The sequence below is a fragment of the Pyrus communis genome, chromosome 7, assembly GCF_963583255.1.
Source record: "Pyrus communis chromosome 7, drPyrComm1.1, whole genome shotgun sequence".
Taxonomy (NCBI): domain Eukaryota; kingdom Viridiplantae; phylum Streptophyta; class Magnoliopsida; order Rosales; family Rosaceae; genus Pyrus; species Pyrus communis.
In genome coordinates, this window is record NC_084809.1 from 3,755,244 (window position 1) to 3,857,317 (window position 102,074).

Genomic DNA, 102,074 nt, shown 5'->3' on the forward strand with positions numbered 1-102,074 from the left:
GCTAGAGTCTTAATTGATTGTGGAGCTACACATTCCGTTATTTCTCATACATTTGCTCAAGTAACGCAACCTTGCCCCACACCTCTAGGGTACGATTTAGAGTTCGCTATGCCTAGAGGAGAGAGATGTGTTGTAGATTGTATGTACCCAGGATGTCCAGTGATAGTAGAGGGTGTTGTTATGCCCGCGGATCTTATTCCGTTAGATATTGTCGATTTTGATGTGATTTTGGGCAACGATTGGTTGCACTTCTATCGTGCCAACATTGATTGTTACGGGAAAGTAGTTACGTTTCACCGTCCTGGATTACCTGAGGTTACTTTTGTGGGTGAGCAGAGTGGAGTAAGACATGGTGTTATTTCAGCTTTGCGAGCGAAGAAGTTGTTGTCTAAAGGTTGTCAGGGGTATCTAGCTCATGTGGTGCTAGAGGAGGCCGTTCCTAGCAGAATTGAGGATGTGAGAGTGGTTAGACACTTCCCTGATGTTTTTCCTGAGGATTTACCTGGTTTACCCCCAGATCGAGATGTGGATTTCACTATTGAGTTACTTCCAGGTACTAATCCTATTTCATTAACCCCTTATCGTATGGCTCCCGCTGAGTTAAGGGAATTGAAAGTGCAGTTACAGGAATTAGTGGATAAAGGATTTATTCAGCCTAGTACTTCACCTTGGGGCGCTCCAGTGTTGTTTGTGAAAAAGAAAGATGGGACTTTGAGGTTGTGTATCGACTACAGACAATTGAATCGGGTGACGATTAAAAACCGTTATCCATTGCCTCGTATCGACGATTTGTTTGATCAGCTGAGAGGTGCTTGTGTATTTTCCAAGATAGACTTGAGGTCTGGGTACTATCAGCTGAAAATTAGTAGGGATGATGTTCCTAAGACGGCGTTCAGAACTCGTTACGGTCATTACGAGTTTTTGGTTATGCCGTTTGGGTTGACGAATGCACCAGCAGCTTTTATGGATTTAATGAACCGGGTATTCCAGCCTTACCTGGATAGATTTGTTATTGTCTTCATTGACGATATTCTGGTGTATTCTAAGTCCAAAGCAGAGCATGTTCGACATCTTACTTTGGTGTTGAAGAGGTTGAGGGAACACCAATTGTATGCTAAGTTTAGCAAGTGTCAATTCTGGTTAGATCAAGTTGCGTTTTTAGGGCACATCATTTCTGCTCAAGGTATTCTTGTTGATCCTCAAAAGGTTGCAGCTGTGGAAAGTTGGGAGCAACCACGAACCGTCACTGAGGTGAGAAGTTTCATTGGTTTGGCGGGATATTATCGGAGATTCGTTAAGGATTTTTCGGTGATTGCCTTGCCACTGACGAGGTTAACAAGGAAAGATGTTAAGTTCGAGTGGAATGATAAGTGTGAGCAGAGTTTCCAGCAATTGAAGCATTGTCTTACTAATGCACCTGTTTTGACACTCCCGGACGATAGTGGTGATTTCGAGGTTTACAGCGATGCTTCCTTAAATGGTCTGGGATGTGTATTGATGCAGCATGGTAGGGTGATTGCTTATGCTTCGCGGCAGTTGAAAACCCATGAGATGAATTACCCTACACATGATTTGGAGTTGGCTGCTATCATCTTTGCATTGAAGTTGTGGAGACACTATCTTTACGGAGAGAAGTGTAGGATCTTCACAGATCACAAGAGTCTTCAGTATCTTTTCACCCAGAAGGAACTTAATCTTCGTCAACGGAGGTGGTTGGAGTTGCTCAGCGATTACGATTGGACGATTGATTATCACCCAGGTCGTGCGAACGTAGTAGCCGATGCACTTAGCAGGAAGTCACATGGCCGTATCAATGCGTTGTACGCTAGTCGTATTCCTCTTTTGGTGGACTTGCGTGCTACGGGAGTAAGGTTAGAAGCAGAAGATCGAGAAGTGGCATTGCTTGCTAATTTTCAAGTTAGGCCAATCTTAATTGATCGGGTGCTTGAAGCTCAGGTAACTGATGAACAGATTCAAGAACTTGTTCGAGCTCGAGATCAAGGAAGGAGACGAGATCTCAGAGTTCGTGATTCTGATGGCATGTTGATGTTAGAGGGTAGAATGTTCGTGCCTAGTAATGTGGAGTTGAAGAAGGAAATTCTTGATGAAGCACATATCTCGGCCTATGCCATGCACCCAGGAGCAACTAAAATGTATCATACTATTCGACCATTTTACTATTGGCCGGGTATGAAAAGGGAGATAGCTGAGTATGTGAGCAGTTGTGCTGTTTGTCAGCAGGTTAAAGCAGAAAGAAAGAAGCCATTTGGATTGTTGCAGCCGCTTCCCGTTCCAGAGTGGAAATGGGAAAATATTACTATGGATTTTGTGTACAAGTTGCCGCGTACACATAATGGCTTTGATGGCATTTGGGTGATCGTTGATCGGCTCACTAAATCAGCGCATTTCATTCCCGTAAGAGAGAAGTATTCTTTGAGCCGGTTAGCGGAATTGTTTATCTCAAAGGTTGTGAAATACCATGGTGTCCCTGTAAGTATCGTCTCAGATCGTGATCCACGATTCACATCGAAGTTTTGGGTAGCTTTTCAAGAAGCTTTGGGTACGAGACTACTCTACAGTACGGCATATCATCCACAGACGGACGGACAGTCCGAGAGAACTATTCAGACCTTGGAAGATATGCTGCGAGCATCAGTGTTACAGTTCAGTGATGCTTGGCACCAGCGGTTAGATTTGATGGAATTTGCTTACAACAACAGTTTCCATTCGAGCATTGGCATGGCGCCATTTGAAGCTTTGTATGGTAGATCTTGTCGCACTCCGTTATGTTGGTCAGAAGTTGGCGAAAGAGTCTTGGTAGGTCCGGAGATTGTCGAGGAGACTACTCAAAATGTTCAGGTAATTAGGTCTAACCTGAAAGCAGCTCAGGACAGGCAGAAAAGTTTAGCAGATCGACATGCTACGGACAGAACGTATGAGGTCGGAAATTGGGTGTTTCTAAAGCTTTCACCGTGGAGAGGTGTTGTGCGGTTTGGAAAGAAGGGGAAGTTGAGTCCCAGGTACATCGGACCGTACATAGTCACAGAAAGAGTTGGTGAGGTAGCTTACAGGTTAGAGTTGCCTCTGGAGTTGGCTAAAGTGCATAACGTTTTTCACGTGTCTATGCTCCGACATTATGTTGCTGATCCATTGCATGTGATACCTCCTCAACCGTTAGAGATAAATCCAGATTTGACGTACGACGAGGAACCGTTAACGATCTTGGATTGGAAAGAAAAGGTTCTGAGGAACAAAACGGTGAATTTGGTGAAAGTCTTGTGGAGGAATCACTCAGTTGAAGAAGCGACATGGGAGACAGAAAATAGGATGAGGGATTTGTATCCTAGATTGTTCTTCGATTATTAGGGGTTATATGTGGTTGTTTTGAATTTCGGGACGAAATTCTATTAAGGAGGGACGAATTTCGGGACGAATTTCGGGACGAATTTCGGGACGTACATTGAAATTACAAATTTACCCCCCTAGTTCGTTAAACGTACGTGTAGTTTTGTGTAGTGTGGTGTTGTAGGACCACACACACACTCACACACTTATATCTTCACTTTTCTCCCGGGATTCCCTCCCTCATTCCCTCACTCTGTCTTTCTCTTTCTCTTTCTCTCTCTTCCTCCCCGAGTCCTCTCTTCTTCTTCTCTTCTCAACATACGGACCACACACAAACCTAATCAAATCTTCACCAAACAAGGAACCAATTACACCATTGAACTCGTGAGGTTGTGAGGAGCACAACCATACCAATTCCAGGTAAGAATTCGAACGTTTTCACGTCGTTTCAACAATGGCCGAATTATTGCACTGTTCATGCAAACCTAAACTAGTGTGTTTTTGGAATTTCTAAGCTTGTAGATGTGTTTGTGAGGTCCCAAGGAGCCTCGGAGTGGTTCGTTGGGTGAATTTGGACGTTGGGAAGGCTAGGTTCGAAGTTGGCCGAACTTTGAAGTTGTGGACAGGTATGATCTAGCAATTTTTAGGCCTTAAAACTAGTCTAACGTGATTCTACTAGTCCTAAGCTTCATTTTGGTATAAAGAACGTGAAAAATGGTTGAAAAACGAAGGAGAAAACTTAGTTTGAAAATTACCCAGTTTTCCGGCGCCGTCGCCGGCGCCGGAGGTTCGCCGGAGAAGAAAGGGGAATATTCCGTTAAGTCTAACGGAATATTCCTAACGGCAGTGACGGAATCCGGTTAGATTTGACGGAATATTCCGTCAGTTAACGGAATATTCCTGACGGCGTCTGTTGACACCGTCAGTGTGCCTGGCACGTGGCCGCGCGTGGGGGGCGCGTAGGTCCGTGCCTTGGCCGGCGCGTGCGTGGTCCAAAAATTTTTCTAAAAATATGGGCGTGATCCTGAGGTTGTGTAGGTCACGTTGGTATATTCATTTGTCCAATTTGAGCAATGTATGAGAAGTTATTACGAGAAGTTGCTTAGGTGCTTTTAAATTAATGTTTTCGTAACTTTGTCGCGTTTAGGTGATTCGTTTTCCGAAGACGAGCGTACACACTCGAGGCAGGGGGGCTACGACCCTTCTAATTATCAGTGAGTGGGCTTTTGTTTTCCGTATATACCTATATACATATTAATTCCCAGAAATTAAATAGAAAAGGTTAATTGTTTTATGCCATGCATCATATGAATGTTGTTTACTCATCATCGCCTGTATTAGTAGTGGCATACATATATATATATATGTGTATTTGGTGCTGTGGACGCACAGGTAAGTGTCAGGTAAGCGGTATTCATGTGGTTATGCATTCCTGTTTATTATGCAATCGTAGTTTGAAATGCTTAGAGAGCTCATAATCTGCACCCCCGGTGTTAGTGCTCCCGCCCAGGGCCAGGGCATAGTCCTTCACGTGATGTTCACCAGCACCACACGCTCGCCTTGGATCCAAGTTAGGTGCAAGCCTTGTCGTGTAGACCACATTAGGTGGTTCCGACTCGTAGGTGACCCGCGATTATTCGCATAGTCTTCACGTGATCGTAGCACTAGAGCGTATATATATATTACACCCAGTCTTGTCGTACAGACCACGTTAGGTGGCTCCGACTTGTGTGCAGATTCAGATGTTGAGTTGAGATTGGAGCTCTATAGGCAGCGGTACATGTCACGTTAGGTGACTCCCGGCTGCCAGATTATATGTTATTGATGTGAATTTACGCTTGAGCATTCATATTTGATTATGAGATTCTGTTGTGGCATATTCTCAAGCATGAATGGCATATTGTGAGCATGAATGGCATATCTATACATACGTATATATGTTCATTTTCTGGGAAGTATACAGGTTTTACGGCGAGGGGTTAGAATGTATTTTGCTAAAGAGTTTTCAAAGAACTTTGTTTTTGCCCACTCACGCTTTTGTTTTTGCGCCCCTCCAGGTTCTAGTGGTCTAGCGAGTTCGGTGGTTTATCCCAGAGGGCGTCCCGGCATTTCTGACAGACATTCACCATTGTAGGGTCACCTTCGGGTGTACATATGTCGTATCTTTTCTTTTGGACTGTTGTAGACTTGCTCTGAATTGTGTCTCACATACACTAGTACTTTGTATGTTATTAGGATTTTAATTATTAGTACTTTTATATTACCTTCTCATTAGCTTCCGCACGCGCACATGGCTACGTCACCTTCGAGTGACGGCCAGCACGCCCTGATCTCGGTCGGGGTGTGTCAGCTTAAAATTGTCACATCCCGACCCTTCAACTCCGAAGATATTGTCCGCTTTGGCATTCCCCGCCCGAAAGGGGCTACCTCACGGCTTTGCTTCTGTGGGCCGGTACTTGGGCCGTAGCCCAGCGCCTGCCACACCCCTACTGGGCGCCCACAAAAGGCCTCTTCAAAGTTAAGGAGCCAGACATGGACATATAAGGCCAGGACTCGACCCTCGTGTGGCCGATGTGGGATGTAACATCCTCCCCCCGTAGGGGTGCCCGACGTCCTCGTCGGCACATCGAACCAGCACGAGTCCGGCTCTGATACCAAATTGTCACATCCCGACCCTTCAACTCCGAAGATATTGTCCGCTTTGGCATTCCCCGCCCGAAAGGGGCTACCGCACGGCTTTGCTTCTGTGGGCCGGTACTTGGGCCGTAGCCCAGCGCCTGCCACACCCCTACTGGGCGCCCACAAAAGGCCTCTTCAAAGTTAAGGAGCCAGACATGGACATATAAGGCCAGGACTCGACCCTCGTGTGGCCGATGTGGGATGTAACACATTACCCATTATATTAATATATAATCTTGAGTTAATTACAAACTTCTCCCTAATTCTAGTGGTTTTTCCATTTTTGTTCTCAAACATTTTTTTTTGTCCTAGGTAAGTTAAAGATGTGTTAAATAAATGCAGATGATGTTTTACCGTAGTGGCAGAAAACTATAATATTTATGCACCATGATGCAAGTTTAATCTTCACTTATTCTCATTTCCCATAACATTGAACAATTTAATTTACTAATGTTATTATTTGTAAAAAAAAAAATTAAAATAAAACTTTGTTAAATAAGAACAACAATGACTTCATTTACAAAATTAACAGACCACAATATCAACTATGTTAGCTCGAAAACTTTTTGCATCGATACCAAGTCAAGTTGATATAAGATTTTTTGTTAGCAAATGTAACACTGAACGACTACTTGCAATAAAAGACAATAACTAAAACGTATTATTCGGTTATTCTACTAAAATATTTTTTAGGGTAAAAAATTTCTTCATTCAGTTTTAATGGCGATTTTGAAAATCCAAATTAAATTGACAATTTGGGCTGGTACTTTCATTCATTTTTTTTTATCACAAATGCTGCATACTCCTAAATTGTTAATAAACACACCTTAAATAATAAAGGACAACTTGGAGACAAAAATAAATAAAGTTGAAGGACGAAAGTGAAAAAGCTCCGAGAGTTAGGGCAGTGCTGATAAACAATATACCACCTTATATTTTCCATCAAAAGATATAAATTTGATGTTATGCCTAGAATTATGGCTAGAGGATTCTAGAGATTTTTCAATCACATTGATTTATCGTACATTGTGTGATAAAAAATTATTATAAATTTTTTATTTAAAATTGAATATACACAGTATCTAGCAAAAATTAACCGCACAATATACAATAAACGGATATAATTAAAAGATTTCTAAAATTCTCACAAAGAGGATCCGACCAAGATCAGATCCTCTCTCGAATTATGGGATTAGCTACAATATTTAAAAATAATTTATATACTTAATTTGTTTTTGTTTTTTGGAAAAATTAAGCGCCGTCAGCAACGGCAAATGCTTACCGCGCTGCGATGACGCCTCTGTTTGGCCCCGCAGAGCTTAATCTGACATGACATTTGTACGGACAGTCTGCAAATGTGACTAAGCTGATAGACCAAACAGCTGATTGGTCTTTTGGACCACTCCCATCTCGACAACGCATTCCCCAAAACCACCATATTTATCTCTCTCTCTCTTTTTTTTCCATATTTATATTCGAACAGAGTAAATGCTAGCAAATCATGAATGAACACGTGTTAATAATTAATTTTTTTAATAATAAATTGAACATGTATCTATTCGTGATTTGCTGTTAGCAGTAGAAGCTGCAGCTGATTTTTTCAGCAGCCGAGCTCTGTCCTTTATACTCAGCGCCTTTGCTTCCACAAAACAATTAAAACCAAGGCACTCCCAATACAAAAATAGAAAGATACTACAAAAAAAAAAAAAACCATCTGTCTTCCTCATCCTGCTTTTTGCTTTTCCTCATCATCCAGCTCGCTTTCCTTTCTTGTATCAACAAAATTAGGGTTTTCTCTCAAATTTGGTATATTTTCCATCTCTTGGGGTTTCTAAGCACTAAAAAAGAAAGTGCTGTTTCTGCCGCTTCTCCCCTTTCTAGTTTTAGCAACACATAAGAAAAGAAGAAGAAATGGGAAGAGGTAAGGTGCAGATGAAGCGGATCGAGAACAAGATAAGCAGGCAAGTAACGTTTTCAAAGAGAAGGAGTGGATTGCTCAAAAAAGCTCATGAGATCTCTGTTCTGTGTGATGCTGAGGTGGCAGTTATTGTCTTCTCCACCGTAGGGAAGCTCTTTGAGTATTCTACTGATTTCAGGTCTGAACGTTACTCAAGCTTATTGAGCATATATTTTATCTGGGTATATACATCTCTTTTCTTATTCTTGTTTGTTGTTAGTATTTTTTGCTTGTGTTTCGCCAGTCATCTTAAACATAAAATAAACTTAAACTTAATTAAACAACTTATACACTTAAGCTCCATCTCTCCCTCTACTTTTTTCTGGATCTGCCCTTTTTATCGATTTTTTTGAACCATATTTAAGAGGTCGACGTATTTACATGACAAAGATATACACAAAATATAAGTACTTCAGTTTTTTTATTGTCAGAAGAAGTACATGGCCCTTGTTCATTTCACCATTCGCAGACGTGACAAGGGAGTACTTACTGGTCAAATCATGAGAGTGAATTAGTTAATTAAATTTTAAATGCTAATTTTATATAAATATCTATATTGGTGATGTTCTTTCATAATTCTTTTAATTTTTTATCGTTAGATTAAATGAATTAAAAAGATTAATAAATGAAAATTAATAAAATTGTGTGAGAGATAAAAATAAGTGCAAATATCATTATCCTATCCATATACTTAAAAAAGGAATAATTAATTTCTGTAATCCACTTGCGTAATGTCTGAGATAAGGGTTATTGTCTCATATAAAACCAAACTAAGACGCAGTACCATGGGGGTTGCTCTTACTTGTACTTTTAAAATTAGCAATTAATTTTTAAAATAATTTGTTCACAGGTGTTGGAACCGGGTGAGGGTTATTGAGCAATGAGTCATGATGGGCTTGGTGTTTTCCTAGGTTTTGTTACCTAGGATATATCATATATGTTTGAGCATCTTGTAAATGTAGCATATCCAATATGATTCTGGTTGCGCACCTAGGACTTAGGAGAAAGCACTCCTCCAATCATCCAGTAAGTTCTGGAACAGTTGCATAAGAAAAAGAGGGAAACGTATGTTGGTTCGTTACCAAATATAATATTTTAAAGATTGGTGAATTGTCCTAATGATTAGAGTTTTCATATCCATTTTATTATGTTTCAAAGTAAAACTCTCTTTTTTTTTTAGTACATATAGTGTAGAAATATTGATCATTTATTAAAAAATTACGATTCTCAAAAGGATTTTTCATTTTGGTGTGATTAACCATTTAGACAAGACAACAAGAATTAGGGACATCTGTAGCTAACAGGAATCCAAGTATTACTTTATATTGATGGTTAGCTAGGTCAATTTCCTAAACTTGTGTCTGTTTTAAATCATACACTTGCCCAATGGTGGATGAGAACTTACAAAATTTTGGAAAACATTTTAAACTAGTATGAAATTACTTAAGATAAATGAATATTTGCTCACATCTATCACTAAGTTCTCTTTCTTTCACTACTTAATACTATGAGCTAGTGGTATTTCTTTTTACTTGTAAGTGAGAGGCCTCAAGTTCGAATCTTGTAAATGGTAAGTTTGATACCAATTTATTTCTCCACCCCTTATTATAAATATTTCGTTCAACAGTTCTCTCTTTGCAATTTAGATTGAGATAGAAAGTTTTATAAAATGCATGATACCATTGGACATAACAGAGTGTAAGTGTGGATATTAGGAAACTTATATCTATGAGATTATGTGAATCTAAGGGCTTGTTCTGTAACATATTCCTTCTATTGGTTTTAGATTTCTCTTATTGTTTAAGACGGAGAAGAGGTATACAAAAGAAAAGAGCAACAAAGAATGGTCGGAGGAAGGGGGTAGAAATGTTTGAAGAATACTATATAAAATGAAAACTAATTCAAAACTAAAAACTCACTAATTTTAAGTTTTTGTTTCGTTAATTATCCTTCATTAGTAGCACTCCATTCTCCTCAATCCTTCTTCACCCTTTAGCAAAAAAAGTTACTAAATATAGGTTGTAAGGAAATAAGTTATTCGATTTCACGAGTAATGTATATTGTCATCAAGTATAACTTTTGCAATTTTCCCAAAGAGTAAAATCATGTATGTTGTGTTTGGACGAGTGATGACCAAGTACTAAGGGATTTAAGCTATATTAGCCAGAAAGTACTACAAAATATAAGATATGTGGATTCTGAAGTCTAAAACCAGTGCATTTGCTGAAATTTGTTAGTACCAAGGGATTTGAAATTACTACTTAAAACGAGTTATTTGAAACTATTGTTTAAGATGAAGGCGTAGACTAGGCATTTCATGGATAATCCTACCTAAACAAAACCTTGAGGCATGAGGCGAAGCCTCAGAACCTAAATGTTTTAATATATATATATATATATATATATATATATAATTATACAAAATATAATACTTTGTAAAAAAAAACCTTTGTCATGAAGTGCACAAGTCATTAGTAAATTTAACTCAAACATACAAACAAAGAAAAGAAATCATTCATCCAAATATGGTCCACATAGATTGAAATATAAACAAAAAACAAAAAAATATGGTAACAAACAGTCTTTTTTCCTCATTAATATCTCACTCATTTACAACAGTAATATGGCCCATATACATCCCACAATCGCTCTATTTCTCTCAGTACACTCTCTCTCACTCTCACTTTCCCTCCTCTCATTTGTTAATATCCACTCATTTTACAACATTAATATAGTCCACACGCACCCCCCACCCCCTCTTTCCCTCGGTACTCTCCCTTACTCTCACTTTCCCTCTTGTTTCTCTGTGTCTCTCTCTCGTTAATGTCCACTCATTTACAACATTTAAATGGTCTGTATACACCCCCACCACTCTTTCCCTCGGTACTCTCCCTTACTCTCACTTTCCCTCTTCGCTGGGTGGTAGCGGTGTTGCTCAGTTGGTAGTATCACGCGAAGAAGAGAAAGGAGAGTTTTAGTGTTTCACAAAGAAGAAAAAGAATGCGAGGTTGCCGAGGACTCGAGTGTCGAATGAAGAAGACTAAGAAGAAGTTTTATTAAAAAAAAAAGGCTTATTTTTAGCTATGTCCTCTGGAACTTCATTTTGATCTCACCATACCCCCTATAACTCAAAAGTCACAACTTTTCTCCCTAAAACTAAAAATTCGTTTCACTTTTACTTGAAGAATCTCTCATCTCTGAAACTTATAGGTCGCCTCCTGAAACACATGTGGGACCCAAGACTCTATATGACTATGCCACATACAATAAATTTGATTATAAATCTCTATTATGCGTTAACATTCGACAATCAGAGAATATTAAGGTTAAAGAGATTGAAGAGATGAAAAAAATAAAAAAAAATTGATTAGCCTAGCGCACCCCAATTAAACCCACATAAGAAATTAACATATCTAGGGCTACGTGGAGTGAATTTTGAGTTTTATAGAGACGACTTTCAAGTTTTAAGGGCCAAAATGGTGTTAAAATCGAGTTCCAGGGGGGCAAAGTGGAGCAACCTATGAGTTTCAGGAAGTAAAGTTGTGACTTATAAGTTACAAGGAGTAAAGTGAGATCAAAATGAAGTTTTAAGGGGCATAGCTAAATATAAGCCTAAAATTTTTTTTCCCAAGACGCCCTATGGCGCACCTCGGCCACGTCTAGGCAAGTTTTTGCCTACTCCCACTCGGGTGTGTCTGTAACTAATTAGACTAAACTCATTGGTACATGGAAATCACTCATCGAAACACAACATAAATGATTTCACTTGCATGGAACAATGTAATAAGCTAAACGTGTTTACAAGAAAGCATTACTCATAAAATTGAGGTTAATGGCCCGTTCATAAATGCTTCTCTCAAAATCACTTTTACTCATAAACGTGTTTTTGTTGGAAATACTTTTCATTAGAAGGACTCTAAAAAAGAACTTGGAAGTAAAGCACCAGCAAAGCATTTAGTGTTTTTAAACACTTAACTTTTTTTAGCAAATTATTGTCCTTTTGGATCCCAACAAGTTGATATATTTTCTATACTTGTATTTACTCGGCCCCCAACCTTACAATTCTAGCTCCTGAGTCCATGGTTTTGCAAACTAGAGAGACATAGCCACTCTTTCGCTTTACTGTCACCAAGATAAAAGGACTCATCAGTTTAACCGTCAAACTAAGTGTGTTAGAATCTATGCCTAATTTCAGTTCAAGCTATCAAGATGTGAGCTGAGTCAACAATTACATTATGCTCTAATATTTTTCTAACCTATATACCTACCTCTCTCCTTCTCATTGGGGACGGTCAAATATATAAGGAGAAATTAAGCAGGGAGGTGTCTATATGACAGATTTTATTTGGTCTACTACACATTATTCTTTAAAGCTTAAAAGTTTGTGCCGAATATATGCCAACAATTATCTTAAATTTTACATTTTAAATGTTTAGTCTCGAAAAATAGTTCATTCTATTGTCCAAAATACCGCTTGTAAATTGTCTTAATTGGAATAGTTCATTCTATTGTCGTTTCCTGTCAAAATATATTATTAGAAGACTCTCAACCTAATGTATACATGCCTTGTGTTTCCTATGCTTATCAAGTTGTAGGGTATGAAACCAAATTGTAAACAACAATTGTATACGTTCATGACTGGCATGGTGAACTCTTCTATTTCCAGTATTAGAAATAACACATACTATTAACGTGCACAGTACTGTAATGTAACGAATGTAATCCCCCTAATGAAGCCTTAGCGATTGCACTAGATTACAACTGAAAACGTTGAACTGGATATGTGGGTTTTCGTAGTGAGTGGTGCTGGCAGAGAAAGAAATACGTAGGCTGCTGCATAGTTGGAGAACTCTGCGAGTCTATCTCGTTTCCAACATATGAAAGGTTGTTCTCCAGAGCAAGTTTATATTGGCCGATTGTTCAAGCTAGGGGCTTCTTTCTTAAATCCCGACGATATGTATCAAAAGCTATATATAACAAAAGTTTGGGCTTTCGTGATCATTCTTGATTTCGCTTTTCCACAATTCATCTACTTTTATGATTCTGATGTATTCTTGGACAACTATGTATGATGTGCGCTTATTTTATATTTATAAGCTTCATTGGCTTGTCATTCTGAAAGATTTCATTTTTGTGAAGCATGATGAGGATTCTGGATCGATACGACCAATATTCCTATGCAGAACGGCAACGCACCGGAGCTGATTCTGAATCACAGGTATTTAATATTCTAGACCTAGTACTAAGAATATGTAGTAAAAAATGAAAAGTTGCATCAATTAGGTTTCTTTCTTGTATATATGTTTTTAGACTCGGGAATTGGTTACAAATTGAGGTCATTTTTCTCCTCTCAAGAATTGGTTACAAATTGAGGTCCTTCAATACAATACTGATCCGCAAGAGATTGATTTAGGGTTGTTAACTGATTGCAAAACCTGCCTTTCTATTAAGGTTGGATTAGGTTAAGCCATTAAAGATCCTGCAGAATCCCTAGTTTTCTGGTAATTAAAATTTTCATTTTATATGCACCTCATTATTTTTTAGATAGTACCGTACAAAAGTAACTGTGCATAATGTAGCCTTGTTAAAATCTTGTCGGGGATTTGAACCCTGTCAAAGAAATAATGTCAGGAGCCTCCTAAGTCCTAACCAATATTTGTAATACTTACCCATGGAGATGTTCTTGCATTTGAAAATCCTTGTAATAAATTCTGAATCTTAGATTGCGTTGATAAAGCTTGTATGCTTCTTACAGGAAAACTGGCTGGTGGAATACCCCAAGCTTGCGGCAAGGATTGAAGTCTTACAAAGGAAACTAAGGCAAATTATTTAAGCTATTGTTATTTAATTCAAGAATTTTATTGAGACAGGAAAACACTCTTGAGAAAATCTAATCAAATAAATATTGTTCGAGTGAGAGTGATATATAGTAATTCCTAGATGCATGTAGTCTAATATCCTAGTGGATAGGGTGTTGGGTTCCTACACATGCATCCGAAGTTCGAAACTTCCCTCCCCCCTAAACTATTGTAATAGTATCCCTAGCCTTCATAATAGTAATTTAAAAAAAATATATATATATATATAGCATTGATATATTTATGAAGAAATTGTTATGAGAAAATGTTCGTAAGTTGTATTTAACGTCTATTTCTCTAGGAATTTGGTGGGAGAAGATTTAGATCCCTTGAGCTTGAAAGAGCTTCAAGATTTGGAGCAACAGCTTGATACAGCCCTTAAGCGCATACGAACAAGAAAGGTTTTGCAGTTACTTAACTCAATTAATATAAATCTCGAATTAATCATATCTGTCATGGATTATATATAGGTAAGCTACCTTGGCATCTAATTAATATAAATTAATTTATACTTATTCCATGTATAATTCTGACATTTGCAGAACCAACTCGTGCATGAATCCATTTCAGAGATGGACAAAAAGGTAGAATGTTGTTCCAATATGCATGTGTTTGTACGTGTGCGAGGACATTAACTAATCGTTGTATGTTTCTGGGTTAATTAGCTTAATTGTTACCTTAACTATATATATACCTTCACTCAGGTGGGCTTAGCATCACACTTTAGGTATGTTTAATGGGATTAACATCATATTCAAAGATGAAATGAAACTGGTGTTTATGCATGCGCATATATGCGTGTCTGTATATCTCACATTGTGACTTGTTCCAGCAAAAGGCTCTAGGGGAACTAAACAAGTCGCTAGCAAAGAAGGTAATTAAAAATTTAAAACCGTTCTTATATATATATATATATATATATATATGTTTTATTTATGAGAAATATTTTTTTAGAATATTAATAAAATTAAATCTTGGATATAACAACAAATATAATTGATCCAAGGTGAAGGAGAATAAAACGATGCTTGAGGAAGAACATGACCAGGTGCAGGTAGTAGGGCAGCAGCAAACTAACCAAGGCCGCCACAACTCAACCACCCTCATGCTCATGCCACCGCCGCCGCCGCCGCCGCCGCCCCAACCCCCATCAACACCAACACTACCTACTTTTCGAACGACCAGGTACGATCTCTCTCTCTCTCTCTCTCTCTCTCTCTCAGCAATGTTTCCAATGATTATATTATTTTAGGACTATATAAAGTACAAGAACCGGAAACACATTAGGGTTGCGTGGAAAAGCTAATTATATGTATGTAGAAAATCATGCAGTGGGGGAGTCCAGGCAAGGGGAGCAGTGGATGACAATGATTCTGATAAAGGCGGAAGACCTCCACCTCGACCGGCTGCTGCTACAAACACACGCATGCCACTGTGGATGCTTTCGTCATTTGAATGAAATATATGCTTCGCCGGAAGACCTCCACCTCGACCGGCGGTAATTCTAATGCATTCGCCATTTGAATGAAATATGAGCTTTCGCCATTTGAATAAAATATAAGCTTTGCTATTGTAATTAAAGAATAATATTAAAAACAATGTTTCTTCAAACTTGTAATTAATATTCTAATCGTCTTGAAAGAAATTTTGGGGATCACTTAAGTGATCAATGGCGGATCCAGGAAAAATATTTCAGGGGATCACGTGTAAAAGTTTACAAACATCTTTCAGACGTATAATAATCTTAAGAAATAAATCATAGTTCCAGCATTCATAACTTGTAGAACAAATAATAATACAAGTTACAATAGTCTCCAATGCGTTTTCATATTCTGAAAATGTTGCATTATAGCTTCGTTGTCAATGAAATGAAACATTGCTCTCAATATAAACCATCATGCTATCACTCAACCATTGATCTTCCATTCAGTTACGCAATAGAATCTTCATAATATTCATAGCGGAAAAAACTCTCTCGACTGAAGCAGTAACAACTGATGGAACCAAAGCCAATGTAATTAGTAAATACACATGATTATATATTCTATTCCTCCTCTTCTCCACCATTTTTTTTTTTTTTTTTTTTTGCAAGGCTACCAATTTCTTTCAATTGAGAAAATTCACTATTTGAATGCATATCAAATATATAATGCCCAAGTTGATCTTCAAGTTCCAAGAGTTGACAAGTAGTAAATTCATTCGGATAAAATGAGCAAAACAAATTAGCTTTTGTTCATCAAAAGCCAAGAATGAATCATCCGGGCTCAAACTTGCTAAACAAAGAAGCAACTCTATATTTACCTCATCAAGCAACTATTTAATTCCACAAGTTGCTTATCAACAATAGCAACAAAGAGCTCCATATGATAATGATGGAAGTTTGCGATTCTTTGAGCTCTACGCCGTGATCTCCCTCGAGTAACATATCCATCATCCATGTGTTTTTTTTTTTGGCCCTTGGTGTGTTTTTTTTTAATTAAACTAAGGGTCTGAAACTATGCGTTTTGACAAAGTAATATTTATTTAAAAAAATAATAAGAAGAAGAGCCACTCTTACATTTGGAGGACATGTATGAAGCCAACTTCAATCTTTAAAGGGGCACCACCCAAGTTATATATGGACATTCATCGAAGTTCGGAGGGTCAGCACTCAAGTTATCCCTGGACATTCACTGAAGTTCGGGAGGTCAACTGACCCCTTGCCTCTCAATGCATCCACCTCTGTAAGTGATGAATTATGTAAAGTCCCACGTCGAAAACCTAACAATTATTTCTGACCTGAGCATAACTACTGTTTGTCTTTTTGAATTATTACTCCAGTTGTAAGTAAACTCGAACTATTTTTTTGGTAAATTAATCTCTAGGACTTTTTGAAATCAAGCAATTAACCCCACTGTTAAATTCGATGAAATTTCGTCTACTTTGTTGTCAAATACTAGCACAACTTGACCCTCAAGAGTGAATCACATGCTAGTATTTGACAGCAAAGTATATGAAATTTCATCAAAATTGATTGGGTTAATTGACTAATTTCAAATAGATCAGGGGGTTAATTTACCAAAATAATAGTTTAGGAAATCAATTTCAACTGGAGTAAATAGTTTCAGGGCTCGAACGACAGTATAGCTTATATTGAGAAGTCATCAGATATGGTCGAGAATCAAGTCTTTCATTTTTATACTCATATTGAATAATTACATAAACAAGTCCGACATCTCAATGTGATTGTTTTCAATACAACTGTGTACTTGACTTGATTGTGGTTACAAATGATATTAGTTTGACATATATACATGGGTTTAACCCCTTCATAATCTGATTACAACTTCCATAAAGTGAATAAATTGAAATAATGGATGTCAATTTTAAATCAAATCCAATTGTTTCTTCACATCAAATAACTGCTGGTCTAATCGTCTTCGTATTCACAGTCGCCACCCTCATACACATGCTGCCTGCACGAAATAGAAACTCACATTGGTATCCTCATCAAAGATACACATAACGAATAAGTGAAAAGAAGCACATCGCAACCAACGGTGCAAAGCTCCGAGAGCATTACCAGTTCATGGAATATTATGTGATCAACAAATAGAACACTCCAAGGAGGAAATGCGCGCCTCTATGAACTAGTGAACTCTTTCAAGGTAGTTCAGTTATCAGAAGGAACTTTGTATATAAAAGAAGCTAAAGCTACATTTCTTTTGTTTGTGATTCATATTTATTTTCTATGAGATTTACTTTCTCTCAAAAAAAAGTTCTATGAGATTTATCCTAATTTTACCAAGGCGGATAAATGATCATCATGTAATTGTGGAATAAGAACATGGACGAAGCGCAAATTTGTTCACCTTTTGACCTAGTGAAAAGAAATCCATACCTCAATCTTTCACAAAGCCGTGCTAAAGCATCTGAACCCGTTCTAGACGCAATGTCCCCAATCGTAGAAGCATTCTTTAGATTAACACTATCTGCAAGCCTAAATTCACACAATTCCTTCAAGGTACATGCATCAGTCAACACGGCTGAATGGCCACCACCAGCTGCAAGTTTTCGCACTTCCCCAACGCACCTGTGCGATGCAAACTTCAATCAATGTGCCAATCAAGATAGCCACAAAAAAACCGATCGTGAACAATTTATTTGTACCGTACCAATCAACTGGAGATGGATACCAAGCGTAAGTCAGTTTCTCATTAGATGCTTGACCATAGCTATTGTAGCCCCATCCATGAATTCTTCCATCCCTTGTAGAGATAAGTGTGTGGGAGTGTCCACACGCAATGAGTTGCACACTAGTTGGAATAACCAACGCAGGAATATTCCGGAAAAATGACTGAGATTCATTAGGGTTGCATGAAAATAATCCCGTTTCAGGGCCAAGGCCTAACTGCCCTGCACGACCACCACCCCAAGCATAAAGAGCTCCCTTCTGAGTCACAGCACATGTATGTACGCCACCGCATGCAACATCCTTTACGACTATTCCATCAAGTGCGACCACTCTCCTAGGCAATAACTCTTTCTCCCCAGATTGAAGGGAACAATGCCCAAGTTGACCCATGTTTCCTAGCCCCCAAGTATACCTTTGAGGGCCAAATAAAATTATTGTGAGGAAGAATTCCGAGAAGAAACCACAGTTAAACAAACAAATGAATAAACATTGCAGTCAAATTACAATAATAACCAACTCGTTGGGAAGACTACATAACAGATCAAGAGTATATGAGTATAACTGGCATGTCACTTCCTAACACATCAATATCAGATAACCTCTTTATCAATAACCTTGGTTAGTAAAATAACTGTGACCAAAGCATTTCTCATAAAAAATGGCTGGCCCGTCATAATCCCAGTTCCTTCGCGAACAAAGTTCAGAATGAACAAGGGTTCGATATGAATAAAAAATCACAGATTAAAAACAAATATAAATTCCGAGACTGCATAGTCGCATAATGTGTCCAGTATTCTAGCCATCCTGTCTCCTTTTAAATGTGAGATTCCCATACGAAGATTTTCGCAAACCTTCTGAACTAAATGTGCCATGGGGATAACCACAATACTTAAGCTTAGATGTATAACCTAATCTCCATCTAAGAATTCCTCAAATCACTTACACCTCGCCTTTTTCAGATATAGCTGCTGTGTGGTACTCCCCGCATGACACTTGGGTAATCTTCAAAAGCTCAGGGGCTTCATCTAGGAACTTCGCATATGCATTTATTATACGAGCCCCCTGTAATCCTTCACATGTAAATCCTCTGCCAAGCTGACCGTATTCATTATATCCTGGTGTATCATCACAGATTTAAAATTTGATTAACTAGAGGTGGGAGAAGATGAATTTCAGGTTTCTTTCATTTTCTCTACGGGATATGTCTCGCTAGCAAAATTTCGCAAAAATAACGACATCATCAGAAACTAAGAAATGGCATATGCATTTACCCCAAGCTTGTAGCAAGCCATCCTCTGATAAAGCCATCGCATGAACTGCCCCACAAGACACTTGACGGATAATCTGTGAGAAACCTTCTAGTAAGTAGGAGGTATTAAGTTTGATAACCATTCACTCTACCCAAATAAAAGCATTTCACTATATAGTGTTCCTTTTCTGAAGCATTCAATACGACAGGTGTTCCTCTCTATCTTCTTGTAGGTTTTGGAGTTGTGACCTAAGACTAGTTTTCGAACTTTTTTATGCATCGCCTGCAGTGACAGCAAACCCTAGCAATCGTTCATCAACCAACCCGGGTGATGACAATAATCAAGGTTATTAAAATTACCACCCCAACTTTTTCTTAACAGAACCAATTTACCTGATAAAAGAAAATGATTTTATCCAAAAAAATCGTAATTCTGAGACCGAACAATTCCAACCTATAAGGAAAAGCATAATGAATAGGAAGGGTAGCATACCGTGTTTGGAGTAAAGGCTCCCCAAAACAAACGTGGAAGATTCGATCCCTGTCATGAGAAGTAGGGGTAAAGGTAAACAAATCATTATCTGCCAAAAAGGAATGAAAGCAGGAATGACGCTAAAGAAAATCATAGTAGGACCTGATTCTGCCCCCACACCCAAAGCCTTCTTGTTGAGACGGTTCCATCATTTTCACGAGGTTCTGCAATAGCAGCGGTACAACGTGCTCCACAAGACACAGATTTCACAAACTCTGCCTGTAATTGCTTCACTTTCTTCGGATTTTTTCTTCGCTCCTCCGTTCCATCTCCCAATTGACCAAAGTCATTAGCTCCTGATCAATTGCAAACACAATATACATTTACTCCATTAACTACCACAAACATATGACTTGTCTCCATCATTGTAATCAACCATTTTCAAACCGAGAAATGGCGATTTAAGACCGGAAATCGTTCGTTCCCACAATGCAATTGATTGAAAGTAATCAAATTTATTTTCATTTTTTTTAGAAAGATCGATTTTACTTCATCAACTACCACAAATGAACCATTTATCATTACTCATAATTTGCAATTTGATTAAATTAAAAAATGGAAGAATTGAAATTTATAAAAATTAACACAATAAAATTTAAAAAAAAAAAAGAAAAAAAGAAAAGAAGATGAAAGCTTAATTACCCCAAGTGAAAAGCGACCCGTCTGAGGTAACAGCGGCGGTGTGCTCGCGGCCGCAAGTAATGTCCAGCCACCGCGAATTAGCCCCCGCCGTACACCCAAAAAGCTCCGGCGAGAGCTGCTTCGGGATCCTCAGCTGCTGCTCCTTCCCGTTCCGACCCGTCTGCCCGGACTGGTTATATCCCCACACGTATATCGCACTCTTGGTCGGAATGTTCACCGGCTGGTTGCGACCCAGAAGCTCATCAATGTCCATTTTCATAAATGTCCTTCACAAATTGAACGACAAAGTTGCAAACTTGCAAGTCAACGAATTTGAAAAAAGTTAACAAATTTGAATCCAATTAAAGGAGAAAGTTGGGAGCTTTACAAAATGGGTGCTCTGTTTGGTTGGATTTTCTCGGCAGCCAAGCAGAGGAGAGAGAGAGAGAGAGAGAGAGAGAGAGAGAGAGAGAGCGAGTGGTGGAGATACCTGAGGTGAGGAGTCAAAGTGGAAGAGGAAGAAAGAAGGGAGAAACTGAAAAATGGTTGCCGTTAGTCATCTGTGAAATATAAAGAGTTACATGTTGTGTTCCGAGAATCTGGGAGGTGAACGCGGAGTCGGGTCGGGTTCAGTGGTTGAGGCCCGCATGCAGCTGCGTACAACCAATGAAATTTTCTCACCACAAAAATATATTTCAATAAATTTACACATATGTCTGGATAACATTTCTAAGAAATTTTAGAAGGGTTAATTACATTAACATCCAATGAGGTTTATCGAGTTTTCATAAAACCCTTTCATGTATGAGACATTACACTATCACCTCTTTAATTCACTTTCACATAACCCCTTCAGTCAATATTTTGCTAATAAATTGACAACTTTACCATTATAACTAATTAATTAAATAATAAAAAACATATTAGAAAAAAAAATATTAAAAATAAAAAATTCAACATTAAAAAAATTAAAAACTTAAAAAATTGAAAGAAAAAGGAGGGAGAACTCTAAATCCTCCCCAGCTCCACGACCCACAGTTTTTCCTCCCGCCGTCCCACCATCGCCTTCATCCCTAAACCCTCCCCGGCTCCTTCAGTGCCTTTTCCTCATCTTTTTCCTTCTAAAGATTGGCCAAATCGGACTCGTCGTACTCCTTCTCGGCCTCGGGTGCCTCCAAGGGCTTTGCTATTCCACCTTGCTCGGAAGACATGGCTGCGATCTAAGGCAAAAGGCTTGCTCGATTGGTAGACACAGCAGCCCTAATTTAGAAGTTTTAACTTTATTTTTTATGTTTAATTTATTTATTTTTAATATTTTCTTTTTCTAATATATTTCGTTATTATTTAATTAATTAGTTATAAGGGTAAAGTTGTCAATTTATTAGCAGAATATTGATTGAATGGGTTACGTGAAAGTGAATTAAAACTTGAGGAGGTGTTAGTGTAATGTCTCATACGTGAGGGGGTTTTGTGAAAATTCGATAAACTTCAGGGGGTGTTAGTGTAATTAATCTAATTTTATAATGATAAAGATATCAATGATGAAATTTTATTTTCTAGGATTTATGAATTTTCTTGTTTGGTTAACCTAAGAATAATGAAATTTGAATACTTAATTCTTATTTTTAAACTCTTACTCGTAGAAACTTAGAAATAACACCTATTTACATGAAATTTAAACTTGAGAATTGGAGGTTCCAAATTCTAAATTTTTTCCCATGCAAAAATTCTGTATTTCTATATTTATAAATGCAAACAAGGAAATTGGTGCATGTCAATTTATAAATTTTGACTTTTGGCAAAATTTCAAGTTTATTTTCCTAATCCAAGCATAGTGTTAGTGAAGGTTATGTATTTTTTATTGCAACTCTAAAAATTTAATTACACTCAAGATTTTTTAAGTTGAGAAATAATACGGACCAATGCACAATGATTTTTTTATTGCTAAAAACAACACACATTTTTTCTTTGTTAATACTATGTTTTACTGGTATTCTTCTTTGTTTATGAGTAAGAGATCCTAAATTCAAATTTCAAAATTCACAACTAATTTATTCTCTCCCACTTTAGTCTAAATAAATATGTCTTTGTTTCAATTTTTTTTAATTTTTTTATATAATTTAAGAACTATTCATCAATTTGCCTCTGACCTTATGAGACACTGCTAATTACTCTCATGAATTTTTATAACTAGCCAATTTTTTTTTACTATTAGATTTTCAAATTTTAGTCTAACATGTCGTCCCTTCTTATCATGTGTAGTCCATCTGAGATGAACAATTTACATGACATGAATACATCGTTACATAATGTCTCATGCCAATAAGAAAAATGATATTTTTTTTTAATAAACGATTACCTACACTAACGGGAAGGGGGTGAGTTTAGCCTCACAATGGGCAATCAATAATATGTTCAAATTCGCCTTTAGTGAGAATCGAACCTAAGACCTCTCGCTTACAAGTGAAGAGGAATACCAATAGACCGTAGTACTAAGAGGCAAGAAAAAACGACACTTAAACAAACAAATTACAGATGTTTTTATTTGGAATAGGATCCTCTCTAGATCCTCTTTGTGGGGATCTAGATGATCAATCAATCAAGTCCGTTTATCGTACATCGTGCGGTTAGAAATCATTTTGAATTTTGAATTCAAAGGGGATCCGGAATCAATCAATCGTGTCCGTTCATCGTGCATCGTATGACCAAAAATCATTTTAAATACTTTTATTTAAAATTAAATATAAGTAATACATGACGAAAACTGACCGTATGATATACGATGAACGATCATGATTTGAGGATCTCCAAGATCCTCATAAAAAGAATCCGAAGATAATCCTCCTGGTTTCATTAGGACGGCATACCACTGTGTCATATAGTCCATCCACCTGGGAAACTTTTGACTTTTGAGGGTAAAATGTCATTACGTTTTATGCATCGCTGATGCATTGGATCGCGTCAAAATGTCATGCAAGTCCTCCCACGAGAGACTTTTTTTTGAGTTGTGATATCCGCACATTCCTTTTTATTTCTTCTACACCTTCCTAGTTTTTGATCGTTGGATTAAATGCATTGAAGAAAATCAATGGATATAAATTAATAAGGGATGTGTAAGAAGTTTTTTTTATCAAATATGCCACTCAAGATTATCTCTCGTTGACCTTTTAGTTGCGTGGGTTATCAATAGCCTGAAAATAAAAAGATGGAAAAGTCCGCAGAGCATCTATAAAGCCAGTACGTGGGAGTGCGATTGCCTTCTCTTTCTCCAAAGACGCAAGCTTTTGATAAAATTACAGTCTTTACAGACAGACAGGTAACATAAGTGCTTAGCAACTTTTAATGAAGGCATCAAAGCTTTCTACCTGACTAGATTCATTTGTTTCATCAATCGTTGTGGTCGAATTTGTATGGATATGTTGGTCGATGTTGGTTGGCTTTTGATGTCAAAATTGCCCAAGGGAATTGTTCTAATTGCCGTTAATTTTGTGGCAGAAGTAGATACATGGCTGGTGTGAAAAAGCTCATCCAAATCGACATCGTTTCGGATACGGTGTGCCCGTGGTGCTTTGTGGGCAAGAGAAATCTTGAAAAAGCTTTCGAGGCATCTCGTGATCGATTCAACTTTGAGGTTCTCTCTTTTTCCCTTTTGTTGGTTGTTGTTGTTGTTGTTGTTGTTGTTGTTGTTGTTGTTGTTGATGTTGATGTTGATGTTGATGTTGTTGTTGACGGTGTTGTCTAAAAGCGGTTTTTGACAACAAAAAACGCTTCTGAATAGGTTTGGTAGGAAAAATTAAAACTATTTCGACTGTGTTTTTAATAAAACCACTTATAGTAAAAGCGGTTATGAGCATCAGTGCTTACTACAAAAGCAGTACCAAACCGACCCTTAAGTGTATATAAGTTGTTGGTTTTGTGTTGTGCCGTGATTCCATCCTAAATTGTTGTCACTATATATGAACTTTTCAGGTTAGATGGCATCCATTCCAACTTAATCCCAATGCGCCTAAAGAAGGCGTTGATAAGAGAAGTTATTACGAGGAAAAATTCGGGTCTAGTAGGTCGAAACAAATGGAGGCTCGGATGCAAGAGGTATCGCTGCAATTCTATGACTCACCTGTACACATCGAACACATAAAATACATGTTTCCTCTCATCTCTCCGGTCACTCACTGTGTCCCCTTTGACAAGTGCAGATTTTCAGAAGCCACGGCCTCGAATATAACCTGTCCGGACTCACGTAAGTGTAAAGGATACTTATTTCTTCCTTTTCCATTGTTACGCTGATTGTGTAAACTGTAAACAACAAATTCGTGATGGAGGGAAAGCCCGGAAAAGGTTTTGTTAGAACTTGGATTGCAGTTTATATATTAAGTTATTAGCATTGTGTCCAAATTGTACAGGGGAAGTACTCTAGATAGCCACAGGCTTATCTATTTTGCTGGGACTCAAGGGCATGATAAGCAACACGATCTTGTGGGTGAACTGTTTCTCGGATACTTCACACAGGCAAAATACATCGGGGACAGGTAATTACGCACAGTTTCAGGCCAGTTTTCGATGACCTTACATCTGTATGCCTTAAGGTTGTATGTAGTAGTGATTTCTTTGTTTGTATAGTTATGTGTCAAACATTGTGAACCGCTTCCATGGGAGAACAAATGAAGTAGGAGTAAATGCTTTTACATCCTTAAATCTGAATTAAGAGGCACAACACAAATATTTGCAATTTGGATGCAGGGAATATCTTCTGCAAAGTGCTCGAAAGGTCGGAGTAGAAGGGGCGGCAGAGTTTCTTGAAGACCCCAACAATGGGCTCAATGAGGTTTGTTTGCTGATTCCTTCGCGTTGCTATTATTTGCCAAGTTAACAAACGAGAACAGAACGTAGATTTGAAGATCGACTGATTCAACTTATAAGATTCAACCTTCTATATTTTCAATAGATCTGACGTTGCTTGTTATGATAAAATGAAGGTCAATGAAGAACTCAAGAAGTACTCAAGAAACATCAATGGAGTTCCACATTTTCTGGTGAGTGATGAGAATGTGAATATTGAACTTTTGTTAGATTAGCTTAACATATCCTCTACTTATGAATTCCTTGGTTCTTTCGGCAGATTAACAACGGAAAGCACGCGTTAAGTGGCGGTCAGCCACCTGAGGTGTTCTTGAGAGCTTTTGAAGCAGCTACAAAGTGATGCAACTGCAACCTCATGTATACGAGCTTTCGCTCTCCATCTCCAATAAGAATCCAACCCTGGAAATATATTTTCAATACATACGAGTAATTTTCATGTTGTTTGAGTGTGAATCATGAAACTTTTTTTTATTCGCGTGATGTAAGAATGCTAATGGTTCTGAGTGTAATGTGCATCAATGGTTTGTTTATATATGCCTATCCATGTGACACCGGGTTTTCTCTTGTTCCTTTATTTTGTTCGTGGTTTCAAATCGCTGTGTTTTCACGAATCACGTTGCTAGTAAGATTAAAATGCTTGAACTTCGACATGTTTCTGCAACGCCCACAACTACATCGATTGGCAAACTCTGAAAGTCGTTTGAAAATATTATTCTGTTCCTTTTTTTCTTCATACAAATGATATCAAGGAAGAGGAATCGAACACAGATGCTCGGGCAGAAGACTAAAAGCTTTTAACCACTGAAAGCAAATAGTTATATTGGTTCATTTAGATGAGAAATATTCATCATGCCAAAATATACTAGCCAGGTCAAAATTTTGTTTGCATGAAAACTCAGACTTAAAGCACAAGAGCTACGTGGTAGGCTGTCAAACTTTCAAACGTTTACAGTCCACAAGGTTGTCCGAAACCCACTACGCCAATTCATGAACAACTTTAAATCAAAAACATCATCAGATCCTCGTACGTTTAGGCTCCATTTGTTTGATCCATCACATTTCAATCGATATGGCTAGAAGGAAAAAACCTGTTGGAAGTTGATATAGTTGCAGACACTGTGTCCGTGGTGCTTTGTGGCGAAAAGAAATCTCGACTAAGCTCTGGTGGTAGGTAACGATTGATACGAGTTCGAGCTCCGATGGCGTCCGTATCAACTCGACCCCCGGTGCCCCTGAAATAGGCATCCACAGGAAAGAGTATAACGACGAAAAAGTTCGGCGAAGATGTGTCTGAAGTGTTCGAGGAACGTATGTCAGATGTAAGACGTCATGCACCAAGAATCTCAACGTATAAATCCATATAAAGAGGGAGGAGGGATCCTTAGTTTATTCGAGGGACACCTTCGAAAGGCATGCTTCAAATTGTATTTCAATGATCTAAATTGTTTATTTTCTTCTGTAATGTGCTGAAAAGGTTGACGTAGAAGGGGCCCTAACAATCGGCTCAATGAGGAATGTTCTTCGATAGATTCTAGCATACAACTGGAGATATATTTCTCATCTTTATGTAGCTCTCATCACGTAACCATTGTGTAATAAGACATACGATGAAGGTGATACATCCCGGAACAACCAAGACTTAAACACGAGCAAAAACAAAAACAGCGCATTGTGGTTTTCTTATTTATGATTCCTTTTTAAGGAACCGAGAAGGTCATGGAAGAGCTCAAGAAGTACTCGGGAGTAAAAAGGAGTCCCATATTTTGTAGTGGATGATGAAAACTTCACATCCCGTAAAAATTGTGACCCGTTTGATAACTATTTCGTTTTACTTATGTTTGATTGGCTAATACATTGATCCGGATCCACATATTATTTTGGTTAATTTTTTCGGGCAGATTACTGGAAAGGAAGAGTTTAGTGATGCTCAGCCAACTGAGGTCCTTCTGCCTTCGAATCAGCCACAAAATGATACAACTTCCCATCTCAAAGCATTCTCTCTACGTAGCTCTAACAAGAATATGCAACCTTGGAAACATGTTTTAAATGCTGAGCAATTTCCTTTTGTTCAAAAATTTTGTATGTTGTATTAGTATTGTTAATGACAATCGTTAATCGAGTAAAATCATATTTGAATGTGCAATCTTGATCTACAGTCTAATAAAATATCAAATATCCGACAAATGAACGCTCGACATTCATCTGCATATATGTATTCTTATTTATCCTGCTTTTAGTTTTACCTGATAAAAAAACATTCCTCTGCATTCAGTATTTTAGCGCGCTGATAACAATTTCCAATAAACAATACGGCCAACTTTGTTCAGTCTTTCTAATCTGATGTGAGATTTAAGAGACACAAAGAAGGGGGTAAGAAGTGAAAAATTAATCATAATTTAACCTTCTACTCCGCAGAAGACAATTACTACTCAATGACCACAGCAATTCAAGAACACAACAACTACCGAGCCTTATCCCACTAAGTGGAGCCTATATGATCCTAAAACGCCACAACGCTCGGTTTTGCGCCAATGCAAGAAGTACCAGATAAATTTCTTTTCGCTGAAAACTTATATAGAATGAAAATTTAATTACAAGTTATCAGAAATCAAGTTTATATGTACTATCAAATGACACTTTTTGACATGTGGTATTAACAATGAAATCACTTCTTTAGTGTTCTCTCTTCCGAAGTTGTTGGATTCATCAACGACGCAAACCTTTTCGATCGCGATCAAGTCGTTTCATCGAATACCATCACCTAGAAGGCCAAACATACAAATCCAGAGTAAAAAAAATACAGGTTGCAGGAGAAAAGCAATTTGCTGTATTACAATTTGTCATATCAGATAAAAATAACTTTTGGATGGACTGTCTTATTTTTTATAATCGACAGTACAAAACCAAATTGCTTGATCAAGCAGCTCGAGTCTGTGCATGTTTGTGAGGGAAAAAGATATTCGAGTACTTCAGGAACAAAAATAAATCGTTAAAACGTCTAAAGCTAACCTTCATGTGACTGCAGTAGACTAGAACAGTTATCTTTCCACTAGTCATAAAATACGAAAGATGCATAGCAATATATCGGCAATGGTGGAATTTGCCTATAACGTAACAAAGTAACACAAATATTTGACTGTAGTTGAAAACTAAAAGCCATTACCACCTACAGATTATCATCATAATGAAAGAAAATGTTACCTTGCCACAAACAGGGCAGCTTTCACTTCTCTCCATCCATTCATATATACAACCAAGGTGAAAATGATGAGAGCATTTTGTCATTATTTTGGGGTTTTCTGGCGTGTATTCTGCATACGACAGCGGAAAAAAAAATGAGAATTTATATATCAGAAGTTATATGTACCATAAGGGTACACTTTCCAGAACCATAAACCAATCAAAATTGCAACAAATATTGCAAATCCGCTTAAGTGCGTTTAACACTATATCCTAGCAAAGCTAGAATTTGACGTGAATGGTGGTGAATATCACTACCCAGACCCTTCCCTCCTAGCTTCGGGCCCAACTTAATGGAGCGGAATTTCTAGGGAAGCAAAGCAAAGGCACCATGAAAATGCACCCTTTGCATATGTATTTGAGTTTATTCAATTCGGTAAACAAACATTCGCAATTACCAGAGACTAAACAGGGCGGGGTCATCATTCATGTCGAGTATTTTAAAGTGGAAACGACCATCAGACTCACAAAAATGTAAATATGAAGAAACTTTGGTACTAGAGATTGAGGAAGAAGGAGAAACACCAGTCAAAGAAACCCAAATAAAAATTACCTTCAAGACATGTTGGGCAAACATCCTCATCCTCTGATGATGTATAGAAGTTCCCAACTCCAGTTGTGGCTTTGGCTGATGATAACTTCATTGAGGACTTGGAACGATGTTCTATTGACCCATCTCCACAAGCAGAGCCATTCCATTTTTCTCCTGTACTCAAACTTTCAGAATCTGCATCAGTATCACTTCTTAGAGGTTCAGCCTCCTCATGAGAGTGGCTTGAGCCCTTCTCCCGCCTAGAAATCAACCCATCCCGCTGTAACTGGATGTATCTAGGGTCAACATCATAAGGCAAGGGCCTTGGAGGCGAACGATACATGTCAGATAAGGAGTTGTCAAGTGATGCCGAGGAATTCATTGATGCAGCCCCCTGAATGGATGAGGGGATTGAATGCACTTCCCCTCTTCTGAATAATGATGTATACTGCAAAATAAGAGAAGATAGCATGTTATACTTCCATCTTGAAGATTTTAAGTTTTTATCATCATTATTAATATCTTAAGAAGCATCAGTTTCAGTTTTTATACTCTTCAAAACTTCTAAACAGTGAGCACCTGCCTAATTGAGCAATCAAAAATAAACTAGAAAAAAGGGCTTTTAATTTGTTCCAACAAAATATCCACAGGGTTGTCAATGCAATAGAAGATAAGTGAGGGCACAAAAGCAGCACTGAGCATAACTACAAATAAACAAAAGACCTATGTCGAAACTTTTATGCATTCTAAATATGTGGAACTCAGAAAACAAAAAGGACAAGAAAAAAGAAGAATTAGTTCAGCAATGAGGATGACGAAGGCGGAAGGCATACCACATTTAGAAAGTTCTGAAGAAAGCAACGAAGACAGACACATTCCCTATATGCAGAACTGTTCGGATTCACATAATCTTCAAACTCCTCAGCATTCAAACAACAACAAACAGAACCCATTGTGCCAGCCTCAAAATAAATCTCCGCAACAATTCCACACTTTCATCGACCGAAACCAACCAAGCTCCACTTGTGCAATAACCAAAAGAGCGCTAGGAGCAACAACCGTACTTTGACAAGTACGAGAGAGGACACAAAGCTCGCAGAAGTCCCACAGCCTCTGCGGACTAGTACCCTCCCTCTTTTATTTAACAATGTTGAATGCCTCAGTGGTTTTGGTATAACTTAAGGTTATATTCTTCACCTGCAAAATAGAAGACAGTCATGTTCAAGTTTCAAACAAAACAACAACATCGACAAGGAAAGATCTAAGACTCAAGAGTGCTATCCTCTAACAAATTCACCAGTTGCTAAAGACCCAAAAAAAAAACAATTCATGTTGATCAGTTTACTGATACAGAGAGTTCATACATTTGAAATAAATCAATCATGTCATTGTCATGTTTCCTGCGAAAGATCGAAAGCACCTAACCAATTGCAGCTACATAATACCATGACTTCAATAATAAGTAAACATAGAAAGTTGAGAAGGTCATTATGATTATAATGTTCCACCAAAGAGATATTTTTAGACACAAATTCCCCACATCTATTCAGAAAGCAACCATCTTTTGGTTCCTCACCCTTCCTCTAGTCTGGTGAGAAAGAAAGGCATATACCAACCAACACAAAAATTCAAAGAAATGTGAAGGTCAAGTCAATCTATCCAAAAACTTTAAAAAGTAAATTGTGAAAGGAAAACAAGCAGTTATTCCAATTTTTCAAAGATGATTGAATTAAAGGAATCCAGAAAAACACATAAACCAATGTAATTAGACAGACCCTTTTGCAAAAATCAAATCTTGGAACATCCAAAAGGTTCAAAAAACAAAACCCAATTGCAAAAATCAAATTTGCAGCAATCAGAATGTTCATGGAATAAAACCCACTACCAGAAAAAGAAAACAAATAAAAAAATCAATCCCTTCTGCAGATATCAATTCATTCCTGATGCATTCAGAATATTCAAAACACTGCAGAAAGCAAATAAATTTCAGAAAAAAATACAGATACACATATTTTTAAATTGAATAGTACCTGAAAGAGGTGGGAAGGAAGTGGAAGGAGAGAGATGGAGATTGATATTGGTGGATGGACAGAGACAAGTGCACCAAGGAATCGGAAATTCAGCAGATTTTGGAACTGGGTGTTTTGATAAATAGATGATTAAAAAATCGGGTGCTAAATTTGGGTGGGTGGGTTGAGTAATTTGGGTCTTCGAATTTGTAAAATTTGTGTTGGACTTTAGTTGTATTTTGGGAGAGATTTTTCAGTGTGATTGATACACCGTGTGGTACACTACGTGCCACTAAACAAATGATGAGGTATATGTTCTAAAAAATTAATAACTTAAAAAATAAAATTTCCCTCCATTCTTATTAAAACATGTGATCTACCATTTGTGTTCCCGTTAGAACTAAAAATTTCTCGTATTTTGGATTTTGGGAGATAGAAGCTATGAATGCGCTCCTTTAATCTTTGTCTCCTGACAGTGGGTGGGTGGAAGGAAGAATCTATATTTCCTTCATATTTTATTTTGCATTAACAATGGAAATTAACTTTACTTTAATGATCCCAATCGCAATCCAAATATAAAATAAATAATTCTCCCCAAAAAAAAAAAAAAATTTGTGTTTTTTATTTTTTTATGCCTTAAATGTCAAAATGATCTTTGTGTTTTTAATTTTGTCAAATTGGTCTATGTATTTACATCCGTTAGCCAATTCAAGACAATTCGTTAGAGAAACGTTAAAATTGACATATGTCAGACACGTGAAATGACAAAGAACGTAATCACCCACTAAATAAATACGAAGTCTATCTTTAGAAATTGACATTTCGTTTAATTCACTTGAGTGCTATGCGATTTAGGACATGTTAATTTTAATTGTCTTTTAACATATTGTTTTTAATTGGCTAAAGGATGTAAACATAAGGACCAGTTTAGCCAAATTAAAAACACAATGACTAAATTAGACGATAAAGTAAAACACAGGGACCATTTTGATATTTAAGCCTATTTATTTGGTAGAACCTTAAAAAATTGGTGTCTATTTATTTATCTTTTCTATTGGTGAAGTATAAATTGTCATGACATGTTCACTTGAATTGGCTACGAGTTGCAATTATTCTGTTCTTTAATTTTTCTTTGTATTTACCCATGGTTTTTTTTTTTTATTGTTAATGATCTGTTTACTTATCAACAACAACCACTAATTTTATCTCATTAAGTGAATCGGCGGTATAAATTCTAAATACCAGTGCGTTTGATTTCAGAAATTAAGGTAAGACCTACCTTTTTTTTTTTCATTTCTTATATGAGAAGTCAAAAAGTTAGAATCATTCTTTGTCCTCTCACACTCATTATTTCTAATTTTTCATGTGTAATGAGACATATGAAATCATAAGACTTTTTAGACCACATTCGCAGATCAGGTGACGTGTCACTAATAAAAAATAAGCATGTAAATCAACACTTAAATAATAATCTAATCATCAACGATTACGTCATATTATTTACAAAGTATAATTTAAACAAATGGTCTCACTTGCATTACCCTTTTCCCACTTCTGGTAGGATGCATGAATTAGTGGTTGATGATCATATTGATGGTCTATAAAGAGATTAGCAATTTGTTTTGGCTTTTTGGCCAAAATGATCATTGAGATTGACATAACTTCTTAATTTGGTCCTTGATTTTTAAAATCAATAGAAGTGATCATTGAGTTTGTCTACCATCAATCATTTTGGTTATTTCGTGAAAAATCTTCATTGAGTAAGAATAAAATGACAAAACAATCCTCAAATTTTTGTTGAATCATTTTGTCCCATTATTTGTTAAGTTGAGAGTATTTTGTCAGTTTGGTCATTATTTAACAAAAACTCTTACAAAAGAACAAAAATGATTGGTGTGGACAAACTCAACGACTACTTCTATCGATTTCAAGTCTTAAAAACCAAAGCAATGAATTTTACCAATCTCATAGACCATTTTAACTAAAAAAACTCATTTGTTTTTCATCAAAGCGTCGGCCTTGCCGGCCTTGCTATTACATGCAACAAACACCGGGCACCAAATAAATATTACAGTTTGAGAAAGAAACAATAGAAATGGCGCATTATCTTGACAAACACCGCACGCCAAACTCTAATTTTTATTCAAAAAAATCGGTTTAGTAGTAAGGAGAAATTCCTCACTTTTCCACTTCAAGTTTTATGTTCAATTTCTCAATTGTATGAAAAGAAAAATAGATGATTTAAGAGAGGTGATTTTTACACGTTTTTTTTTTATCTTCGTGCATACTCATATTTATTTTTAGCCACTAAATTACTGTGATTTTCAATTTTTTTTTTGTTTTCATTTTAGTGGTACGAAACTTTTAGTTAAGAACAATTACTTATGCCGTTAAGGTTTCAAATTTAGTTTCCCTCACATATAAAAATAAAGAAACTGATTATTACAAAAAAAAAAAAAAAAAAAAAAATCAAAACAAATGTCAAGTCAAGCATTAAATTTGATTAGTTAAATTTAAAAGGTTGACAAATTGGATTGATACCGTACGTCTTGTCGTAAATTTTAATTTGAATCAAACAAAATTACACGACTCGTTTCAGATGTTTAAAAACATCAAATTACCGTTGAACACATTATCCCCAACATTTTCCCCCAAATTCCAAACCCTAATTCTCACAAACTAGCGCAGACACCTCCATTGCCCCCAATCCGCACCCTTTCGCACTCTCCCGGCGCTGTTAGCAGTGTCAGTGTGAGGCGTTTGAAGTAATTTAGCTCCAATTTCAGTTTGCCAGTGCATGAATTAGGGGCTTGAATGTTCGCCGCGGATGGCGATTTAGTTCCTGAAGCTTTTGTTCTCTGAGGAGTTGTGAGAGTCTAGGTTGTATACGGAAGAATGCAGGGCTCGTCGCAGTGCTCTGCGGCGGCTCAGCCGGAGGCGATATTGCAATGGCTTCAGAAGGAAATGGGGTACCGGCCTTTGGGTCCGTACAGTGCTGCTTCTAGCAAATCGCAATTGCCCTCAATCGACTCGATGAGGAAGATTTGCCGTGGGAACATGATACCCATTTGGAATTTCTTGATTACCCGCGTGAAGTCGGAGAGCACTGTGAAGAATATTCGGAGGAATATAACGGTTCACGGTGGTGGCGGTGGCGGGGATGGTGGCGCATTGGTAAAATCGGGGAAGGAGGAGGGTACCAGGAGTAAAGGAGGTAGGAGAAAGGAGAAGCTTGGGGAGGGTACGAGTGCGGTGGAGACTAGAGAGGCCGCGCTGCAAGAGAGGGACTTGGCGGCAAAGGAGGTGGAGAAGTTGAGGAACATTGTGAAGAGGCAGAGGAAGGATTTGAAGGCCAGAATGTTGGAGGTTTCAAGGGCCGAGGCCGAACGGAAGAGGATGCTTGATGAACGCTCTAAAAAAAGGTTTGCACTTTTCTGAAAGATTGGCAGTATCCTGTGTACATGATTTGGTTCAGACTTCAGTTGAAAACTTGTCTTGTAAAATCTGTTGTGATATGTGATTATCATCATATACAAGATTGATATGAGCTACGTAGATTATTTAGGGAGGAAATGCTATGCTATTCCTCTTTGCAAGGTTTATTTGAGAATGATCTTATTATTTGAAAAATTGTGTTAGTTCAATGATCCACGCAACAAAAAGATAACACCTTTTTTTGGAAGGCCGTGTAAATGCAAATGATATTCACAGTATAGTATTTCAATTTTCTAGTTATTCAATGTGGATTGTGGGCTATGTTGTTATATCCTTGATCTTAATGCAGGCATAAGCAAGTAATGTTGGAGGCTTATTATCAACAGTGTGATGAAGCGGAAAAGATATTTGCAGAGTATCATAAACGTCTTCGTTATTATGTTAATCAAGCAAGAGATGCTCAAAGGTCTGGTGTTGATTCATCTCTTGAATTGGTTAACAGTTTTGGTTCAAATAGTGAAAAGGAAGCTGTTTATTCAACTCTTAAGGGCAGTAAAGTGGCAGAAGATGTACTTCTTATTGAAACCACTAAGGAAAGAAATATCCGAAATGCCTGTGAATCTCTTGCAGCACATATGATAGAAAAAATTCAATGTTCTTTTCCCGCATATGAAGGAAGTGGTATTCATTTGAATCCTCAGTTAGAAGCAGCCAGGTTAGGCTTTAATTTTGATGGGGAATTACCCGATGAGGTTAGAGCTGCAATTGTGAATGGGCTGAAGAATCCTCCTCAATTGCTTCAGGCAATTACTTCATACACATCACGGTTGAAATCTCTAATTTCCCGAGAGATAGAGAAAATTGATGTTAGAGCTGATGCAGAAACTTTGAGGTAAATACTTCCTTGTTAGTTCTGTTGGAGATTTGGAGTTTATTCAATTTTCTCTTTGCCTTAGCTTCTACAGACAAGGCTGTTCAACTACAATATACCTTCTTTGTTTTTTCCTTGAAGAGTAACTGAGCCAAAGATTGTTGATAATATGGTCTCCCCCTCCCTGCCCAATCCCCTCGTACTGTTAATACTTGCAGCTGCTTGATTTAAATAATAATAGCATACCTTTTTCAAATTCGATCATTTCGGTGTCCGAATTCTCATTCATTCTTCATATGCTTGAGTATTGTTTCATAACTTCCTTAATCAGGTACAAGTATGAGAACAACCGAGTTATGGATGTTTCTTCTCCTGATGTGAGTTCACCATTACACTATCAACTATATGGTAATGGAAAGATAGGAGCGGATGCACCTTCTAGAGGAACTCAACTTCTTGAAAGACAGGTTATATTCGTTACTAGATGGTGGCTTTTCATTAATATTTAATTATGTTTTCATCTATTCACTTCTATCATCCATCATATCATTCTCATTTCCACTACAAGGATACATTGTTCCTACTCTTTCTTTAAATGATTTATCCCCAAAGTATAATAGTTGTTCTAAACCCTAATTCCATAAACGACCATACTGTTTAAATGAAATAATTGCTCGGTTCCATTTTACCCGTACATTTTCTGCTTTTGTTTTGTTGCAAGAGTTTAACTTGTTATTTGGAATATATTGTTCACAGAAAGCACATGTTCAGCAATTTTTGGCTACTGAAGATGCACTGAACAAAGCTGCAGAAGCTAGGGATCTATGTCAAAAACTTATAAAACGCTTGCATAGCAATAGTGATGTAATTTCTTCAGGAACATCACAAAATGTGGGCAGTCTTAGGCAACTTGAGGTAAATCTTCCTTGCATATTAAAAGTATTAACTACCAATAGTTTGGGTGGAAATAGCACCATGGGCGACAGGTTTGATTAGTTTCAGTCTTTTGATCCTTTTCATAGTTTTGTACTGTATACTAGGTTACTTTTAGCCTGCACTGTGTTATCATCTGGTTTTTTACAGTCTTCCATTTTCTTCGTGTAGCTGGAGGTTTGGGCCAAGGAAAGAGAAGTTGCTGGCTTGAGGGCTAGCTTGAATACACTGATGTCTGAAATACAGCGCTTAAATAAATTATGTGCGGAAAGGAAAGAAGCTGAAGATTCTCTGAAAAAGAAGTGGAAGAAGATTGAAGAATTTGATTACCGCAGATCAGAACTTGAAATCATATATACCTCATTACTAAAAGTTAACATGGTAAGGATCTCAGCTTCAATAGTGCTTATAAATTTTCTAGTCACTTCATATACTGGCATTGTATAAGCCATGTCTGGTCATTCCATGGAGTATCGGCTCTTTTTCTTTAAGTTCCGGGCAAAAGTTCATATATATAATATAAAATTCAAGACAAATTTTTCTAGCAGCCCAACGAGTAGATGGACTCTTTTTTTTATTAAATGAAATCCACTGTCTCCTCTTTAGATGCCCAAAGACCCTATTTATGGTTATATCTGGGGTTAACTCACCAGGAGACTTCAATTTCCCTGGAACTTATGCAAATGATATCACCAATTGCATGGTTTTCATTTGTTATGCGTATCATATGGTAGAATATTTCAATAGAGGCAGCCAGGATAATGCTTATCTATCTCTTTGTCTTCTGTTGGGAATATTTTCTAATGTTATTTTTGTCTTGGTACTTGGTAGGATGCTGCTGCCTTCTGGAATCAGCAGCCATTAGCCGCACGGGAGTATGCATCAAGCACTATTATTCCTGCATGCACAATAGTCATGGATCTTTCAAATAGTGCAAAAGATCTTATTGAAAGAGAAGTTTCTGCTTTTGACCAAAGTCCTGATAATAGCCTCTACATGCTTCCAGCAACTCTACAGGTTTGTTGAGTAAATTTGTGGCTTTATCATTATTAAAGAATTGTTATTCCTGTAAGTAACACTCTTTACTTTTAAGTTGGCGATTGATTGGTATAATGCTAGAAAGTAAAAATTGATGAATCTGTTTCTTATATCCCTTATGAGGTTGTCATAATTAGCGACTAATCATAATCTGTATATAATCCCTGTACGATTTTAAAATTCAGGACTTATATATTGTGTGTAAGATGTTGATTATCATGAAGTTTTTCTGACTGTTCTTTTGCTAGAAAATACTATCTGTCTTTTCTTGTTCACCTTCTATAATCTGTGTATGTCACGATGTAAACCATTAATTACTTTGTATCAGGCACTGTTGGAGTCCATGGGTACAAATGGCTCTACTGGACCTGAAGCTGTTGCTGCTGCAGAAAAAAATGCTGCTATATTAACTGCAAAAGCAGGAGCTAGGGATCCATCAGCAATACCATCCATATGTCGCATATCTGCTGCCCTTCAGTATCCTGATGGTGAGTCTTCATTCATCTGCTATGACACTATAGGAATGCCTAAGATTGGAAGGCATTGCCTCCATTATAGGCTTGATTTTGGAAGAAATACATCCTCCCCACTTGTCCCAGGCTTGGCAACAGAAGATCCATTTTGCCTTCTTTTTTGAGTTGTGTGTGTAATGGTTTGTCAATTGCACTTAAGAAGAAAAACAAAATGCATCAGTTTTTTCAATAAATTGGTAAAGCTCACTGCAAAGTTAGATTTCATGCTGGTGAGTATGGAGGTGCTGTTACATGACAGCCTGCAAGGATCTTGTTTTGAATAATTGTAAGCCCCAGTACGCAGTGGGACATTGTGCATAAGTGACCTCGTGCTCCCTAAGCTTGTTACTTGTACCAATAGTAATATAAAGATAATCAGTTTGGATTTTAAATTTGCTCCTTAAGCTTAAAGATGCTTAGCCTGAGTTTAATGAATGCTACCATATGCATGTTCTGATGTGTTATTTTGTTCTATTTCATTATTTGTGTGCCTGCTTAATGGGTGCTTTCAGTTCGAACTAACATTTACTGGATAACACGTTTGGAGGGTTCAGACGCTGCCCTAGCATCAATCCTAGAGTCCCTGGAATTCTGTTTGAAACTTCGTGGTTCTGAAGCTAGTGTGTTGGAGGACTTGGCAAAGGCAATCAATTTGGTCCATACACGACAGGATCTTGTTGAAAGTGGTCATGTGTTGTTGAACCATGCCTATAGAGCTCAACAAGAATATGAAAGGTAAAACTTCACATGGCCATATTTTACAGGAAACTAGACTGTTATCCTCCAAAACCCGAAGGTTTCAGTAAGTGGACCTCGGTGAAATAATATAAACTTGAATTCCATTGTGAGCATTGTGAGATGAGGGAAAGTGCCAGAAACTGCTTTCTTATTTCATTTGAGATTCACATGGTTTGTTGCGCTAGATGTTCTGAATTTTTTTCATCCAGATTCTAAATACATTACAGTTTGCTCTTTGTTCTAATCTGTTGTCAAAACTCAGAATGTATAGCTCTGGTGTTACGTTAAATTCATTCTAAATGTTAAACCATTCAAATATGTGATGGTTATTAATTAGCATTTTAGGATCTTTGACTATGTTTTAGATTAACATGCACTTAATTTGTATCTACTACTCTGCAGGACAACGAGCAATTGTTTAAATGTGGCTGCTGAGCAAGAGAAAATTGTCATGGAGAAATGGTTGCCTGAACTTAAGGCTGCAATTTTGAGTGCTCAGAAGTGCTTGGAAGATTGCAACTATGTTAGGGGATTGGTGAGTGACCACCATACGCGGAGTTAGCCTGCATTTTTTAATTCTATAGTAGTTGTATAGACAGTCCATTTTTCTACGTTAGCAGTACAAATTCTTTTGTTGTCTTGTTTTTCCCCTCTTTAATTGTCTGAACTGCAATACGTTCCTGCAGCTTGATGAATGGTGGGAGCAACCAGCAGCAACTGTTGTTGACTGGGTCCTAGTCGATGGATTAGACGTTGCTGCCTGGCATAATCATGTGAAGCAGCTCCTTGCATTTTATGATCAGGAGCACTTGTGAATATTAATCGAGTACTCAGCGAACAAGATTTTCTCGGGATCTCCCTGGTCTTCCTGGATCAAGTTTGCCACTTATACAAAGCCCTGGTCTCATTCATTCTAGCATTACTAAAAACAGCTACAAAGGCCTGGTTGAAACGGCTCAAGCTTGACTTCCTGCTTGGAAGGTGATTCGTCATCTCTTGCTGGTCGGGCCAGTCTTGTTCAGTCTTCCACCTCCATTATCCCAGTATATGGTATGCAGACAGGGTTTAGGGTTTAGAGTTTAGGTATGCAGACAGGGTCGGGCCAAGTTTGCCTTCCGAAGTCTCTTGGTGGGCTTGGCTTGAAAAACATGAGAGTTATGAACATCTCTTCTTGCTAAGAACTCTTGGAGATTGATGGAGGGGATAATGGTCTCTGGGCAAAAGTTTTCAGTGGCAAGTACATTGACCATTGGGTCAGTTACTCAATGATAAGACCACTTTAGGCTCTTCTTGCACTTGGAAAGGTGTTCTTGAATGGACTAAACTTTTGTATGAAGGGCTACTCTGGCGAATTTGGAAATGGTAATACGGTAAAATTTTGGACTGACAGATGGGCTAAATCATGGTAGCTGCCTGCTCTCCGACGATATGCTTAAGGCTACCGTAGTTGATTTTTGTTACAATAATGGTTGGGATATTGGTAAACACTACTTGTTTTACCAAAGGAGGTTGTTGAACATATTCTTAGCATTCTAGTTGGTTTTGGTACTTTGGAGGATAAGTGTAGCTGGAGTGGAACACAAATGATGTTAATATGTTGGCCATTAATTCTAGTGGTTTTCCTAGTATGTGAAAAATCTCATTTGGAATCTTCATATTCCTTCGAAAGTTTAGAGTTTCTTATGGTTGCTCACTCTTGATAAGCTCCTAACTAATGATCAACGGCTGAAGGGGTTACGATTGATAACCCTAAGTGTTAAAGATGTACATGTGGCTTTAAATTAGCGCCTCATGCTGTTAAAGATTGTCATAAGGCAAGAGAGGTTTGGCTGAGGTTGAGGATGTATAATCAACTAAATTGATTTTCATGATTGTCTTCATTTTAGTCTCACCACCAATTCACTCATATTGGGAGGTTTAGAGTGGAGGTTAGGTTTTTTGTTGCTTGTTGGTTTATTTGGTATTGGTGAAATAAATTTTTTTTTTAGCAGGATTTTGCAATGTTTGATGAGCCTCCAATTGATATTTGTGCATATCTTCGTGGATGGTTGAAGCCCAATACTCACAAGATTGATAAATGTTGTATGATTGAATCTTTGCTCCACTGAGAAGCTCTTTATCCAAATTGATTTAAGTTCAACATTGATGGTTGTAAGAAGGAAAATAATAATTCTTTGCATAACCAACCGACAACAGACAAGGGATATGTTGATGTTGATGGTTGTAACCTCTCTTCTCTTTTTTTCTTCTCCCCTTCTGTTTAAACGCTCATGATTTTATCTTTGTAAAGAGAGGAAAATGATTTTATCTTTGTAAAGAGAGAAGAAAAAAGTAAAGAGAGAGAACAAAAAAAATCAAGGAAGGGAGGGGAGAGAAAGAGGGAGGAGAGAGAATATCGTCCTTATAACTTGGGGACCAAGATTGTCTCCCTTCTTACTTTCCATCACCTTCCCTCCCCTCCTACCCTCTTACTTTTCAGCCATTGATTTCATGTGAAGTTAATTTAATGCTCCAGATTTTGCCACCTCACCAACAGCTTCAAAGCATCTTTAAAACCCAATTTCCTGACTTCTTTTTGCTACCTTTCCAGTGATAAATTTTTCATTATGACCGGAACACAGGTGGTATGCCATGTGTTTTTATATACATGATGAGAAATTTTATTTTTTAAGTTATTTACTTTTTAATACACATTTCCCACCATTTATATAGCGCATCTTCCACTTTTCCTAAACTTAAATCCCGCCAATTCGATTTTTGGGTCAAAATCGCAATAAGTTTGATCTTCTTACCTTTTGCAACTCTATCCTTATGCCATTTTACACCGCTGCATCTTCATTGGGTCTTCCCAGGTCCAATTATGTAATTTTCTTTGCTTGTTTTTGCACCTTTTCGCTATTGGATTTGCATTTTCATTTTTATGACATGTTGGGGTCCTCTTTTTCCGATTGAATGTGTCCCATTATTTGTTCTTCTAGAGTAATTGAGAACAATTTTGAAGTATGCTAGTTGATTAAAGCCCGCAACCTCCGTAAAAAAACAAACTTGGAAATATTGATTCTTTTCTCTACCATACCTTTTTCTATATTGCATATACGATTGAGAATGATTGATTATGAAGAAGCAAATAATATCAACAATGATGACTCGAACGAATTCGATTGTACACCGAGGTGTGGTATGGAGTTTGATTCACAAGAAGCAGCCTATAATTTATATAATGCCTACGGACGAGAAGTGGGATTTAGTATTAGAAAAGAGCGTCACTACAAGAATAAGAAACTAATGAAGTCACTTCAAGAATTTTTGCTTGTAGTAAGGAGGGTTTTCGGCTCCAAGATAAGCGGGATTACAAGACAAAGCAGCCAAGGGCAGAGACACGGACAGGTTGTCATGCTCAAGGGTTAATAAGTTGAATAGATCTAATGGAAGGTTTTTTGTGCATGAATTTGAGGAACAACACAATCATGCTCTTCAGAAACCAGAGTGAGCACATATGCTACCATCTCAGCGAAAAATATAAAACTCTCAGGCTGCTGAGTTAGACTTGGCAGAGGAATCTGGTATCCCACTTCGTTCGTCTTATGAGTTGATGGCTAAGCATATTGGAGGAAGGGAATCTCTTGGTTATACAAAGGTTGATCAGAAGAACTATCTTCTGTCTAAATGGCAAAGAAAAATGGTGTATGGTGAAGCAGGAAGCTTGTTGAGATATTTTCAAAGTAAGACAGTTGAAAATCCTTCATTTTTTATGCCGTACGGATACTGAAGAGCAAATAACCAATATATTCTGGGCGGATGCTAAAATGGAAAGTGACTGGTCATTTTGGAGATGTTGTTTCATTTGACACTACCTATAAAACTAATCGAGCAGGTCGTCCGTTTGCCGTGTTTGCTGGCTTGAATCATCATCGAGGACGTGCACATATGCTTGTGAAACATAATGTGCAAGGGAAAGCATTAGAGTGGTTGAAAGGAATAAAGAAGTTGAGAAAAAAATGGGCTAAGGCATATGTAAAGATGGCATGGTCTGCAGGAATGACAACTACGGGAATTAGTGAGAGCTTCAATGCTAGGTTAAAAGAGTATTTACAATCTGACTATAATGTGGTACAATTTTTCATGCATTTTGAGAAAGTACTTGATGATTAGAGGTGTAAGGAGTACCAAGCTGAATATAACTTGTGTTATAAGAATGCACAAGTGAAACTTGCAGCTCTGATGGTCAAACAAGCAGGTGATACTTACACGATATAATGTGGTACAATTTTCATGCATTTTGAGAGAGTACTTGAAGTTGAATATAACTTGTGTTATAAGAATGCACAAGTGAAAGTTGCAGCTATGATGGTCAAACAAGCAGGTGATACTTACACGATATAATGTCATACAAAATTTCATGCATTTTGAGAGAGTACTTGATGATCAGAGGTGTAAGGAGTACCAAGCTGAATATAACTTGTGTTATAAGAATGCACAAGTGAAAGTTGGAGCTATGATGGTCAAACAAACAGGTGATACTTACACGAAAGCAATATTTGAGGATTTTCAAGAACAATACGGGGAAGTTCCAGCTATAATGGATTAATGATGTTCCCAACTTGAACAATGCCACTGTTGTCCAAGCAAAAGGATTAAAGAAGAGAGAGACTTGTCGGGGAAGAAGACGACTTAAGAGTTGTTTGGGAAAAGCTATAGCCAAAAGGAAGCCTTCATCTAACTCCCATTCATCAAAGGTAAAGTTTTTAATTTTCTAAAAATTATAATAGCAGTAAACTAAGTCATATGGTTTACTTATCTATATTGTGACATCCTAAAGGAAACTTGTATTCCAAAGGAGACCGTTGCAGTGGGAAGTTATATTGCTTCTCCTCCACCTTTTTTTTGTGCTTCCGTGATGGCTGAACCAAGGGGACCTTTTCCAGTGGTGCATACTTTGAATTCGGTGAGTGGCAATTTTCATAGTCACAGGGACATGACATGCTTAATTCCATGCCATGGATGACATATGAAGAGCCTCAGTATAGTACATTTCAAGAGCTACTCCAAACAAATCCCACTGGTTATTCCTTTGCACACCAAGATTTTCAAGCATTTAATGGTCAAGTAAAGCTTTCAGATATATTTCATATATTTGTATTGTTTTTGTTATGTTCATGGTATAATTTTATTTGTATCCTTAAAAAACTATTGTAGGCTTTGAATTTGAATGTAAGCGGTGACCACTGGAGATGAAGAGACGAAGCCAACTTATTGTTATTGCAGAAGCAGCTATGCCATACATAGAGATTGCAAAAAGCCAACTTATAGTTATTTTGGACATTCTTGAGTCTGCATTACCAAAGGCTTAATTGAAAATTTTGCTTCTATTGTAAAGTACAAGAGGTTGTAGGCAAAGTTATTGAGTTATATAGTTTTGGATCCTGTTGGTTTCTGCAAAACAAATTTTGCGTGTGTAATTTTGAATCTACAGATTGTGTGCTTATTAATTTTGAATATGCAGAAAAGTTCTGCTTGTAATGGAAGCATGTATTGGCATGAAATCTCATTTTCCAACCAAGGCACTCTTACTTTTGTTTTAGCATCAAAACATGATATAAAACAAAGCAATGTAAAATGCTTATTAGAAACAAAAGCATCTTAAAAGAAGATAGGAGGGGGGCATGAAAGGTAGCAGAAAAAGCCTGGAAAATTGGGCTTTAAAGATGCTTTGGAGCTGTTGGTGAGGTGACAGAATCTTGAGCTCTAAATTAACTTGTCATGAAATCAATGGCTGAAAAAGTAGGAGGGAATGGAAGGAGATGGAAAGTATGAGGTGGGACAGTCTTGGTCCCCAAGTTATAAGGACGGTATTCTCTCTCTTCCTTCTTTCTCTCCCCTCCCTTCCCTCCTCTCCCAGATTTTTTTTCTTCTCTCTCTACCTTCTTCTTCTCTTTCTTTACAAAGATAAAATCTTGAGCATTTAAACAGGAGAGAAGAGAAAAAAAAAAGAGGATAGCTTACAACCATCAACATCAACATAAAGAGAGAGAAGAAAAAAAATTTGGGAGGAGGGAACATTGTCCTTATAACTTGGTCCCTTGTACCGTTTGGTACGTGGGATGAGACGAAACGCAATGGGATGGGATGCACTCGTCCCACGTTTGGTGGGCCAATTTGCCTGGGATGCGCTATCCCGTGGAACGGCTTTTAGTCAATTTTTTGTGCCACCCTCCCCCCTGGAACGACTTGTTCCAGCTGATGGAACACAAAATTATAACTTTTTGGACAAAAATTCCCCTCATCTTTTTCATCAATTTCACTTTGAAAATTAAATAAAATTAATCAAAATTCCAGAGATCTCTCCATTTCTGCACAATTAGCATAAAATATTCATTAAAAATCGAAATTTACCTTAACAGATCAACTCAAAAATTGAGTTCTCTTGTTTTTTCCGGAAATCAAGCTTCTTTGATCTCACTTCAAATTTTTTGGGAAACTAAGTGGTAAAAACCCAACAAAAAGTAATTTTCTCTGTGTTTGATTTCCATATTCAAAGAAGAAAAACAGCAAAACGAAGAAAACCCAGATTGGATAAAGGGTTCCTGAGAAAGCCAAAGAGAGGAAATTTTTTGGGGAAATAAATAGGAAGAATAGAAGGGTACCAGGGAAAGCCGGTGAAAGGACGTGGCCGACACAGTCGCTTGAGGGATGGGACAGCGAGGATTAGGCGGAAGATGTGAGGGATGACGTTGAACTCGTAGGAGGTGGCTTAGGTAAGGTCGAACTTGTCGGAGTGGATGGGTACAATTGTCATTTAATTTTTCGTTCCATTCCGGCCTGAGCGTACACCAAACGTAGTATGGAGCATCCGTTCCGTTCCATTTCATTTTGTCCCATTTTATCCCGTTTCATCCTGTCTGCGTACCAAATGGTACCTTATTGAATGAAAGGAAAGGATTCTGCTTGGCTTAATACCACTTCAGTCCAATTGTCTACTTGTTCTGGAAATTGATAACTCCATGTGATGAAAAAACATCTCATGTTTATTGTAAGGATGAAAAGTGATGCTTTACACTATTACATTTAAAGTGATTAGAAATTCCGTGAAAATTTACAATATCTCATTGCATTGATGAACAGATATGGAGAAACAAAATTTTATACTTTCATCTACTACATTGATGCTTAGGCGCACCGAAAGTCACCCAAAACCCTAAAATTCTCCTCATGAATTATGTGTCTAATATTTTTCAGAGTTGTTATCAACACTTGCAAACAGTGTTTTATGCATGTCGGTCTGGAAGTTATCTATGAAATTATTTTAAAATGTTAATAACAATTATTTTTTCTTATTCTCGGTAGGCGGCTACCTCCCTACAATCTCAAAATATTTTAAATTCACTCATGTACAATGAGAAAGTGCCATATGACAGGTTTGACACAATTTCCTCACTCCCCAACACGGCAGCCCTAAACTCGCCCGTGATGAGAAGACATGACATGTCTTTTGCGAATGACAGGGAATTGGACAAAACCATCCCTTCTTTGTTTCAATAATTGTTATGAATTATTGTATACCGATGAACATGTAAATAGATAAGATAGCTACTCATTTTCACCATAAAAGGAAAACATTTCATCACAAGATTGCGGTGGGGACAGAGAGGGTTGTGGTTGTGGTTGTCGTAGATAAACCTAGGTTTCGTCACAAAGCAGGAAATTGAATTAAGAACAAAACAAACAGATTGCGGGTAGCAAAAGATAAATTTTTTAATGTGTCGGGAATACTGTTTGGTACATCGAGTGTAAAATACAATTGGTTAGAAATTTGTTAAAAAAAAAAAAAAAAGAAATTTCCAACTATTTATATCATATGGTGTATCAAACCGTGTTCCCGATATCAATGAGATTTGGATGTTCATGCATACAAATAAAGCCCCTTATTAATGTCACATTATTATGTCTTGCTAAGATCTTTATTTATTCCCTACAAGTACCATATGAGAAATGCTAAAGAGACTCTCTATGAACTATCTATTTGTCACTTCATGTTTTTAACACAATGTTTTATAATGTTAGCACTAAAATTGACTGCAAATTGTAAGGTGACAGAGAGTCTATAAAGAGTGCCACTTTAAGAGAGTCTCCTTAACATTTCTCATACCATATTCTGACACCATGAAAAGTAGCCATTTTTTATTTTAAGTTTTAGTTTTCACACGTATTTATGTTTTGCGAGACAACCACAAATAAATCTTTCTGTATGTACAACTTTTATCAAGTTTAAGAGTTATAATTAAAATATTCCCAGTTGTGTATATTTATATGTTTTTAGTCAGTATAGTTGGAGCTAATCATTTGTGTGTACGTGATAGATATCCTCGGTTACACAGCATAATCTCACAAGAATGTCATGGCCAATAAAGTAGGCTCCTATGCATCATTTGTTTCTGTGTGAAGAGACAACACGAATAAATACATGCAGCAACCTATTGTTGCAGATGGTTTACAGCTTCAGACTCATGAAATTTGTAGCCACTCTACATATCTCGTACATCAAGTATGTCGAACTTAGTACATCAAGTGTCATAATGCAAATAATTAAAATACAAGATTTCAAATCTTTTTTATTTCAAGTTTCTCACCTAACCGGGACCCAATTATTCTCTTTGGGACTTTTACAGCAACAAAGAAACAACCTCAATCTACTTGCCCACCATCCCATACCTTTTTTTTCTTGTCTGTTTTGGTGGTAGGGAATGAAACTTATCTACGTTCACTTCTTCTGGTTTGCATTTGACTGGTTTTTCCATTAGTGTAAAAACGAAGCTTGATGGACTGATGCAGTGCATGGGAAACAAATATATTTAAGGTTTAGTGACTTCTCATCTCTTAAAATCTTTGTGACCTTTTCTTTTAATTGAATTGCCTAGTAACTATCCTACTCTTAAATATTTAGTATACCAATGTTTGTAATTTCCCTATTAATTTAAAAGGCTCCATATGTATCCTTAAAGATTTAGTATACCAATGTTCGTAATTTCCCTATTAATTTAAAAGGCTCTATATGTATCCTTAAAGTAGTGAAATTAGTGAATTAAAGTTAATCTAAGAAGAGAGTGAGTTTTCTCCTTAAAATCAAGTGTGAGAATTGGTCGTGTCAAGTGAATCCACAATTAGCGACGTGAGTGAATATGTTGCTCCTGGTCGAGTGATTCCCAGGTTCTATTCTTGTAGAGACGTGAGTGATTCCGTCCCCCTTGGTTGAGCGATTCCCAGGTTACTATTCCTTGTCTTTTCGAGACCCTTGGTCTTTTCTGCATCAAGTGGCATAAGATAGAGATGACAATTCAAACCATTAAACCCGATAACCGTGGATAACTGTCCGAATGTAGTTGATTTGGGTATGAAAATTTGGGTATATTATGGATATGGGGAAAAAACGTGAACATTAATCGGTTATGGTTTTGGATATGGTTATAAGGGTCCCCAATCTGTATTCGTTCCCAAATCCGAACCGATTGAATAATATATAATATATAGTATAATAGTTTATGTAATATATATATATATATATATATATATATTGTATTTGAGTGAAGCTATACCATCATTACCATATTCATTATTCGCCGCATAATATATTTAGTATAGGGAAGTGTTATTGACACTCAAAAAATCTTATTCTACACTCCTCACAAGTGTATTTTTCTTTCTAAATATAGAAAGTTTGGAGTGTAGAATGAGAAATTTAGAGTGCCAATAACAATTCCCTTAGTATATAATATAATAGTATTTCGCTAAAAAAATATAATAGCATTCAACGAACCTTATACTATATTCCTTATGCATCAAATGCTATACTATAATCATTATGCATCAAACATAATGTTTATGGGAGATATCAACAGACCACATCATTAATGTTTTATTCAATGCTCTTATTTTTGTACTCTACAAAATTCATTTATTGTTATGTTTTATTTATTTATTATCAGAGGTGGCTATTGAATAACAAAATTAGTATTCACTAAATTATTGTGCGCCAATTGGATGAATATAATTTTTTGTTTTTGACGAAGATGGATATAACCGTTAACTGATAAGAAATTCGTTACCCAGTGGGTATGATTATGGATAATCCCTGATGGTTATTTTGTGGTTATGGATATGGTTAATTATCGTGGTTATGGGGATGGATATAGGATTTCCGTCCCCAAACCGAACCGTTGCCATCCTTAGCATCAGAGCAGGTTTTCCGTTGTGGAGTTAAATGGAAAAAAAAAATCGTGTTGTTGATTCTATACTTCTTCAAATTTCAGTTCTCTTTGTCCGAGTCACCCAAAAGGTTACCTATAATTGGAAAGGTTTGCGAATCCACTTTCCAATAGAACAGACAGTGCCTCAATCAAAATTTTTCGCAGCAATTTGCTAGCAAATAGTGAAAGGTGTACGTTTTGTGCAAAATCTGCAAGGCGCGGTTTCTTTTTCAACGAAGAGATATACCAACCTTTTGTTTCAATGAATAATAATCAAGTATATGAAAACCACTCTAGTATGATATTTATGGGGGAATATCTGTTTTATTCACAAAGAATTGATTGGAATTTGCCTCCACTATATGAAGAGTATTCGGAGGATGGTGTTTTGATGATTCATATCCAAACAGGTGCTAACATTGAAGTGAATGGTGAAGAACATGCTTTGATAGATATTTCCAGCTTGGAAAGTTCAGAATACGAAGGATTTGGACTTTTTCAAGATGAGAAGATTGATAGTCCAATGTTAAGTTCATCAATAAGCTACGGGCATGTAAAATTGTGGTCACGGCCAAGTGATGAAGGAGCTGTTCAAATTTGCTTTTTAATTCTCTAGCACATTGTGAAAGATCAAGTTTTGGGGACAGTACAACCGATGGCATATCGTTGGGAAGGTCGAAAACCTAAGTTCAAATCAAGATTAAAAAGATACAAACTCGAGGATGAGTTTTTTCGAGAAGAGTAGAATGATGCAGTGCATGGGGAACAAATATATTTAAGGCTTTAGTGATTTCTCATCTCTCAAAAACTTTGTGATCTTCTCTTTTGATTTAATTGCCTAGTAACTATCCTACTCTTAAATATTTAGTATACCAAAGCTTTGTAATTTTCCTATTTAAAGGGCTCCAAATGTATCTTTAAGGTAGTCAATTAGTGAATTAAAATTAATCCAAGAAGAGAGAGAGTTTTCTCATTCCTTAAAATCAAGTGTGAGACTTGGTCGTGTCGAGAAGAAGAAAATGATGCAGTGCATGGAGAACAAACACATTTAAGGCTTTCGTGGCTTCTCATCTCCCAAAACTTTTGTCACCTTCTTTTTTATGAGTTGCCTAGTAACTATCCTAATATTAAATATTTACTGTACCAATGCTTTGTAATCTCCCTATTTAAATGGCTCCAAATGTATCTTTAAGGTAGTCAATTTTAGTGAATTAAAACTAATCCAAGAAGAGAGTGAGTTTTCTCCTTTCTTAAAATTAAGTGTGAGACTTGGTCGTGTCGAGTGAATCCACGATTAGCGACGTGAGTGATTCTATTGCCCCTAGTCGAGTGATTCTGAGGTTCTATACCCGTAGAGACGTCGAGCGAATCCATTGCCGCTGGTTGAGTGATTCCTAGGTTACTACCCTTGTCTTGTCGAGACCCTTGGTCTTTTCTATGTCAAGTGGCATTAGAGCAGGTTTTTCGCTGCAGTTAAAGATCATGGCTATGATTATCAATCCGTTTCAAGATCACATCGTTAAAGAGATTAGTTTTGTCGATTGGAATTCTCCATCAATTTATGACAAATATGATGACCACGACGAGTGTACCGTTGATGTGGCTCATCAAGGAGTTTATCTGTTGCTAGGAGATGAAGGCTTTGTGGATTGGGGTTATCCACATAATATGAGTACAATGGCTGAAACATTTTACATGTAGCTTCATAAAGAGGAACTAAGGTGTACTTGCTTTGGACTAACATGGAAGTGGAGTTCAAAGGAATATTTTGTGTGACAGAACAACTTGACAGCTCTGGATTTGCTTTTGCTATTGTGGCTGTTTGTGGAAAAAAATTGAAAGGTATCCAAAAGATCGAGTAAAAAAAATTAAAGGAAACTCGAGACGAGTTTTTGTTGGAGAAGAGGAAAATGATGCAGTGCATGAAGAACAAATATATTTAAGGTTTTCGTGGCTTCTCATCTTCCAAAACCTTTGTGACCTTCTCTTTTAATTGAATTGCCTAGTAACTATCTTACTCTTAAATATTTAGTATATCAATGCTTTGTAATTTCCCTATTTAATGGGCTCCATATGTATCCTTAAAGTAGTGAAATTGGGGTTGTTTGTTTGACCTCCTTAGCTAGGATTGGACTAGTTAAGACTAATAACTCACATTTGGCATGACTATGGACTAAGTTAAATGGGACTAGCCCTGACTCGCATGGACTACCGGTCTTGTTAAGTCGTCCTAATTAAAAGCATGGGATTGCTAAGAACCTCAATACGCTGCTTCCCTCGCCGTCTCCTTCGAGTGAATTGGTGGGAGCGAACCGTTGTTCGTCAAAGCTATTGATCCGCCAATGAGCTTCCAGAACAAGTCTCCTCTCTCTCTCTCTCTCTCTCTCTCTCTCGGATCGATATGGGAATTGGGGGATGAACTTGGTAATTAGAGCTGCTCATGAACTTGGTTAATTTGCCTTAAAAATTGATAATTATTTCTCTTGAATTGAAGAAGAACCATCTGGCTGTTCCGTTTTTCCATGTTGATGTTGTGCCCATTGGATGCAGTCAAGAAATTCTGATATTTCGAAGCTCATGCTGAAGCTCTGCCATGGTAGCTTGACAACTATGTCCTATTTCTGATGGGTGAGTGGGTCGGCGCACGGAAGGGTTGAAAAAGCACTGCCCAGATGAAGATTGAAGACAATGGAACAAATTGTCAAATTTCGGTTTTGTCAAGAGGATAAAACGGTGGTGTTCTACTGGATTTGATCTTTTATTATTTATTTTTTTAATTAGTTTTTAGTTTTTCTTTTGTAAAGCAAGTTTGGATTAAAAATGAAAAAAAAAAAAAAAACGATTTGAGTCATAAAATAGTTTAGTCCGACACTGTACCAAACACTTCATTATTCTTATCCTACTTAGTTCAAGCCAAGCCAATCCAGCTTAGTCCTTAAGGCTAGTCCAATCCGAAATAGTTCATGGCAACAAATGCATCTTTAGTGAATTAAAGTTAATCTAAGAAGAGAGTGAGTTTTCTTCTCCTTAAAATCAAGTGTGAAACTTGGTCATGTCGAGTGAATCTACGATTAGCCACATGAGTGAATCAGTTGCCCCTGGTCGAGTGATTCACATGTTCTATCTTCGTAGAAACGTGAGTGATTTCATCCCCTTTGATTGAATGATTCACATGTTACTATCCCTTATCTTTCCGAGACCCTCGATCTTTTATGCATAATGGACCCCAGGTTGTAATTCCAAAATCGGCAAATTGGTCCAAAATCGTCATTCCAATTTGCCTGTCAATCACAATTAATTTGTTGTGCAAATTTTGTCGTGTACGTGTAAAATAGCCAACAAGTGTCCTTTTTATATCTAAAAAAATTGTATAATCCTACAGAGAATATTTATATTAGGCCTCGGCAATTGATATAAAAGGCACAACCTGTATGAACACATTCTTAGAGTCAATAATATCAGAGATTCTTAGGGGAAATAGATAGGTTGTAAAACAATGTCTTGGTTTCTTACAGTTATCTTTCTGGTAACTACTCTCACATTTCATACTCCTTCAGAGGCTAGCTATGAGGAGATCCAGCCTTCTGCAGTAATTGTTGGCACTGTCTACTGTGACACATGTTTTCAAGAGGATTTCTCAAATACCAGCCATTTCATTTCAGGTAAATTCATCTCAAATTTTCAACAAGTTCTTCATCAATTTTATTTTTCTATTGTAACCCGTTCAATACTTTCCATACATCCTTCTCTTCCTCTATACACTCATGTTTATATTTTAATCGTTAAATTTGAATAAATCTAAATGACTGAAAACCTAAATGGAGAAAATGTACAAATGGAGAAAATGTAAAATCTAAACGACTGAAAACCTTTATACAGGTTTTTCCTACGAGTCAACCATACAACTACGAAAAAATAATTATCACAAATCAACTGCAAAAAAAATCTCGCCTAAACTAACTCCTTGACGGTAGGATTCTGCTTTCAATCACGATTTCTTTCCAAAAGACAACAAAACGTTGGAAGATATGTCATCATAACTTGTCATTTTATTGTCAGTCAACAAAACTTCCTGACATGATATGGATGCATTATCCATCAATAATCTTGTGCGGGTTTTTGTGCAGGGGCTTCTATTGGTGTGGAATGCAAAGATGGGACTTCAACAAAACCAAGTTTCAACGCACAAGTGAAAACAAACAGCCATGGACAATTCAAAGTCCATCTGCCCTTCTCAGTGAGCAAAGATGTCAAGAAAATTGAAGGATGCTCCGTGAAACTAATCCGCAGCAGTGAACCCTACTGTGCTGTGGCTTCATCGGCCACCTCATCTTCCCTACACCTCAAGGCAAGAAAGCAAGGGACCCACATATTCTCTGCTGGTTTCTTCACCTTCAAGCCTCTCAAGCAACCCAGCTTGTGCAACCAGAAACCCAACATTCAGAATTCCAAGAAATTAAATTCCCAGAAGTTCTCAGAGATGGCATTCCCATCCTCCTCTCAGGTGGACCCCAAAATGCCTGATCCCTCTCTCAACCAATCTGATCTCCTAGGTCTCCCAGGTCTCCCTGGACTCCCTGGACTCCCAGGTCTCCCAGGTCTCCCAGGTCTCCCAGGACTCCCAGGTCTCCCAGGCCTCCCAGGCCTCCCAGGACTTCCAGGGCTACCCCTTGCTGCTGAAAAAACTTCATCCAAGTCCTCCAACTCCAAATCTTCAAAGAATGGGCAACTAGGTGATAATAAAGAAGTAGCCCATCCAGATTCTCCACCAGCGGGTTCAGCACCATGATTCCCAACCTGCCACCTATCCAGGTTTCTGCAGGGTTCCTATCCTATTGGGCGTAACCCGTTTAAGTATAATAAGCCCATTTAGGTCTTCTGATTTGTGGTTTCCTGAACTTCTATGTATTTAGGTCTCTTCCTTCTCTTTTGAGAATTATGTGAAATATTGAATGTTTAAGTTTTATCTTCTTTTCCCATTTCTCTCTACTTCTCCCTCTTTCTTCTCTAACGAGAATGTGTCGTTCATAAACAACTTCGAGTACGGTAATATAATACGATTCAATTACTAGTTAAATACCATGATTATATTGTTGAAACTCAAAATTTCAGGATAAGAGAGCCGCATGGATTCATAGATAAAAATATACATATACATACATATATATAATATTATATATATCAATTATTATTGAATCTTACCCAAGGATGAAAAAGGGTACGGGTATTCTTTGGGGGGAGAGGAAAAACTGAAGTGGGTCGGCCATGCTTTTATTATGTGGGCCACTTAGAGAAAACCTGCAAAAAATGAACCGTTTCATCAGAAGGAGGCAAATAGTTATATGGAACGACGACGTCCCTGAATTAGGTCATTTTCTTCGAGTGCGACGACCCGTATCACATACCTTTTCTATTTCGATCGAGTTTGATCGACTTCAACTTCTGTTTCGACAGAGTAGCAGGGTAATGATTTCAGGAAAAAAAATTTAGGGTTAGGGTTTTGGAGAATAATTTTGTGACTAGGGTTTAGGGTTTTGGATTGTTTTCACAAAAGCATTCTCCACTGGTGAAATAAATCACCATAATAATAGTAGTAGGCTATGATTTTAACTTAATCACTACCCAATTGTAAAATTTTATGCTTATTTCCGCAAATACTATTAACAATTTAACATGGAGTTTTAATTTTTTATGAAATTTTTGTAGTTGGTTGGGTTTGTATGATGAATATTAGTGTTCTGAGACACTTGTTAGTCCAACTTCAAGCAAATTTGCAATCGGCAAGTCCATTCTCTCTAGCTGCGACCTCTTCCTTGCAAAGGAAGGAATCTTAACGGAGTCTTCAACATTTCCCCAAAAGCTATGAATAAACACTTTAATGAGGACGGTCCAATTAAGCCCACTAACTTTGACCTTATTGTTTTCGGAACGAGCCTTCCTGGATCAGTGACAGCCGCCGCAGCTTCTACTGCCGGAAAAATTGTTCTTCACGTACCTTGACACTAACCACTTTTATGGTGACCACTGCGCCTTTCTTCCCATTGATGATTTGATTGTCTTCCTAAATTCTCATGCTTCCTAACCCTCTGCCATTACTACCACCAATTTCACCTCTACAAGTACAAGCCATGATGATTGCATTGCCTTACCCCTCACCTGCCAGTTGTTGTACGCCGATACAAAGACCATTACATATGCCCCTCAAGTCCTTGCACATCATAATATAAGCAAAACTCGGTCAAATAATATAAACTTGAACTCCATTTTGAGCATTGTGAGATAAGGGAATGTGCCAGAAACTATTATGTTAAATTCATTCTACATGTTAAACCATTCAAATATGTGATGTTTATTAATTAATAAGCATTTTAGGAATATCTCTGGCTATGTTTTTAGATTAACATGCACTTAGCAAGAGAAAATTGTCATGGAGAAACGGTTGCCCAAACTTAAGGCTGCAATTTGGAGTGCTTGGAAGATTGTAACTATGTTAGGGGATTGGTGAGTGACCATCATACACGAAGTTGGTCTGCATTTTTTAGTTGTATATAGTAGTTGTATAGACAGTCCATTTTCTACATTAGTAGTACAAATTCTTTTTGTTTTCATCTTGTTTTTCCTCTCTTTAATTATCTGAACTGCAATACGTTTCTGCAGGTTGATGAATGGTGGGACTCCCACCCGTCATAACTGTTGCCCATCCCTAGGTAGGAGCAACCAGCAGCAACTGCTGTTGACTGGTTCTGAGTCAAATGTTGCTGCCTGGCATAATCATGTGAAGCAGTTCCTTGAATTTTATGATCAGGAGCACTTGTGAATATTATTCGAGTACTCAGCAAACAAGATTTTCTGGGGATCTAATTGGTTTTCCTGTTGGCAGTCCCACATTGTTAGGGAAAGTGAACAAGGGTGGCTTTAAATATGATTGCCCTACTCTAACTAATACCGAAGGCATTTTGTGGTAAAACTCCACACCTGACGGATTGAGCATGTGCTAAAGTTGGGAATAATATCGATGTCATTAGAGTGGGGCCCTCGGGCTCGTCGATCTAAAAAATTCTAACATGGTTCAGAGCCCATGGTTACGAGCCCGTGCAAGCCAAAACCTTGTCACCAGGAATGTGAACTTGGAAACAAGCTTAGACTCTTAACATAGAGCCTGCCTCTGAGTTCTTAAGAGGCACTTCCTGAAAAGATTGAAAACAACATTGGGGTCATTAGAGTGGGGTTCTCTGGGTTCGTCGATCTAAAAAATTCCAACATTTCCTAGATCAAATTTGCCACTTCTACAAAGCCCTTGTTTCATTCATTCTCGCATCGCTAAAAACACCTTCAAAGGCTTGGTAGAAACTCAAGCTCGACTTTATGCTTCGAAGGTGAATTCATATCTCTTGCTGGTCGGGCCACTTTTGTTCAGTCTGTCACCTCTGCTGTCCAGTATATGCTTTGCAGACAATATTACCAATTACCATTACATATAACCCTAAGTGTCAAAGATTTTACTAAGGCAAGAGAAGTTTGACAAAAGTTGGAAAGTATAACCAACAGTCAGACCACATGATTTTCATGATTGGCTTCATTTTAATCTCACCACTAAATCACTCATGTTGGGGGGCTTAGAGTAGAGGTTAGTATTTTCCGTTGCTTGTTGGTTTATTTGGTATTGGCGAAATAAATTTATTTTCGAGCAGGATTTTGCAATGTTTGATGAGCTTACTGTCGCTATTTGTGCATATTTTCATGAATGGTTGGCCTTCTAATACTCACAAGATTGATAAACGCCGTAAGATTGAATTTTTGCTCCACTGGGAAGCTCTGCATTCAAAATTAATTTAAACTTAATGTTGATGGTTGTAAGAAGGAAATTAATAATCCTTACATAACTAATCGGCAGCCGTGCGTGAGGCAATACGTGTATGGAATCATATACTGAGGATGTCGTCACTTCTATGTTACGATTTGAGGAGAAAAAGGCGGAGTAGGGAAGCCGGGCGGGAGGAACAGCTCCTGATCTTGGCCAGGAGGCAGGCGGTAGCCTGGCAGACCAGATATTAGTGTTAATTATCTAGAGAGCACTCTCTAACATTTGCATCCTCCATCGTTTTCTTCTTCTTCAGATCAAAGTTTCAATCATTTTTTTATTTTTTAAATACCTTTTACTTTAACAATATTTGGTTGTCTTTTAATTAGCTCGTGTGCTTCTGTTGAAGGGCGTGTTTGAGGAAAAAGGGAGCGTACTTGAACCAGCAGGAGCTGTAGCAAAAGCAACATTTATGAAAAAACTTTATGAACTCTTTGTAGCGAAACGACGCAGTTTGACTCGTTTCATTTAAAATTTTTGTTTCCTCAAGTGCAACGCGACGTCGTTTGGCCAAGGTTTAAAAATAAAAATAAATAAAATAAAATAACAAAAAATAAATAAAATGGAGCAACGTGCTGTTAGTAGTCCCACATCAATAGGGGTAAAGAAAAACAATGACTTTAAATAGGATTAACCCACTCTAACTAATACCGTGACAATTTGTCGTAAAACCCCACACCTGACGGATTGGATAGGTGGTAAAGTTGGGGACAGTATTGGTGTTGTTAGAGTGGAACACCCTCTAGGCCCGTCGATTTAAAAAATTTCAACATGGTATCAGAGCCCACGGTTACGGGCTCGTGCAAGCCAAGGGCTTGTCACCAGGAAGTGTGGGCTTGGAAACAAGCTTGGACTCTTAACATAGAGCCATTTTTTGAGTTCTTAAGAGTCACTTCCTGATAAAACAAGTTTGGACTCCATTGGAGTTGATCTTTCAATTTCAATTGCCAATGTGTGGATCTCCACGTGTGAACCACTAAATGGGGTTACACATGAGGGGGTGTGTTAGCAGTCCCACATCGGTGGGGGTAAAGAAAAGCAATGACTTTAAATAGGATTACCCCACTCTAACTAATACCGAGGCCTTTTGTGGTAAAACCCACACCTGATGGATTAGGCAGGTGGTAAAGCTGGGAACAGTATCAGTGTCGAGTGAGGCCCTGGGCTTGTCGATCTAAAAAATTTTCAACACGCCCCACTGGACCATTGCAAAAAACCAAAACGCAGCACTGTTGCACCAGAGCAAAGGGGTGAAAACCTAGATTTTGGGAACGAACTCTTGTGACCAGAGGTGCGAGCACACGCACCAGAGCAATAGCACCAGAGCAAAAGGGTGAAAACCTGGATTTTGGGAACGAACTCCTGCGACCAGAGGTGCAAGCACACCTCTTTGCGCCTCTGTAGCTTCGCTGATGCACATCTCGATATTATTTATGAGGAGTTCATGATAATTACTTTAAAGTGTAATAACAGTCATCTTTTTTGTTCTGTTAGGTCCGGTACATCCTACAATCTTAAAATATGCATAAATTCACTCATAGAATGAGAAAATGCTTATGTCATTGTCAAGTTTGACACCATTTGAAAATTGGTGAGACATGAAAAAGTCCTTGATCCTCACTCCCCCGCCCGTGATGAGAAGACATGTCTTTTGTGAATGGCAGGGAATTGGACAAAACCATCCCTTCTTCTTTATAAAAGCATCCCTTTTTTTTTTTTGGTTAAGTAAAAGCATCCCATTTTTTAACTTCAACATGCATTCCCACTTCATTCCGCTGACTATTTCGAACACAAAACATCAATACAAGTAAACAGTCAACACTCTTATTATATTAGTAAAATGAAAACTTCTTTCTTTTATTCAATAATTATTATGAGTTTTGTATATTGATCAACCTGTAAGTAGATACAAACACTAATAATGCAATCAGTTAGAAAAAAAAAGTTCAGTTTTTTTTTTCAAGTTTCTCAACTAACGGGGACCCAAGTATTCCCTTTGGCATTCTTACACCAACAAAGAAACAACAACGAAACACACAGGAACACAAAAATTAGGGACCTCTCTTTTTATCTACTTGCCCACCATCACAAATATTACCTGTTTTTTTCTTGTATGGTTTGGTGGTAGGGAACAAAACCTAGCTACATTCACTTCTGATTTGCAGTTGACTGGTTTTTCCATGAGTGTAATACTGAAGCTCGATGGACCCCAGGCTATATAAGATTCGAAAATAGTCATTCCTTATTTGTCTGTCAATCACAAACAATTTGAGGAGTTAATTTTGCGTACATGTAAAGTGTGTATAATCCTACAGAGAATATTTACATTAGTTATAAGGCCTCAGCATTTGATATAACTAAAAGACAACCTGTATCAACTCATTCTTCGACTCAAGAATATCAGAGCTTCTTAGAGGGGAATAGATGGGCTCTAAAACCATGTCTTGGTTTTTTACAGTTATCTTTCTTGTTACTGCTCTTACATTTCATACTCCTTCAGAGGCTAGCCATGAGAAGAACGATCCTTCTGCAGTTGTTGTAGGCACTGTCTACTGTGACACATGTTTCCAAGAGGATTTCTCACATACCAGCCATTTCATTTCAGGTAAATTCATCTCAAATTTTCAACAAGTTCTTCATCAATTTTATTTTTATATTGTAGTCCGGCTATAAAACAGACGTTCGTTTAATGATTTCTGTAGACCTCCTCCATAAACAAAGATCCGTTCAATGATTTCCATACACCTTCTCCTCCACACACTTATGTTTATTTTGTAATCTCTAAATTCAAATGAATCAAAGAAAATCAAAATAACGAAAAAAACAAGCGTACAAAATGAAAAAAAATAAGAAAGTAAAATTCAAGAAAATGACTGAAAACCTTTATACAAGTATTTCCTATATATGAGTCAAATTGACACGCCCCGATTCTGATATTCGGCAAACACAAGGATAGGCACGTGCTGACCGACATCCGAGGGTGACGAAAACCATTTATTGAATGCAAATGCTGAGAATAAGGAATAAATAAGACTTATAAATTTAAATATAATGAATATGCATTTAAGGAACGTGTTCAAAGCATACAACTAACTAGAATACCAAAAAGAAATAATATAAAATTGAATGAATAAGAGGATGGGTCCTACACCGAGAGGACTCGAAGATGCTGATGTGGAACTGTCTTGACGCTGGGATTGTATGCCTCGATTCTAAGTCCTGAAGGGGGTGCAAAACAAACATGAGTGGACAAAGTTGATATAGATATAATAAAATAGTTATCAACATACTAAACCCCAAGTTTTATGGAAACACATATAGCATGATAAATAAAATAGATTTTCCGAAACCTAGCATGCAGTGCAATGTCTCAAAACATATCTCGTATATATCGTAATCACTAGTGAATGTCCAATATCCTTCCAGGTCCCATGCCAGCTCCCCATCTCTTTGCCAATTGCCAGAGGAAAATCACCCCTAGGCCCCGTGCCAGTTCCCCATCCCTGTGCTAATTGCCATAGGAAAAGCCCTTGAGACCCTATGCCAACACCGTAACCATCACCTGAGACGGAATCTATCCCTCGCCCCATAGCGGAATAGGGACCACTAGGTAAGTACAAAACCATTGAACATACATTTATTTGAAAGGCAACTTCATAGTATAAAGTTATCCATCATCTATACTATAAAGAGGTGTTCTAAACCTGTTCTAAATAATATATCGTCATCCATTAGATATATGTTATCTCAAAGTGTTTCATAGAACATTATTGTTAAATCATGCTTTTCCATGTATGCATTTCTACTATTAAAAAAAACATTTTAGAAGGGATCCACTCACCGTACACCATTGGTGCAAAGCCGTACCAAAAAGGAATAACGGAATCGCCGCTATTAATTGCACCTAAGCACATAAAGGGTACATTTAGTCAAACTTTACTCAAACGAATTAATTTGGGAAAACGTACGTCAAAAACAAGTTCAGGACGTCGAATTACCCTGTTAGATCCCACATCGCCCAGGGGAGAGGATTCTATATGCCTAATATGTACATACCCACCTCCATATAGCATGAGGCCTTTTTAGATCTCACTGGCTTCGGAGTTCATTGGAACTCCGAAGTTAAGTGAGTTCGCGCGAGAGCAATCCTAGGATCGGTGACCTACTGGGGAAGTTCTCGTGTGAGTTCCTAGAAACAAAACCGTGAGGGCGTGGACGGGGTCCAAAGCAGACAATATCATGCTACGGCGGAATCAAGCTTGGGATATGGTGGAGTCCAAGTCGGGATGTGACACAAATGTACAACTAGGAAAAGTAAATAACAAATCAATTACAAAAAAATCTCGCCCAACTCCTTGGCGGTAAGACTCTGCATTCAATCACGATTTCTTTCCAACAGAAAACGAGTGGTAGGGATATTATTTCTCTTGAAGAAAAGTTGGAGGACATGTCATTTGTATGTGTTGATATCATTGTCGCCAAGTATGTATGTCATCAGTAATTTTAAATGATTTATCCCCATACAAAGTATAATAGTAGGTCTAAACCCTAATTCCATAAACGACCATACTGTTTAAATGAAATAATTGCTCGGTTCCATTTCACCCCTACATTTTCTGCTTTTGTTTTGTTGCAAGAGTTTAACTTGTTATTTGGAATACATTGTTCACAGAAAGCACACGTTCAGCAATTTTTGGCTACTGAAGATGCACTGAACAAAGCTGCAGAAGCTAGGGATCTATGTCAAAAACTTATAAAACGCTTGCATGGCAATACTGATGTAATTTCTTCAGGAACATCACAAAATGTGGGCAGTCTTAGGCAACTTGAGGTAAATCTTCCTTGCATATTAAAAGTATTAACTACCAATAGCTTGGGTGGAAATAGCACCATGGATGACATGTTTGATTAGTTTCAGTCTTTTGATCCTTTTCATAGTTGTATACTGCATACTAGGTTACTTTTAGCCTGCACTGTGTTATCATCTGGTTTTTCATAGTCTTCCATTTTCTTTGTGTAGCTGGAGGTTTGGGCCAAGGAAAGAGAATTTGCTGGCTTGAGGGCTAGCTTGAATACACTGATGTCTGAAATACAACGCTTTAATAAATTATGTGCGGAAAGGAAAGAAGCTGAAGTTTCTTTTAAAAAGAAGTGGAAGAAGACTGAAGAATTTGATTACCGCAGATCAGAACTTGAAATCATATGTACCTCATTACTAAAAGTTAACATGGTAAGGACCTCAGCTTCAATAGTGCTCATAAATTTACTAGTCGCTTCATATACTAGCATTGTATAAACCATGTCCGGTCATTCCATGAAGTGTTGGCTCTTTTTCTTTAAGTTCCAGGCAAAAGTTCATATATATAATATAAAATTCAAGACAAATTTTTCTAGCAGCCCAACGAGTAGATGGACTCTTTTTTTATTAAATGAAATCGACGGTCTCCTCTTTAGATGCCCAAGGACCCTATTTATGATTATAGGTCTGGGGTTAATTCACCAGGAGACTTCAATTTCCCTGGAACGTATGCAAATGATATCATCAATTGCGTAGTTTTCATTTGTTGCGCTAGATGTTATGAATTTTTTTCATCCAGATTCTAAATACATGTTTGCTCTTTGTTCTAATCTGCTGTCAAAACTCACGATGTGTAGCTCTGGTGTTATTTTAAATTCATTCTACATATTAAACCATTCAAATATGTGATGTTTATTAATAAGCATCGTAGGATCTCTGACTATGTTTTTAGATTAACATGCACTTAAATTTTTATCTACTACTGTGCAGGACAACGAGCTATTGTTTAAATGTGGCTGCTGACCAAGAGAAAATTGTCATGGAGAAATGGTTGCCTGAACTTAAGGCTGCAATTTTGAGTGCTCAGAAGTGCTTGGAAGATTGCAACTATGTTAGGTGATTGGTGAGTGACCACCATACGCGGAGTTGGTCTGCATTTTTTAATTGTATAGTAGTTGTATAGAAAGTCCATTTTTCTACCTTAGCAGTATAAGTTCTTTCTGTTTTTGTTTTGTCTTTCCCCTCTTTTAATTGTCTGAACTGTAATACGTTCTGCAGCTTGATGAATGGTGGGAGCAACCAGCAGCAACTGTTGTTGACTGGGTCCTAGTCGATGGATTAAACGTTGCTGCCTGGCATAATCATGTGGAGCAGCTCCTTGCATTTTATGATCAGGAGCACTATATTAATCGAGTACTCAGCAAACAAGATTTTCTCGGGATCTCCCCGGTCTTCCTTGATCAAATTTGCCACTTCTACAAAGCCCTGGTCTCATTCATTCTGGCATTACTAAAAATACCTACAAAGGCCTGGTAGAAACGGCTCAAGCTAGACTTCCTGCTTGGAAGGTGATTCGTCATCTCTTACTGGTCGGACCAGTCTTGTTCAGTCTTCTACCTCCACTATCCCAGTATATGGTATGCAGACAGTGTTTAGCGTTTAGAGTTTAGGTAGGCAGACAGGTTCGGGCCAAGTTTGCCTTCCGAAGTCTCTTGGTGGGCTTGGCTTGAAAAACTTGAGAGTTATGAACAGCTCTTCTTGCTAAGAACTCTTGGAGATTGATGGAGGGGATAATGGTCTCTGGGCAAAAGTTTTCAGTGGCAAGTACATTGACCATTGGGCCAGTTACTCAATGATAAAATTGCTTTAGGTTCTTCTTGCACTTGGAAAGGTGTTCTTGAAGGGACTAAACTTTTGTATGAAGGGCTACTTTGGTGAATTTGGAAATGGGAATACGGTAAAATTTTGACCTGACAAATCGGCTAAATGTGGTATTTTACTTCATCATGGTAGCTACCTACTCTCTCACGATATGCTTAAGGCTACCATAGCTGATTATTGTTACAATAATGGTTGAGATATTGGTAAACACTACTTGTTTTACCAAAGGAGATTGTTGAACAAATTCTTAGCATTCTAGTTGGTTTTGATACTTTGGAAGATACGTGTATTTGGAGTGGAGCACAAGTGATGGTAATATGTTGACCATTAATTCTAGTGGTTTTCCTAATTTGCGATGGAATCTCATTTGGAATCTTCATATTCCTCAAAAGTTTAGAGTTTCTTATGGTTGCTCACTCTTGATAACCTCCTAACCAATGATCAGAGGCTGAAAGGGTTACGACTAATAACCCTGAGTGTTAAAGATGTACTTGTGGCTTTGAATCAACGGCTCACGTTTTTTAAGAATGTCCTAAGGCAGGAGAGGTCTGGCTAAGGTTGATAATGTATAATCAACAGTCTTACCAAATTGATTTTCATGATTGTCTTCGTTTTAATCTCACCACTGATTCACTCGTATTGGGAGTTTAGAGTGGAGGTTAGTTTTTTCGTTGCTTGTTGGTTTATTTGGGATTGGCAAAATAAATTTGTTTTTGAGCAGGATTTTGCAATGTTTGATGAGCCTATAGTTGCTATTTGTGCATATGGTTGAAGGCTAATACTCATAAGATTGATAAACGTCATATGATTGAATCTTTGCTCCACTGAAAAGCTCTTTATTCAAATTCATTGAAGCTTAATGTTGATGGTTGTAAGAAGGAAAATAATAATTCTTTACGTAACCAACCGACATCAGACAAAGGGATATGTTGATGTTAATGTTGATGGTTGCAAGTTCTCTTTTTTTTTTTTTTTTTTTCCTCTCTCCTCTTGTTTAAACGCTTAAGACTTTATCTTTGTAAAGAGAGAAGAAAAATTTTTTGTAAGAGCAGGGAAGGGAGGGGAGAGAAAGAGGGAGGAGAAAGAATACCGTCCTTATAACTTGGTCCCTTATTAAATGAAGGGACATGCTTTTGCTTAGCTTAATACCACTTGGAAAAAGATCATCTCCGGATCATTTTTGTGGGGATCCGGGGGATCCATCAATCACGGTCATTCATCGTACATCGTGCGGTCAGAAATCATTTTAAATTTAAAATTTAAAATTGAATACAAATAGTATTTAACAAAAACTGACCGCATGATGTACGATGAACGATTGTGATTGATGGATCCCCCGGATCCCCACAAAGAGGATCCTTTTCCATACCACTTCAGTCCAATTGTCTTCTTGTTCTGGAAATTGACAACTCCATGTGATGAAAAAACATCTCATGGATTATTGTACGGATGAAAAGTGCTGCTTTACACTAGTACATTTAAAGTGATTAGAAATTCCTTGAAAATTTACAATATCTCGTTGCATTGATGAACGGGTGCGGTATAGAGAAACAAAATTTTATACTTTCATCTACTACATTGATGCTTAGGCGCACCAAAAGTCACGGTTTATTGTACCCAAAACCCCAAAATTCTCCAAATGAATTATGTGTCTAATATATTTCAGAGTTGTTATCAGCACTTGCAAACAGTGTTTTATGCATGTTAGTCTCGAAGTTATCTATGAGCGGTCATGATAATTATTTGAAAGTGTTAATACTAGCTCTCTTTTCTTATTCTCGGTAGGTGGGTTACATCCCTACAATCTCAAAATATGCTTAAATTCACTCATGTACAATGAGAAAATGCCAATGACATGTTTGCGCAATTTGGAAATTGGTGAGACTTGAAAAAGTCCTTAAACCTCACTCCTCCACACGGTAGCCCTAAACTCGCCCGTGATGGGAAGACATCATGTCTTTTGCGAATGACAGGGAATTGGACAAAACCATCCCTTCTTTGTTTCAATAATTGTTATGAATTATCGTATATCGATCAACCTGTAAGTAGATACCACACGAATATAGATCGCTCGTACACGACTAAATTGCCACTCATTTTCACTATAAAAGGAAAACATTTCATCACAAGATTGCAGTGGGGACAGAGAGGATTGTGGTTGTCGTAGATAAACCTAGGTTTCCTCACAAAGCAGGAAATTGAATTAAGAACAAAACAATCAGATTGCGGGTAGGAAAAGAGAGAATTTTTTAGAGTGTCGTAAACACTATTTGGTACACCGAGTGTAATAATACAATTAGTTGGAAACTTGTAAAAAAGAACAAAGAAATTTCCAATTATTTATATGGTATATCAGACCGTACTTCCGACATACTAAAAAATTTATAGTAGGAAAAGATAGTTTGATATAAAGGGAATCTAGGTGCAACACCAACACATGACTGTACCAAAACCCTAGTTTGGAATGTATACACATCTCACTTGAAAGTGAGAGGTCTTGGATTCGAATCTCGTGGATAGCGAACTCGATACCAAATTAGGTTACTATTGCGTAGTTTAGCCGAACTCCCCCTCCCCTTAGTGTAAAAATATCGATGTACTCAAAAAAATAAAAATAATAATAATGATGCTAATGATTCAGTTAAGTGTCTTGGCACGAGTACAAGACATCCACGAGATTTGGATGTCACACATACAAATAAAGTCCGTTATTAATGTCACATTATTATGTCATGATAAGATCTTCATTTATTCCCTACTCAAGTCTTATACGAGAAATGCTAAAGAAATTCTCTTAAAAGTGAGATTCTTTATGGACTTTTTGTTTGTCACTTCATGTTTTTAATACAATGTTTTATAATGTTGGCACCAAAATTGACGGTAAACTGGAAGGTGAGTCTATGAAAAATCTCATTTTAAGATAGTCTCCTTAACATTTCTCATACCATATTCTGACATCATGGGAAGTAGTCATTTTTTATTGTAAGTTTTAGTTTTCACATGTATTTATGTTTTGCGAGACAACCACATATAAATATTTCTGTATGTACAACTTTTATCAAGTTTAAGAGTTATAATTAATTAGATAATCCCGGTTGTATATATGAAATTCTTTGATTGGTTCTTCCTAGAGAAATGATCCTCGATAGGGACAATAAACAATTAATTAGAAAATGAATTATAACAAATATAAAAAAATCTATAAAACTAAATATCTAAATTAAATAATAAACTATTCTTATTCGAAGCGCCTTGTAATCTTTAACCAATTCTACGCTTCAATATAATTACCAGGAGTAAGCGCTATTGCTTGTTTTCAATACTTGACGGCTTGATCGAACCAAGCCTCAACAATTTTGGAATCTCCTTGTTGAATGGCTTGTTCTCCCCGGTCAGAATAGGAGGTAAATTCCTTCCCTTAGAACCGTAAGTGAGAGTTTCCGACCTCATACGACTCAGCGGTCAAATTCTTTGGTGTCCTATTTTTTAATTACCCTATCTAATTGAATGAGATTTCCCAGAGATATATCCTTTTTTGTTCTCGAGTTAACCAAAAGAAAGAGGTTAATTGCATAAGTTTCAAACTCAAATATTTCTTAATCATTAGTTTTATTTATATGTTTTTAGTCAGTATAGTAGGAGCTCATCATTTGTGCGTACGTGATAGATATCCTCGGTTACACGGCAGAATCTCGTAGAAATGTCATAGCCTATAAAGTGGGCTCCTATGCATCATTTGTTTCTGTGTGAAGAGACAACACGAATAAATACATGCAGCAACCTATTGTTGCTGATAGTGTACAGCTTGAGACTCATGAAATTTGTAGCCGCTCTACATATCTCGTGTGTAGAGTAGTACATCAAGTGTGTCGGACTTAGTACATTAAATGTCAAAATGCAATTGATTAAAAAACAAGATTTCAAATCTTTTTTTCAAGTTTCACACCTAACCGGGACCCAATTGGGACTTTTACAGCAACAAAAGAAACAACCTCAATCTACTTGCCCACCATCCCATACCTTTTTTTTCTTGTCTGGTTTGGTGGTAGGGAATGAAACTTATCTACGTTCACTTCTTCTGGTTTGCAGTTGACTGGTTTTTCCATTAGTGTAAAAACGAAGCTTGATGGACCCCAGGTTATAATATTCCAAAATAGTCATTCCTTATTTGTCTGTCAATCACAATTAATCTGTTGAGTTAATTTTGTTGTGTACGTGTAAAATAGCCAACCAGTGTTCTTTTTATATTAGCATCCCATAAAAAGTTAAATGCATTTCACATTAAAATGTAATATTAAATAACTTATTTGCCCCATCATACAACGACAATTTTGACCTTATTAGGTTTAAAAAAAAATTTCTAAATACACCTCAAATCACTTTTAACGTATTATTTATCTTTTTCAATTATCAAAATCCCTCTCACCCCAAATCATTTTTAATGATAATTTTCAACTAGGCAGTGGTTGCAGTGACTACAGTATGGCCATATCCTTCTGGGGGATCATGAGCTGGTGGCAAAGTGAGGGCAACATGTGACATCCCACATCGCCTAGGGGAGTGATCTTTATATGTATATTCTCATCCTTACCTAGCGCGAGGCCTTTTGGGAGCTCACTGGCTTCGGGTTCCGTAGGAACTCCGAAGTTAAGCGAGAAGGGGGCTAGAGCACTCCCATGATGGGTGACCCACTGGGAAGTTGCTCGTGAGTTCCCAAAAACAAAACCGTGAGGGAATGGTAAGCCCAAAGCGGACAATATCGTGCTACGGTGGTGGAGCGGGCCCGGGAAGTGATCCGTCCCGGGCCGGGATGTGACAATTTGGTATCAGAGCCTAACCCTGGCCGCATGTGTGCCGACGAGGACGTCGGGCCCCTAAGGGGGGTGGATTGTCTACGGTGGTGGAGCGGGCCCGGAAAGTGATCCGTCCCGGGCCAGGATGTGACAAACAGCTATGGCCCCCAAAGTCCTACTCAATCTCATAATTCAAGACTTAGCACTTATGAATCTCATAATTCAAAAGCCTTGGCCTCCAAACTGATTGCAGAGTGAGTCAATGGCATTCATAAGGTGCTTTCTTGCACTATACTAAGATGCTTTCTTGCAGGTGACTTGGTTCGATCAAAATATGCACAAGAAAATGGAAACAACATGGTAGCTTTGAAATTGTTATTATTATTATTATTGAAAAATGTTCAAATGAATCTAAATATTTTTCAAATCATTCGGCAAGCTAAACATTCAAATGTTTAGATTCAGTCCCTAAAAATAAAAAATGAGGGTTATAAGATTTGAGAAATGTGGGGTGTATGTAGAAAATATAAGGTGTATATTGAGAACGTGAGGTATTATAGGGAAGTATGTGGGATGTATTAGGATAATTTTTAATTCAAAAAAGCAAATGTGGAGTGTATTAAGTGTATGGGATTTAGTCAATAATTTGTGGGGTATTAATATAATAAGCCCTAAAAAAATTGTATAACCCTACAGAGAATATTTATATATATAAAAGGCAACCTGTATGAACACATTCTTAGAGTCAATAATATCAGAGCTTCTGAGAGGGGAAATAGATAGGTTGTAAAACAATGTCTTGGTTTCTTACAGTTATCTTTCTGGTTACTACTCTTACATTTCATACCCCTTCAGAGGCTAGCTATGAGGAGATCCAGCCTTCTGCAGTTGTTGTAGGCACTGTCTACTGTGACACATGTTTCCAAGAGGATTTCTCAAATACCAGCCATTTCATCTCAGGTAAATTCATCTCAAATTTTCAACAAGTTCTTCATCAATTTTATTTTTATATTGTAGCCTGTTCAATGATTTCCGTACACCCTTCTTCTTTTATACACACTCATGTTTATATTTTAATTTTTAAAATCTAAATGGAGAAAATGGAGAAAATGTAAAATCTAAATGACTGAAAACCTTTATACAGGTATTTCCTAAGAGTCAACCATACAACTACGAAAAACTAACACAGATCAACTGCAAAAAAAAATCTTGCCTAAACTAACTCCTTGACGGTAGATTCTGCTTTCAATCACGATTTCTTTCCAACAGACAACAAAACTTCCTGACATGATATGGATGCATTATCCACAATATCAATAATTTTGTGGGGTTTTTGTGCAGGGGCTTCTGTTGGTGTGGAATGCAAAGATGGGACTTCAACAAAACCAAGTTTCAACGCACAAATGAAAACAAACAGCATTGGGCAATTCAAAGTCCATCTGCCCTTCTCGGTGAGCAAAGATGTCAAGAAAATTGAAGGATGCTCCGTGAAACTAATCCGCAGCAGTGAACCCTACTGTGCTGTGGCCTCATCAGCCACCTCATCTTCCCTACACCTCAAGGCAAGAAAGCAAGGGACTCACATATTCTCTGCTGGTTTCTTCACCTTCAAGCCTCTCAAGCAACCCAGCTTATGCAACCAGAAACCCAACATTCAGAATTCCAAGAAATTAAATTCCCAGAAGTTCTCAGAGATGGCATTCCCATCCTCCTCTCAGGTGGACCCCAAAATGACTGATCCCTCTCTCAACCAATCTGATCTCCTAGGTCTCCCAATCAGTCTCCCAGGGCTCCCAGGACTCCCAGGTCTCCCAGGACTTCCAGGGTTGTCCCTTGCTGCTGAAAAAACTTCATCTAAGATCTCCAACTCCAAAACTTCAAAGAATGGGCAACTAGGTGATAATAAAGAAGTTGCCCATCCAGATTCTCCACCAGCAGGTTCAGCACCATGATTCCCAACCTGCCACCTATCCTGGTTTCTGTTGGGTTCCTATCCTATTGGGCGTAACCCGTTTAAGTATAATAAGCCCATTTAGGTCTTCTGAGTCGTGGTTTCCTGAACTGCTATGTATATAGTCTCTTCCTTCTCTTTTGGGAACTATGTGAAATATTAAGAAAACCATGTGAAATATTGAATGTTTAAGTTTTATCTTCTATTCCTATTTTCTCTCTACTTTTCCCTCTTTCTTCTCTAACGAGAATGTGTCGTTCATCGATAGCTACGGCTACGGTAATATAATACGATTCAATTATTAATTAAATACAACGATTATCGTTGAAACTCAAATTTCAAGATAAGAGAGCCGCATGGATTCAGATATAAAAATTATATATATGTATATATCAATTATTATTGAATATTACCCGAGGATGAAAAAGGTTATGGGTATTCTTTGCCGAGAGAGGAAAAACAGAAGTGGGTCGGCCATGCTTTTACTATGTGGGCCCCTTAGAGAAAACATGTTTAAAATGAACCGTTTCATCAGAAGGAGGCAAATAGTTGTACGGAACGACGACATTGACCCTGAATTAGGTCATCTTCTTCGAATGCGACGAGCCGTATCACATACCTTTCCTATTTCCATCGAGTTTGATCGACTTCAACTCCTATTTCGACCGAGTAGCAGGGTAATGATTATGGGAAAATAATTTTGGGTTAGGGTTTTGGAGAATAAATTTGTGACTAGGGTTTAGGGTTTTGGATTGTTTTCACAAAATCATTCTACACTGGTGAAATAAATCACCATAATAATAGTAGTAGGCTATGATTTTAATTTAATCACTACCCAAATGTAAAAATTTATGCTTGTTTCCACAAATACTATTAACAATTTAACATTGAGTTTTAATTTTTTATGAAATTTTTGTGGTTGGTTGGGTTTGTATGATGAATATTAGTGTTCTGAGCCACACTTGTTAGTCCAACTTCATGCAAATTTGCAATCAGCAAGTCCATTCTCTCTAGCTGCGACCTTCCTTGCAAAGGGAGGCATCTTAACGGAGTCTTCAACCCTTCCCCAAAAGCTATGAATAAACTCTTTAACGACGACGGTCCAATTTAGCCCCCTAACTTTGACCTTATTGTTATCAGAACGGGCCTCCCTAAATCAGTGACAGCCACCATAGCTTCTATTGCCGGAAAAACTATTCTTCACGTACCTTGACACTAACCACTTTTATGGTGACCACTGCGCCTTTCTTCCCATTGATGATTTGACTGTCTACCTAAATTCTCATGCTTCCCAACCCTCCGCCGCTACTACCACCAATTTCACCTCTACAAGTACAAGCCATGATGATTGCATTGCCTTACCCCTTACCCGCCCGTTGCTGTACGCTGATATAGAGACCGTTACATATATATGCCCCTCAAGTCCTTGCACAACATAATAGAAGCAAACCTCGGTCAAATAATATAAACTTGAACTCCATTTTGAGCATTGTGAGATAAGGGAATGTGCTAGAAACTATTATGTTAAATTCATTCTGCATGCTAAACCTTTCAAATATGTGATGTTTATTAATAAGCATTTTAGGAATATCTCTGACTATGTTTTTAGATTAACATGCGCTTAGCAAGAGAAAATTGTCATGGAGAAACGGTTGCCCAAACTTAAGGCTGCAATTTTGAGTGCTCAGAAGTGCTTGGAAGATTGCAAGTATGTTAAGGGATTGGTGAGTGATCATCATGTGCCGAGTTATTCTGCATTTTTTAGTCGTATACTAGTTGTATAAAGAGTCCATTTTTCTACGTTAGCAGTACAAATTCTTTTTGTTTTCATCTTGTTTTTCCTCTATTTAATTGTTTGAACTGCAATCCGTTTCTACAGCTTGATGAATGGTGGGACTCAAGGATGAAGCCAGACATTTAACTAAGAGGGGGCACCTTAAAAAATCTGAGCTCCCTTTTTGGACAAATAAAGCTAGTTCTTTTACAAATGCTAAAAAAATTAATTACAAAATGCCTAATTTTATTACTCTATTATCTAATTTTATCTTTAATTGTTGACAATCTAATGCTTATTTGTACTAATTAACCAAATACATGCAACTCAACAAGGTTTAGACATTAGTGCGTGAGAAATATACAAGACGGAGGGACATTTAAAAACTAAAAGAGGATTTCACTATTTTAATATGATTAATTGAATAATCCGCAAAGCAAAAAAAATGAGAATGATTAATTGAATAATTTGTAAAGAAAAAAAAAAGGGATGAGAGGGGGCATGTGCCCCTACTGGGCCTTACGTCCCTCTGTCCATGGCACTGGGACTCCCACCTGCCATAACCGTTGCTCAACCCTAGGTGGGAGCAACCAGCAGCAACTGTTGTTGACTGGGTCTAAGTCAATGGATTAAATGTTGCTGCCTGGTATAATCATGTGAAGCAGCTCTTTGAATTTTATGATCAGGAGCATTTGTGAATATTATTTGAGTACTCAGCAAACAAGATTTTCTAAGGATCTAACTGGTCTTCCTGTTGGCAGTCTCACTTTAATTAATATTGAGGTCTTTTGTGGTAAAACCTCACACTTGACGGATTAGGCAGATGGTAAAGTTGTTGATCTAAAAATTTTCAATATGGTATCAGAGCCCATGATTAGGGGCCTGTGCAAGCCAAAGGCTTGTCACCAGGAAGTGTGGGATCGAAAACAAGCTTGGACTCTTAACATAGAGCTGGTCTCTGAATTCTTAAAAGGCACTTCTTGAACAAATTGAAAACTAGTCTGGACTCCGTTGGAGTCAACCTTTAAGTTTCAATTGACGATCCTCTTCTTGAAAAGATTGAAAACTAGTCTGGACTTCATTGAAGCCAACCTCTAAGTTTCAATTAACGATGTGTGGATCTCCATGTGTGAATCACTAAATGGGGTTACACGTGATGGGGCATGTTGGTAGTCCCACATCGGTAGGGGAAGTCAACAAGGGTGCCTTTAAATATGATTACCCTACTCTAACTAATACCAAGGCCTTTTGTGGTAAAACTCCACGCCTGACGGATTGGGCAAGTGGTAAAATTGGGGATAATATCGGTGTCCTCTTCTTGAAAAGATTGAAAACTAGTCTGGACTTCATTGGAGCCAACCTCTAAGTTTCAATTAACGATGTATGGATCTTCACGTGTGAACCACTAAATGGGGTTACACGTGAAGGGGCGTGTTGGTAATCCCACATCGATGGGGGAAGTCAACAAGGGTGGCTTTAAATATGATTACCCTACTCTAACTAATATTGAGATCTTTTGTGGTAAAACTCCACACCTGATGAATTGGGCAGGTGGTAAAGTTGGGGATAGTATCAGTGTCGTTAGGGGGGCTCCCCAAGCCCGTCGATCTAAAAAATTCCAACACTTCCTGGATCAAATTTGCCACATCTACAAAGCCCTTGTTTCATTCATTCTCACATCACTAAAAACACCTACAAAGGCTTGGTGGAAACTCAAGCTCGAATTTATGCTTGAAAGGTAAATTTATTATCTCTTGCTAGCCAGGCCACTTTTGTTCAGTCTGTCACCTCCACTGTCCAATTTATGCTTTGCAGATAATATTACCAATTACCATTACAGATAACCTTGAGTGTCAAAGATTTTTCTAAGGCAAGAGAAGTTTGGCAAAAGTTGGAAAGTATAAACAATAGTCAGACCACATTGATTTTCATGATTGGCTTCATTTTAATCTCACCACTAAATCACTCATATTGGGGGGTTTAGAGTGGAGGTTAGTATTCTCGTTGCTTGTTGGTTTATTTGGTATTGGCGAAATAAATTTGTTTTCGAGCAGGTTTTTGCAATGTTTGATGAGCTTACAGTCGCTATTTGTGCATATTTTCATGAATGGTTAGCCTTCTAATACTCACAAGATTGATAAACGCCGTAAGATTGAATCTTTGCTCCACTGGAAAGCTCTTCATTCAAAATTGATTTAAACTTAAAGTTGATGGTTTTAAGAAGAAAAATAATAATCCTTACATAACTAATAACCGGCAGCCGTGCCTGAGGCAATACGTGTATGGAATCATATACTGAGGATATTGTCACTTCTATGTTACGATTTGAGGAGAGAAAGGCGGAGTAGGGAAGCCGGCCGGGAGGAATAGCTCCTGATCTTAGCCGGGAGGCAGGGGTAGCCTGGCAGACCAGATTTTTTTTTTTTTTTTTTTTCAAATTAATTATTGTATAGAAAGACAAGGATATGTTGTATCATAAACTTATAACTTGGTCCCTTATTGAATGAAAGGGCAGGCTTCTGCTTTGAATAATACCACTTCGGACTTCAGTCCAATTATTGTCTTCCTGTTCGGATGAAAAAACATCTCATGTATAATTGTACGGATGAAAATTGCTGCTTTACACTACACATATAACGTGATTAGAAATTCCATGAAAATTTACAAACAAAACCACGTAGGGATGCGTCATAGGCTGAAAAGGAGTAACGATATTTATAGGGTGAAAAGGAGTAGGGATGTTTGTACATTCCTTCCCCACAGCAAAACCACATAGCAAAAGGATTACACACACAGCTAACACATCAATAAACACAAAATAATCCATTAGGTCAACGATAAATCATTTTATATGATAATATCACATGCATGTCAATTAAATAATTCTCCTGTTCAACTAAGGTCAATAAAATCTATTTGGCCTAATTGGATACGTGGTCCTCATGGTGATAAGGTATTTGGAAAATAGCACATGTAGTAAAAAATTCGGATTTAAACCCTTGTGGTGATAGGGTATTTGGAAGACAGTCCATTTCTATTGAGCCACAACGAAGGGAGTGCAGAAATTCACAGTTTTGTTTTTGGGTTTAACAGAGAGATAACGGAAATTTGGTTTTTGAGCTTAAACCTAACGGACTTCATCAAAAGGGTTCAAAACCCTTTTTTTGTACCACATGGCTATCTTCCGAATACCCTATCATCACGAGGACTATTTATACAATTAGTCCAATCTATTTTAACGTGAATATCACATGCTAAAACTTCTCTTCATTAAACTTTCTTAAAAGCAAAAAATACTAATCGACTCAACCTACTTGTGCAGATATTGGATGTGAAAAATTAGCACTTTGCCAAATAATATTCCGAGTGAGCAAAAGAGAGAAAAAAATAACAATGGCACACAGACAAAATATAAAAGTTGAGGAGCCGGGTGATATAATATTAGGCATTGCAATTGTAGGCTCGGACGACTCAAGGAGAAAAAAGGTTGCTTGGACCACTGTTAGGAACATTACAAATCAACACTTCAGAGGTAACATGCATGCTCTTCTCTTCTGCCATAAAAATTCATGTTGCTTTCATATAATTAATTAATTAATTAACTAGTTATTCGTGTTAATTATCTAGAGAGCACTCTCTAACATTTCCATCCTCCATCGTTTTCTTCTTCTTCAGAACAAAGTTTCAATCATTTTTTTATTTTTTAAATACCTTTTACTTTAACAATATTAGCGATTAGTTTTGGGTTGTCTTTTAATGAGCTCGTGTGCTTCTGTTGCAGGGCGTGTTTGAGGAAAAAGGGAGCGTACTTGAACCAGCAGGAGCTGCAGTAGCCTCTATTAAAAAACTTTATGAACTCTTTGTAGCGAAACGACGTAGTTTGACTCGTTGCATTTTTAAATTTTTGTTTCCTCAGGTGCAAAGCGACGTCGTTTGGCTTGGGTTTAAAAAAAAAAAAAAAAAAAAACCTAAAACGGAGCATCGCCCTGTTAGCAATCCAGAAAAGTAATGACTTTAAAAAAAAATACTCCACTCTAACTAATATCGAGACCTTTTGTGGTAAAACCTCACACCTGACAGATTGGGCAGGTGATAAAGTTGAGAACAATATCGGTGTCGTTAGAGTTCCCATCCCACCCCCCACCCCCCCGGGGACCTGCCGATCCAAAATAATTTCAACACACCCCACTGCAGAAAACCAAAACGCAGCACCAATGCACCAGAGCAAGGGGGTGAAAACCTGGATTTTGGGAACGATCTCCAGCGACTAGAGGTGCGAGCACACCTCTTTGCGTCTTTGTGGCTTCGCCAATGCACGTCTCAATATTATTTACGAGGAGTTCAGGATAATTACTTTAAAGTGTTAATAACAATCTCTTTCTTATTCTGTTAGGTCCGGTACACCCTACAATCTTAAAATATGCATAATATAAATTCACTCATAGAATGAGAAAATGCCTTACGTCATTTTCAAGTCTGGAAAATGATCCTCACCGGATCTTTTTTCCAGGGATCTATCTTAAGGATTCCGTGATCATGATCATTTATCGTACATTTTGTGGTCAGTTTTCATTAGGTATTATTTATATTTAATTTTAAATTTTGAAATAATTTCTGACAGCACGATGTACAATGAACAGTCACGTTCATGGGATCCCTAGGATCCCCAGGAAAGGATCCGGTGAGAACCTTTTCTGTCAAGTTTGACACCATTTGAAAATTGGTGAGACATGAAAAAGTCCTTGATCCTCACTCCCCCCCCCCCCACAAGGCAGGTTTAAACTCGCCCATGATTAGAAGATACTAGAATTTGTACCGACGCGTTGCTGCGGGATTGAAAATTATATTAAAGATCGGAAAAGGTTACCACTTCAATGCTTATATACATCGAACTTAATCTCAGATATATCCATAGAAAATTGGCTGAGAACGACTACACAACGGCCTAGGACCTTGCACAAAGAGAATAAAAGTTAAAAAAAAAGTCTAAAGAGAGTGAACAAACATTATATTTCATTGCATTCTATGACTATAATTATACACTTCACAACGGCCTAAGGATATTGCACAAACAGAATAAAAGTTATAAAAGACTAATTAGAGTGAACAAAAAAACATTATATTTCACTGCATTCTATAACTCTAATTATATATAGAGGAAAGTGGTTTCTAATTGATTAAATGAAGCCTCACTGACTCACACGTACAGACTTATCTAAACTATTACCTTCAAGAATGTGCATCTTCTAGAGCTCACTTGCCTTTGAAGCCTCATAGTCCTAACCGAGTTAAACCAATTAATAAAGCTCACTTCGATAAAACTTGCACACAGAATGAGAAGCCAGTCTCAAGTACAAATGCTTACTTGAGTAATATGAAAAGCCTGCTCAAGTCGCTGAATTTGAATCCATTGTTCAGTAACAATGTCGTTCATCTGCAAGCAAAGACAAGGAAGCCAATTGCACAATGACACCATGCTCATAGTCTCATAGACCGAAGATCGTAGGAAGCATATCAGCATATAGTATACGACCTTTTGAGCCTGCGAGGCAACTGTTACAAGTCGATCCTTAGCATCCCGTGCTTTCGACTCTTAAACGTGAAGATCAAAGTTGAACCTTCTAGACGCCTCTCATAAAATCCGTACGTAAAAAGCAACTCCAAAACTTATTTCTCAAAGTCCAACACTGGATTGGAAAATTCGAAAGAATTTATAAGGCGGTGGGATGTTGTGCAGGGTTGGTACCTGGAGCTTGAGAAATCATAGAGCTTGCCAGTTTGGGAAAAGATGATAACAACAGCTTCAGGTTCACACAGAATCGACAGCTCTCCAGCTATCTTCAAATCCCCTCTTCTCCTCTTTGAGAAGGTCACCTGCCTTGCCGGCAAGTAGTTGATCTGCACAGTAGTCATGGATCTTTCAAATACTGCAAAAGATCTTATTGAAAGAGAAGTTTCTGCTTTTGACCAAAGTCCTGATAATAGCCTCTACATGCTTCCAGCAACTCCACGGGTTTATTGAGTAAATTTGTGGCTTTATCATTATTAAAGAATTGTTATTCCTGTAAGTAACACTCTTTACTTTTAAGTTGGCGATTGATTGGTTTGATGCTAGAAAGTAAAAATTGATGAATCTGTTTCTTATATCCCTTATCAGGTTGTCATAATTAGCGACTAATCATAATCTGTATATAATCTTTGTACGATTTTAAAATTCAGGACTTAAATAATTTGTGTAAGATCTTGATTATCATGAAGTTTTTCTGACTGTTCTGTGGCGAGGAAATACAAATCTGTCTTTTCTTGTTGACCTTCTAATCTCTGTATGTAACGATGTAAACCATTAATAACTTTTGTATCAGGCACTATTGGAGTCCATGGGTACAAAAGGGTCTACTGGACCTAAAGTTGTTGCTGCTGCAGAAAAAAATGCTGCTATATTAACTGCAAAAGCAGGTGCTAGGGATCCATCAGCGATACCATCCATTTATCGCATATCTGCTGCCCTTCAGTATCCTGGTGGTGAGTCTTCATTCATCTGCTATGACACCATAGGAATGCCTAAGATTGGAGGGCACTGCCTCCATTATAGGCTTGGTTTTGGAAGAAATACACCCTCCCCACTTCTCTGAGACTTGGCAACAGAAGATCTATTTTGCCTTCTTTTTTGAGTTGTGTGTGTAGTGGTTTGTCAATTGCACTTAAGAAGAAAAACAAAATGCATCAGTTTTTCAATAAATTGGTAAAGCTCACTGCAAAGTTAGATTTTATGCTGGTGAGTATGGAGGTGCTGTTACATGACAGCCTGCAAGGATCTTGTTTTGAATAATTTTTAGCCCATAGGCAGTAAGACACTGTGAATAATCTTTAGTTGTTACTCTTTCCTGAACCTAGGTACGAAGTAGTTTTGGTTGAAACATGAAAACAGAACTCTGATTAAATGGTGCTCTCATGATTTCGTGCTCCCTAAGCTTGTTACATGTATCAATAGTAATATAACGATAATCAGTTTGGCTTTTAAATTTGCTCCTTAAGCTCAAGGATGCCTAGCCTGAGTTCAATGAATGCTACCATATGCATGTTCTGACATGTTATTTGGTTCTATTTCATTGTTTGTGTGCCTGCTTAATGGGTGCTTTCAGTCCGAACTTACATTTACTGGATAAACAGGTTTGGAGGGTTCAGACGCTGCCTTATTATCAATCCTAGAGTCCCTGGAATTCTGTTTAAAACTTCGTGGTTCTGAAGCTAGTGTGTTGGAGGACTTGGCAAAGGCAATCAATTTGGTCCATACACGACAGGATCTTGTTGAAAGTGGTCATGTGTTGTTGAACCATGCCTATAGAGCTCAACAAGAATATGAAGGGTAAAATTTTACAAGGCCTTATTTTACAGGAAACTAGATTGCGTAATCCTCCAAAACTCCAAAGTTTCAGCAAGCAGACTTCGGTCAAATAATATAAACTTGAATTCCATCTTGAGCATTGTGAGATGAGGGAAAGTGCAAGAAACTGCTTTCTTCTTTCTTTTGAGATTCACATGATTTGTTGCGCTAGATATTATAAATTTTTTTCATCCAGATTCTAAATGCATTACAGTTTGCTCTGTTTATTAATAAGCATTGTAGGATCTCTGACTATGTTTTTGGATTAACATGCACATAATTTTTATCTACTACGGTGCAGGACAACGAGCTATTATTTAAATGTGGCTGCTGACCAAGAGAAAATTGTCGTGGAGAAATGGTTGCCCGAACTTAAGGCTGCAATTTTGAGTGCTCAGAAGTGCTTGGAAGATTGCAACTATGTTAGGGGATTGGTGAGTGACCACCATACGCGGAGTTAGTCTGCATTTTGTAGTTGTATAGACAGTCCATTTTTCTACCTTAGCAGTATAAGTTCCTTCTGTTTTTGTTTTTTATTTCCCCTCTTTAATTGTCTGAACTGTAATACGTTCTGCAGCTTGATGAATGGTGGGAGCAACCAGCAGCAACTGTTCTTGACTGGGTCCTAGTCGATGGATTAAACGTTGCTGCCTGGCATAATCATGTGAAGCAGCTCCTTGCATTTTATGATCAGGAGCACTTGTGAATATTAATCGAGTACTCAGCAAACAAGATTTTCTCGGGATCTCCCCGGTCTTCCTTGATCAAATTTGCCACTTCTACAAAGCCCTGGTCTCATTCATTCTCGCATTACTAAAAGCACCTACTGTTGAGAATCAATGTCAATTGTAGGTGAAGTAGGTGGATGTTGTAGGTGAAGTAAGTGTGTGAGGTTGGTGAAGTAAGTGTGTGAGGTTGGTGAAGTAAGTGGAGGTTGTAGGTGAAGTAGGTGGATGTTGTAGGTAAAGTAAGTGTGTGGTGTAGCTTTCATTTGGTTTGCTATAAATACCCAAGTCCTCAAGCATTGTATATCATCCAAGGAAAAACAAAGCCTAGAGCTAAATAAGAAAAGCTTTGCTAATTAGTTTGTTTTGTGAGCTTTCTTTAATAGTGTGCTCTATTTTCTTCTTCTTGGGATCATTAGAGTTATCTTGGATACTCTTCTTATTTAACACCTACAAGGCCTGGTAGAAACGGCTCAAGCTCGACTTCCTGCTTGGAAGGTGATTCGTCATCTCTTGCTGGTCGGGCCAGTCTTGTTCAGTCTTCCACCTCCACTATCCCAGTGTTTGGTATGCAGACAGGGTTTAGGGTTTAGAGTTTAGGTATGCAGACATGGTTGGGGCAAGTTTGCCTTCCGAAGTCTCTTGGTAGGCTTGGCTTGAAAAACATGAGTTATGAACAGCTCTTCTTGCTAAGAACTCTTGGAGATTGATGGAGGGGATAATGGTCTCTGGGCAAAAGTTTTCAGTGGCAATTACATTGACCATTGGGTCAGTTACTCAATGATAAAACTGCTTTAGGCTTTTCTTGTATTTGGAAAGGTGTTCTTGAAGGGACTAAACTTTTGTATGAAGGGCTACTTTGGCGAATTTGGAAATGGTAATATGGTAAAATTTTGGACTGACAGATGGGCTAAATATGGTATTTTGCTTCATTATGGTAGTTGCCCGCTCTCGGACTATATGCTTAAGGCTACCGTAACTGATTATTGTTACAATAATTTTTGGGATATACACTACTTGTTTTACCAAGGGAGGTTGTTGAACAAATTCTTAGCATTCTAGTTGGTTTTGATACTTTGGAGGATAAGTGTAGTTGGAGTGGAACACAAGTGATGTTAATATGTTGGCCATTAATTCTAGTGGTTTTCCTAATTTGTGATAGAATCTCATTTGGAATCTTCATATTCCTTCAAAAGTTTAGAGTTTTTTATGGCTGCTCACTCTTGATAAGCTCCTAACTAATGATCAAAGGCTGAAGGGGTTACGACTGATAACCCTAAGTGTTAAAGATGTACATGTGGCTTTATATCAGCGCCTCATGTTTTTAAAGATTGTCCAAAGGCAAGCGAAGTTTGGCTGAGGTTGAGGATGTATAATCAACTAAATTGATTTTCATGATTGTCTTCATTTTAATCTTAACACTAATTCACTCATATTGGGAGGTTTAGAGTGGAGGTTAGTTTTTTCATTGCTTGTTGGTTTATTTGGAATTGACGAAATATTTTTTTTTTAACAAGATTTTCCAATGTTTGATGAGCCTACAATGGCTATTTGCGCATATCTTCATAAATGGTTGAAGGCTAATACTCACAAGATTGATCAATGTCGTATGATTGAATCTTTGCTCCACCGAGAAGCTCTTTATCCAAATCGATTTAAGTTTAATGATGATGGTTGTAAGAAGGAAATTAAGAATTCTTTACCTAACCAACCGACAACAAGAGATATGTTGATGTTGATGGTTGTAAGCTCTCCTCTTTTCTTTTTTTTCCTCCCCTTCTGTGTAAACGCTCAAGATTTTATCTTTGTAAAGAGAGAGAACAAAAAAAAGTAGAGAGAGAAGAAAATATCAGGGAGAGAAGGAAAGGGAGGGGAGAAAAAAAGGAAGGAGAGAGAATACCGTCCTTATAACTCGGTCCCTTATTGAATGAAAGGACAGGCTTCTGCTAATACCAACTTCAGTCCAATAGTCTTCTTGTTCTGGAAATTAACAACTCCATATGATGAAAAGACATCTCATGTATTATTGTACGGATGAAAAGTGCTGCTTTTTGCACTATTACATTTAAAGTGATTAGAAATTCCGTAAAATTTTCCAATATCTCGTTGCATTGATGAACGGATGAGATATAAAAAAACAAAATTTTATACTTTCATCTGCTACGTTGATGCTTAGGCGCACCGAAAGTCATGGTATTGTACCCAAAACCCTAAAATTCTCCTCATGAATTATGAGTCTAATATTTTTCAGAGTTGTTATCAGAACTTGCAAACAGCGTTTTATGCATGTCGGTCTCGAAGTTATCAACGAGGGGTCATGATAATTATTTTAAATTGTTAATAACATTATCTTTTCTTATTCTCGGTAGGCGGCTACATCCCTACAATCTCAAAATATGCTTAAATTCACTGATGTACAATGCGAAAATGCCATATGGCAGGTTTGACACAATTTGGAAATTGGTGAGACATGAAAAAGTCCTTAATCCTCCCTCCCGCACACGGCAGCCCTCAACTCGCCCGTGATGAGACGACATGACATGTCTTTTGCGAATGACAGTGAATTGGACAAAACCATCCCTTCTTTGTTTCAATAATTGTTATGAATTATCGTATAACCATTAACCTATGAGTAGATATGAACAACGACTTAATTGCCACTCATTTTCACTATAAAAGGAAAACATTTCATCACAAGATTGTAGTGGGGACAGAGAGGGTTGTGGTTGTTGTAGATAAACATGGAATTGGATCCAATCCGGACCTTAGTGTTCGGAACCTACAAGTCCACAAATCTTGACCGCTGATTGGTGTGCAAGTCAAATCAGGGCCGTTGGTTGTGTGCAGTGCGTCGGGAAAATGAATTAATGGAGATCGTTGAATTCAATTTGTGCAGCCCAAATTTGTTGACTAGGAGGCTCTGGACACTAAGGTCTAGATCCAAATCCGACAAACCTAGGTTTCATCACAAAGCAGGAAATTGAATTAAGAACAAAATAAACAGATTGCAGGTAGGAAAAGACAGATTTTTTAAGGTGTCAGGAACACTGTTTAGTACACCGAATGTAATAATACAATTGGTTGGAAACTTGTAAAAAAAAAAAAAAAAAAAAAAACCCAACTTTTTATATCATATCATGTATCAGACCATATTCCCAACATCAACGAGATTTGGATGTCACGCATACAAATAAAGCCTTTTATTAATGTCACATTATTATGTCTTAATAAGATCTTTATTTATTCCCGGCAAGTACCATATGAGAAATGCTAAAAAGATTCTCTACGGACTCTTTGTCTGTCACTTCATGTTTTTGACACAATGTTTTATAATGTTAGCATCAGAATTGACTGTAAACTATAAGGTGACAGAGAGTCTATGAAAACTTTAAGAGAGTCTCCTTAACTTTTCTTATACCATATTCTGACACAATGGAAAGTAGCCATTTTTCATTGTAAGTTTTAGTTTTCACACGTATTTATGTTCTGCGAGACAACCGCAAATAAAGCTTTCTGTATGTACAACTTTTATCAAGTTTAAGAGTTATAATTAAGTTATTACCAATTGTGCATATATATATATATATATATATATATATATATATATATGTTTTAGTAGGCTCCTATGCATCATTTGTTTCTGTGTGAAGAGAAAACACGAATAAATACATGCAACAACCTATTGTTGCTGATAGTGTACGCTTCAGACTCTTGAAATTTGTAGCCACTCTACATATCTCATGTGTATAGAGTGGTACATCAAGTATGTCAGATTTGATACATCAAATACCATAATGCAATTGAATAAAAAACAAGATTTCAAACCTTTATTCAAGGTTCAATCTACTTCCCCACCATCCCATACCATTTTTTTCTTGTCTGGTTTGGTGGTAGGGAATGAAACTTATCTACGTTCACTTCTTCTAGTTTGCAGCTGACTGGTTTTTCCATTAGTGGAAAAACGGAACACGGATACCCTCCGGATCTATTATGTGAGGATCCTAAGGATTTTTACATCTCAATCATTCATCCTGAATCATGCAGTCAGGTTTCGTTAGGTACTATTTGTGTTTAATTTAAAATAATAAAAGTAAAATTATTTCTAATCACACGATTCACAATAAACGGTTGAGATGTGGATATTCCAAGGATCTATGGGATCCGTTTCAAGGAAAAGCGAAGCTTGATGGACCCCAGGTTATAATATGGGATCTTTTGATGGTCATTCCAAAATAGTCATTCCTTATTTGTCTGTCAATGACAATTAATTAATTTGTTGACTTAATTTTGTTGTGTACTTGTAAAATAGCCAACCAGTGTCCTTTTTATATCTAAAAAAATTGTATAATCCTACAGAAAATATTTAGAGTGGTAATATGCCCACCTCAATGTCTTATTTCCCCACCCACTTTATATTTACACCCATCATAAAAAGTAAAAAAATACATCAACTCTTTTCTCACCAACCATTATTTTCAAAATAACCCTACATATTTCTTTTTCAATTTTTTCTTGCTTTAAAAAAATTATTACAAATTTAAAAAAAAAAAAAAAAACAATTATCATCAAATGAAAATACCCAAGAACTCCAAATATCACCAACAGCAGCCCTCTCCCCAAAAAATTTGCAGAACCGTCACTATCGACTCCCCAAATCCCCAACACCAAGCGCCCCTCCTCTATCAACAACCATTGCAGCACCACCATGTCTTGAAAACCGCTTCAGTACCCAATTTCTATCGTTTCCAATTTGAATTCAGACCACACAAGAGAGAGTGTGATTAAATTGGAAGAGCTTCACTCATAGTTTGGTGTTGCACTGGCTTTCCCTAACATCAAATTCCTCCAAATTCAATATATGGTAGGTATCCAAATTGTTTCAAAACACCAAACACGATCGGAGTTCAACGAGTGTCGGATTCGTGAGTCCCCTAATGTAATCTGGTATATGAGCTGCTCTCCTCATCTATCTTAACATTATAATAGTCTTGAAGACTAACTTGCTCTACTCTCTGGTGAAGCTTGATCACACCTTCCACAACATGCGCTTTATTGCGAGCCTCGAGGCTTTGCTTTGTCAAGTCTGAATTCACCCTCTTCCTAATAAGTTTAATTTCTGAACTTCCTTTCCTAGGAAAGCTTGTGGGGATTCATGATATTTTTTTTCTTTTTCTTATTTATGATATTTTAGGTTTTTTTTAATTAGTATAACTAATAATTTGTTTTAAAAGAATCAATTTAACTAATAATTATGTGGCAATACATGATTGGTTGGTCTTTAGGTTTTTAAAGGTCATTTTATACTAGGATAAATTTGTCAATAAGATTATCATTTTATGATGGATGTGGAAATAAGACACTGGAGTGGGCTTAACAGCACTCTATTTATATTAGACCTCGGCAATTGATATATAAAAGGCAACCTCTATGAACGCATTCTTAGAGTCAATAATATCAGAGCTTCTTAGAGGGGAAATAGATAGGTTGTAAGACAATGTCTTGGTTTCTTACGGTTATCTTTCTGGTTACTACTCTTACATTTCATACTCCTTCAGAGGCTAGTTATGAGGAGATCCAACCTTCTGCAGTAGTTGTTGGCACTGTCTACTGTGACACATGTTTCCAAGAGGATTTCTCAAATACCAGCCACTTCATTTCAGGTAAATTTTCAACAAGTTCTTCATCAATTTTGTTTTTCTATTGTAGCCCGTTCAATGATTTCCGTACACCCCTTCTCTTCTTCCATATACACTCATGTTTATATTTTAATCTTTAAATTTGAATAAGTCAAAGAAAAATTAAAAGAAAGAAATAAACAAAAGTGTACAAATGGAGAAAATGTAAAATCTAAATGACTGAAAACCTTTATACAGGTATTTCCTAAGAATCAACCATACAACTATGAAAAATTAAATAACACAGATCAACTGCAAAAAAAAATCTCGCCTAAACTAACTCCTTGACGGTAGGATTCTGCTTTCAATCACGATTTCTTTCCAACAGACAACAAAACGTTGGAAGATGTGTCATCGTAACTTGTCATTTTATTGTCAGTCAACAAAACGTCCTGACATGTTACGGATGCATTATCCACAATATCAATAATTTTGTGGGGTTTTTGTGCAGGGGCTTCTGTTGGTGTCGAATGCAAAGATGGGACTTCAACAAAACCAAGTTTCAACGCACAAGTGAAAACAAACAGCCATGGGCAATTCAAAGTCCATCTGCCCTTCTCAGTGAGCAAAGATGTCAAGAAAATTGAAGGATGCTCCGTGAAACTAATCCGCAGCAGTGAACCCTACTGTGCTGTGGCCTCATCAGCAACCTCATCTTCCCTACACCTCAAGGCAAGAAAGCAAGGGACTCACATATTCTCTGCTGGTTTCTTCACCTTCAAGCCTCTCAAGCAACCCAGCTTATGCAACCAGAAACCCAGCACTCAGAATTCCAAGAAATTAAATTCCCAGGAGTTCTCAGAGATGGCATTCCCATCCTCCTCTCAGTTGGACCCCAAAATGCCTGATCCCTCTCTCAACCAATCTGATCTCCTAGGTCTCCCAATCGGTCTCCCAGGACTCCCAGGTCTCCCAGGACTCCCAGGACTCCCAGGTCTCCCAGGACTTCCAGGGTTGCCCCTTGCTGCCGAAAAAGCTACATCTAAGTCCTCCAACTCCAAAACTTCAAAGAATGGGCAACTAGGTGATAATAAGGAAGTAGCCCATCCAGATTCTCCACCAGCAGGTTCAGCACCATGATTCCCAACCTGCCACCTGTCCTGGTTTCTGTTGGGCTCCTATCCTATTGGGCGTAACCCGTTTAAGTACAATAAGCCCATTTAGGTCTTCTGTGTTGTGGTTTCCTGAACTTCTATGTATATTGTCTCTTCCTTCTCTTTTGAGAACTATGTGAAATATTGAATGTTTAAGTTTTATCTTCTTTTCCCATGTTCTCTCTACTTTTCCCTCTTTCTTCTCTAACGAGAATGTGTCGTTCATAGACAGCTACAAGTACGGTAATATAATACGATTCAATTATTAGTTAAATACAATGATTATCGTTGAAACTCAAAATTTCAGGATAACAGAGCCGCATGGATTTAGAGATAAAGTATATATATATATATATATATATGTATATATAAAATTATATATATCAATTATTATTGAATATTACCCGAGCATGAAAAAGGTTATGGGTATTCTTTGCCGAGAGAGGAAAAGCAGAAGTGGGTCGGCCATGCTTTTACTATGTGGGCACCTTAGAGAAAACCTGTTAAAAATGAACCGCTTCATCATAAGGAGGCAAATAGCTGTACGGAACGACGATGTCCCTGAATTAGGTCATCTTCTTCGAGCGCGACGAGCCTTATCACCTACCTTTCCTGTTTCCATCGAGTTTGATCGACTTCAACTCCTATTTCGACCGAGTAGCAGGGTAATGATTATGGGAAAAAATTTTAGGGTTAGGGTTTTGGATAATAATTTTGTGACTATGGTTTAGGGTTTTGGAGTGTTTTCACAAAATCATTCTCCACTGGTGAAATAAATCACCATAATAATAGTTGTAGGCTATGATTTTAACTTAATCAGTACCCAAATGTAAAATTTTATGCTTATTTCCGCAAATACTATTAACAATTTAACATGGAGTTTTAATTTTTTATGAAATTTTTGTAGTTGGTTGGGTTTGTAAGATGAATATTAGTGTTCTGAGACACATTTGTTAGTCCAACTTCAAGCAAATTTGCAATCAGCAAGTCCATTACCTACACATGACAGCATTACATTACACATACCCTGTGACTCTTCACTACATCAGTTGTCCCCACCTAGCTCCAGTACACAGCACCTTATCCCTGTGGATCTTGATTTCCACCCTGAGAGACTAAGTGTGCCTCTGTCAATACCAATGAATGTACATCCCATGCAAACAAGGTCCAATGGGAAAAAGAAAGCTTTGTTAGCTACTGTTACTTCAAAACCCAAAACATTCAAAACTACATCATAAGTTTTCGAATGGCAGATTGCAATGCAAGAAGAAATAGCAAGTCTTCACTCTTAACAGACTTGGTCTTTAGTCCCATTACCACCTGATAAGAATTTAGTTGGGTGTAAATGGATCTACAAAATAAAAAAAAATACATATGGGTCAGTGGCAAGGTACAAGGCACGGCTTGTAGCATAAGGGTATAGCCAAGAAGAGGGTGTTGATTATTTGGAGACTTTCAGTCCTGTGGTAAAACCAACAACTATAAGGCTGATCTTTGCCTTAGCTGCTCAATTCAAATGGTCTCTTAGGCAGCTCGATGTTAAAAACGTATTCTTACATGGCATACTTCAAGAGGAAGTATATATGGCACAACCTCTGGGTTTTGAGAGTGAAACACATCCCTCAAACTATGTTTGCAAACTTCACAAATCATTATATGTCTAAAACAGGCTCATCGAGCCTGGAATGAAAGATTCACCAGCTTCTTACCAAGTTTAGGTTTTCAAGTTTCACAGGCTGATCCCTCGTTGTTTATACAACAGTCTTCAAAGGGAACTGTGTTATTACTTTTGTATGTTGATGATGTCATTCTCACAGGTAGTAGCTCTCAATTGATCAACCACGTGATCATATCCCTTATTGCATAATTCAAAATGAAGGATTTGGGTCTCTTGCACTACTTCCTGGGATTGCAGATTAGTTACACCTCAAAATGATTGTTTGTATCCCAAACAAAGTATATTAATGAGTTGGTTGATAAAGTCGACCTATAGGACTCTAAACCGTGTGCTACACTATGTCTACCATATCACAGGCTCCTCAAGGATGATAGGAAGCCCTATCACAGTCCTGAACAATATAGGAGTGTTGTTGGAGCTCTTCAGTGTCTTACTTTTACGAGACTCGACATAGCATTTTCAATCAATCAAGCTTGTCAATTCATGCACAATCCCATGATTTCTCATATTATTGCAATTAAGAGAATTATTCGATATCTCAAATGGACATCCACTTATGGCATTCATTTTAAACAAAGACCAATGCATCTGTAATCTTATAGTGATGCAGATTGGGCAGGTGATCCAAACGATCGAAGACCAACTTCAGGATTTGTTGTATTTCTTGGTTCAAACCCCATCTCATGGGCATCAAAGAAGCAACACACGGTATCTCGATCATCCACAGAAGCTGAGTATAGAGTTTTGGCAATCACTGCTGTAGAACTTGCCTGGATTCGACAATTATTCTGTGATATGCATATACATTTATATTCCTCTCCAATGATATATTGTAATAATGTCTCAGCTATTGCACTATCTATAAATCATGTGTTTCATGCAAAATCCAAACACATTGAGATCGACTATCATTTTGTCTGTGAGATAGACTATCTTTAAGTTCAACATGTGTTTTTGACATACCAGTCAGCAGATATACTAACAAAGGGCTTCTCCGCACCATTATTTCAGCAACATTGCAACAATCTTATGCTTAGTGTCCTCGAGCATCAGCTTGATGGGGGATGTAAGAAAGATGAAGTTCAAGAGTGTGATCCAAGTGAGGAAATTATCAATGGTAAAAACAAAGCCACTTGTCAAGAGATTAAATAGGTTGTTATACATATAGTTAGTTAGTTGGAATCTGGTGCTTTGGTTAAAAGGAGTTAGTTGATATAGGGAGGTAGTTGAAGAGGATTACTTGCTCTGTAAGTTTGGTATCAAAAACTCCTATATAAGTGAACAATGTAAACCATATGGTTCCTAATGAAGAAAACATTTCACTGATACAACTTTCTCTCTTCTCCTTCATCTTTCTCTATCTTAGAAACTACAATTGTAGCTATCATAACACTCTCTAGCTGCGACCTTCCTTGCAAAAAGAGGAATCTAAACGGAGTATTTCAACCCTTCCCCAAAAGCTATGAATAAAATTGTAATGACGACGATCCAATTAAGCCCACTAACTTTGACCTTATTGTTATCGAAACGGGCCTCCCTAGATCAGTGATAGCCGCTACAGCTTCTACTACCAAAAAAACTATTCTTCACATACCTTGACACTAACCACTTTTATGGTGACCACTGCGTCTTTCTTCCCATTGATGATTTAACTGTCTTCCTAAATTCTCATGTTTCCCAACCCTCCGCCACTACTATTGAGGAAAATCTTTAGAGTACACAAATTACTTGTATTACATACACAAAATATTACAACACACAAACTCTTAAGGACACTCTTTGAAGCTATGACACTCACTCTTTCTAGAGACAAACTCTAGACCTCTCACACTCATCACAAGACTACTTCTACTTCTCACTCTCACTTAGTCTTCTTAATTGATTGGTTGGTTGGTTGTTGATGATACAAATGGTGTGGATGCCTTCTCCTTTTATAGGCATGGATGGAACCTTGGAGAAGCATGAAAACATCATGCTAGAGATATCTAGATAATTTCACTACCTTCCTAAGCTAGAATTATCTACACTAATCTTGGATGTTGGTGGAAACCTCACCATTCTTCTAGACTCTTCCACCAACTTAAGAAACAACATTATAGTCATTTCTACAAAGGACTACTCTACCTTGGATAATCTAGCTAACCAACCTTAGTGAATGTTCTAGAATTCTTTATTCTAGATTTGTGTAGGTCCTTCAATGAGATGGGGTTGATTTCTTTAACAACTACTACCACTAATTTGATCACCTCTACAAGTACAAGCCATAATGATTGCATCGCCTTACCCCTTACCCACCAGTTGCTATACGCCGATACAGAAACCATTACATATGCCCCTCAAGTCCTTGCACAACATAATATAAGCAAACCTCGGTCAAATAATATAAACTTGAACTCCATTTTGAGCATTGTGAGATAAGGGAATGTGCCAGAAACTATTATGTTAAATTCATTACCATTCAAATATGTGATGTTTATTAATAAGCATTTTAGGAATATCTCTGACTATGTTTTTAGATTAACATGCGCTTAGCAAGAGAAAATTGTCATGGATAAACGGTTGCCCAAACTTAAAGCTGCAATTTTGAGTGCTCAGAAGTGCTTGGAAGATTGCAACTATGTTAGGGGATTGGTGAGTGACCAGCATACGCGGAGTTGGTCTGCATTTTTTAGTTGTACAGTAGTTGTATAGACAGTCCATTTTTCTACGTTAGCAGTACAAATTCTTTTTGTTTTCATCTTGTTTTTACTCTCTTTAATTGTCTAAACTGCAATATATTTATGCAGCTTGATGAATGGTAGGACTCCCACCCACCATAACTGTTGCCCATCCCTACGTGGGAGCAACCAGCAGCAACTGTTGTTGACTGGGTCTGAGCCGATGGATTAAATGTTGCTGCCTGGCATAATCATGTGAAGCAGCTCCATGAAGTTTATGATCAGGAGCACTTGTGAATATTATTCGAGTACTCAGCAAACAAGATTTTCTGGGGATGTAACTGGTCTTCCTGTTGGCAGTCCCACATCGGTGGGGGAAGTCAACAAGGATGGCTATAAATATGATTACCCTACTCTAACTAACACCAAAGTTTTTTGTGGTAAAATCTCACACCTGACGGATTGGACAGGTGATAAAATTGGGATTCTATCGGTCTTGTTAGAATGCCCCCCCGGGCCCGTCGATCTCAACAAAGCCCCTTGTTTCATTCATTCTCGCATCACTAAAAACACATTTTCATTCATTCTCGCATCACTAAAAACACCTACAAAGGCTTGGTAGAAACTCAAGCTCGACTTTATGCTTGGAAGGTTTATCTCTAACATTCAGACCACATTAATTTTCATGATTGGCTTCATTTTAATTTCACCACTAAATCACTCATATTGGTAGGGTTTAGAGTAGATGTTAGTATTTTCAGTTGCTTGTTGGTTTATTTGGTATCGGCGAAATACATTTGTTTTCGAGCAGGATTTTGCAATGTTTGATGAGCCTACCATCGCTATTTGTGCATATTTTCATGAATGGTTAGCCTTCTAATACTCACAAAATTGATAAACGTCGTAAGACTGAATCTTTGCTCCACTAGGAAGCTCTTCATTCAAAATTGATTTAAACTTAATGTTGATGGATGTGTTGACCCTAAAAAATTACAAAGCCTTCGTGGCGCGCAGGTCGAGTAACTAATGAGCTAACTACGTCCTTCGATTGATGCAGGGCGTGCCAACTCGTCGGCCAAGCCTAGCCGAGGAGTACAATTTGTTGATGTTGCGTTAAGTGCGTTGTTGACTTCTTAATCTTGCGATTACGACCGAGGAAGGAACAAGTCTCAACCTTTGGATTCTCGAGCCTGAACACAAGGCTGCTAATTTTGCGAAGTTCATGAATCGTCAGTGTCGGATTCGATCATAATGATTATATTCGTGAGAGTACAAGCACGTCAAATCGACACCAAACTATATGGACATAAGTACTCAAAGGTGATGTGTGTCTTAATGGTAAATGTGGTTCGACCGTCAGAATGCCGAACTCTGAAACTTACTTGTAAGTATCCAATCATAAAACCACTCGGCATTCAATGCGCCGAATGTAGTAACTTGTAACACCTTATTTCATCGAGAAGGCTAATAAGATAACATCTGCCAATAAGGATTCGGAAACCCTTCTCGACTGAGACTTGGATAGGTAACCAGTCGGCCTCGACGCAGTGCTGTTTATCCAAACTGAAAGTGCTCCTTGGTCGATTGATTCTACGGCAACATTGTTGTTTATCCAAACTGAAGGTGTCCGCCGGTTGCCTTCACAGTGATGTTTATCCAAACTGAAGATGTGTTGGCGGAAAAAGAAAATTAAAAAATCTCAAGTTGTTTGAGAGGTTTGCGTAAGGCAATTGTGTGTTGAATTGGAGGGGGCTTGAATGATGCACTTTTTTCTCTATTTATAGCAACAAATCCTTCTTAAGGTCAAGTTAAAACCATACTCGGACTAGGACTCCTCAACCCAATCTATCTTATCTCGACCAATCCTCATTCCATTAGGATTTTGAACTCAACCCTTTATCAAGCCATATTCACTTCCAAGTTTCAGCATCCTTATCCAGCCGAGAATCCTTACTGTATCAGGACTCAACTTCTTCATCCATCGTAATAGGGTCACTCACTTTCTATTCATCTAGAATATTCCTTTTCCAAACAGGACTTGGCTGACCTTGGTTAGGCGGCCCATGAACCGGACAGTTTATAGCAATCCTCGAGCAAAGCTTCCAGGCCGAGAACAATTCTATACTTGGCCCAGCCCAATAATTTTAGGTCCAAAGAGGTTGTAAGAAGGAAAAGAATTCTCCTTACATAACTAACCGGCAGCCGTGCCAGAGGCAATACGTGTATGGAATCATATATTGAGGATATTGTCACTTCTATGTTACGATTTAAGGAGAGAAAGGCGGAGTAGGGAAGCCGGCCGAGAGGAACAGTTCCTGATCTTAGCCGGGAGGTAGGGGGTAGCCTGGCAGACCAGATAATTTTTTTTTTCAAATTAATTTTTTATATAGAAGGACAAGGATATGTTGTATCATAAACTTATAACTTGGTCCCTTATTGAATGAAAGGGCAGGCTTCTGCTTTGAATAATACCACTTCAGACTTCAGTCCAATTATTGTCTTCCTGTTTTGAAAATTGACAACTCCCTGTGATGTAAAAACATCTCATGTATTATTGTACAGTTGAAAATTACTTCTTTACACTATACATTTAACGTAATTAGAAATTCCATGAAAATTTACAAGCAAAACCACATAGGGATGTGTCATAGGCTGAAAAGGAGTAAGGATGTTTGTACATAGGCTGAAAAGGAGTAGGGATGTTAATTTGTACGTTCCTTCCCCACGGCAAAACCACATAGCAAAAGGATTACAAACACAGCTAACAAGTCAATAAACACAAAATCATCATTAGGTCAACGATTATATCACATGCACGTCAATTAAATAATTCTCATGTTCAACTAAGGTCACTAAAAGCCCCCTATTTGGCCTAATTAGATATCATCTTCGTGGTGATAGGGTATTTGTAATAGCTCATGACTTAAAAAAAATTTCGGATTTAAACCCTAGTGGTGATAGGGTATTTAGAAGACAGGTGAGGAGCCGGGTGATATAATATTAGACATTGCAATTGTAGGCTCGGACGACTCAAGGAGAAAAAGTTGCTCGCACCACTACAGGAAAATTACAAATCAACATTGCAGAGGTAACATGCATGGTCTTCTCTTCTGCCATGAAAAATTCATGTTGCTTTCATATAATTAACTAATTAACTAGTTATTAGTGTTAATTATTCTCTAACATTTCCTTCCTCCATCGTTTTCTTCTTCTTCAGATCAAAGTTTCAATCGTTTTTTTTATTTTTTAAATACCTTTACTTTAACAATATTAGCGATTCCAATTCTACTAGCTAGTTTTAGGTTGTATTTTAATTAGCTCGTGTACTTCTGTTGCAGGACGTGGTTGGGGAAAAAGCGAGCATACTTGAACCGGCAGGAGCTGTGGTAAAAGTAGCCTCTATGAAAAAACATAATGAACTCCTTGTAACGAAACAACGTCGTTTGACTCGTTTCATTTAACTTTTTTGTTTTTCTCAAGTGCAAAGCGACGTGGTTTTGTTAAAAAAAATTAAAAAAAAAACTAAAACGGAGCAACGCCCCACTGCAGAAAATCAAAATGCAGCACGGCAGCACCAGAGCAGAGGGGTGGAAACCTGGATTTTGGGAACGAACTCCGGCGACCGGAGGTGCGAACACACCTCCTTGCACCTCTATGGCTTCGCCAATGCAGGTCTCGATATTATTTACGAGGAGTTCATGATAATTACTTTAAAGTGTTAATAACAATCCTCTTTCTTATTCTTAGGTCTGGTACATCCTACAATCTTAAAATATGTATAAATTCACTCATATAGAATGGGAAAATGCCATATGTCACCATTTGGAAATTGGTGAGACATGAAAAAGTCCTTGAACCTCGCTCCCCACGCAAGGCAGGCTTAAACTGGCCCGTGATGAGAAGACATGTCTTTTGTGAATGACAGGAAATTGGACGAACCCATCCCTTCTCTTTTTTTTGTTAGTAAAAGCATCCCATGCATTCTATCTTCCCTGACTATTTCGAACACAAAACATCAATACAAGTAAACAGTTGGAATTTGAGACCCTTTTGTCCCACATTGGTCAATAGTATTTTGTCACTAGCTTTTATATAGGTTTATTCTTTTTTCTTAGTAATTAGAACTTGGACTATTTGGAAATGGATGGAAGGCTTGGACCTTATGGTTGTGTGGATTAGGCTTGATGATTATACTATAATATTAATATTAATTAATATTAATTAATCAAGACAAGGGCCTATATAACTGGAGTCCTCAGTTCCATCAGAAATCATCTTTTCTTCTTCTGTACAAACTTTCCAGAGAGTAAACACACAAAGCAATTCGCTAGAGTTCTATAATCCAGTGCGGATTGTAGAATTAGGTAGTTGTATCCTGGTCGAGCAGACGTTGTAGAACCACAAGCACACGAGTGGGACGGAAATACTGTTCGAAGGACATAGCGTTTACCCTAGCCTACCTTCAATTCATTCAAGTTAGTATCATATTAATTTTTTGTAATTATTGTGTTATTGCATTCTGTATTGCAAGTATTTTTAAATAATAAAGTATAAGTATTTCGGTTTTGTATTTCTGTTATTTTATTGTTTTTAAATTGTTCTCCAACACAGTTAACATTCTTATTACATTAGTAAAATGAAAACTTCTTTCTTTTATTCAATAATTATTATGAGTTCTGTATATTGATCAACCTGTAAGTAGATACAAACACTATAATACAATTAGTTAGGAAAAAAAAATCAGTTTTTTTTTTCAAGTTTCTCAACTAACCGGGACCCAAGTATTCCCTCGGCGTTCTTACACCAACAAAGAAACAACAACGAAACACACAGGAACACAAAAATTGGGGACCTCTTTTTATCTAATTGCCCACCATCACAAATATTACCTTTTTTTTCTTGTATGGTTTGGTGGTAGGAAATGAAACCTAGCTATATTAACTTCTTCTGATTTGCAGTTGACTGGTTTTTCCATGAGTGTAATACTGTAGCTCGATGGACCCCAGGCTATATAATATTCGAAAATAGTCGTTCCTTATTTGTCTGTCAATCACAATCAATTTGATGAGTTAATTTTGCGTACATCTAAAGTGTGTATAATCCTACAGAGAATGTTTACATTAGTTACAATAAGACCTCAGCATTTGATATAACTAAAATGCAACCTGTATGTACTCATTCTTTGAGTCAAGAATATCAGAGCTTCTTAGAGGGGGAATAGATAGGCTCTAAAACCATGTCTTGGTTTTTTACAGTTATCTTTCTTGTTACTGCTCTTACATTTCATACTCCTTCAGAGGCTAGCCATGAGAACGATCCTTCTGCAGTTGCTGTAGGCACTGTCTACTGTGACACATGTTTCCAAGAGGATTTTTCACATACCAGCCATTTCATTTCAGGTAAATTAATCTCAAAATTTCAACAAGTTCTTCATCAAATTTATTTTTATATTGTAGTTCGGCTATTAAACAGAAGTCCGTTCAATGATTTCCGTACACCTTCTCCTCCATACACTCATGTTTATTTTGTAATCTTTAAATTCGAATGAATCAAAGAAAATCAAAAGAAATAAATAAAAAGGGTACAAAATGAAAAAAAAAAAAGGGTAAAATCCAAGAAAATGACTGAAAACCTTTATACAAGTATTTCCTATATATGAATCAACTATACAACTATGAAAAGTAAATAACAAATCTATTACACAAAAGCTCGCCTAATTCCTTGGCGGTAAGACTCTGCTTTCAATCACGATTTCTTTCCAACAGACAACGAGTGTAGGGATATTATTTCTCTTGAAGAAAAGTTGGAGGATATGTCATTTGTATGTGTTGATATCATTGTCACCAAGTATGTATGTTATCAGTAACTTTGATTTTATTGTTAGTCAACAAAACGTCCCAACATGTTATGCATGCATTATCCACAATATCAGTAATCTGGTGGGGTTTCTGTGCAGGGGCATCTGTTGGTGTGGAATGCAAAGATGGGAGTTCAACAAAACCAAGTTTCAAGGCAGAAGTGAAAACAAATAGCCATGGACAATTCAAAGTCCAACTGCCCTTCTCAGTGAGTAAACATGTCAAGAAAATTGAAGGATGCTCCGTGAAACTAATCAGCAGCAGTGAACCCTACTGTGCTGTGGCATCATCAGCTACTTCATCTTCCCTACATCTCAAGGCAAGAAAGCAAGGGACACACATATTCTCTGCTGGTTTCTTCACCTTCAAGCCTCCCAAGCAACCCAGCTTATGCAACCAGAAACCCAGCATTCAGAATTCCAAAAAATTAAATTCCCAGAAGTTCTCATTCCCTCCTACTGATGTGATGGCGTTCCCATCCCCCTCTCAGGTGGAGCCCACAATGCCCGATCTCCCTCTCATCCCAAACGATCTCCCAGGACTCCCAGGACTCCCAGGACTACCAGGTCTCCCAGGTCTCCCAGGCCTCCCAGGCACAGGTCTTCCAGGCGTCTCAGGTACAGGTCTTCCTGGCCTCCCAGGTCTCCCAGGCCTCCCAGGTCTCCCAGGACTCCCAGGCCTCCCAGGCCTCCCAGGTCTCCCAGAACTTCCTGGAACTCCAGGTTTGCCCCATGTTTGTGGAAAACCTTCATGTGGGTCCTGCAACTGCAAAACTTCAAAGAATGGGCAACTAGGTGATAATAAAGAAGTAACCCATCTAGATTCTCCACCAGCAGTTTCAGCACCATGATTCCCCTAAACGTGCCTCCTATACCTGGTTCCTGTTGGGTTCCTATCCTATTGGGTGCTACCCGTTTAAGTATAATAAGCCCATTAAGGTATTCTGAGTTGTAGTTTCCTGAACTTCTATGTATTTAGGTCTCTTCCTACTCATCTGAGAATTATGAATGAAATGTTGAATGTTTTAGTGTTACATGTACTCTTACCCTTTTCTCTCTACTTCTCCCTCTTTCAGAATGGGTCCCATCTAGTTTCACTTTATGACCGTCACTGCCACCTCCAACCCTCCCGTTCCTCCTCCATTCCCATTCCCAGTCTCACCTGCGCATCGGATGCCCGGAATCCCCTAGCTTGTTCTTCAAAACAAAGTATTCACCTTGATTTAAGCTAATTACTATATTTAACTACGAATCGTGTATAATTACCTTCGAAATAGTGTTTTACATGTTTGTTTAAGTTTTTAATTATGTAAAAGTTCTTGTATGGTTGGTTGTGCAAGTGTCGGAACAGTATATGTTTTACATAGTAGGGTTTGTATGTTTGTGCTTTTTGTAATGGGCATGCGGTGGACACAAAATTAGTGTAAGGGTAATGGTAGTGCTAGGCTGACTAAAATTTTAAATTAAATTTGCAAATCAAATGATATGTTATTAATAGAAAATAAGTACGATAACCAATACTTAACTAATAATCTAATTATCAACAACCACATCATTTGGTTTACAAAATTTGGTTTAAAAATTGGGAACTTTAACGAAAAACTCTTCATACTGTTAACTTTAATGAAAAATCATATTTTTACACTAAAAAGTCAATCATGGTACTATTCACTTTACCCTTTATTTTGTCATTTTCGTTAAAACTCAAAGTTTTCAAGCCCTTTTCATTAATTTTCTTTTAAAAATTTGGTCTTCTTAGCATTAACTTACTTGGAATAAGGTATGGTTCCTATCATCTGACACACTTGATTTACTGTGTAAAGAATCTCAATTTGTGGTGAGATTTTGCACTAATATTTTCATAATACTACCTTGTATATAAGATAATTTTAACTACAAATCAGAGTCTCATATATATACAATTATACCATAAATTTTGAACCCCATATATGCATTTCAACTACTAACATCATTCTCCAAAACACATACAAGGGAAGGAAACAGAGATGAAAGAAAGTTTGAAGCAAGTGAGTAGGGTTTATATACATAGAAGTAGTTTCATTCACAAAATAAGAAAGGTTAAGGTATTCCCAGTTAAGTGATTACTTCATGTCTTGTTCATAGACAAATATGAGTACAGCGATGTAGTACGATACACTTATTAGTTCAAGACATATGATTATATCGTAGAAAAAAGACAAATGCACAAACCCAAATTGAAGAAAGAGATGCTTGAGTCTCTTATGCCACTTTGAAACTGATTCAGTATAACTTCTCACTACTCCGGAGAGAAGCAGGGATTCAGAGATAAAATAATATTATAATTGAATATTAACCAACGATGAAAAAGGATATAGTTGTTGGTTGGGTAACCTTTGCCGAGAGAAGAAAAACAGAAGTGGGTCGATGGTCATGCTTTACTATACGGGCCATTGAGAAACCTGTTAAAAGACCAATGAAATGAAGTTATGAACCGTTTCATTAAAAGGAGCTCAATAGCTTTACGGATGACAACGTCTCAGAATTAGGGCATCTTCTTCGAGCGCGACAAGCCATATCACATACCCTTTCCTGTTTCCCGATCGACTTCAACTCCTATTTCGACCGAGTAGTAGGGTAATGATTTTGTGACTAGGGTTTTGGGTTCTGGAGAATAATTTTGTGACTAGGGTTTAGGGTTTTGGATTGTTTTCACAAAATCATTTCACTTTAGCCACCTGCTATGATTTTAACTTAATGAGTAGCCAATGTAAAATTTTATGCTTATTTTCATCAAATATTATTAACAATTTAATGCTTATTTTCTCGGGATCTCTCTGTTCTTCCTGGATCAAATTTGCCACTTCTTCAAAGCCCTGGTCTCATTGATTCTTGCATCACTGAAAACACTTACAAAGGCCTGATAGAAAAGGCTTAAGCTCGACTTTCTGTTAGGAAGATGAATTCGTTATCTCTTGTTGGTTGGGCCACTCTTGTTCAATTTGTCACCTTCGCTATATCCCATGTAGACAATAGAATTTACCAATTACCATTTGTGATCAACTTGACAGGTTGAATAAGAATTTCATATGCGGCTCCACTCAATCCAAAACTAAAGTTAACTTGGTTAAATGGAGCTAGTTTTGCCTTCCGAAGTCTCTTGGTGGGCTTGGGGATTGATGCATGTGGATAATGGTATTTGGGCAATAATAATTCTTACATAACTAACCTCCTGCCCTGCCTGAGGCAATACATGTATGGGGTACACTATACATTTACAGTGATCTAAAACTCCTTGAGAATCTACCATACATTGCGTTGCATTGACGAACGGGTGAAATTTAAAGAAGCAAAATTTTGTACTTTTATTTATTACATTTGTCACATCATGGCCCCGATCCTTATCACATTCCGAGTTCGACTCCACCGTAGCACGATATTGTCCGCTTTATGCCCCAACCACACCCTCATGGTTTTGTTTTTAGGAACTCACACGAGAACTTCCCAGTGGGTCACCCATCCTGAGATTGCTCTCGCGCGAACTCGCTTAACTTCAGACTTCCTACGGAACCCGAAGCTAGTGAGCTCTCAAAATGCCTCGTGCTAGGTAGAGATAGGAATATACATATAAGGCGTAGAGGATCCACTCACTTGAGCGATGTGGTATCTCACAACATTTATGCTTCAGTGCACAGAAAGTCACAATATGTTATCATGAAGAGAGTTTATGACAGTGTCGAAATCAGCATAGGGTTATTGGTTGTTCTTGACCCTAACAATTACTTAAAAACCCTATGTATATTTGTTTGTATATTGTATTTGACGCCTATAAATAGCTAAGTCAAACTAAATTACAACTTCCTCCTTCTACATCTTCTATTTTCTTCTTTCATATCAGTCTTCCTTTTCTCTCTTCTTCTTGTATGAAATACTTTAGCTGAAAAGTTTTGGTAGTCTTCAACATTACTCCATTATATCCTGCATCCACCCTTGACCCACCTGTACAAATAATAGTAGTTTTCGACATATGATGGCATAAATTTTTGGCATATATTGACAAGAATTGACAGGTGATTATTAGGTACTTGACGAAATGGCCCAATGAAGCTTTTTTGATTGATATTATGACTCTATTATTTGGAAATCCTAACTACACTACTGGTTCATGATGATTATTTTAAAATGTTAATAATAGCTCTCTTTCTTATTCTCAATAGCTCGGCTACATCCGTACAACTATAAATATGCATAAATTCACTCATAGAATGAGAAAATGCCATATTTCAAGTGTGACATGTAGATTATAGTTCCAATAATAATAGACCACCCAATCAGAAGATAAATAAATTACAATAAACAGTATTATCTTATATGTTTCAAATTTGACACCATTTGAAAATTGGTGAGACCTGAAAACGTCCTTAAACCTAGCGCCCATCTCACTCCCCCACAAGGCTTAAACTCGCCCGTGAGGAGAAGACATGACGTCTTGGAACCCGTGATGACAGCGAATTGGACAAAAGCATCCTTTTTTAACTTCGACATGCATTATTACTTCACTAACAATTTCGAGATATGATTCTCATCGATTCTTTACGAGGATTTTGGAAAAATTTTAATTCTATTTATTTATTGTATAGTGTGCAATTAATTTTTGTTAATTGTTTGTATTCAATTTTAAATAATATAATTTAAAATGATTTCTGACCGCACGATATATAATGAAAAAATATGATTAAAGAGTTTCCAGGATCCTCACAAAGAGAATCCGGTGAGGATCCTATCTCAACAATTTCAGACACAACACGTCAATGCTAGTAAACAATCAACACCGTTTACATCTTATTATATTAGTAAGATGAAAACTTCTCGATTTTATTCAATAAATATGAATTTTTTGTACATCGATCAACTGTGAGTAGATACGAACACAAATATAGATAAATCAAACACTACTGAATTGCCACCCATTTTTAACTGTATAAAAGAAAAACATTTCATCACAAGATAGCAGTGGGGACAGATAGGCTTGTGGTTGTCGTAGATAAAACTTGGACATTCAAGAACCGCCTTACGTTGTCAAAAATTGCAACACGGACAAAGAATGAAACGGCACAGGTTTGTGGGTTTGTGAGCAGCTCAA

At 37.5% G+C, this 102,074-nt stretch overlaps 9 protein-coding genes across 17 annotated transcripts; 7 read left to right on the top strand and 2 right to left on the bottom strand.

Annotated features, from left to right (window-relative positions):
- Nucleotides 1-7,606: 7,606 nt before the first annotated feature.
- Nucleotides 7,607-15,505, top strand: LOC137741190 (agamous-like MADS-box protein FUL-L). 2 transcript variants are annotated; one of them, XM_068480999.1, is made up of 8 exons: nucleotides 7,607-8,120; nucleotides 13,121-13,199; nucleotides 13,737-13,801; nucleotides 14,141-14,240; nucleotides 14,382-14,423; nucleotides 14,672-14,713; nucleotides 14,846-15,024; nucleotides 15,160-15,505. In XM_068480999.1, the coding sequence occupies exons 1-8, from the start codon at nucleotides 7,936-7,938 to the stop codon at nucleotides 15,296-15,298; spliced, it is 831 nt and encodes a 276-aa protein (XP_068337100.1). In that variant the 5' UTR covers nucleotides 7,607-7,935; the 3' UTR covers nucleotides 15,299-15,505. The 2 variants fall into 2 exon arrangements, with proteins under 2 accessions (XP_068337100.1, XP_068337101.1); XM_068481000.1 differs by having other exon boundaries at nucleotides 7,609-8,120; nucleotides 15,172-15,505.
- Nucleotides 15,506-17,087: 1,582 nt separating this feature from the next.
- Nucleotides 17,088-20,934, bottom strand: LOC137740975 (ultraviolet-B receptor UVR8-like). 2 transcript variants are annotated; one of them, XM_068480782.1, is made up of 9 exons: nucleotides 20,804-20,934; nucleotides 20,437-20,702; nucleotides 19,897-20,090; nucleotides 19,756-19,803; nucleotides 19,285-19,357; nucleotides 18,957-19,128; nucleotides 17,994-18,425; nucleotides 17,720-17,911; nucleotides 17,088-17,294 (listed from the first exon to the last, which is right to left on the bottom strand). In XM_068480782.1, exons 2-9 carry the CDS (start codon nucleotides 20,693-20,695, stop codon nucleotides 17,249-17,251), a joined length of 1,416 nt encoding a protein of 471 aa, XP_068336883.1. In that variant the 5' UTR covers nucleotides 20,696-20,702; nucleotides 20,804-20,934; the 3' UTR covers nucleotides 17,088-17,248. The 2 variants fall into 2 exon arrangements, with proteins under 2 accessions (XP_068336883.1, XP_068336884.1); XM_068480783.1 differs by having other exon boundaries at nucleotides 20,437-20,912.
- Nucleotides 20,935-23,600: 2,666 nt separating this feature from the next.
- On the top strand, nucleotides 23,601-25,807 carry LOC137739687 (uncharacterized). Of its 4 annotated transcripts, none has more exons than XM_068479347.1 (8): nucleotides 23,601-23,731; nucleotides 23,911-24,046; nucleotides 24,385-24,507; nucleotides 24,612-24,655; nucleotides 24,819-24,944; nucleotides 25,156-25,240; nucleotides 25,392-25,448; nucleotides 25,535-25,807. In XM_068479347.1, exons 2-8 carry the CDS (start codon nucleotides 23,921-23,923, stop codon nucleotides 25,613-25,615), a joined length of 642 nt encoding a protein of 213 aa, XP_068335448.1. In that variant the 5' UTR covers nucleotides 23,601-23,731; nucleotides 23,911-23,920; the 3' UTR covers nucleotides 25,616-25,807. The 4 variants fall into 4 exon arrangements, with proteins under 4 accessions (XP_068335448.1, XP_068335450.1, XP_068335449.1 ...); XM_068479349.1 differs by having other exon boundaries at nucleotides 23,917-24,046; XM_068479348.1 differs by having other exon boundaries at nucleotides 23,637-23,731; nucleotides 23,914-24,046.
- Nucleotides 25,808-27,449: 1,642 nt separating this feature from the next.
- On the bottom strand, nucleotides 27,450-31,292 carry LOC137740803 (E3 ubiquitin-protein ligase At3g02290-like). 2 transcript variants are annotated; one of them, XM_068480605.1, is made up of 5 exons: nucleotides 31,078-31,289; nucleotides 29,881-30,244; nucleotides 29,069-29,495; nucleotides 28,477-28,586; nucleotides 27,450-28,036 (listed from the first exon to the last, which is right to left on the bottom strand). In XM_068480605.1, exons 2-5 carry the CDS (start codon nucleotides 29,998-30,000, stop codon nucleotides 28,010-28,012), a joined length of 684 nt encoding a protein of 227 aa, XP_068336706.1. In that variant the 5' UTR covers nucleotides 30,001-30,244; nucleotides 31,078-31,289; the 3' UTR covers nucleotides 27,450-28,009. The 2 variants fall into 2 exon arrangements, with proteins under 2 accessions (XP_068336706.1, XP_068336705.1); XM_068480604.1 differs by lacking the exon at nucleotides 27,450-28,036 and having other exon boundaries at nucleotides 28,063-28,586; nucleotides 31,078-31,292.
- A 2,376-nt stretch (nucleotides 31,293-33,668) lies between these two features.
- On the top strand, nucleotides 33,669-40,209 carry LOC137738875 (AUGMIN subunit 5-like). The gene is made up of 10 exons (XM_068478345.1): nucleotides 33,669-34,478; nucleotides 34,841-35,383; nucleotides 35,694-35,829; nucleotides 36,119-36,277; nucleotides 36,467-36,676; nucleotides 37,127-37,312; nucleotides 37,662-37,821; nucleotides 38,385-38,580; nucleotides 38,986-39,118; nucleotides 39,270-40,209. Exons 1-10 carry the CDS (start codon nucleotides 33,952-33,954, stop codon nucleotides 39,396-39,398), a joined length of 2,379 nt encoding a protein of 792 aa, XP_068334446.1. The 5' UTR covers nucleotides 33,669-33,951; the 3' UTR covers nucleotides 39,399-40,209.
- Nucleotides 40,210-52,255: 12,046 nt separating this feature from the next.
- Nucleotides 52,256-53,803, top strand: LOC137738878 (uncharacterized). The gene is made up of 2 exons (XM_068478348.1): nucleotides 52,256-52,486; nucleotides 52,952-53,803. The coding sequence occupies exons 1-2, from the start codon at nucleotides 52,321-52,323 to the stop codon at nucleotides 53,611-53,613; spliced, it is 828 nt and encodes a 275-aa protein (XP_068334449.1). The 5' UTR covers nucleotides 52,256-52,320; the 3' UTR covers nucleotides 53,614-53,803.
- A 15,084-nt stretch (nucleotides 53,804-68,887) lies between these two features.
- Nucleotides 68,888-86,935, top strand: LOC137738879 (uncharacterized). 2 transcript variants are annotated; one of them, XM_068478349.1, is made up of 3 exons: nucleotides 68,888-69,117; nucleotides 69,499-69,963; nucleotides 86,574-86,935. In XM_068478349.1, the coding sequence occupies exons 1-3, from the start codon at nucleotides 68,952-68,954 to the stop codon at nucleotides 86,744-86,746; spliced, it is 804 nt and encodes a 267-aa protein (XP_068334450.1). In that variant the 5' UTR covers nucleotides 68,888-68,951; the 3' UTR covers nucleotides 86,747-86,935. The 2 variants fall into 2 exon arrangements, with proteins under 2 accessions (XP_068334450.1, XP_068334451.1); XM_068478350.1 differs by lacking the exons at nucleotides 68,888-69,117; nucleotides 69,499-69,963 and adding an exon at nucleotides 85,397-85,651 and having other exon boundaries at nucleotides 86,118-86,935.
- On the top strand, nucleotides 77,589-79,979 carry LOC137738880 (AUGMIN subunit 5-like). The gene is made up of 5 exons (XM_068478352.1): nucleotides 77,589-77,946; nucleotides 78,245-78,404; nucleotides 79,053-79,248; nucleotides 79,568-79,700; nucleotides 79,844-79,979. The coding sequence occupies exons 2-5, from the start codon at nucleotides 78,260-78,262 to the stop codon at nucleotides 79,970-79,972; spliced, it is 603 nt and encodes a 200-aa protein (XP_068334453.1). The 5' UTR covers nucleotides 77,589-77,946; nucleotides 78,245-78,259; the 3' UTR covers nucleotides 79,973-79,979.
- Nucleotides 86,936-96,190: 9,255 nt separating the features above from the next.
- On the top strand, nucleotides 96,191-97,986 carry LOC137738876 (uncharacterized). 2 transcript variants are annotated; one of them, XM_068478347.1, is made up of 3 exons: nucleotides 96,191-96,494; nucleotides 97,052-97,546; nucleotides 97,622-97,986. In XM_068478347.1, the coding sequence occupies exons 1-3, from the start codon at nucleotides 96,332-96,334 to the stop codon at nucleotides 97,801-97,803; spliced, it is 840 nt and encodes a 279-aa protein (XP_068334448.1). In that variant the 5' UTR covers nucleotides 96,191-96,331; the 3' UTR covers nucleotides 97,804-97,986. The 2 variants fall into 2 exon arrangements, with proteins under 2 accessions (XP_068334448.1, XP_068334447.1); XM_068478346.1 differs by having other exon boundaries at nucleotides 96,196-96,494; nucleotides 97,052-97,528; nucleotides 97,595-97,986.
- Nucleotides 97,987-102,074: the final 4,088 nt, after the last annotated feature.

What these genes read in the sequence shown, in the direction of transcription:
- LOC137741190 (XM_068480999.1), top strand. Translation starts at nt 7,936, where the DNA reads ATGGGAAGAGGTAAGGTGCAGATGAAGCGGATCGAGAACAAGATAAGC. An exon ending in GAGTATTCTACTGATTTCAG is followed by an intron (nt 8,121 to 13,120) that starts GTCTGAACGTTA and finishes ATTTTTGTGAAG; the next exon opens with CATGATGAGGATTCTGGATC. An exon ending in ACAAGTCGCTAGCAAAGAAG is followed by an intron (nt 14,714 to 14,845) that starts GTAATTAAAAAT and finishes AATTGATCCAAG; the next exon opens with GTGAAGGAGAATAAAACGAT.
- LOC137738879 (XM_068478349.1), top strand. Translation starts at nt 68,952, where the DNA reads ATGTCTTGGTTTCTTACAGTTATCTTTCTGGTTACTACTCTTACATTT. An exon ending in TACCAGCCATTTCATCTCAG is followed by an intron (nt 69,118 to 69,498) that starts GTAAATTCATCT and finishes GTTTTTGTGCAG; the next exon opens with GGGCTTCTGTTGGTGTGGAA. An exon ending in AGGGCTCCCAGGACTCCCAG is followed by an intron (nt 69,964 to 86,573) that starts GTCTCCCAGGAC and finishes CAGGACTCCCAG; the next exon opens with GTCTCCCAGGACTCCCAGGA.
- LOC137740803 (XM_068480604.1), bottom strand. Translation starts at nt 30,000, where the DNA reads ATGGGTTCTGTTTGTTGTTGTTTGAATGCTGAGGAGTTTGAAGATTAT. An exon ending in TTCAGAACTTTCTAAATGTG is followed by an intron (nt 29,496 to 29,880) that starts GTATGCCTTCCG and finishes CTTATTTTGCAG; the next exon opens with TATACATCATTATTCAGAAG. An exon ending in TTGCCCAACATGTCTTGAAG is followed by an intron (nt 28,587 to 29,068) that starts GTAATTTTTATT and finishes TGTCGTATGCAG; the next exon opens with AATACACGCCAGAAAACCCC.
- LOC137739687 (XM_068479347.1), top strand. Translation starts at nt 23,921, where the DNA reads ATGGCTGGTGTGAAAAAGCTCATCCAAATCGACATCGTTTCGGATACG. An exon ending in GTGATCGATTCAACTTTGAG is followed by an intron (nt 24,047 to 24,384) that starts GTTCTCTCTTTT and finishes TGAACTTTTCAG; the next exon opens with GTTAGATGGCATCCATTCCA. An exon ending in ATGGAGTTCCACATTTTCTG is followed by an intron (nt 25,449 to 25,534) that starts GTGAGTGATGAG and finishes TTCTTTCGGCAG; the next exon opens with ATTAACAACGGAAAGCACGC.
- LOC137738878 (XM_068478348.1), top strand. Translation starts at nt 52,321, where the DNA reads ATGTCTTGGTTTCTTACAGTTATCTTTCTGGTAACTACTCTCACATTT. An exon ending in TACCAGCCATTTCATTTCAG is followed by an intron (nt 52,487 to 52,951) that starts GTAAATTCATCT and finishes GTTTTTGTGCAG; the next exon opens with GGGCTTCTATTGGTGTGGAA.
- LOC137740975 (XM_068480782.1), bottom strand. Translation starts at nt 20,695, where the DNA reads ATGAAAATGGACATTGATGAGCTTCTGGGTCGCAACCAGCCGGTGAAC. An exon ending in CGGGTCGCTTTTCACTTGGG is followed by an intron (nt 20,091 to 20,436) that starts GTAATTAAGCTT and finishes GCAATTGATCAG; the next exon opens with GAGCTAATGACTTTGGTCAA. An exon ending in GGGTGTGGGGGCAGAATCAG is followed by an intron (nt 19,804 to 19,896) that starts GTCCTACTATGA and finishes TTCTCATGACAG; the next exon opens with GGATCGAATCTTCCACGTTT.
- LOC137738875 (XM_068478345.1), top strand. Translation starts at nt 33,952, where the DNA reads ATGCAGGGCTCGTCGCAGTGCTCTGCGGCGGCTCAGCCGGAGGCGATA. An exon ending in TGCCCTTCAGTATCCTGATG is followed by an intron (nt 37,822 to 38,384) that starts GTGAGTCTTCAT and finishes ACTGGATAACAC; the next exon opens with GTTTGGAGGGTTCAGACGCT. An exon ending in GCAACTATGTTAGGGGATTG is followed by an intron (nt 39,119 to 39,269) that starts GTGAGTGACCAC and finishes ACGTTCCTGCAG; the next exon opens with CTTGATGAATGGTGGGAGCA.
- LOC137738880 (XM_068478352.1), top strand. Translation starts at nt 78,260, where the DNA reads ATGGGTACAAAAGGGTCTACTGGACCTAAAGTTGTTGCTGCTGCAGAA. An exon ending in TGCCCTTCAGTATCCTGGTG is followed by an intron (nt 78,405 to 79,052) that starts GTGAGTCTTCAT and finishes CTGGATAAACAG; the next exon opens with GTTTGGAGGGTTCAGACGCT. An exon ending in GCAACTATGTTAGGGGATTG is followed by an intron (nt 79,701 to 79,843) that starts GTGAGTGACCAC and finishes TACGTTCTGCAG; the next exon opens with CTTGATGAATGGTGGGAGCA.
- LOC137738876 (XM_068478346.1), top strand. Translation starts at nt 96,332, where the DNA reads ATGTCTTGGTTTTTTACAGTTATCTTTCTTGTTACTGCTCTTACATTT. An exon ending in TACCAGCCATTTCATTTCAG is followed by an intron (nt 96,495 to 97,051) that starts GTAAATTAATCT and finishes GTTTCTGTGCAG; the next exon opens with GGGCATCTGTTGGTGTGGAA. An exon ending in AGGACTACCAGGTCTCCCAG is followed by an intron (nt 97,529 to 97,594) that starts GTCTCCCAGGCC and finishes CTGGCCTCCCAG; the next exon opens with GTCTCCCAGGCCTCCCAGGT.